This window comes from Notothenia rossii (assembly GCF_949606895.1).
Source record: "Notothenia rossii genome assembly, chromosome: 1".
NCBI lineage: Eukaryota > Metazoa > Chordata > Actinopteri > Perciformes > Nototheniidae > Notothenia > Notothenia rossii.
This window is the reverse complement of record NC_136912.1, coordinates 7,875,805-8,019,983: the sequence shown is the minus strand read 5'-3', so window position 1 is coordinate 8,019,983 and position 144,179 is coordinate 7,875,805. Positions and strand designations below refer to the sequence as shown.

Genomic DNA, 144,179 nt, shown 5'->3' with positions numbered 1-144,179 from the left:
TGAGGTCAAATAATTATAAACAAGGAGATTTTAATTAAATGAAACTGCATTTTTCATACTATTTATAGTTGTCAAAGATAGATCATTATTAATTAAATGCAGTGACTTCCTCTCTGTATATAGTAGTGTTCATAGGTAGTGGCAGAGTTCATCATTCCTGAGCTGGATTCATTCAAACTAAATTAATGTATCATGAAATACAACTCAACGTTTGAACCAGACTAATCTGTTTAATGTTGGATGCTCAAGTCACTGCTCACTCAGGTCTGTCGTTCAACAAAAAGTTTATTTTACAGGTTTTTTTATTTCACAAACACATATTCACAGATGTCTTCAATTCAAGTTACCAGTAATTAACCAAATCACCTTTTACACAAAGTAGAAAATGTTGCTGGCATTTATTCTAGAAATGTAGTCCAACTTTTTATGCTGATACCAATTGAATACTCTATTCTGTAGACACTAAAAGCATGTAATATCCCTTATACCTAATAAAGGCCCCGTTACATTAGAAAAGTAAACATTTTTTGGGCTGCACAACAAATAGAAAACAATTTCGTCACACTGAAGGGAATATATTTCATGGTTTCAGAAACAGTGATTCCTTCTGGAAGTAAAACATAATGTTTGTTGCTTCATCAGATGTTTAAATAGATATTCTCCACAAAGATTAATGCAGCAATTTACAATGTTGACTTGTGTAAATCAATTTGCCAGAGTAAACAGATTCTGTAGAAAATAAGATGGAAGTTATATAGTTTTGACTCTAAATATGTTTGTTTATTACCTTGAATGGAAAAAAAATCAATATGGGAGAAGTGATTAGTTTACTCTGACGGGAGAGATGATCAGAGGTGAAGAGTTTTCACCATCATCATTATTAAAGGGACTGAAGTATGGATAGAGTTTCTCAGTGAAGGAGCAGCCAGTAAAGGAGTAGATAAGAGCTGCAGCATCTACGTCATAAAAGGAGACCAGACCCTCCTCATAATCCACAAACACCCCCACCTTCTGAGGCTGAGACTTCAGAGAGAGAAGGACTGAAGGGCCAGCAAGAGCTTTGTACTCATTTCCATTTCTCAGCCATATAGTCCAGTTACCCCAATGAGGGCCCAGTGAGATATCTCCCTTCCTGTTGATCGACTCTCTGGCCACTCCTAAAGTCCACCCAGTCTTTTCTTTAACTTGAACCTCAAAGTAAAATCTGCCTGAAGAGAAACTCTGCTTTCCCAAAACACAAATACAATCGGAAAATCTCTCTGGGTTGTCTGGGAGATTCTTCTTTAAATCACCATGACTCACTTGTTTTCCATCATCAGACAGAATGAGATATGGATTTGCTGTATCAGGATCAAGAGTCACATCCGCTGCGTACCTCTGGACCCTCTTCAGCTCAGCTTCAATCAGCTTCTTCATCTCTTCACTGAAAGTCTCCTCCAGCTGAACCACAGCTCTCACCACAGTTCCCTCATGTGATGAATGGATGCTGACCTCGGTCCAGTCCTTGGTGGGTGGAGCAACTTTAAGGGACATGAATCTTTGGAGAAGATGGAGGTGGTCTTCAGAGTGTGTGACCTGCTCCACCTCAGAGCTTCTCTTCTGCAGCTCAGAGATTTCCTGTTCCAGCTCTTTGATGAAATCTTCTGCCTGGTTTTCTGTAGTTTTCTGCTTCTCTTTGATCGTGTTGATGAGATTGGCCTGGCCTCTCTCAACAGACTCCTTCAGAGCAGTGAAGACCTGAACACCTTCTGCTATCTCTCTGTCTGCTTCTTCCTTACTGAGGTCCACTGAGTGTTTGATCTCCTCAATCTTCAGTTGTCTCTTCTGGATCATCTGATGAATTTCTGTCTCAAGTTCAGCCTTCTCCCCTACATATCCTTCTTTCAGAGGAACCACATCATGCATCTTGTGGTCTGAAAAATGGCAGAGCATGCAGACACATGTCTGGTCGGTCTTACAGAACAGCTCCAGAGGTTTATCGTGCTTCAGACACATCCTGTCTTCCAGGTTCTCCACAGGGTCGATCAGCTGATGTCTTTTCAGACTTGAAGCTGTCAGATGAGGCTCCAGGTGAGTCTCACAGTAGGAGGTCAGACACACCAGGCAGGACTTCAGGGCCTTCAGTTTGGTTTCAGTGCAGACGTCACAGGGAACTTCTCCTGGTTTGAAGACTTGTTGCTCTGAGCTGCTGCTGCTGCTGGCTTTCTGTTGAGCCGACTGTCTGAAGTGTGCAGCCATCTCAGAGAACAAAGTGTTAACGTGCAGCTCAGGTCTTGTGTTGAACTCTTTTTTACACATGGGACACTGGTACCTGTCACTCCTATCCCAGTGTTCAGTGATGCAGGTTTTGCAGAAGTTGTGTCCACATGGTATAGTGACTGGATCAGTGAACACATCCAGACAGATTGAGCAGAGAAACTGATCTTCAGATGGTAAATCGTTTGCAGCAGCCATATTTACACCTGTAGTGTGGAAGGAAGAACAATGTCTTTATAATACAGTTACAGAAAAAGAGAGAATTGGGATTGATTTTGGCCAGAGTCATTTACAATTTAATATATGTTGAACTTGTTTCTACTTTCACTAAGCCAAGCTTGAGCAACCGTTACGGCAGGGGTGCCCAACCGGTCGATCGCGGGGAGATTTCCAGTCGATCGCGAGATGTGTCTAAAAATAGAACAACAATATTCTGTTTTATCGTTAATGTCCTATAACATAATTTTCGACCCGATGTTTCGGGGCGTAGCTGGTGGGCAGTGGGCACTATTTTGCTGACGTTGTCCGTGGCAAAAGGAGTGACAGCCCGCACACACACACAAGACCGCAATTTTGGCTGAAGCAAAAAAGCCCAAAATATATAATTTTCACTCCGAGTGGGAGGATGATTATTTTGGTATCAATTCCATTTCAAAGTCCATCTGTCTCATCTGCAATGCGAGCGTGGCTTTATCGAAGAAGGGCCATTTAGGAGCGGCATTTCAAAACAGTGCTCACAAGCTACGAGACGGAATTCCCTCCTAATTCTGCCCTACGCTCCCAAAAGGGGAGGGGCCTGAAAGGACAGATAAATGCACAGCAGTCCATTTTCACCAGGCCCAACAACAAGAGCAAGGCTGCTACCATAGGATCTTATCGTGTCAGTCACGTTTTTCCGAAACACATGAAGTCTTTCAAAGACGGCGAAGTTGTGAAAGAAGCATTCCTGGAGGCTGCCGACACACTTTTGGGGGACAGTAAAAATAACAGTAGCATTTCAACAGGTTTTTGATATAATAAAAACTCAAGTTAGGTACCGTTATTAATCAGCTGTAAGTTTTACTTTGTTTGAACTTATTCATTATAATTATTGTACAAAATGGTATAAGAATGCAAACATTAAGATCTGTTCTGTTTACATTGATTATAGTCTATTATCAATTCAGGTTAAGAAACTAGTGTTGCTTGCATCCTATTTTAAAAAGGCATTTATTTTTATACTCTAATAAAATGCAACAAAAAATGGGTTTGATTCTATTAATTTTGTCTTTTTTATTGCACTTTGGCAGCAGATTCCTGTGTAGCTTCAGATCTGAGTTGTCTTATTAGTAAGCCTAATTTATACTTTTGTAGCAACACTAGTTTGCAGCAGCCATATTAATACCTGTCGTGTGGAAGAAGAACATATTTAAAATACACTTCTACACTTCACTTCGGCAAAGCGTGACGTCACCCCATTGAAAGTGAATGGGTAGCATCTCCGTTGAAGCATGCGACGCTGCCGTGTGTACGGGCCGTCAACATTCAAGACATAATAGGTTCAAGATGGATACCATGGCAAAGCAGCAATGAGTAGGCTACATCCTAATGTTGTAGCCTTTATTTAACCATGTCAAATCCCATTGAGATCAACGATCTCTTTTTCAAGGGAGACCTGCAGAAATCCTGTTGTTTAGACTACGGCTGGGTGATATGGAGAATATAAAACATCACAACACATTTCCCCCAACACCTCTAACAATATTGTAGATTGGCTATTTGTGCAAAACATTTTTACACAATAACATTTTTGATGGATAATCAGGAAAAAAAGCAAATATGGAAATGTCTGGAAGTTTAAGAACGTTACATCACTTTGCTGTAATGCAGCCTTTTAAACGAGGAAATGACTCATTCCGTTTGACTACTTCAGAAAGATCTGACAATCTAGTCTCATATCCAGATGATGATATAATATTGATAACAACCTTAGCCCTAGTGTAGACCAATTTATGTTCAAGAATAACACTGATAACAAAGCTCTCATTACTTTGTGACACACCTAGTTGCCTCACATTTTAAACCTCCAACTAGTTCTTTGGTGGTGAGCTTTTAATATGACACAGCTATACAAAAAAGAGGAGGTGTAATAGATATAAGTCATGGTTGATGACCTTCCGGGTCTGTCCAGCAGAGGGCGCGTGTTGCTTGCCGCGGGTGCATAATACATAAGACTTGAAGCAAGCTAACATCGTCTCTGTTTCCTTTGTCTTATATATTCCCCATATTAGGTGAGTTCATCCGTGAGAAACGTTATATATGTAGACTGACTGTGTATAATATTAATGTGAATAGTGATAGTTGTTAGAGGTATTTTTGGAGTGTTTCTCTAGGTTCTGTAATTGTTGTAGCTGTGTATGCTAGCTTTGCGAGCACACTATGATAGTGTAGTTTAGCTCCAAGAAGGGGAGTTTGGGTGTTAATTTGGATATGTATGTTTGTACTGTGCATTTAAAAAGTGACATCTTGTGTGTTAAATTGGATGTATGTTTGCAGTACGCGCATTGTTAGTGGTTGTTTTATATCAAGAATCCATGTTCTGTATTATACAGCGTGCTATGTGTACCATGTTGTTGGCGGGCATAATACATAAGACTTGAAGCAAGCTAACATCGTCTCTGTTTCCTTTGTCTTATATTTTCCCCATATTAGGGGCATAACATAAGCAGTATGTAGGAAGTAATCAATAAACATTAATAATGTCAGGAAACCAGGAATGAGGATAAACTCCTAACCGCAGATAATCAGTAACAAGTTAGTTAAATCCAGAGGGCTGAACCGTAGGCCTGAGGACAAACAACACCATACTTATATCATATTTAGTTGACAGTGTAAATATAATCAGATGTACTCACCAGTGTTTGACAGAGACTCTGCTGTGTTGTTGAGAAAGATCTGATGAACTCAGTTTGTATTTTCTTTAGACAGAAACGGAGACTAGTCTCGACTGCAGTGTGGCTGCCTCTCTAACTAACTTAACTTTCGTTTCCTGAGTGTGACGTGTAAGCTCTCCTCTTTCCTCTGTAGCTCCTCCTCTCACTGCAGCTGGTTGTGTTCCCTCCCTCTGATTCACACAGGTGTTGGGAAATACCAGCGACTCTTCAGGTTAAAATGGAGCAAAGTTGGTGCTAACAGTGGAGAGAGTGAGATATGTGAAAATGTTTTTCTTTATTATGTTGAAACTGTCTCAGCTATACTTTAACCAGAACAGTTTATTTCATTGGAACCTCTCCTCATTGATACCATATCTGTGGCAGGACTGGTGTATTATTTAGCATGAATTTGTATCTAGATGTATGTAATAAAACTGTGTTTATAAAAAGGGGATCACTTTGTGAGTTAATTCTACTTCTAAAAGTGCAGGGAACTTTATTTAAAGGATTTTATTAAAGAAATAAACTCTCAAACTTTGTTGATAAACTGGCAAAGATTAGCTGGGGTCTCTTTCTTGAGATTTCTCTTAGGTTGTTTATATTTCATGTCCTTGTGTAAGTGATTATCCTCACATGAAGGTTTGTTGACTCATGTAATTGTTTGCCTTTTGAGTAAGAAGTAACCTTTGTCTCATCATATCTGAGTCTTGTGATCCATCTAGTGGTCGTTCTGTGTGATGACATATAGAAGTGTAGAAGAGGAAGGCTGTCAGATCTCAAGAAACATTCAGAATTACAATTATTTATGTTTTACTGTAGGCCTACTTACAAACCAATCATTCTTTCTGTGCTGGACTATGGTGATTGGTTGTATATGAATGCACCTGCTTATTGCCTGATCAAGTTAGATGCCGCCTATCACAGCACACTGAGATTTGTCTGATTGTAAAGCACTTACTCATCACTGTACACTGTATACCAAGGCAGGTTTGCCATCACTTACTGTAAAGAGGCTCAGTCATTGGTACATGTTTATTTATAAAGCTTTGTTGGGTAAACTCCCGTATTATATCTGCTCTCTGATAACACAGAGAGTTGCAAGCAGCTATTGTCTGAGATCACATGATGTAGTATTGTTAGGTGTGCCAAGAGCAAGGACTGTCTTACTGTAGGTAAGACAGCTTTTATGTGCGCAGCTCCACTTGCTTGGAACAATCTTCAGCAAGAATTGAAACTGAGCAATCTCCTTCCTCTGCATGTTTTTAAAGCTAGGCTAAATGAAATGCTCATTGATACTATGGGCACTTGTAAATGTCTATAACTATGTAAATGTATCCTGTAAATATAATTTGTGATGTCCTTTATTGTTTTATGTTTCATGTGGAACCTATATGCTGCAGGTCTCCCTTGAAAAAGAGATCTATGATCTCAATGGGACCAATCTCGTTAAATAAAGGTTTGAAATGAAATGAAAAATGTAAGTTGAACATTGCTAAATCTTTCACTTTTTATGTGTTTTTTAAGACTCTCTAAATATGCACTTTTTTTCAGACTCTCTAAATACGCACTTTTTAGTTTTTATCTAAATACCAAACAGATCACCCATTCTAGCCATGCCTCATATCCCTCTTTCACTTCCTGTTTCAAAAGTGCTGATTTTGGCTATAAAGCTTTAAGAAAAGTAACAGCAACAAAAAAAGGAGGGGGCTGAGCTCATGCGGGACCCGGCAGCTACTGTCTAAAATACTGCCGTGATGAAACGCCATATCATGGATCAGGGTTTTATTTTTTGACGCTGCGTGAGTTCCCCGACACGCATATTTATGTATAAAAGACATCAAAAAGTGCATTTTGCATGATAGGTCCCCTTTAACCAGAACAATTTAGTTTCTTGGAGACAGAGATTTTTTAGCTTTTTCACCCAGGCAATATCAATCTAGTATTTTAATAATAGTAATATACAATGTAATGTCAAATAAGATCATTTTAGATATGTGACTACTTTTGACCTTTTCCTGTTATCTATCCTCATTGATGCCCATTATATTTATTGCAGGACTGGTGTATTATTTAGCATTAGTTTGATCTGGATGTACAAAATAAAACTGGGAACTGATTAGATTTCTCACAAGAGGACCTCATTGTGAGTTAACTCTACATTTAAAACTTCATTTGAGTTGAGTTTTTTTAAGAAATAAACTCAAATAAGGAAAATGGATGCCGTTTCAAGTTAAAATATTAAACTAATTTCATATGAATACAAAAGCTGATGCATCAGATTCATACATTTATGAAGGATATTAATTTATTTTTCTAATCTTGACAAATATCATTGACTTGTTATCCTTATATTATCATACCTTGAGTTGTTGGTATTGTTAAACCCCTTATACTTATGGGGATGAAATGACCTATAATGGGTATAGTTGATTTTAGCCATCTCACCCATCCCTCGATAGAGCTGAGGTCAAATAATTATAAACAAGGAGATTTTAATTAAATGAAACTGCATTTTTCATACTATTTATAGTTGTCAAAGATAGATAATTATTAATTAAATGCAGTGACTTCCTCTCTGTATATAGTAGTGTTCATAGGTAGTGGCAGAGTCCATCATTCCTGAGCTGGATTCATTAAAACTAAATTAATGTATCATGAAATACAACTTAACGTTTGAACCAGACTAATCTGTGTAGTGTTGGATGCTCAAGTCACTGCTCACTCAGGTCTGTCGTTCAACAAAAAGTTTATTTTACAGGTTTTTTTATTTTACAAACACATATTCACAGATGTCTTCGATTCAAGTTATCAGTAATTAACCAAACCACCTTTTACAAAAAGTAGAAAATGTTGCTGGCATTTAATCTACAAATGTAGTCCAACTTTTTATGTTGATAACAATTGAATACTCTATTCTGTTAACACTACAAGCATGTAATATCCCTTATACCTAATAAAGGCCCCGTTACATTAGAAAAGTAAACATTTTTTTGGCTGCACAACAAATAGAAAAAACAATTTCATCACGCTGAAGGGAATATATTTCATGGTTTCAGAAACAGTGATTCCTTCTGGAAGTAAAACATAATGTTTGTTGCTTCATCAGATGTTTGAATAGATATTCTCCACAAAGATTAATGCAGCAATTTACAATGTTGACTTGTGTAAATCGATTTGCCAGAATAAACAGATTCTGTAGAAAATAAGATGGAAGTTATATAGTTTTGACTCTAAATATGTTTGTTTATTACCTTGAATGGAAAAAAAATCAATATAGGATATAAGTGATTAGTTTACTCTGACGGGAGAGATGATCAGAGGTGAAGAGTTTTCACCATCATCATTATTAAAGGGACTGAAGTATGGATAGAGTTTCTCAGTGAAGGAGCAGCCAGTAAAGGAGTAGATAAGAGCTGCAGCATCTACGTCATAAAAGGAGACCAGACCCTCCTCATAATCCACAAACACCCCCACCTTCTGAGGCTGAGACTTCAGAGAGAGAAGGACTGAAGGGCCAGCAAGAGCTTTGTACTCATTTCCATTTCTCAGCCATATAGTCCAGTTACCCCAATGAGGGCCCAGTGAGATATCTCCCTTCCTGTTGATCGACTCTCTGGCCACTCCTAAAGTCCACCCAGTCTTTTCTTTAACTTGAACCTCAAAGTAAAATCTGCCTGAAGAGAAACTCTGCTTTCCTAAAACACAAATACAATCGGAAAATCTCTCTGGGTTGTCTGGGAGATTCTTCTTTACATCACCATGACTCACTTGTTTTCCATCATCAGACAGAATGAGATATGGATTTGCTGTATCAGGATCAAGAGTCACATCCACTGCGTACCTCTGGATCCTCTTCAGCTCAGCTTCAATCAGCTTCTTCATCTCTTCACTGAAAGTCTCCTCCAGCTGAACCACAGCTCTCACCACAGTTCCCTCATGTGATGAATGGATGCTGACCTCGGTCCAGTCCTTGGTGGGTGGAGCAACTTTAAGGGACATGAATCTTTGGAGAAGATGGAGGTGGTCTTCAGAGTGTGTGACCTGCTCCACCTCAGATCTTCTCTTCTGCAGCTCAGAGATTTCCTGTTCCAGCTCTTTGATGAAATCTTCTGCCTGGTTTTCTGTAGTTTTCTGCTTCTCTTTGATCGTGTTGATGAGATTGGCCTGGCCTCTCTCAACAGACTCCTTCAGAGCAGTGAAGACCTGAACACCTTCTGCTATCTCTCTGTCTGCTTCTTCCTTACTGAGGTCCACTGAGTGTTTGATCTCCTCAATCTTCAGTTGTCTCTTCTGGATCATCTGATGAATTTCTGTCTCAAGTTCAGCCTTCTCCCCTACATATCCTTCTTTCAGAGGAACCACATCATGCATCTTGTGGTCTGAAAAATGGCAGAGCATACAGACACATGTCTGGTCGGTCTTACAGAACAGCTCCAGAGGTTTATCGTGCTTCAGACACATCCTGTCTTCCAGGTTCTCCACAGGGTCGATCAGCTGATGTCTTTTCAGACTTGAAGCTGTCAGATGAGGCTCCAGGTGAGCCTCACAGTAGGAGGTCAGACACACCAGGCAGGACTTCAGGGCCTTCAGTTTGGTTTCAGTGCAGACGTCACAGGGAACTTCTCCTGGTTTGAAGACTTGTTGCTCTGAGCTGCTGCTGCTGCTGGCTTTCTGTTGAGCCGACTGTCTGAAGTGTGCAGCCATCTCAGAGAACAAAGTGTTAACGTGCAGCTCAGGTCTTGTGTTGAACTCTTTTTTACACATGGGACACTGGTACCTGTCACTCCTATCCCAGTGTTCAGTGATGCAGGTTTTGCAGAAGTTGTGTCCACATGGTATAGTGACTGGATCAGTGAACACATCCAGACAGATTGAGCAGAGAAACTGATCTTCAGATGGTACATCGTTTGCAGCAGCCATATTTACACCTGTAGTGTGGAAGGAAGAACAATGTCTTTATAATACAGTTACAGAAAAAGAGAGAATTGGGATTGATTTTGGCCAGAGTCATTTACAATTTAATATATGTTGAACTTGTTTCTACTTTCACTAAGCCAAGCTTGAGCAACCGTTACGGCAGGGGTGCCCAACCGGTCGATCGCGGGGAGATTTCCAGTCGATCGCGAGATGTGTCTAAAAATAGAACAACAATATTCTGTTTTATCGTTAATGTCCTATAACATAATTTTCGACCCGATGTGTCGGGGCGTAGCTGGTGGGCAGTGGGCACTATTTTGCTGACGTTGTCCGTGGCAAAAGGAGTGACAGCCCGCACACACACACAAGACCGCAATTTTGGCTGAAGCAAAAAAGCCCAAAATATATAATTTTCACTCCGAGTGGGAGGATGATTATTTTGGTATCAATTCCAATTCAAAGTCCATCTGTCTCATCTGCAATGCGAGCGTGGCTTTATCGAAGAAGGGCCATTTAGGAGCGGCATTTCAAAACAGTGCACACAAGCTACGAGACGGAATTCCCTCCTAATTCTGCCCTACGCTCCCAAAAGGGGAGGGGCCTGAAAGGACAGATAAATGCACAGCAGTCCATTTTCACCAGGCCCAACAACAAGCGCAAGGCTGCTACCATAGGATCTTATCGTGTCAGTCACGTTTTTCCGAAACACATGAAGTCTTTCAAAGACGGCGAAGTTGTGAAAGAAGCATTCCTGGAGGCTGCCGACACACTTTTGGGGGACAGTAAAAATAACAGTAGCATTTCAACAGGTTTTTGATATAATAAAAACTCAAGTTAGGTACCGTTATTAATCAGCTGTAAGTTTTACTTTGTTTGAACTTATTCATTATAATTATTGTACAAAATGGTATAAGAATGCAAACATTAAGATCTGTTCTGTTTACATTGGTTATAGTCTATTATCAATTCAGGTTAAGAAACTAGTGTTGCTTGCATCCTATTTTAAAGGCATTTATTTGTATACTCTAATAAAATGCAACAAAAAATGGGTTTGATTCTATTAATTTTGTCTTTTTTATTGCACTTTGGCAGCAGATTCCTGTGTAGCTTCAGATCTGAGTTGTCTTATTAGTAAGCCTAATTTATACTTTTGTAGCAACACTAGTTTGCAGCAGCCATATTAATACCTGTCGTGTGGAAGAAGAACATATTTAAAATACACTTCTACACTTCACTTCGGCAAAGCGTGACGTCACCCCATTGAAAGTGAATGGGTAGCATCTCCGTTGAAGCATGCGACGCTGCCGTGTGTACGGGCCGTCAACATTCAAGACATAATAGGTTCAAGATGGATACCATGGCAAAGCAGCAATGAGTACATCCTAATGTTGTAGCCTTTATTTAACCATGTCAAATCCCATTGAGATCAACGATCTCTTTTTCAAGGGAGACCTGCAGAAATCCTGTTGTTTAGACTACGGCTGGGTGATATGGAGAATATAAAACATCACAACACATTTCCCCCAACACCTCTAACAATATTGTAGATTGGCTATTTGTGCAAAACATTTTTACACAATAACATTTTTGATGGATAATCAGGAAAAAAAGCAAATATGGAAATGTCTGGAAGTTTAAGAACGTTACATCACTTTGCTGTAATGCAGCCTTTTAAACCAGGAAATGACTCATTCCGTTTGACTACTTCAGAAAGATCTGACAATCTAGTCTCATATCCAGATGATGATATAATATTGATAACAACCTTAGCCCTAGTGTAGACCAATTTATGTTCAAGAATAACACTGATAACAAAGCTCTCATTACTTTGTGACACACCTAGTTGCCTCACATTTTAAACCTCCAACTAGTTCTTTGGTGGTGAGCTTTTAATATGACACAGCTATACAAAAAAGAGTAAGTGTAACAGATATAAGTCATGGTTGATGACCTTCCGGGTCTGTCCAGCAGAGGGCGCGTGTTGCTTGCCGCGGGTGCATAATACATAAGACTTGAAGCAAGCTAACATCGTCTGTTTCCTTTGTCTTATATTTTCCCCATATTAGGTGAGTTCATCCTTGAGAAACGTTATATATGTAGACTGACTGTGTATAATATTAATGTGAATAGTGATAGTTGTTAGAGGTATTTTTGGAGGGTTTCTCTAGGTTCTGTAATTGTTGTAGCTGTGTATGCTAGCTTTGCGAGCGCCGTTAGCTATGCTAGCGCAGCTAGCTATGATAGTGTAGTTTAGCTCCAAGAAGGGGAGTTTGGGTGTTAATTTGGATATGTATGTTTGTACTGTGCATTTAAAAAGTGACATCTTGTGTGTTAAATTGGATGTATGTTTGCAGTACGCGCATTGTTAGTGGTTGTTTTATATCAAGAATCCATGTTCTGTATTATACAGCGTGCTATGTGTACCATGTTGTTGGCGGGCATAATACATAAGACTTGAAGCAAGCTAACATCGTCTGTTTCCTTTGTCTTATATTTCCCCCATATTAGGGGCATAACATTTGGAGGCGCTGCTGGGAGATTTGATTTGAGGACCATCCCTGAGTTGTTAGTGGAATCCTCTGATCAATCATCCCCTTAAACAACCCAGTCATCGGAGAAAGGAGCTTGGAAAGGCAGTCGAGGTCGTTTTCAGACAACGTTGGTAACCTGCATCCTGAAGTGTGAAAAGTCACCACTAGGGAGCAGCAAAAAAACCTAATTAAGTAAGATAAACCCTCATTTGCTATTTCTGCCCACTTCTCTGATACAATGGAGGCTGAATTGGAGAAGCTGCAGCTGGACATTACAGGTGCATTGTATACACTGACTGTAGAACAACTGATTAAAGTGTGCAATGAACTGGAGATTTCAGGACCGGATAATGTGCATGTGACTGGTAAATCTCGCAGTCAATTAATTTCTCATGTCACAGAGCATAATGAACGTGAAGAAATGGCCGAGCTAGAGGATGAAGGCATGTCCGAACTTCTTAATGTGCAGGATATCATAGACAAAGACAAAATTACAACAAATGTACATGACAGTGTCAAAAGGGAAGATCTCCAGAAGAAGGTAGAGGCACTAAGGTTGTCATTACAAGAAAAAGAAAATGCAATGCATGACCTAATGAACACAAGCATGAACCACCCTGCCGGGTTCAGCCCCCCAGAAAGAAATCTGGCCCAAGTACTCCCCAGTAGTTCTATGTGGCGTAAAGATCTTAAGATCGCAGGCCAAATAGGCGAGCCAGGACAAAAAGATAGGCTCACATTTTCTAGTCTGGCCAGACAAATTGAAAATGGCTTTAGTAAGGGCTACCCAGAGTCAGAGATCATTGATGCTGTAATCCGTGCCATCACACCAGGCCTGCAGTTACGGAGTTACCTTGAAGGGAAGGAAAACCTTACACTGCCTGCCCTTCGCCGAATTCTCAGGTCTCATTACCAGGAGAAAGGTGCCACAGAGTTATACAAACAACTCACCTCTGAGGTTCAGAGTAGTAAAGAAACGCCTCAAAACTTCCTGATTAGAACTATGGACATGAGACAGAAAATCCTGTTTGCTTCTCAAGAAGCCGAGTCAAACCTAAAATATGACCCAGCACTAGTCCAGAGTCTCTTCATGCATACTGTCCTGACTGGTCTACAGAATGACAATATTAAAAGTGACCTGCAGCCTCTCCTCATGCAAATTGCAATGAAGAGAAAAAGAGTAGGGAACTACAATACTGTTCAACTTTCAAAATTACACTGTATTGTTCTAAAGAATGTCAGGAGAACCATTGGCCTGCACACAAAAGGCATTGTAAGACATACACATGTTCAGGTATTAAGAAAGCGACACAGTCACATGACAAATCCAAGCACAAACAAAATATTGCAAAAGAAAAAACAGCTACTGTGAGAGAGTTAGTAGGAAAAAAGTGCCTCATCAGGTGTTTCCTACACGAACAGAAAACTCAGGCCCTCTGGGATACAGGCTCACAAATTTGTGCTATAGATGAGGTATGGAAAGAAAGCCATCTAACTGATGTACCGCTAAGAGATGTAGCAGAGCTAATTGACCCTATAGACTCTTTACAAATTGAAGCGGCCAATGGTACAGAAATGCCATATGTTGGTTGGCTTGAAGTGTCCTTTAAACTTACTGCAAGTGATACCGAGTTGCTAATACCCATGCTAGTGCTAAAAGGTAACCAACAGCAGTGTCCCATTATTGGCTTTAATGTCATTGAGCACCTTGTGATAGCCAGACAGCCAGGCCAGAAAAGACATGGGGATAAAGAGAAGCTTGTACAGGCAGTAAAAATTGCCTTTCCTCATCTTCGAAAAAACAAAGCAAAAGCCTTTATTAATGCTGTGAGTGTAGGACAGACATGTGACTATAACGTAAGAACAGCAAATGAGAGTTAGTGTGCCTAAACGTAACTCCATTCAACTCGAGTGTCGAGTACAGACTCCATTTTTCAAAGAGGATAAAACTCTGGTTTTTGAGCCAAATGAGAACCCACAATGGCCTGAAGGATTAGAGTTTTGTGATACTCTTGTGTCCGTGAAGGCAGATACAGTCCCAAGAATTATTGTTAGTGTGCAAAACACAACAAATCATGACATTACGATGGCAGCAAGAACTATTATTGGAACTGTACAGTCAGTCAGATCAGTATATCCTGCAAACATATTTAAAACAGACCAAAAACCTGCTGCATCAATCCACCATGTCAACGCCCAGATCTCCAGTGAAAGCCCGCCTGTGCATGAGCAGTGGGATCCTCCTGTGGATTTGACTCACCTTGATGAACACCAGAGACAAATAGTCAGTCAGATGCTAAGAGAAGAATCAGACTCATTTTCCAAGTCTGATGACGACATAGGCTGTGTGGAAAACTTGCAAATGAAGATTTCACTACAAGATGCTGAGCCAGTGTCAAGAGCCTACCGCTCTGTTCCAAAACCCTTATACAAGGAGATGAAAGATTACTTACTGGACTTGATAGCACAAGGGTGGGTTGAAAAGTCCATGTCTTCCTACTCCTCTCCAATCGTCTGCGTAAGAAAAAAGGACGGAACTCTACGTTTATGTATTGACTACAGGGAGCTCAACAGGAAAACCCACTCAGATCGCCATCCCATCCCCAGAGTACAGGACATTATGGATAACCTGGGAGGAAACACACTCTTTTCACTGCTGGACCAGGGTAAGGCATACCACCAGGGTTTCATGGCCAAAGACAGTAGACACCTAACAGCCTTTGTGACCCCCTGGGGCCTTTATGAGTGGGTACGAATCCCGTTTGGACTCATGAATGCCCCTGCAGCATTCCAGCGCTGCATGGAAGTGTGCTTGGAGGGCTTAAGGGATGAAATATGTGTGCCATATTTTGATGATGTTCTTGTGTTTAGCAGGACATTTGAGGATCATATCAATGCTGTCAGAAGGGTGCTGCAACGGCTGAGGGAGCATGGGATAAAACTAAAGCCCAGAAAGTGTGACCTGTTTAAAACACAAGTACGTTACCTTGGAAGAATTGTGTCTGCTGAGGGAAATAGAGTGGACCCTGCCGATACTGCTGCAGTAACGGCCCTGAAAAACAAACACCCAGGAACTATCGGTGAGTTAAGAGCAATAATGGGACTATTAAGTTATTACAGGCAGTATATCAAAGATTTTTCACGTATTGCCTGTCCCTTGTATGACCTGCTTAAAGCACCTACAGAAACTGAAATGCTGAAAAAAACGAAAACAAAAAGAAACAGTAGAGGAGTTTCATCCAACACACCCATCAAATGGACTGACATGCATCAGTTAATATTGGAACAGTTGATAGACTGTCTCTCGCAGCCTCCTGTTCTAGGTTTCCCAGAGTTTTCACAGCCATTTGTCCTCCATACCGATGCTTCCAACCAGGGATTGGGGGCAGTATTGTACCAAAAGCAAAATGGAAAGCTTCGTGTGATTGCTTATGGTTCACGTACTTTAACAACAGCAGAGAAAAATTACAATCTACACTCAGGCAAATTAGAGTTTCTTGCCCTCAAATGGGCAATCACAGAAAAATTCCGTGATTACCTATACTATGCACCATTCTTCACCGTCTACAGTGACAATAACCCACTTACATATGTACTGTCCACTGCCAAACTGAATGCAACAGGTTGTCGATGGGTAGCAGAACTGGCAGACTTCCATTTCATAATTAAATACCGTCCTGGTAAGGAAAACATTGATGCTGACAGTCTGTCCAGAATGCCTTTGGACGTGGAAGTATTCATGGATGAGTGTACAGAGGAAATGTCATATGATGTGATTGGAGCAGCTACACAAGCAGTGGAGAACCAGGATGAATCCAGTGTGTCATGGTCCATGGGTGTCTCATTAAGTTGTGCAGCATTAACTGTAGATGCATCCATCATTCCATTGACAATAGGACAGATCAAACATGACCAAAGAAATGATCCCAATGTTGGAGCAGTGATTCAGTACAAGCTGGCAGAAAAGAAGCCATCAGGCTCAGAACTCAAACAACTCAGTTCACAAATCTTATGTCTGCTAAGAGAGTGGGACAAGTTGGAGATGAATGAGAGTGGAGTGTTGTACAGGAAAACTTCAAACAGAACACAGCTTGTGCTTCCAGAAAAGCACAAAAGTACAGTATTAAAGGAGCTCCATGATGAAATGGGCCATCAAAGTGCAGACAGGACTACATCTTTGGTACGGGACCGGTTTTACTGGCCCTACATGCAACGAGAAATCGAAGATTATGTCATGAGGAGATGTGTGTGCCTCAAGCACAAGAAACCAAGCCGTCAGACAAGAGCGCCACTGACGAACATTGTCACCACTCAACCGTTTGAGCTTGTCTCAATTGATTTCTTGCACCTTGACAAATGTAAGGGTGGTTATGAATATATTCTTGTAATTGTTGACCACTTTACACGTTTTGCCCAGGCCTACGCCACGACTTCCAAATCAGGAAAAACAGTTGCAGAAAAAATCTTTAACGACTATGTGCTGAGATTCGGCTTTCCGACAAGAATACACCATGATCAGGGTGGTGAATTTGAAAACCAATTGTTCACACAATTGAAAAAGTACTGTGGAGTTGCTGGGTCGAGAACCACTCCCTACCACCCACAAGGAAACGGACAGGTCGAGCGGTTTAACCGAACATTACTCCAGATGTTAAAGACCCTCACAGAGAGACAAAAGACTAACTGGAAAGACTCACTAAATAAACTGATTTACTCCTACAACTGTACTCGTAGTGATGTCACAGGTTTCTCACCCTTCAACCTGTTGTACGGACGCTCTCCACGGTTGCCAGTTGATATGCTGTTCGACTTGACCGTGGAGCAAGGGGACAGTAATCATCATCGTTACATGGAAAAGTGGAGGCAGGGCATGGAGGAGGCATACGAGATCACAAGAGAAAATGCTCACAAAGCTGCTATGAGAAGCAAGACACATTATGGCAGTAAGGTGAGAAGCTCAGTATTACAGCCTGGTGATCGTGTATTAATCAGGAACATGACACCTCGCGGTGGTCCTGGCAAACTGAGAAATCACTGGGAAGATGCTATTCACACAGTTGTGCGTCAAGTGAGTCAAGATATCCCTGTTTATGAACTCAGACCTGAGAGAGGGACAGGGAGATCAAGGGTTTTACATCGTAATCTTCTCCTCCCATGTGACAACCTGCCGCTGGAAACTCAAGTACAGCCACGTGCAAAGAGAAAGAGTGTGGAGAGAAATGAGGAAGCGGAGCAAACAGGGGAGGAGGAAGAGGATGATGAGTATTATCTAGCACCACTTAAGCAGCAATCAAATCCATGCCCACCTGAGACAGTGAATCCTGCGTGCACTAGTACACCTGTGGAGCTTGAATGCATACACTCTGAGGAAAACCTGTCAGCTGAGCCAGAGAAAGAACAAGAAATGGCACACGAAGTTGGGTACTTGCCGGAGGGGGAGGACAGCTACGTTGAGGACAGCTATGTTGAGGATCTACCTGTGGAGAATGAGAGCTACGTTGAAAACAGCTGCGTTGAGGATCTACCTGTGGAGAATGACAGCTACGTTGAGGATCTACCTGTGGAGAATGCTGTCCCATCACCTGCTCAAAGTGACCCCAGTAGTAAGGAGCTTCAAGGGCATCAACGACAATGCAGACGACCAAAGGTCTTCACATATGATAGGCTTGGCTCACCAGCCTGCTACAACATAAAAGCACCACCTCTGCATACAAACTTAAAGGTGCCATGGACACACACTGTACCGCCATACCACTTTCAGCAGTACTATGGATATGAGGGTAGTGACATTGCACACCATTGAACTGAGTAAATGCACATACATTACCCTCAAAGAACACATAAAAAGGAAAATGGACGGCAGAGGTCACATTCAAAGTGATTGTTGACATGAGATACATTTATGGGCTGTGTTTTCACACAATATATCATTACATGACACTGTTACAGTCAATCATATCTCACTCACCTGTTTTAAAGGAGTGTAGTTTACTTGGACATGCTGCACAGGCAGAACTGTTAACAAGGTAGCAACGGACTATGTTGAAACTATGTGTGACAAAGGAGGTCAAAAACAAATGTATGAAAAGAGTTCCAGACTGTAAAATTGCACTTTATAGGTAAATGTACTAAACATGTTTAGCCTGAAATAATGCATATTCGAGACCGTTTCTTCTGGCCACATATGCAGCAAGAAGTAGAGCACTCACACACACAACATACATTCAGGGACTGTAAAAAACAAAAACAAACGGAGAGCTTGTGAACATATGTTTGTCATACAAGGATGGACTTTCTACTAAGCCAAGGGCTTAAATGTGTAAATTGAGTGTGTGCACGTTTGCCAGACTGAACAGTGAGCGTGGTATGTGTTTAATAAATGTTATAGATGTTGCTGACATGTAGGCATAATATTGTGGATTAGAATGTCGGGACGACATCTGTTTTGAAGGGGAGTGTGTAATAGATATAAGTCATGGTTGATGACCTTCCGGGTCTGTCCAGCAGAGGGCGCGTGTTGCTTGCCGCGGGTGCATAACACATAAGACTTGAAGCAAGCTAACATCGTCTTTGTTTCCTTTGTCTTATATTTTCCCCATATTAGGTGAGTTCATCCGTGAGAAACGTTATATATGTAGACTGACTGTGTATAATATTAATGTGAATAGTGATAGTTGTTAGAGGTATTTTTGGAGGGTTTCTCTAGGTTCTGTAATTGTTGTAGCTGTGTATGCTAGCTTTGCGAGCGCCGTTAGCTATGCTAGCGCAGCTAGCTATGATAGTGGAGTTTAGCTCCAAGAAGGGGAGTTTGGGTGTTAATTTGGATATGTATGTTTGTACTGTGCATTTAAAAAGTGACATCTTGTGTGTTAAATTGGATGTATGTTTGCAGTAAGCGCATTGTTAGTGGTTGTTTTATATCAAGAATCCATGTTCTGTATTATACAGCGTGCTATGTGTACCATGTTGTTGGCGGGCATAATACATAAGACTTGAAGCAAGCTAACATCGTCTCTGTTTCCTTTGTCTTATATTTTCCCCATATTAGGGGCATAACATAAGCAGTATGTAGGAAGTAATCAATAAACATTAATAATGTCAGGAAACCAGGAATGAGGATAAACTCCTAACCGCAGATAATCAGTAACAAGTTAGTTAAATCCAGAGGGTTGAACCGTAGGCATGAAGACAAACAACAACATACTTATATCATATTTAGTTGACAGTGTAAATATAATCAGCTGTACTCACCAGTGTTTGACAGAGACTCTGCTGTGTTGTTGAGAAAGACCTGATGAACTCAGTTTGTATTTTCTTTAGACAGAAACAGAGACTAGTCTCGACTGCAGTGTGGCTGCCTTTCTGACTAACTTAACTTTCGTTTCCTGAGTGTGACGTGTAAGCTCTCCTCTTTCCTCTGTAGCTCCTCCTCTCACTGCAGCTGGTTGTGTTCCCTCCCTCTGATTCACACAGGTGTTGGGAAATACCAGCGACTCTTCAGGTTAAAATGGAGCAAAGTTGGTGCTAACAGTGGAGAGAGTGAGATATGTGAAAAGGTTTTTCTTTATTATGTTGAAACTGTCTCAGCTATACTTTAACCAGAACAGTTTATTTCATTGGAACCTCTCCTCATTGATACCATACCTATGGCAGGACTGGTGTATTATTTAGCATGAATTTGTATCTAGATGTGTGTAATAAAACTGTGTTTATAAAAAGGGGATCACTTTGTGAGTTAATTCTACTTCTAAAAGTGCAGGGAACTTTATTTAAAGGATTTTATTAAAGAAATAAACTCTCAAACTTTGTTGATAAACTGGCAAAGATTAGCTGGGGTCTCTTTGTTGAGATTTCTCTTAGGTTGTTTATATTTCATGTCCTTGTATAAGTGATTATCCTCACTTGAAGGTTTGTTGACTCATGTAATTGTTTGCCTTTTGAGTAAGAAGTAACCTTTGTCTCATCATATCTCAGTCTTGTGATCCATCTAGTGGTCGTTCTGTGTGATGACATATAGAAGTGTAGAAGAGGAAGGCTGTCAGATCTCAAGAAACATTCAGAATTACAATTATTTATGTTTTACTGTACTTACAAACCAATCATTCTTTCTGTGCTGGACTATGGTGATTGGTTGTATATGAATGCACCTGCCTATTGCCTGATTAAGTTAGATGCCGCCTATCACAGCACACTGAGATTTGTCACAAATTGTAAAGCACTTACTCATCACTGTACACTGTATACCAAGGCAGGTTTGCCATCACTTACTGTAAAGAGGCTCAGTCATTGGTACATGTTTATTTATAAAGCTTTGTTAACGTAAACTCCCGTATTATATCTGCTCTCTGATAACACAGAGAGTTGCAAGCAGCTATTGTCTGAGATCACATGATGTAGTATTGTTAGATGTGCCAAGAGCAAGGACTGTCTTACTGTAGGTAAGACAGCTTTTATGTGCGCAGCTCCACTTGCTTGGAACAATCTTCAGCAAGAATTGAAACTGAGCAATCTCCTTCCTCTGCATGTTTTTAAAGCTAGGCTAAATGAAATGCTCATTGATACTATGGGCCCTTGTAAATGTCTATAACTATGTAAATGTATCCTGTAAATATAATGTATGATGTCCTTTATTGTTTTATGTTTCATGTGGAACCTATATGCTGCAGGTCTCCCTTGAAAAAGAGATCTATGATCTCAATGGGACCAATCTGGTTAAATAAAGGTTATAAATGAAATGAAAAATGTAAGTTGAACATTGCTAAATCTTTCACTTTTTATGTGTTTTTTAAGACTCTCTAAATATGCACTTTTTTTCAGACTCTCTAAATACGCACTTTTTAGTTTTTATCAAAATACCAAACAGATCACCCATTCTAGCCATGCCTCATATCCCTCTATTTCACTTCCTGTTTCAAAAGTGCTGATTTTGGCTATAAAGCTTTAAGAAAAGCAACAGCAACAAAAAAAGGAGGGGGCTGAGCTCATGCGGGACCCGGCAGCTACTGTCTAAAATACTGCCGTGATGAAACGCCATATCATGGATCAGGGTTTTATTTTTTGACGCTGCGTGAGTTCCCCGACACGCATATTTATGTATAAAAGACATCAAAAAGTGCATTTTGCATGATAGGTCCCCTTTAACCAGAACAATTTAGTTTCTTTGAGACAGAGATTTTTTACCTTTTTCACCCAGGCAATATCAATCTAGTATTTTAATAATAGTAATATACAATGTAATGTCAAATAAGATCATTTTAGATATGTGACTACTTTTGACCTTTTCTTGTTATCTATCCTCATTGATGCCCATTATATTTATATTATATTTATTGCAGGACTGGTGTATTATTTAGCATTAGTTTGATCTGGATGTACAAAATAAAACTGGGAACTGATTAGATTTCTCACAAGAGGACCTCATTGTGAGTTAATTCTACATTTAAAATGGCAGGGAACTTCATTTGAGTTTAGTTTTTTTAAGAAATAAACTCAAAGAAGGAAAATGGATGCCGTTTCAAGTTAAAATATTAAACTAATTTCATATGAATACAAAAGCTGATGCATCAGATTCATACATTTATGAAGGATATTAATTTATTTTTCTAATCTTGACAAATATCATTGACTTGTTATCCTTATATTATCATACCTTGAGTTGTTGGTATCGTTAAACCCCTTATACTTATGGGGATGAAATGACCTATAATGGGTATAGTTGATTTTAGCCGTCTCACCCATCCCTCGATAGAGCTGAGGTCAAATAATTATAAACAAGGAGATTTTAATTAAATGAAACTGCATTTTTCATACTATTTATAGTTGTCAAAGATAGATATTTATTAATTAAATGCAGTGACTTCCTCTCTGTATATAGTAGTGTTCATAGGTAGTGGCAGAGTTCATCATTCCTGAGCTGGATTCATTCAAACTAAATTAATGTATCATGAAATACAACTTAACGTTTAAACCAGACTTATCTGTTTAGTGTTGGATGCTCAAGTCACTGCTCACTCAGGTCTGTTGTTCAACAAAAAGTTTATTTTACAGGTTTTTTTATTTTACAAACACATATTCACAGATGTCTTCAATTCAAGTTACCAGTAATTAACCAAACAACCTTTTTAAAGTAATTGAAAAATGTTGCCGGCATTTATTCTACAAATGTAGTCCAACTTTTTATGTTGATAACAATTGAATACTCTATTCTGTAGACACTAAAAGCATGTAATATCCCTTATACCTAATAAAGGCCCCGTTACATTAGAAAAGTAAGCATTTTTTTGGCTGCACAACAAATAGAAAACAATTTTGTCACACTGAAGGGAATATATTTCATGGTTTCAGAAACAGTGATTCCTTCTGGAAGTAAAACATAATGTTTGTTGCTTCATCAGATGTTTGAATAGATATTCTCCACAAAGATTAATGCAGCAATTTACAATGTTGACTTGTGTAAATCGATTTGCCAGAATAAACAGATTCTGTAGAAAATAAGATGGAAGTTATACAGTTTTGACTCTAAATATGTTTGTTTATTACCTTGAATGGAAAAAAAATCAATATAGGATATAAGTGATTAGTTTACTCTGACGGGAGAGATGATCAGAGGTGAAGAGTTTTCACCATCATCATTATTAAAGGGACTGAAGTATGGATAGAGTTTCTCAGTGAAGGAGCAGCCAGTAAAGGAGTAGATAAGAGCTGCAGCATCTACGTCATAAAAGGAGACCAGACCCTCCTCATAATCCACAAACACCCCCACCTTCTGAGGCTGAGACTTCAGAGAGAGAAGGACTGAAGGGCCAGCAAGAGCTTTGTACTCATTTCCATTTCTCAGCCATATAGTCCAGTTACCCCAATGAGGGCCCAGTGAGATATCTCCCTTCCTGTTGATCGACTCTCTGGCCACTCCTAAAGTCCACCCAGTCTTTTCTTTAACTTGAACCTCAAAGTAAAATCTGCCTGAAGAGAAACTCTGCTTTCCTAAAACACAAATACAATCGGAAAATCTCTCTGGGTTGTCTGGGAGATTCTTCTTTACATCACCATGACTCACTTGTTTTCCATCATCAGACAGAATGAGATATGGATTTGCTGTATCAGGATCAAGAGTCACATCCACTGCGTACCTCTGGATCCTCTTCAGCTCAGCTTCAATCAGCTTCTTCATCTCTTCACTGAAAGTCTCCTCCAGCTGAACCACAGCTCTCACCACAGTTCCCTCATGTGATGAATGGATGCTGACCTCGGTCCAGTCCTTGGTGGGTGGAGCAACTTTAAGGGACATGAATCTTTGGAGAAGATGGAGGTGGTCTTCAGAGTGTGTGACCTGCTCCACCTCAGATCTTCTCTTCTGCAGCTCAGAGATTTCCTGTTCCAGCTCTTTGATGAAATCTTCTGCCTGGTTTTCTGTAGTTTTCTGCTTCTCTTTGATCGTGTTGATGAGATTGGCCTGGCCTCTCTCAACAGACTCCTTCAGAGCAGTGAAGACCTGAACACCTTCTGCTATCTCTCTGTCTGCTTCTTCCTTACTGAGGTCCACTGAGTGTTTGATCTCCTCAATCTTCAGTTGTCTCTTCTGGATCATCTGATGAATTTCTGTCTCAAGTTCAGCCTTCTCCCCTACATATCCTTCTTTCAGAGGAACCACATCATGCATCTTGTGGTCTGAAAAATGGCAGAGCATACAGACACATGTCTGGTCGGTCTTACAGAACACCTCCAGAGGTTTATCGTGCTTCAGACACATCCTGTCTTCCAGGTTCTCCACAGGGTCGATCAGCTGATGTCTTTTCAGACTTGAAGCTGTCAGATGAGGCTCCAGGTGAGCCTCACAGTAGGAGGTCAGACACACCAGGCAGGACTTCAGGGCCTTCAGTTTGGTTTCAGTGCAGACGTCACAGGGAACTTCTCCTGGTTTGAAGACTTGTTGCTCTGAGCTGCTGCTGCTGCTGGCTTTCTGTTGAGCCGACTGTCTGAAGTGTGCAGCCATCTCAGAGAACAAAGTGTTAACGTGCAGCTCAGGTCTTGTGTTGAACTCTTTTTTACACATGGGACACTGGTACCTGTCACTCCTATCCCAGTGTTCAGTGATGCAGGTTTTGCAGAAGTTGTGTCCACATGGTATAGTGACTGGATCAGTGAACACATCCAGACAGATTGAGCAGAGAAACTGATCTTCAGATGGTACATAGTTTGCAGCAGCCATATCTACACCTGTAGTGTGGAAGGAAGAACAATGTCTTTATAATACAGTTACAGAAAAAGAGAGAATTGGGATTGATTTTGGCCAGAGTCATTTACAATTTAATATATGTTGAACTTGTTTCTACTTTCACTAAGCCAAGCTTGAGCAACCGTTACGGCAGGGGTGCCCAACCGGTCGATCGCGGGGAGATTTCCAGTCGATCGCGAGATGTGTCTAAAAATAGAACAACAATATTCTGTTTTATCGTTAATGTCCTATAACATAATTTTCGACCCGATGTGTCGGGGCGTAGCTGGTGGGCAGTGGGCACTATTTTGCTGACGTTGTCCGTGGCAAAAGGAGTGACAGCCCGCACACACACACAAGACCGCAATTTTGGCTGAAGCAAAAAAGCCCAAAATATATAATTTTCACTCCGAGTGGGAGGATGATTATTTTGGTATCAATTCCAATTCAAAGTCCATCTGTCTCATCTGCAATGCGAGCGTGGCTTTATCGAAGAAGGGCCATTTAGGAGCGGCATTTCAAAACAGTGCTCACAAGCTACGAGACGGAATTCCCTCCTAATTCTGCCCTACTCTCCCAAAAGGGGAGGGGCCTGAAAGGACAGATAAATGCACAGCAGTCCATTTTCACCAGGCCCAACAACAAGAGCAAGGCTGCTACCATAGGATCTTATCGTGTCAGTCACGTTTTTCCGAAACACATGAAGTCTTTCAAAGATGGCGAAGTTGTGAAAGAAGCATTCCTGGAGGCTGCCGACGCGCTTTTGGGGGACAGTAAAAATAACAGTAGCATTTCAACAGGTTTTTGATATAATAAAAACTCAAGTTAGGTACCGTTATTTATCAGCTGTAAGTTTTACTTTGTTTGAACTTATTCATTATAATTATTGTACAAAATGGTATAAGAATGCAAACATTAAGATCTGTTCTGTTTACATTGATTATAGTCTATTATCAATTCAGGTTAAGAAACTAGTGTTGCTTGCATCCTATTTTAAAGGCATTTATTTGTATACTCTAATAAAATGCAACAAAAAATGGGTTTGATTCTATTAATTTTGTCTTTTTTATTGCACTTTGGCAGCAGATTCCTGTGTATCTTCAGATCTGAGTTGTCTTATTAGTAAGCCTAATTTATACTTTTGTAGCAACACTAGTTTGCAGCAGCCATATTAATACCTGTCGTGTGGAAGAAGAACATATTTAAAATACACTTCTACACTTCACTTCGGCAAAGCGTGACATCACCCCATTGAAAGTGAATGGGTAGCATCTCCGTTGAAGCATGCGACGCTGCCGTGTGTACGGGCCGTCAACATTCAAGACATAATAGGTTCAAGATGGATACCATGGCAAAGCAGCAATGAGTACATCCTAATGTTGTAGCCTTTATTTAACCATGTCAAATCCCATTGAGATCAACGATCTCTTTTTCAAGGGAGACCTGCAGAAATCCTGTTGTTTAGACTACGGCTGGGTGATATGGAGAATATAAAACATCACAACACATTTCCCCCAACACCTCTAACAATATTGTAGATTGGCTATTTGTGCAAAACATTTTTACACAATAACATTTTTGATGGATAATCAGGAAAAAAAGCAAATATGGAAATGTCTGGAAGTTTAAGAACGTTACATCAATTTGCTGTAATGCAGCCTTTTAAACCAGGAAATGACTCATTCCGTTTGACTACTTCAGAAAGATCTGACAATCTAGTCTCATATCCAGATGATGATATAATATTGATAACAACCTTAGCCCTAGTGTAGACCAATTTATGTTCAAGAATAACACTGATAACAAAGCTCTCATTACTTTGTGACACACCTAGTTGCCTCACATTTTAAACCTCCAACTAGTTCTTTGGTGGTGAGCTTTTAATATGACACAGCTATACAAAAAAGAGTAAGTGTAATAGATATAAGTCATGGTTGATGACCTTCCGGGTCTGTCCAGCAGAGGGCGCGTGTTGCTTGCCGCGGGTGCATAATACATAAGACTTGAAGCAAGCTAACATCGTCTCCGTTTCCTTTGTCTTATATTTTCCCCATATTAGGTGAGTTCATCCTTGAGAAACGTTATATATGTAGACTGACTGTGTATAATATTAATGTGAATAGTGATAGTTGTTAGAGGTATTTTTGGAGGGTTTCTCTAGGTTCTGTAATTGTTGTAGCTGTGTATGCTAGCTTTGCGAGCGCCGTTAGCTATGCTAGCGCAGCTAGCTATGATAGTGTAGTTTAGCTCCAAGAAGGGGAGTTTGGGTGTTAATTTGGATATGTATGTTTGTACTGTGCATTTAAAAAGTGACATCTTGTGTGTTAAATTGGATGTATGTTTGCAGTACGCGCATTGTTAGTGGTTGTTTTATATCAAGAATCCATGTTCTGTATTATACAGCGTGCTATGTGTACCATGTTGTTGGCGGGCATAATACATAAGACTTGAAGCAAGCTAACATCGTCTCTGTTTCCTTTGTCTTATATTTTCCCCATATTAGGGGCATAACATTTGGAGGCGCTGCTGGGAGATTTGATTTGAGGACCATCCCTGAGTTGTTAGTGGAATCCTCTGATCAATCATCCCCTTAAACAACCCAGTCATCGGAGAAAGGAGCTTGGAAAGGCAGTCGAGGTCGTTTTCAGACAACGTTGGTAACCTGCATCCTGAAGTGTGAAAAGTCACCACTAGGGAGCAGCAAAAAAACCTAATTAAGTAAGATAAACCCTCATTTGCTATTTCTGCCCACTTCTCTGATACAATGGAGGCTGAATTGGAGAAGCTGCAGCTGGACATTACAGGTGCATTGTATACACTGACTGTAGAACAACTGATTAAAGTGTGCAATGAACTGGAGATTTCAGGACCGGATAATGTGCATGTGACTGGTAAATCTCGCAGTCAATTAATTTCTCATGTCACAGAGCATAATGAACGTGAAGAAATGGCCGAGCTAGAGGATGAAGGCATGTCCGAACTTCTTAATGTGCAGGATATCATAGACAAAGCCAAAATTACAACAAATGTACATGACAGTGTCAAAAGGGAAGATCTCCAGAAGGAGGTAGAGGCACTAAGGTTGTCATTACAAGAAAAATAAAATGCAATGCATGACCTAATGAACACAAGCATGAACCACCCTGCCGGGTTCAGCCCCCCCAGAAAGAAATCTGGCCCAAGTACTCCCCAGTAGTTCTATGTGGCGCAAAGATCTTAAGATCGCAGGCCAAATAGGCGAGCCAGGACAAAAAGATAGGCTCACATTTTCTAGTCTGGCCAGACAAATTGAAAATGGCTTTAGTAAGGGCTACCCAGAGTCAGAGATCATTGATGCTGTAATCCGTGCCATCACACCAGGCCTGCAGTTACGGAGTTACCTTGAAGGGAAGGAAAACCTTACACTGCCTGCCCTTCGCCGAATTCTCAGGTCTCATTACCAGGAGAAAGGTGCCACAGAGTTATACAAACAACTCACCTCTGAGGTTCAGAGTAGTAAAGAAACACCTCAAAACTTCCTGATTAGAACTATGGACATGAGACAGAAAATCCTGTTTGCTTCTCAAGAAGCCGAGTCAAACCTAAAATATGACCCAGCACTAGTCCAGAGTCTCTTCATGCATACTGTCCTGACTGGTCTACAGAATGACAATATTAAAAGTGACCTGCAGCCTCTCCTCATGCAGATAAGTACTTCGGATGAACTGCTGCTGGAGAAAGTGAACATTGCGTACACCAATGAAAAAGAGAGACAGGATAAAAAGAAACTTGCTGCCCCATCACGAGTAACAAATGTGAATACAGTCAAGTCCACTGAAGTTCCGGTGGAAATGAAAAGCACCAGCCAGCAAAACACAGTTACTCTGCCCACTGATCTGCTGTCAGAAATCAAAGGAATGCGCTCTGACATGGTGCTGTTGCAAGCCCTGAGAGCTGAGGTCTCCCAAATCAGAGAAACGATCCAAACGGCCACATCTGCACCCCCACAGCATCCCTCACCAAGCAGAGAACCAGCTAATATTTCCGCCCCTTATCCTGTGTTTTCACCCCAACAACCCTCTCCCTATAGGGCTGAATTCAATGCCAACAGCGTGTACCACCAGCAGCCACCAGCAGCAGTGCAGGAGTACCGACCGGCATTCCACCCGGCACGAGTAAGAGAAACGGCTCAGTTTCAACAAGGGTATGCACCGCAGCGATACTACCCAGCACCACGCCCCCGACCTAGGTGTGTTTCCTGTACTCATGCAGGCGAAGAGTACTGTCAGCATTGCTTTAGGTGTGGAAGCAGTGAACATTTCAGAGCAGGTTGTAAGGCACAGAGGGTAGAGGGACCCACTAGGCGGAGCCCTTTAAACTAAGAGGGGTTGCTCCCATGGGACATGCAGCAACCGGCCACACAGATAAGTCCCAATCTTGTGCAAATTGCAATGAAGAGAAAAAGAGTAGGGAACTACAATACTGTTCAACTTGCAAAATTACACTGTATTGTTCTAAAGAATGTCAGGAGAACCATTGGCCTGCACACAAAAGGCATTGTAAGACATACACATGTTCAGGTATTAAGAAAGCGACACAGTCACATGACAAATCTAAGCACAAACAAAATATTGCAAAAGAAAAAACAGCTACTGTGAGAGAGTTAGTAGGGAAAAAGTGCCTCATCAGGTGTTTCCTACACGAACAGAAAACTCAGGCCCTCCGGGATACAGGCTCACAAATTTGTGCTATAGATGAGGTATGGAAAGAAAGCCATCTAACTGATGTACCGCTAAGAGATGTAGCAGAGCTAATTGACCCTGTAGACTCTTTACAAATTGAAGCGGCCAATGGTACAGAAATGCCATATGTTGGTTGGCTTGAAGTGTCCTTTAAACTTACTGCAAGTGATACCGAGTTGCTAATACCCATGCTAGTGCTAAAAGGTAACCAACAGCAGTGTCCCATTATTGGCTTTAATGTCATTGAGCACCTTGTGATAGCCAGTCAGCCAGGCCAGAAAAGACATGGGGATAAAGAGAAGCTTGTACAGGCAGTAAAAATTGCCTTTCCTCATCTTCGGAAAAACAAAGCAAAAGCCTTTATTAATGCTGTGAGTGTAGGACAGACATGTGACTATAACGTAAGAACAGCAAATGAGAGAGTTAGTGTGCCTAAACGTAACTCCATTCAACTCGAGTGTCGAGTACAGGTTCCATTTTTCAAAGAGGATAAAACTCTGGTTTTTGAGCCAAATGAGAACCCACAATGGCCTGAAGGATTAGAGTTTTGTGATACTCTTGTGTCCGTGAAGGCAGATACAGTCCCAAGAATTATTGTTAGTGTGCAAAACACAACAAATCATGACATTACGATGGCAGCAAGAACTATTATTGGAACTGTACAGTCAGTCAGATCAGTATATCCTGCAAACATATTTAAAACAGACCAAAAACCTGCTGCATCAATCCACCATGTCAACGCCCAGATCTCCAGTGAAAGCCCCCCTGTGCATGAGCAGTGGGATCCTCCTGTGGATTTGACTCACCTTGATGAACACCAGAGACAAATAGTCAGTCAGATGCTAAGAGAAGAATCAGACTCATTTTCCAAGTCTGATAACGACATAGGCTGTGTGGAAAACTTGCAAATGAAGATTTCACTACAAGATGCTGAGCCAGTGTCAAGAGCCTACCGCTCTGTTCCAAAACCCTTATACAAGGAGATGAAAGATTACTTACTGGACTTGATAGCACAAGGGTGGGTTGAAAAGTCCATGTCTTCCTACTCCTCTCCAATCGTCTGCGTAAGAAAAAAGGACGGAACTCTACGTTTATGTATTGACTACAGGGAGCTCAACAGGAAAACCCACTCAGATCGCCATCCCATCCCCAGAGTACAGGACATTATGGATAACCTGGGAGGAAACACACTCTTTTCACTGCTGGACCAGGGCAAGGCATACCACCAGGGTTTCATGGCCAAAGACAGTAGACACCTAACAGCCTTTGTGACCCCCTGGGGCCTTTATGAGTGGGTACAAATCCCGTTTGGACTCATGAATGCCCCTGCAGCATTCCAGCGAAGAGTGCTTGGAGGGCTTAAGGGATGAAATATGTGTGCCATATCTTGATGATGTTCTTGTGTTTAACAGGACATTTGAGGATCATATCAATGCTGTCAGAAGGGTGCTGCAACGGCTGAGGGAGCATGGGATAAAACTAAAGCCCAGAAAGTGTGTCCTGTTTAAAACACAAGTACGTTACCTTGGAAGAATTGTGTCTGCTGAGGGAAATAGAGTGGACCCTGCCGATACTGCTGCAGTAACGGCCCTGAAAAACAAACACCCAGGAACTATCGGTGAGTTAAGAGCAATAATGGGACTATTAAGTTATTACAGGCAGTATATCAAAGATTTTTCACGTATTGCCTGTCCCTTGTATGACCTGCTTAAAGCACCTACAGAAACTGAAACGCTGAAAAAAACGAAAACAAAAAGAAACAGTAGAGGAGTTTCATCCAACACACCCATCAAATGGACTGACATGCATCAGTTAATATTGGAACAGTTGATAGACTGTCTCTCGCAGCCTCCTGTTCTAGGTTTCCCAGAGTTTTCACAGCCATTTGTCCTCCATACCGATGCTTCCAACCAGGGATTGGGGGCAGTATTGTACCAAAAGCAAAATGGAAAGCTTCGTGTGATTGCTTATGGTTCACGTACTTTAACAACAGCAGAGAAAAATTACAATCTACACTCAGGCAAATTAGAGTTTCTTGCCCTCAAATGGGCAATCACAGAAAAATTCCGTGATTACCTATACTATGCACCATTCTTCACCGTCTACAGTGACAATAACCCACTTACATATGTACTGTCCACTGCCAAACTGAATGCAACAGGTTGTCGATGGGTAGCAGAACTGGCAGACTTCCATTTCATAATTAAATACCGTCCTGGTAAGGAAAACATTGATGCTGACAGTCTGTCCAGAATGCCTTTGGACGTGGAAGTATTCATGGATGAGTGTACAGAGGAAATGTCATATGATGTGATTGGAGCAGCTACACAAGCAGTGGAGAACCAGGATGAATCCAGTGTGTCATGGTCCATGGGTGTCTCATTAAGTTGTGCAGCATTAACTGTAGACGCATCCATCATTCCATTGACAATAGGACAGATCAAACATGACCAAAGAAATGATCCCAATGTTGGAGCAGTGATTCAGTACAAGCTGGCAGAAAAGAAGCCATCAGGCTCAGAACTCAAACAACTCAGTTCACAAATCTTATGTCTGCTAAGAGAGTGGGACAAGTTGGAGATGAATGAGAGTGGAGTGTTGTACAGGAAAACTTCAAACAGAACACAGCTTGTGCTTCCAGAAAAGCACAAAAGTACAGTATTAAAAGGAGCTCCATGATGAAATGGGCCATCAAGGTGCAGACAGGACTACATCTTTGGTACGGGACCGGTTTTACTGGCCCTACATGCAACGAGAAATCGAAGATTATGTCATGAGGAGATGTGTGTGCCTCAAGCACAAGAAACCAAGCCGTCAGACAAGAACGCCACTGACGAACATTGTCACCACTCAACCGTTTGAGCTTGTCTCAATTGATTTCTTGCACCTTGACAAATGTAAGGGTGGTTATGAATATATTCTTGTAATTGTTGACCACTTTACACGTTTTGCCCAGGCCTACGCCACGACTTCCAAATCAGGAAAAACAGTTGCAGAAAAAATCTTTAACGACTATGTGCTGAGATTCGGCTTTCCGACAAGAATACACCATGATCAGGGTGGTGAATTTGAAAACCAATTGTTCACACAATTGAAAAAGTACTGTGGAGTTGCTGGGTCGAGAACCACTCCCTACCACCCACAAGGAAACGGACAGGTCGAGCGGTTTAACCGAACATTACTCCAGATGTTAAAGACCCTCACAGAGAGACAAAAGACTAACTGGAAAGACTCACTAAATAAACTGATTTACTCCTACAACTGTACTCGTAGTGATGTAACAGGTTTCTCACCCTTCAACCTGTTGTACGGACGCTCTCCACGGTTGCCAGTTGATATGCTGTTCGACTTGACCGTGGAGCAAGGGGACAGTAATCATCATCGTTACATGGAAAAGTGGAGGCAGGGCATGGAGGAGGCATACGAGATCACAAGAGAAAATGCTCACAAAGCTGCTATGAGAAGCAAGACACATTATGGCAGTAAGGTGAGAAGCTCAGTATTACAGCCTGGTGATCGTGTATTAATCAGGAACATGACACCTCGCGGTGGTTCTGGCAAACTGAGAAATCACTGGGAAGATGCTATTCACACAGTTGTGCGTCAAGTGAGTCAAGATATCCCTGTTTATGAACTCAGACCTGAGAGAGGGACAGGGAGATCAAGGGTTTTACATCGTAATCTTCTCCTCCCATGTGACAACCTGCCGCTGGAAACTCAAGTACAGCCACGTGCAAAGAGAAAGAGTGTGGAGAGAAATGAGGAAGCGGAGCAAACAGGGGAGGAGGAAGAGGATGATGAGTATTATCTAGCACCACTTAAGCAGCAATCAAATCCATGCCCACCTGAGACAGTGAATCCTGCGTGCACTAGTACACCTGTGGAGCTTGAATGCATACACTCTGAGGAAAACCTGTCAGCTGAGCCAGAGAAAGAACAAGAAATGGCACACGAAGTTGGGTACTTGCCGGAGGGGGAGGACAGCTACGTTGAGGACAGCTATGTTGAGGATCTACCTGTGGAGAATGACAGCTACGTTGAAAACAGCTGCGTTGAGGATCTACCTGTGGAGAATGACAGCTACGTTGAGGATCTACCTGTGGAGAATGCTGTCCCATCACCTGCTCAAAGTGACCCCAGTAGTAAGGAGCTTCAAGGGCATCGACGACAATGCAGACGACCAAAGGTCTTCACATATGATAGGCTTGGCTCACCAGCCTGCTACAACATAAAAGCACCACCTCTGCATACAAACTTAAAGGTGCCATGGACACACACTGTACCGCCATACCACTTTCAGCAGTACTATGGATATGAGGGTAGTGACATTGCACACCATTGAACTGAGTAAATGCACATACATTACACTCAAAGAACACATAAAAAGGAAAATGGACGGCAGAGGTCACATTCAAAGTGATTGTTGACATGAGATACATTTATGGGCTGTGTTTTTACACAATATATCATTACATGACACTGTTACAGTCAATCATATCTCACTCACCTGTTTTAAAGGAGTGTAGTTCACTTGGACATGCTGCACAGGCAGAACTGTTAACAAGGTAGCAACGGACTATGTTGAAACTATGTGTGACAAAGGAGGTCAAAAACAAATGTATGAAAAGAGTTCCAGACTGTAACATTGCACTTTATAGGTAAATGTACTAAACATGTTTAGCCTGAAATAATGCATATTCGAGACCGTTTCTTCTGGCCACATATGCAGCAAGAAGTAGAGCACTCACACACACAATGTGTTATGTTTCTATGTGTTTAATAAATGTTATAGATGTTGCTGACATGTAGGCATAATATTGTGGATTAGAATGTCGGGACGACATCTGTTTTGAAGGAGAGTGTGTAATAGATATAAGTCATGGTTGATGACCTTCCGGGTCTGTCCAGCAGAGGGCGCGTGTTGCTTGCCGCGGGTGCATAATACATAAGACTTGAAGCAAGCTAACATCGTCTCTGTTTCCTTTGTCTTATATTTTCCCCATATTAGGTGAGTTCATCCTTGAGAAACGTTATATATGTAGACTGACTGTGTATAATATTAATGTGAATAGTGATAGTTGTTAGAGGTATTTTTGGAGGGTTTCTCTAGGTTCTGTAATTGTTGTAGCTGTGTATGCTAGCTTTGCGAGCGCCGTTAGCTATGCTAGCGCAGCTAGCTATGATAGTGTAGTTTAGCTCCAAGAAGGGGAGTTTGGGTGTTAATTTGGATATGTATGTTTGTACTGTGCATTTAAAAAGTGACATCTTGTGTGTTAAATTGGATGTATGTTTGCAGTACGCGCATTGTTAGTGGTTGTTTTATATCAAGAATCCATGTTCTGTATTATACAGCGTGCTATGTGTACCATGTTGTTGGCGGGCATAATACATAAGACTTGAAGCAAGCTAACATCGTCTCTGTTTCCTTTGTCTTATATTTTCCCCATATTAGGGGCATAACATAAGCAGTATGTAGGAAGTAATCAATAAACATTAATAATGTCAGGAAACCAGGAATGAGGATAAACTCCTAACCGCAGATAATCAGTAACAAGTTAGTTAAATCCAGAGGGCTGAACCGTAGGCATGAAGACAAACAACACCATACTTATATCATATTTAGTTGACAGTGTAAATATAATCAGCTGTACTCACCAGTGTTTGACAGAGACTCTGCTGTGTTGTTGAGAAAGATCTGATTAACTCAGTTTGTATTTTCTTTAGACAGAAACGGAGACTAGTCTCGACCGCAGTGTGGCTGCCTCTCTGACTAACTTAACTTTCGTTTCCTGAGTGTGACGTGTAAGCTCTCCTCTTTCCACTGTAGCTCCTCCTCTCACTGCAGCTGGTTGTGTTCCCTCCCTCGGATTCACACAGGTGTTGGGAAATACCAGCGACTCTTCAGGTTAAAATGGAGCAAAGTTGGTGCTAACAGTGGAGAGAGTGAGATATGTGAAAAGGTTTTTCTTTATTATGTTGAAACTGTCTCAGCTATACTTTAACCAGAACAGTTTATTTCATTGGAACCTATCCTCATTGATACCATATCTGTGGCAGGACTGGTGTATTATTTAGCATGAATTTGTATCTAGAGGTATGTAATAAAACTGTGTTTATAAAAAGGGGATCACTTTGTGAGTTAATTCTACTTCTAAAAGTGCAGGGAACTTTATTTAAAGGATTTTATTAAAGAAATAAACTCTCAAACTTTGTTGATAAACTGGCAAAGATTAGCTGGGGTCTCTGTTGAGATTTCTCTTAGGTTGTTTATATTTCATGTCCTTGTATAAGTGATTATCCTCACATGAAGGTTTGTTGACTCATGTAATTGTTTGCCTTTTGAGTAAGAAGTAACCTTTGTCTCATCATATCTCAGTCTTGTGATCCATCTAGTGGTCGTTGTGTGTGATGACATATAGAAGTGTAGAAGAGGAAGGCTGTCAGATCTCAAGAAACATTCAGAATTACAATTATTTATGTTTTACTGTACTTACAAACCAATCATTCTTTCTGTACTGGACTATGGTGATTGGTTGTATATGAATGCACCTGCCTATTGCCTGATCAAGTTAGATGCCGCCTATCACAGTGCACTGAGATTTGTCTGATTGTAAAGCACTTACTCATCACTGTACACTGTATACCAAGGCAGGTTTGCCATCACTTACTGTAAAGAGGCTCAGTCATTGGTACATGTTTATTTATAAAGCTTTGTTGGGTAAACTCCCGTATTATATCTGCTCTCTGATAACACAGAGAGTTGCAAGCAGCTATTGTCTGAGATCACATGATGTAGTATTGTTAGATGTGCCAAGAGCAAGGACTGTCTTACTGTAGGTAAGACAGCTTTTATGTGCGCAGCTCCACTTGCTTGGAACAATCTTCAGCAAGAATTGAAACTGAGCAATCTCCTTCCTCTGCATGTTTTTAAAGCTAGGCTAAATGAAATGCTCGTTGATACTATGGGCACTTGTAAATGTATATAACTATGTAAATGTATCCTGTAAATATAATGTATGAGGTCCTTTATTGTTTTATGTTTCATGTGGAACCTATATGCTGCAGGTCTCCCTTGAAAAAGAGATCTATGATCTCAATGGGACCAATCTCGTTAAATAAAGGTTTGAAATGAAATGAAAAATGTAAGTTGAACATTGCTAAATCTTTCACTTTTTATGTGTTTTTTAAGACTCTCTAAATATGCACTTTTTTTCAGACTCTCTAAATACGCACTTTTTAGTTTTTATCTAAATACCAAACAGATCACCCATTCTAGCCATGCCTCATATCCCTCTATTTCACTTCCTGTTTCAAAAGTGCTGATTTTGGCTATAAAGCTTTAAGAAAAGCAACAGCAACAAAAAAAGGAGGGGGCTGAGCTCATGCGGGACCCGGCAGCTACTGTCTAAAATACTGCCGTGATGAAACGCCATATCATGGATCAGAGTTTTATTTTTTGACGCTGCGTGAGTTCCCCGACACGCATATTTATGTATAAAAGACATCAAAAAGTGCATTTTGCATGATAGGTCCCCTTTAACCAGAACAATTTAGTTTCTTGGAGACAGAGATTTTTTAGCTTTTTCACCCAGGCAATATCAATCTAGTATTTTAATAATAGTAATATACAATGTAATGTCAAATAAGATCATTTTAGATATGTGACTACTTTTAACCTTTTCCTGTTATCTATCCTCATTGATGCCCATTATATTTATTGCAGGACTGGTGTATTATTTAGCATTAGTTTGATCTGGATGTACAAAATAAAACTGGGAACTGATTAGATTTCTCACAAGAGGACCTCATTGTGAGTTAACTCTACATTTAAAATGGCAGGGAACTTCATTTGAGTTTAGTTTTTTTAAGAAATATACTCAAATAAGGAAAATGGATGCCGTTTCAAGTTAAAATATTAAACTAATTTCATATGAATACAAAAGCTGATGCATCAGATTCATACATTTATGAAGGATATTAATTTATTTTTCTAATCTTGACAAATATCATTGACTTGTTATCCTTATATTATCATACCTTGAGTTGTTGGTATTGTTAAACCCCTTATACTTATGGGGATGAAATGACCTATAATGGCTATAGTTGATTTTAGCCATCTCACCCATCCCTCGATAGAGTTGAGGTCAAATAATTATAAACAAGGAGATTTTAATTCAATGAAACTGCATTTTTCATACTATTTGTAGTTGTCAAAGATAGATATTTATTAATTAAATGCAGTGACTTCCTCTCTGTATATAGTAGTGTTCATAGGTAGTGGCAGAGTCCATCATTCCTGAGCTGGATTCATTCAAACTAAATTAATGTATCATGAAATACAACTTAACGTTTGAACCAGACTAATCTGTTTAGTGTTGGATGCTCAAGTCACTGCTCACTCAGGTCTGTTGTTCAACAAAAAGTTTATTTTACAGGTTTTTTTATTTCACAAACACATATTCACAGATGTCTTTGATTCAAGTTACCAGTAATTAACCAAACCACCTTTTTTAAAGAAAGTAGAAAAATGTTGCTGGTATTTATTCTACAAATGTAGTCCAACTTTTTATGCTGATAACAATTGAATACTCTATTCTGTAGACACTAAAGCCCCTGTCACACTGTCCCGAAATTGACACCCGATGGACACACGATGAAGGAAATGTTCAAATTCGGCTCTGATCGTAACAACATCGGGTCATTCGTGAGGGCATCTTAAGCAATCGTATGACCGCCGGTGGAGTTTCTCAGGCTCCGGCAGCAACTTCGTGAGCGGTAACTTCGTAAGGCACACTTGTTATCATCGGTGCCATCGGGCATTCGCCCTCACTCTGATCGGGGCGAATGCCCGATGGCACCGATGATAACACGATGCTCTCATGATGGCCTTAAGAAGGGCAAAATTGACACACGAATTCGACCTGAAAATGAACCTTCGCAAGGTCCTTGGGCAATTTTTTGGCATTCGAAAGATTTTGCCACCGCTCACGAAGTTGCTGCCGGAGCCATAAGAAACTCCACCGGCGGTCATACGATGGCTTAAGATGACCTCACGAATGGTCCGATGTTGTTACGATCAGAGCTGAATTTGAACTTTTAATTTATCGTGTGTCCATCGGGTTGTTTTATTGCACAACAAAATCATGTAAACATATTATGTAAATAACCCAATTTGTGTTCTGTGAAATTAAAAAGGATATAATATATTATTTTGAAGGCGGGGAAGTTGTTGTTGCTATGGAAACAACATGACGGAGAAAACGTAATATCTTCTACATATAAAGACGGATAAAGTAAAGAACAAAGTCTGAAAATATCAGTACAGTATCATAGTACTTTAACATAATGGTTTTTGTTACTTTCGTTGCAGTTGTATGTCTTAAATGTAATGTAAATGTTGCCTTCGTGTGTGGTTCGGGGCCATCTTCGTGCGAAATTCACAATTCCATATTCGTGTGTCCATCGGGTGTCAATTTCGGGACAGTGGGACAGGGGCTTAAAAGCATGTAATATCCCTTATACCTAATAAAGGCCCTGTTACATTAGAAAAGTAAGCATTGTTTTGGGTGAACAACAAATAGAAACCAATTTCATGGTATCAGTCAGAAACATTGATTCCTTCTGGAAGTAAAACATAATGTTTGTTGCTTCATCAGATGTTTAAATAGATATTCTCCACAAAGATTAATGCAGACATTTACAATGTTGACTTGTGTAAATCAATTTGCCAGAATAAACAGATTCTGTAGAAAATAAGATGGAAGCTATATAGTTTTGATACTAAATATGTTTGTTTATTACCTTGAATGGAAATAAATCAATATAGGAGAAGTGATTAGTTTACTCTGACAGGGGAGATGATCAGAGGTGAAGAGTTTTTACCACCATCATTACCACTTGGGTTGAAGTATGGATAGATTTTCTCAGTGAAGGAGCAAGAGAGCTCTGTACTCATTTCCATTTCTCAGCCATATAGTCCAGTAACCCCACTGAGGGCTCAGTGAGATTCCTCCCTTCCTGCTGATCGACTCTCTGACCACTCCTAAAGTCCACTGGGTCTTTTCTTGAACTTGAACCTCAAAGTAAAATCTGCCTGAAGAGAATCTCTGCTCTCCTAAAACACAAATACAATAAGTAAATCTCTCTGGGTTGTTTGGGAGATTTTTCTTTACATCACCATGACTCACTTGTTTTCCATCACGAGACAGAATGAGATATGGATTTGCTGTATTAGGATCAAGAGTCACATCCACTGCGTACCTCTGGACCCTCTTCAGCTCAGCATCAAGCAGCTTCTTCATCTCTTTACTGAAAGTCTCCTCCAGCTGAACCACAGCTCTCACCACAGTTCCCTCATGGGATGAATGGATGCTGACCTCTGTCCAGTCCTTGGTGGGTGGAGCAACTTTAAGGGACATGAATCTTTGGAGAAGATGGAGGTGGTCTTCAGAGTGTGTGACCTGCTCCACCTCAGAGCTTCTCTTCTGCAGCTCAGAGATTTCCTGTTCCAGCTCTCTGATGAAATCTTCTGCCTGGTTTTCTGCAGTTTTCTGCTTCTCTTTGATCGTGTTGATGAGATTGGCCTGGCCTCTCTCAACAGACTCCTTCAGAGCAGTGAAGACCTGAACTCCTTCTGCTATCTCTCTGTCTGCTTCTGCCTGACTGAGGTCCACTGAGTGTTTGATCTCCTCAATCTTCAGTTGTCTCTTTTGGATCATCTGCTGAGTTTGAACCTCAAGCTCTGCCTTCTCCCCTTCAGATCCTTCTTTCAGAGGAACCACATCATGCATCTTGTGGTCTGAAACAGTGCAGAGCATACAGACACATGTCTGGTCGGTCTTACAGAACAGCTCCAGAGGTTTATCGTGCTTCAGACACATCCTGTCTTCCAGGTTCTCCACAGGGTCGATCAGCTGATGTCTTTTCAGGCTTGAAGCTGTCAGATGAGGCTCCAGGTGAGTCTCACAGTAGGAGGTCAGACACACCAGGCAGGACTTCAGGGCCTTCAGTTTGGTTTCAGTGCAGACGTCACAGGGAACTTCTCCTGGTTTGAAGACTTGTTGCTCTGAGCTGCTGCTGCTGCTGGCTTTCTGTTGAGCCGACTGTCTGAACTGAGCGACCATCTCAGAGATGAAAGTGTTGACTTTCAAATCTGGTCTTTTATTAAAAGCCTCTTTACACATGGGACACTGGTACTGGTTACTTCTATCCCAGTGTTCAGAGATGCAGGTATTACAGAAGTTGTGTCCACATGATGTGCTGACTGGATCAGTGAACACATCCAGACAGATGGAGCAGAGGAACTGATCTTCAGATGGTGCATAGTTTGCAGCAGCCATATCTACACCTGTAGTGTGAAAGGAGGTACATTTTTTATTTATAATACAGTTACAGAAAAAGAAAGAAATCAGATTGATATTGGACAGAGTCATTTAGAATTGAATATGTTTTGTTTTGACTTGCACTAAGCCAAGCCTGAGCAACCGTTAACATTCAAGACATAATAGGTTCAAGATAGCTCCCATGGCATACAGATGTAGCTCTCTAGAACAGACTCCAGCCAACAGCTTCCTGCCAAAGACCCAACGGATCCCAGCGGCTGGGAATGTTAAGCCCTCCCACTATTTTCCAAGAGGGCGTTGCCAGATTTTCCATTTCAGGATTTAGCCATTAGATGGTGCTTCATTCACAAATACAGAAAGACAAGTTTCATGGACTTTCAGTACTTCAGTTGTGTTTTGAAGAGCATTTGAACACATATTTGCTATGCTTTTCACAGGCTACTACAGTATAACGAAAAAACATCAATATTTTAGATGAAATAAAGTATCTAATCTTGTAATTCAATAATAGTCTTTATGTATTAAATAATCATAATAATAATGTAAATGTTTACACTTCTTTATTTATTTGTTATGCTCATACTTTAACATTTACAATAGTTTGTTTTAATATGCAGTATATTTTTTGTAATGTTTTCTGGTGTTTGCTTCCTCCTGCTCCCTTTCGAACACATACTGTATGATTTATTATTATTATTAATATGAAGATATTATTAAGATAAGATAAGATGTTACTTTATTGATTGAACATTTTTGTTTAGAGTTCTCTGGCTCACATTCCGAACATTATTTAAAACAATAGGCCCTTTCACACCGTCTACAGTTTGATTTGCATAGAGGGAGCTGTGGCTGAATGGCCGGCGATTAGGTGTGGCGCATTTATAATTAGGTGATCAGAGCTGCCTGCCTGCCGTCAGATTTCATTTAAGAAACAGGTCTTGACTTTGTTTAAAATCCAAGGGTGTAACTTTGGTTTGAGAAGTGGGGGGGGGGGGGGGGGGACGACGACACGAAACACAATTAAACATTTTTCCGATTCAATTGAATTTCCTGCCTTTCTACAAATATATTAGGGACTATGGTGTTAAAAAATCCAAGATGTGTAGTGTAGGGTTGGGAGGGTTACTTTGTAAATGTAATCAGTTTCTGATTACTGAATACAGTAAAACCAAAACATACCCATCACAGATGGGGTCGGTCAGGGGTATGATAACTGTGTGATTACTATTTATTTTCAAATGCATAGCCTATATGCCACCCATTTACACCGCTCTTCCCGTCAATAATTGGAATTTGAATAATTACAACAGAGTATTTCTAAATACAAGTTGTAAAAATACTTATATGTATTTAATACTAATAACATAATGATTAATTTTACTTTCAGATGATAATACTTTTCAGGGTTAGGGTTAGGTCCGGTCTGACAGCGCTTAGCTCTCTGCTGCGGAGAGGAAGAGAAGATCACTGCTCTAAACAAAGTCAAAAATCGTACGTCCAAACGGAATAAATACAATTCATTATTATTAATACGTTAAGTCTTGTTAATTGTTTTTCACTTTTATTAAATGTTTCATATTTCTGTCACAGACCCTTTCATACCGGCAATGCGTGATAGAAGCAACAGGAACTGCGACAGCATAAATATGCGAACACAAACCAGACTGCTGGAGAATTGTTTAAAACAATTAGTTTTAAACAAAGAGTTCGCAACATACATAGGCATAGGGGGGTGGGGGCTGGTGAACGGTATTGTCAATGTTTGTAAACACTGTGAAATGTTGACTTTATTTGATCATTTCAGTTAAAAACTGATTCTTTTTGAGAAGAGAAATATGATATGTTAGTGGCTGACCCAGCCCCATGGTCTGTCACAGTAGTGCGGGAAAGAGAAGTGCACTGTTTTGCCTGGCTGGACCTGTATTGTACAGGAAAGGAGTGAGCAGAGGGTGGAGTTGTCGATTCTTGTTCTGTTTTCTGTGAACAATCCTCACCCTCTCAGATTTTCAGTTGAGCGCGCTACTAAAGAGACGCGCTACCATGGAAACCAAACAATGGTGTAACTGTAAGATGGGGGGTGTGGGGGGGGGGGGGGGGGAGAGCTGTGTCTGATGGGCCATTAGGTGTGTAAACACACAGCTGAGAGCTGCCGTTTCATTCAGATTGTTTAAAAAACGGTAACAACGGACTATTTTTCTTAGCGGATGCATGTCAATTTAAATCAATACATACAACTATTTTTTAAATCAATAAAAACATTTTCTAAATCCATAAAAGCATTTCAATTAATATTGGGAGTGGCCATGTATTAAGCGCATTTCCATGTGCAGCGACATGGGTTCCACACTGGAAAATCACCCCTCTGGTGGGATCAGGACCATCCAGTTTTTTGGGATCAAACTGATCCCAAACCTGTGTTGTCGGTTTGAACTACCCGTTTTGAAGATTTGATCCAGATTAAAGCTTGGATGGGATTTCCTGATCTGATCGGATATCAAAGTGATCATAATCCTGTTTATTTGTTTTGAACTTCCCAAAATCCAAATCTGGGGCCTCATGTATAACGCCGTGCGTGGATTGACGCGGGAAGGTTGCTTACTTAGTAGAAATCCGAAAAATAGGTCCATACATTTTCCGCCACTTTCCGATTCACCAAACATTGCATACCGGCGAGGAAAGTGCGTATGGCACTTCCTACGCCGGTTTCCCTTTATAAATCGCAATCGACTCGAAATGCGGTGCAGCTTTTGCGGGCTTCACGTAACGCCCATATTTGCCTATAAATAGTCAAAGAAACGCCCTTTCATTCATTCATTTTGACTGACTGCATGGAGAAGATCGCGGGAAATGACGACAGAACAGCTAAAAAAAACATCTCAAACCGTGTCAGATTTTGGTTATTTTGGGGAGGTCGAGATAAATCATATTGTTTGGTGGATGCAGTTTGAACCAGAGTAGCAGTATGGAGGTCGGATCGTCACCAAAATAAATAAATAAGTGGTCCGAAAAAGGCTAATGACAACAACAAAAAAATACACATAGCCTTCCTCAGGCAGTGTGTTTGTACCCGGGACAGGAGACCCCCCCCCTTGATGAGAAACTGTAATAAATGGTCGGGGAATCCCTCCGGAGTGGAGTCATGACGACTGGATCTGAATTATGTTTTTATATTTGGTGGTTTGTGTCGCAGCTGTCGATCAGCTGTGCGTAGCGTCTCCACTGCAGCCTGTGCATCTCAACCCCCCCCGCAGCAACTCTAAATGCACCAGTTAAAGGAAATCCAACTAATGTGTTGTGTTATATTAGCTTTACAATTTACCACATATGGTGCTCTTAGTTTCCATACCTCCTGTGTTTTACGAGGGACGTATCAAGTCTTGGCAAACGGCATAAAACATGATTAAACATGTATTAAAAACCATGCTCGTCGTGACTACAACCTATAGAAATGCAAAACAGCTTCAGTTTAGACGTAATTCTTTCCTCCTGCTTACCGCATCATTTATGAGAAAACATTTCATAACATTAACACAACATATTGGAGGTGGTTTTAAATAACATATCCGTATTTATTTATTTCTCCAAGTTATGTTTTTGTGTGCACTGAGGAGTCTCAAACACGCGTTTGTTTCATCATTTTAAGATTGGCTTTGATCAATGTTTGAAAATGAATTCTTCATATAAATGAGGTAACATTTTATTTATGGTATTATTTCCACATATTTCTCTCCATTCTTCCTTCTGCCAACGGTGTCGCAGTTTCTCGTCTCTCCCGTTTTTGTGCTTAGTGCGTACGCATGGGTTAGAGTTTGCGTGGAGGACCGCACGTTTTCCCGTCAAGTTAGTATTTTATAAATCGCAAACATTGCGTAGAAACTGCCGTACGCCATTTTTTGAGCGTATATCCCTTTATAAATGAGGCCCCTGATTTGATCAGGTAGGGATTAAAAGTTTTGAACTCTTGGGCTTGATGATGATATAACATTGATAACTACATTAGCCCTAGTGTATACCAATTTATATTAAAGATTGACACTGATAACAAAGCTCTCATTGCTTTGTGACACACCGACAGTAATTGCCTCACATTTTAAACCTCAAACTGGTTCTTTGGTGGTGAGCTTTTAATATGACACACCTCTACAAAAAAGAGTAAGCAGGATGTAGGAAGTAATCAGTAAACAGTAGGCCTAATAATGGCAGGAAACCAGGAATGAGGATAGACTCCTAACCGCAGATATTCAGTTACAGGTTAGTTAAATCCAGAGGGCTGAACCGTAGGCCTGAGGACAAACAACACCATACTTATATCATATTTAGTTGAAAGTGTAAATATAATCAGCTGTACTCACCAGTGTTTGACAGAGACTCTGCTGTGTTGTTGAGAAAGATCTGATGAACTCAGTTTGTATTTTCTTTATACAGAAACGGAGACTAGTCTCGACTGCAGTGTGGCTGCCTCTCTGACTAACTTAACTTTCGTTTCCTGAGTGTGACGTGTAAGCTCTCCTCTTTCCACTGTAGCTCCTCCTCTCACTGCAGCTGGTTGTGTTCCCTCCCTCTGATTCACACAGGTGTTGGGAAATACCAGCGACTCTTCAGGTTAATATGGAGCAAAGGTGGTGCTAACAGTGGAGAGAGTGAGATATGTGAAAAGTGTTGCTTACTTTTATTATTTGTGTTGAAACTGTCTCAGCTATACTTTAACCTGAACTGTTTAGTTTATTTGAAACAGATGTTTAACCTGTTTCGCCAAGGCAAGATCAATCAAGTATTTTAATATAGTAATATACAATGTAATGTCAAATAAGATCCTTTTAGATATGTGACTACTTTTGACCTTTTCCTCTTATCTATCCTCATCGATGCCCATTATATTTATTGCAGGACTGGTGTATTATTTAGCATTAGTTTGATCTGGATGTACAAAATAAATCTGGAAACTGATTAGATTTCTCAAAAGAGGACCTCATTGTGAGTTAACTCTACATTTAAAATTGCAAATAACTTAATTTTAGGGATTTATTTTTTAAGAAATAAACTCAAAGAAGGGAAATGGACGCCTTTCAAGTTAACTATTAAACAAATGTCATACGAATACAAAAGCTGATGCATCAGATTCATACATTTATGAAGGATCTTAATCTATTTTTCTAATCTTGACAAATATAATAGTTGTTGGCAGTGTGCGAAATACCCGTCAATAATCGGGGGGTCCCCATCTCCCGTTTATTGCGCAATATACCGGTCGAAGATTTCTCAATATGCAGTAGGCCTATACAATATTTCATGGATGCAATCCAAGACAATCAGTAGTAGCAGCGTTTCTCAACCGGGGCGCTGTCAAATAATTATATATTCTAACGTTCATATGAATGAATACGCGACCGTTAAAGAACCATCTGTTTTCGATTCTATGCGAGGAAATGGGAGCAGAGCTGGTCTCAGACGCACGCACGCACACACACACACACACACACACACACACACACACACACACACACACACACACACACACACACACACACACACACACACACACACACACACACACACACACACACACACACACACACACACACACACACACACACACACACACACACACACACACACACACACACACAGTCTGCGTGATCTGCGTGATCTGCGTGTAGGGAGGGGCAGGCCTGCACACACCCACACACACACACACACACACACACACACACACACACACACGCACACACACACACACACACACACACACACACACACACACCAACTTGAAGGCCAAGGCTAATTATGCTTTTCTTCTTAACCCCGGAATCCACACAGGACATACGCACACGCTCATCTTATGCACAGCAAAGATCGAAAAAATAGTCTTTTACCTTAAGTGAAAATAGACCAAAGATGCCTTGGCTCGACTTCTTCTCGTTGCCGTCCTGGTTTCCAAGAAGAAGAGAGACGATATCCTGCTTTAATCCAGCTTTTCACGAACGGCACTGGGTCGAATTTGTCCAAAGGGGGTCCGTTTAGGTCCACAAACAGAAGCGAAGACAGGCTCTCCTCGCGCAACCTGTTGCGGCTCTGGTTGTCGGTGTTATTCACGGCGGAAAAGCCTCTCTCGCACTCAGCAGACGTGGGGAGGTAAGTGCGACTTGCTATGCATAGCCGTTCCAGTGTTTTGCCCGGTGGAGTGCCCTGCAATTTCCAGTCTCTAAACTGCCCCACGGCGTCCCCGGCTGGTTCTCCGAGCGATTTAGCCAGACGGTGTACTTCTTGTTCGCCATACAAAGTCAAGTCTTCCCGCTCTCCTGGCCAAAAGCGCTTATCAAGAGCTTTGAGCGTCTGGACCAAGCTTGACTCCGGTAAGCGCTTGGTTAGAGTAGCAACCACCGATTCATAAAAACGAGGCTTGTTTATTTTCCCCTTGCCTTCTGTCAGCTCTACGTCCTTAAAAAAGCCCGATGAGATGCCCTGTTCAGCCTTCTTCGTTGATCTCCCCCCGGTCGTCTTCATGGCGGTCAAAACATTGATGGTTTGTTTGATGTGGACACTTGAGTCCACAAGTGTCATTTCTCTCTCTTCTTTCATGACAGCCAAATCTTCCACGAATCCTGAGTTGGTTAGGTGCTTGAGAAGTCCCTTGTATTTTTGCCTCTCAAGATCATTACGTGATGCGTTCTCACTGGATGTTTTAAAATGGAGTGCTAGTGCGGGGAAATCTTTCCATACAGCTTTTACTGTTTTAAAGCTGCTGGCAACCCATCTGATGGTGAAAATTTGACCTATTTTCAGTATTTCCATGTTGAGCTCGGCCGCTGCTTCTTTCAGCAATCTGGAATTCCTGGTTGACTGATTGTAGAGTGAGTATAAATGTGAAATAAATATCTCAAAGTGATTAGTGCCACCCACATCTTTAAGAGCATCTTCGACTGACAGTTCTAGTCTGCGCGCCAGGCAGTGTACAGACTGCACGTTCGGAAAATTGTTTTTGAGTCTGACGACAAGCCCACTGGCTTTTCCCGTGAGCACTGCAGCCCCATCGGTGGCTATACTTATTAGGTGCGTCTTCAAAAAGTCATCATCCATTCCAGCTTTATATAGACTCGCCATCATCGAGTTATAAATTGATTCAGCATCGACCCCATCTGTGAGTTCCACTATATCCAGGAAAACATTATCTACATCCCCCTTACCACTGACATCACATCTTACGTAAATGATTAGATAGGGACGATCGTGAACGGTACTTTCATCAATTGTGATTGATATCTTTGAATCCATTTCTTTCACATTAGAGACGAACTTGCGGCACATTTCCTTTGCAATGTGACTTATTATTTCTGCGCATGCATGGTCAGATTTGTGGATATTCCCAACTTCGGCTCCATTCAGCTCCTGCATTGTCATGAGGGGGTTGAGCTTTTTATAAGATAGCCTTTCCTTTGCTACGGTGTAAGCTGTTCTAAACGAGACTGTTGTTTTCTTGAGTAAATCGGACTGTACATCAATGAAACAGTTTGGGAGGGTTTCTTTGTCTTTCATCTGTACTATTTCCACTGACCTTGTGTGGGCCTGGCTGTCCCTGTGTTTGTATATCTTCTTTCGTAGCTGTTTTGCATCAGGGCTAGTAACATCACCATTGATCCATTCTTCCGAGAGGTGTAAACCCGGTCCCTTTTCTGAGAGTAGCAACGTTTTTGCTTTCCTACACACTAAGCATCCTAACTTTCCAGCCTTAATGTCAAGCCAAGGGTTGCGGTCTTTCCATTCGCCCACCTGCTTCGTTGTCCAACCACCCGGCGGAAAGTCACTAGCAGCAGTGGCAGCTACCTCCGCAACTGCTGCGTCTTCTGAGCGTTCTGCCTCAACTTCACCTCTTTCTGGGGAGTGACTGGGCGGGACAGGAGCCCCCGACTCGCTAACGGTTCTGGTAGCGAGTGCTATGCTAGCTGCTGCGTCATCAGCATCATCTCTGGGTGTCTCATGGTCATCTCGTGGTGTCACTTTTTTGGATGTGAACCCAAAGTGCGCGAGTTAAACACTTTGGTTTAGCTTTCTCTTAGACATTTGAGTCCTCTAATGTGGGCCTTTCTCTCCTCTTTGCCGCGCATGGCTAATTTGCATAATTTGTGTCCGCGTCACGCAGCGTACCCGTGTCACGCGGCTGGCTCTGCTTTTGACAGCCAAAATAGAAGTTATTTGTGAATAAATGTTTTGAATTATGAATACTGGACATAGTAGGCTTAAAAAGATTTTAGTGACCATTGCAAGTGACAAATACATATTATAATTTCAGACCCCCCCTAAATGTTGCTGTTGAGGCTTTCAGGGGGGCTCAGGTGTTAAACGGGGGGGTCGAGCTCCCCCGGACCCCCCCGTATTTCGCACACTGGTTGTTGGTATTGTTAAACCCTTATACTTATGGGGATGAAATGACCTATAATGGGTATAGCTGATTTTAGCCATTTCACCCATCCCTCGATAAAGTTGAGGTCAAATAATTATAAACAAGGAGATTTTAATTAAATGAAACTGCATTTTTCATACTATTTATAGTTGTCAAAGATAGATATTTATTAATTAAATGCAGTGACTTCCTCTCTGTATATAGTAGTGTTCATAGGTAGTGGCAGAGTCCGTCATTCCTGAGCTGGATTCATTCGAACTAAATTAATGTATCATGAAATACAACTTAACGTTTAAACCAGACTAATCTGTTTAGTGTTGGATGCTCAAGTCACTGCTCACTCAGGTCTGTTGTTCAACAAAAAGTTTATTTTACAGGTTTTTTTATTTTACAAACACATATTCACAGATGTCTTCGATTCAAGTTACCAGTAATTAACCAAACCACCTTTTACACAAAGTAGAAAATGTTGCTGGCATTTATTCTACAAATGTAGTCCAACTTTTTATGCTGATACCAATTGAATACTCTATTCTGTAGACACTAAAAGCATGTAATATCCCTTATACCTAATAAAGGCCCCGTTACATTAGAAAAGTAAGCATTTTTTTGGCTGCACAACAAATAGAAAACAATTTTGTCACACTGAAGTAGGGCTGAACGATCTATCGTTTTAGACCGAAAATCGCGATCTCAGACAACACGATTTTGGGATCGTCAAAGCTGCGGTTTTTCTTGGTGCATAATAATAATAATTTCGTCAATAATTTCACATGAATGCCCAAGGCTCTGTGCCAGCTACCAATCAGAAAGCTGCAGCCTGCGCGTGACCAGATGACGTGTTCTCCACCCCAATCAGTGTGTAGCTCGTCATTAAATTTCAAGCATGGCAGAAGCGGGAGCAGAAGCGGAGCCGACTAAATTAATACCAAAAAGAAACAGCACGTCGGTCATTTGGCAGTATTTTGGATTTGAGGATGATGATGAACACCAGAAACAGGTGATGTGCCAAACATGTCGTGTAAAAGTGGCTACATCGGCTGGCAATACCACCAATTTACATCGCCACTTGAGAGTTCACCACCTGAACTTGTATGAGCAGTGCATGGCGAAAAAGAACCGTGAAACATCAAGCAGCAACCATACTTCGGCAAGTCAGCCAACAATAACATCATCGTTCGCCAGTGTGACGCCTTATGAAAAAACTAGCCCAAGACACAAGGAGATTACCGCTGCCGTAACGACTTACATATCGAAGGACATGGTGTCTGTAAACACAGTGACCAAAGACGCATTTAAAAGTTTGCTACGCACAATGGATAAGAGGTATGTTCTGCCCTCCCGCACATACTTCAATCAAGTTGCCATCCCACAGCTCTACACAGAATGTAAGGCCAAAGTTCTAAATGATCTGGAAAACACGGAGTTTTATGCGTCAACTACTGATCTGTGGTCAAGCAGAACGACCGAGCCCTACATGAGTTTGACCGTGCATTTCGTCAACGCCAACTTCGAGTTGTGTAGCCGCTGCCTGCAGACAGCATACTTCCCCACTGACCATACAGGGGAGAATATTGCCATGGGGCTGAAGGAGTGCTTGGCCAACTGGGGTCTAAAAGAAGAGGCCCAGACGTGCATAACAACAGACAACGCTACAAATATGATCAAAGCAATGGAACTTAACCAATGGACCAGACTGCAGTGCTTCGGACACAGGCTGCATCTTGCAATTGGTAAGTACAAGAATGTGTGTTCGTGCGAGTGTGTATGTTTACAAAGTTACTACAAGTGTGAGAGTTCGTATTATCCTCGCAGAGGCCCTAGTCTCTGCTATATTACTCTGCCCTCAAACACAGTTTGGAGGGGGGAGGGACGAAGCGCCGAGAGGTTTGTTGTCAAGCTGTAGTTAGCTGACCAACTGTTAGCGCAATGCTACTTTAACATACTGTTTATCCTAGTGAGAAAAATGAACCCTTTCATGGGTAAACTTTAAAACCTCCCAATACTGCTTGCTTCTGTTTAATTGCGGATTGCCGAGAGATGCAAAGGCGGTCTCCCCTATTTTTGAAGCCCTTACTAATGGGTCAATGACGTTTTTGTAGTAGCAGATGTCAGGGTGGTGCAACCACAGCCGATGCCACTATATACGAATTAAATGATTTTTTGTTTTTTAGTGGAATATCTAAAAAGCATATTCCTTGCTTGTACATTAATTACCAATTACAAATTAATTTATGGGCAATAACTTACTGTGGTAGTACCACCTGACGTCTGCTGCTAAAAAAACGTCATTGAACTTAATACAAGATGACAACAGATGTAATCAATATGTTATGAATTCTGTGTTATGAGCTATCCTTATGGCTTTTCATACTGTAATAAATGTAATGTTTTCCAGCAGAAAATGCTGTCAAAGATGATCAAAGAATCAAACGGGCCATAGGACTTTGCAAGCAGCTGGTTGCGGTCTTCACTCACAGCTGGAAGAAGAAGAGGGCATTCAAACAGGCACATCAAGACTTAAACCTACCTCAACAGTCACTGGTCACTGAATGTCCGACACGATGGGGCTCCCGGCAGAAAATTATTGGGAGGGTGTTGCAAAATGGCTCAAAGGAGCTAGCTTATGAACTCTGCACTTTTAAGGTAAGACTTCTTTTTTTGCTCCACTTTGTTGTTATAATTTATAATTTGTATGTAGCCTACGTTATTTTACAAAAGTGCAATTATTTTTGATGCTGCTGAGCCATTGATCTTTTTAATGCTTGATATTTTGTTAATAAACAGTCTTGCATTTGAAATCTGTTGCCAGCCGTTTTCATTCTTGCATTATCTTAATGAAATTCATTGTTTTAATTAATTTACACTGAAACTTGATTTAAAGAAAATAAATCGTGGTTGTAATCGAAACCGCAATCTCTGCCAGAAAAATCGCAATTTCAATTTTTTCTTAAAATCGTTCAGCCCTACACTGAAGGGAATATATTTCATGGTATCAGAAACAGTGATTCCTTCTGGAAGTAAAACATAATGTTTTTGCTTCATCAGATGTTTAGATAGATATTCTCCACAAAGATTAATGCAGCAATTTACAATGTTGACTTGTGTAAATCAATTTGCCAGGGTAAACAGATTCTGTGCAAAATAAGATGGAAGCTATACAGTTTTGACACTAAATATGTTTGTTTATTTAGCACATCCTCACTCCCTGGTCGGCCTATGTTTATTTAATGAAACTGCATTTTTCATACTATTTGTAGTTGTCAAAGATAGATAATTATTAATTAAATGCAGTGACTTCCTCTCTGTATATAGTAGTGTTCATAGGTAGTGGCAGAGTCCATCATTTATTCTACAAATGTAGTCCAACTTTTTTTGCTGATAACAATTGAATACTCTATTCTGTAGACACTAAAAGCATGTAATATCCCTTATAGAGCTCCTGCGGATGATGTCACATATGCTGGTCACGTGACGAGAAACGAAGGGGGCAGCCATTTTGGCAGTAATCGCGTCAGTAAATTCATTGGCAGGCACTGGCAGACTGTCGAGGATGGTGGATAACTGCTGTGCACCAGGTTGCACAAATAGGCGTGGGAAGAAGAAAGGTGTATCTTATTATCGCATTCCAAAAGACGCGGAGAGGAGGGAAAAGTGGATCGCAGCGATTAAAAGAGCCAGGAGCCGTCTGAACAAGACTGAAAGATGGGACCCCCCGGCCGTTTGCTTTCGCTTATGCAGTGATCACTTCATATCAGGTGGGTGAAGGAATACAGTACAATGCTACAAAAAGTTTTCAAAAAGCAAAAATACAAACTAGTTTCAGACGCACTGCAGTAGCTATCCAAGCTAATAAACAAACATGCTAACGTGACACTGCCGTAGCTAGACAAGCTAATAAACAAACAATGCTAACGTGACACTGCCTATCAAACTGGAATAATTTAATACTTACCCTTGCAGTGATGATGCCGAAGTTTTTGGATGTAAGACTCCACAGTTGAATGTTGTTTACGAAGCCGGACTGACACCATTTGTAAGCCTCCAAGCTTTTGTAAGCTCTGAGGGAGTCTCCTGAGTACACTGATGGAAAGCTTACAAGATAGCTGTGGATGTCCGCGTAGCGCAAGTCGGGTACATCGTCTTCAGAGCAGGAGGTTATGCTCTTGAAAAGCACACCGGGTGCATTATATGGGTCGCTTATATTTAATCTTTCTAATTTTGTACTATAAAGCCGAATTTCACTTGAATTAAAATGAGATGTATACTCGCACGGTAGGAAAACGCTGGCGCCGGTCGTCATGTTTACTGCCAAAATGGTGGCTGATAACCAAAAGTCACGTGACCGCAGGAGCTCTATACCTAATATAGGCCCTGTTGCATTAGAATATTAAGAATGTTTTGGCTGCACAACAAATAGAAAACAATTTTGTCACACTGAAGGGAACATATTTTATGTTTTTAGAAACAGTGATTCCTTCTGGAAGTAAAAAATAATGTTTGTATCTTCATCAGATGTTTAAATTACATTATTATTACATTACATGTCATTTGATAGACGCGTTTATCCAAAGCGACTTACATAAATTCAGTACTGTGGACAATCCCCACAGGAGCAATTTGGGTGAAGTGTCTTGTCCAGGGACACAACGACATACTGACTGCAGTGGGACTCCAACTTCCTACCCCCTGATTCGAAGTCCAGCACTCTATCCACTGAGCCACAGCTGCCCTAAATCGACATTCTCCACTAATGCCCCTTTCACACCAATGCGGTTCCAGGGCCGGTTCGGAGCTAGAGACTGATAATCACCGTTTTTTCCTGTTCACACCGCAGCGGAGCCGGCTCTAAGCACCGAAAACCGGTTCTTACTAAGCACCAAAAAACTGTGGGCCTAGAAGCGTTACGTTACGCTTACGTCGGAGGGGGGCGAGATTAACCTGAGCTAACAGTTTATGGTGAGTACGGCAAATAAAAGTTGTAACAAGCAGTAGCGCTGAGCAAAGTGACTAGAACGCAACCACACACTTGTAAAAAACACACTTTATGAAGTCAGGCAACACTAACCAGGCTTCTAGTGATTCCGTTTATTTGCACCTTACTTTGACCATCCGTTCACTGTTATTGATCATTGTGGAGAGCAGGCAGACGTTTTGTTTTGTATTATAGCAGCTATCGGATGGAATCAATACATGGGCTGCACAGGTTGTCGTGTCCGACTATCACAAGTAGAATCATAATGAAAAATACGCCGGTAAAATGTGCCTGTAGAAAACGGCTTATGCCAAAATAGGATAGCAACAACAAGTAGTCAGTTTAGCTTTGGTTGCTATGCTAGCATCACCCATTTTATATCAGAGAAACTTTTATAACAGCATTGTGAGGCCAAACAGCGTCAATTCAGACTGACACACATTCACTTAAGGGGAACTGGGGATATGTATCAGCTGCTTGTGTGACAGTCAGACAGTGAAGACTTTACAGCGGCCACTGCCGTGTGAGCTAGCCCGGAGCTAACGGGAGAATAAACTCCGGTGGACGAGCAGCACTGCAGCGGTCGGTAAATGGAGCTGAAACAAATTCATAAACAATGAACAACGGCACTCTGGAGAAAAGTATAAGGTGGGAGAAGTCGTTATTTAATTGAATCTGGCTTCGTATGATTAAAAGTAACACGATCATTGACCCGACGCAGTCCCCCATTGTTGTTGTTGTGGTGAGATCCGTTGGGTAGAAAATCAGCGACGTAAACTGTGATGTCATGACGCAGCAGCGGCAGCACCAGTCAGGCTCTGGGCGGTGTGAACAAAACGGGGGCTGAAAATAAAAACCGGTTCCGAACCAGAAGAGCACTAGCACGGAGCTAGAATGGGAACCGCGTTGGTGTGAAAGGGGCATAAGATGAACGCAGCAATTTACAATGTTGACTTGTGTAAATCAATTTGCTAGAATAAACAGATTCTGTAGAAAATAAGATGGAAGTTATACAGTTTTGAAACTAAATATGTTTGTTTATTACCTTGAATTGAAATAAATCAATATAGGATAAGTGATTAGTTTACTCTGACGGGAGAGATGATCAGAGGTGCAGAGTTTTTACCACCATCATTAGGACCAGGACTGAACAGTGAGTAGAGTTTCTCAGTGAAGGAGCAGCCAGTAAAGGAATAGATGAGAGCTGCAGCATCTACGTCATAAAAGGAGACCAGACCCTTCTCATAATGCACAAACACCCCCACCTTCTGAGGCTGAGACTTCAGAGAGAGAAGAACTGGAGGATCATCAAGAGCTCTGTACTCATTTCCATTTATCAGCCATATCATCCAGTAACCATCTTTAGGGGTCGGTGTGATTCCTCCCTTCCTGTTGATCGACTCTCTGATCACTCCTAAAGTCCACCCAGTCTTTTCTTTAACTTGAACCTCAAAGTAAAATCTGCCTGAAGAGAAACTCTGCTTTCCTAAAACACAAATACAATCAGAAAATCTCTCTGGGTTGTTTGGGAGATTCTTCTTTACACCACCATCACTCACTTGTTTTCCAACACCAGACAGAATGAGTTTAGCATGTGCTGTATCAGGATCAAGAGTCACATCCACTGCGTACCTCTGGACCCTCTTCAGCTCAGCTTCAAGCAGCTTCTTCATCTCTTTACTGAAAGTCTCCTCCAGCTGAACCACAGCTCTCAGCACAGTTCCCTCATGTGATGAATGGATGCTGACCTCTGTCCAGTCCTTGGTGGGTGGAGCAACTTTAAGGGACATGAATCTTTGGAGAAGATGGAGGTGGTCTTCAGAGTGTGTGACCTGCTCCACCTCAGAGCTTCTCTTCTTCAACTCAGAGATTTCCTGTTCCAGCTCTTTGATGAAATCTTCCGCCTGGTTTTCAGTAGTTTTCTGCTTCTCTTTGATCGTGTTGATGAGATTGGCCTGGCCTCTCTCAACAGACTCCTTCAGAGTAGAGAAGACCTGAACACCTTCTGCTATCTCTCTGTCTGCTTCTTCCTTACTGAGGTCCACTGAGTGTTTGATCTCCTGAATCTTCAGTTGTCTCTTTTGGATCATCTGCTGAGTTTCAGCATGCGTCTTGCCCAGCGCTGACTTTTTCCCTTCATATCCTTCTTTCAGAGGAACCACATCATGCATCTTGTGGTCTGAAACATGGCAGAGCATACAGACACATGTCTGGTCGGTCTTACAGAACAGCTCCAGAGGTTTATCGTGCTTCGGACACATCCTGTCTTCCAGGTTCTCCACAGGGTCGATCAGCTGATGTCTTTTCAGGACTGACTTTGTCAGATGAGGCTCCAGGTGAGTCTCACAGTAGGAGGTCAGACACACCAGGCAGGACTTCAGGGCCTTCAGTTTGGTTTCAGTGCAGACGTCACAGGGAACTTCTCCTGGTCTGAAGACTTGTTGCTCTGAGCTGCTGCTGCTGGCTTTCTGTTGAGCCGACTGTCTGAACTGAGCTACCATCTCAGAGAACAAAGTGTTGACTTGCAGCTCAGGTCTTGTGTTGAACTCTTTTTTACACATTGGACACTGGCACCTGTCACTTCTATCCCAGTGTTCAGTGATGCAGTCTTTACAGAAGTTGTGTCCACATGATGTGCTGACTGGATCAGTGAACACATCCAGACAGATGGAGCAGAGGAACTGATCTTCAGATGTCAGATAGTTTGCAGCAGCCATATTAATACCTGTCGTATGGAAAAAGAACATCTTTAAAATACACTTCTTTTGTTGAAAAAGAAAGAAGTGGGATTAATACATGAAATGATAGTAGACAGAGTAACTTTAAATTGTATATGCTTTGTGCTGATCTTCAAGCTAACCATTCAAGTCAGGATAATAAGTTTAAGATGGCTATCATGGCAATACAGCAATACATACAGCATGTCCACATCCTGTTGTTTAGACTAGGGCTTTGCGATATGGAGAATATTGCCCATCACAACATTTTTGACTAAACGCATATTGTGGGCTTGACTATTGGGGCACAACATATTTACACAATGATATTTTTGATCAATGTTAATTCGCAATGAGGTTTTAATGATTAAGAGTAATTTAGCCTTAAAGCCAGGAAATTACCCTCATGCAGTTTTACTATATTTAGACTATATCTAGTCCAGTGGTTCTCAAACATTTTCTGTCATGCCCCCCCTTTGGAGAAAAGAAAAAGTCGGGCCTCCCCCAACACAAATAGTCACGTAATGGACCAAGTTAACATTTATTAAAATACATCAATATTAATGTGAGCATTCCTTTGCTAGAACAATAAGTTATAATACTTTGCCAATTTGCAAAGAAAACGCTGATATTTGGCAGAAAGTGTGTCTGATCATTAGCGGCTGCAATGAGCCTGTTTTGCACATTTCTTCAAAACGGGGTTGCAGGCTCAGTGGCGGCGCCAGAGATTTATTTTGGGGGTGCTGTGGGGTAGCTTGACGTTTCATAGAGGGTGCTCAAACATTTAGGGTTTCCCATTAAGGTACCGGGCGCTACAGTGGAATTTTCTACTGCAACAATCCCCACGCAAACACACAGTGTGAATGTTACAATGAAGGCTCGATAATCAGCTCACGGATTTTCTTTTAAATATTGTTAAAAGCATCAATCTGGTGCACTCTCAACACTTTTCAAACAGAACTGTAAACAGATTTACTTTTTGTTTATGGATATTTTACAAATCACCATTTCAAACTTTATTCTTGTTTTACTGTCATATAGTATTTCATACCTGTTTTTAATTTATTCTCTTATTTTTTTATAACTATAATGATCATATAAACGTGTGCCTCAGAAATAATTGTTTACATTAATCGTGACCAAAACGTTTGAGACCCACTGAGATAACTTCGACTAAAGTTAACTATTTCCCCTCCTCGACTCCTCGGTCCTCCGGTTGTGACCCGGAAATGGATTTCAGCGCGCCATGTTGAAGGACATCTCATTTCTCTAAATGCACATCGAGGACCGAGCATCGAGCATCGAGGAGGCTCTCTGGAGGAGGTCTAACCGAGGAGACACTGATGGGTCCTCCACGGATGCATTTCCGGGAACGGTGGAAGCGTTACGCACGGCCGGACTTATCTCAGCCAATCACAGCTCTGCATGCATCCCCTGGATATTATTTTAGTAACCGCTTGAACGGCACGCAATGTTTACAGTGAGAACAGCTGTGAGGTCCGTGCAGAAAGCAGAACAGTGTGTAAAATATATATCACTCAGAATAACAGGCCTACTCTCTTTATTTGCTTTAGTTTAGTAGATATCTACAAACAAAGAGTCGATATCTTTCTAAGACCATTTAGTGCTTCACATAATAAAATACACAACGGCTGCAGCCTGATTATGCTTTAGGAGCTGTAGGTGTGTGTGGTACAGTGTGTAGGTGTGTGTGTGGTACAGTGTGTAGGTGTGTGTGTGGTACAGTGTGTAGGTGTGTGTGTGGTACAGTGTGTAGGCGTGTGTGTGTGGTACAGTGTGTAGGTGTGTGTGTGTGGTACAGTGTGTAGGCGTGTGTGTGTGGTACAGTGTGTAGGTGTGTGTGTGTGGTACAGTGTGTAGGCGTGTGTGTGTGGTACAGTGTGTAGGTGTGTGTGTGTGGTACAGTGTGTAGGTGTGTGTGTGGTACAGTGTGTAGGTGTGTGTGTGTGGTACAGTGTGTAGGCGTGTGTGTGTGGTACAGTGTGTAGGTGTGTGTGTGTGGTACAGTGTGTAGGTGTGTGTGTGTGGTACAGTGTGTAGGCGTGTGTGTGTGGTACAGTGTGTAGGTGTGTGTGGTACAGTGTGTAGGCGTGTGTGTGTGGTACAGTGTGTAGGTGTGTTTGTGTGGTACAGTGTGTAGGTGTGTGTGTGTGGTACAGTGTGTAGGTGTGTTTGTGTGGTACAGTGTGTAGGCGTGTGTGTGTGGTACAGTGTGTAGGCGTGTGTGTGTGGTACAGTGTGTAGGTGTGTGTGTGTGGTACAGTGTGTAGGTGTGTGTGTGGTACAGTGTGTAGGTGTGTGTGTGGTACAGTGTGTAGGTGTGTGTGTTGTACAATGCGTAGACAGACAGGTCTCAGTTAGTTTGGTATCCTATGCTTACTTTAAATACTTGTAAATACAACTTTTGGCCCGTAATTTCAATTCCCCATTTCAGCGACCAGAGAGAGAGGGGGGGATATATCCAGTCTCTGATTGTGTTACGTTATTATGAGTGCTCTCATACTTGTTTGATTCTGAAATTGTATATATTTATATAAATATGTGTATATGTCCGCATCTGTAGCCTGTTATTGTCTCATTATACCGCACTGTGAATGAATTAAAGTAAATATATAAGTGGTCATGAACACATCTGTCCATCAGACAGAGGGCTGCTGTGCCTCCTGTCATCATTAATGGACGTCTCTTTAAAATGACCGCTCAGAGGAGAGGAGTTCTCATTTCTCTAACCGCCTGCTGCTTCCCCTCCTCTCTCCTCGGTTCCCCTCCTCAGTCCTCCGCTCGCATCTCCTGTGGGCGGCACCAAGTCTCGAGGATAGGAGTCGAGGAAAGGAGTTGAGGAGGGGAAATTAGAGTATTGAGAAACCTCTAATGTCCTTTAGTTCACTGATCCTCTCAGTCTGACCGGAGAGGACTCTCCTCCACCTTGTTGTTGAAAAAGCTCTTTATATCCGTTAGCAGAGCTCGCTAGCACCAGAAGATAACAACAACGATCTCTGGTACCGGTGCGCTCTCTCTCTCTCGCTCACGCACACACAATGGCTCGTTCCACACACACACAGAGCCGAGCTTGAATGAAACAGAGACCCAGACGTAATTGTACTGTATCATATTATTTTCGAATCAATAACTTTTATTATTTTTTAAAATAACCATTTTTCCTCCTGGTCTCTCGCGCCCCCCCCACTTTGAAAAACACTGATCTAGTCTAATATCCAGATGATTATATAATATTGATAAACATTAGCCTTAGTGTAGACCGACTTATATTAAAAAATAACACTGATAACAAAGCTCTCAGTGCTTTGTGACACACTTTGCCTCACATTTTAAACCTCAAACTGGTTCTTTGGTGGTGAGCTTTTAATATGACACACCTAACAAAAAAGAGTAAGCAGGATGTAGGAAGTAATCAGTAAACAGTAATAATGTCAGGAAACCAGGAATGAGGATGAACTCCTAACCGCAGATATTCAGTAAGTTAGTTAAATCCAGAGGGCTGAACCGTAGGCCTGAGGACAAACAACAACATACTTATATCATATTTAGTTGACAGTGTAAATATAATCAGCTGTACTCACCAGTGTTTGACAGAGACTCTGCTGTGTTGTTGAGAAAGATCTGATGAACTCAGTTTGTATTTTCTTTAGACAGAAACGGAGACTAGTCTCGACTGCAGTGTGGCTGCCTCTCTGACTAACTTAACTTTCGTTTCCTGAGTGTGACGTGTAAGCTCTCCTCTTTCCACTGTAGCTCCTCCTCTCACTGCAGCTGGTTGTGTTCCCTCCCTCTGATTCACACAGGTGTTGGGAAATACCAGCGACTCTTCAGGTTAAAATGGAGCAAAGTTGGTGCTAACAGTGGAGAGAGTGAGATATGTGAAAATGTTTTTCTTTATTATGTTGAAACTGTCTCAGCTATACTTTAACCAGAACAGTTTATTTCATTGGAACCTCTCCTCATTGATACCATATCTGTGGCAGGACTGGTGTATTATTTAGCATGAATTTGTATCTAGAGGTATGTAATAAAACTGTGTTTATAAAAAGGGGATCACTTTGTGAGTTAATTCTACTTCTAAAAGTGCAGGGAACTTTATTTAAAGGATTTTATTAAAGAAATAAACTCTCAAACTTTGTTGATAAACTGGCAAAGATTAGCTGGGGTCTCTTTCTTGAGATTTCTCTTAGGTTGTTTATATTTCATGTCCTTGTATAAGTGATTATCCTCACTTGAAGGTTTGTTGACTCATGTAATTGTTTGCCTTTTGAGTAAGAAGTAACCTTTGTCTCATCATATCTGAGTCTTGTGATCCATCTAGTGGTCGTTCTGTGTGATGACATATAGAAGTGTAGAAGAGGAAGGCTGTCAGATCTCAAGAAACATTCAGAATTACAATTATTTATGTTTTACTGAACATTACAAACCAATCATTCTTTCTGTGCTGGACTATGGTGATTGGTTGTATATGAATGCACCTGCCTATTGCCTGATCAAGTTAGATGCCGCCTATCACAGCACACTGAGATTTGTCACAAATTGTAAAGCACTTACTCATCACTGTACACTGTATACCAAGGCAGGTTTGCCATCACTTACTGTAAAGAGGCTCAGTCATTGGTACATGTTTATTTATAAAGCTTTGTTGGGTAAACTCCCGTATTATATCTGCTCTCTGATAACACAGAGAGTTGCAAGCAGCTATTGTCTGAGATCACATGATGTAGTATTGTTAGGTGTGCCAAGAGCAAGCGTGTCTTACTGTAGGCAAGACAGCTTTTACAGGACTGTCTCAGAAAATTAGAATATTGTGATAAAGTTCTTTATTTTCTGTAATGCAATTAAAAAAACAAAAATGTCATACATTCTGGATTCATTACAAATCAACTGAAATATTGCAAGCCTTTTATTATTTTAATATTGCTGATTATGGCATACAGCTTAAGAAAACTCAAATATCCTATCTCAAAAAATTAGAATAGTTCCTCAGACCAAGTAAAAAAAAAAGATTTATAACAGCAAAACACAATCAAACATTTGAAAATGTCCATTAATGCACTCAGTACTTGGTTGGGAATCCTTTTGCACGGATTACTGCATCAATGCGGCGTGGCATGGAGGCAATCAGCCTGTGGCATTGCTGAGGTGTTATGGATGCCCAGGATGCTTCAATAGCGGCCTTTAGCTCATTAGCATTGTTGGGTCTGGTGTCTTTCAGCTTCTTCTTCACAATACCCCACATATTCTCTATGGGGTTCAGGTCAGGGGAATTTGCAGGCCAATCGAGGACAGTAATGCCATGGTCAGTACACCAGTTACTGGTGGTTTTGGCACTGTGGGCAGGTGCCAGATCATGCTGGAAAATGAATTCCTCATCTCCATAGAGCTTTTCAGCAGACGGAAGCATGTAGTGCTCTAAAATCTCTTGGTACACAGCTGCATTTACTCTGGGCTTGATGAAACACAGTGGACCAACACCAGCAGCTGACATGGCTCCCCAAACCATCGCTGACTGTGGGAACTTCACACTGGATTTCAAGCAACTTGGATTTTGCTCCTCTCCAGCCTTTCTCCAGACTCTGGCGCCTTGACTTCCAAATGAAATACAAAACTTGCTTTCGTCTGAAAAGAGGACTTTGGACCACTGTGCAACTGTCCAGTGCTTCTTTTCCTTAGCCCAAGTCAGACGCCTCTTCCGTTGTCTTGAGTTCAGAAGTGGCTTGACCATGGGAATACGGCTATTGTAGCCCATTTCCCGGACACGTCTGTGAACAGTGACTTTTGATACCTGGACTCCAGCTTCAGTCCACTGTCTTTGAAGCTCCCCCAAATTCTGGAAGCGACTCTTCTTCACAATGCTGTTAAGGCTGCGGTCATCTCTCTTGGTTGTGCAGCGTTTCCTGCCACATTTCCCCCTTCCAACAGACTTTTTGTGGATGTGCTTTGAAACTGCACTCTGTGAACAGCTTGCTCTTTGAGAAATTTCTTTTTGTGTCTTACCCTCCTGATGGAGGGTGTCAATGACGGTCCTCTGGACAGCAGTCAGATCAGCAGTCTTCCCCATACTTGTGATTTAGTTTACTGAACCAAGCTGAGTGTTTTTCAAGGCTCAGGAAACCCTTGCAGGTGTTTCGAGTTAATTAGACGATTCAAGTGATTCGTTGAACACCCTACTAGTATACTTTTTCATGATATTCTAATATTTAGAGATAGGATATTTGAGTTTTCTTAAGCTGTATGCCATAATCAGCAATATTAAAATAATAAAAGGCTTGCAATATTTCAGTTGATTTGTAATGAATCCAGAATGTATGACATTTTTGTTTTTTTAATTGCATTACAGAAAATAAAGAACTTTATCACAATATTCTAATTTTCTGAGACAGTCCTGTATGTGCGCAGCTCCACTTGCTTGGAACAATCTTCAGCAAGAATTGAAACTGAGCAATCTCCTTCTTCTGCATGTTTTTAAAGCTAGGCTAAATGAAATGCTCGTTGATACTATGGGCACTTGTAAATGTCTATAACTATGTAAATGTGTCCTGTAAATATAATGTATGATGTCCTTTATTGTTTTATGTTTCATGTGGAACCTATATGCTGCAGGTCTCCCTTGAAAAAGAGATCTATGATCTCAATGGGACCAATCTCGTTCAATAAAGGTTTGAAATGAAATGAAAAATGTAAGTTGAACATTGCTAAATCTTTCACTTTTTATGTGTTTTTTAAGACTCTCTAAATATGCACTTTTTTTCAGACTCTGTAAATATGCACTTTTTAGTTTTTATCTAAATACCAAACAGATCACCCATTCTAGCCATGCCTCATATCCCTCTTTCACTTCCTGTTTCAAAAGTGCTGATTTTGGCTATAAAGCTTTAAGAAAAGCAACAGCAACAAAAAAAGGAGGGGGCTGAGCTCATGCGGGACCCGGCAGCTACTGTCTAAAATACTGCCGTGATGAAACGCCATATCATGGATCAGGGTTTTATTTTTTGACGCTGCGTGAGTTCCCCCACACGCATATTTATGTATAAAAGACATCAAAAAGTGCATTTTGCATGATAGGTCCCCTTTAACCAGAACAATTTAATTTCTTGGAGACAGAGATTTTTTAGCTTTTTCACCCAGGCAATATCAATCTAGTATTTTAATAATAGTAATATACAATGTAATGTCAAATAAGATCATTTTAGATATGTGACTACTTTTGACCTTTTCCTGTTATCTATCCTCATCGATGCCCATTATATTTATTGCAGGACTGGTGTATTATTTAGCATTAGTTTGATCTGGATGTACAAAATAAAACTGGGAACTGATTAGATTTCTCACAAGAGGACCTCATTGTGAGTTAACTCTACATTTAAAATGGCAGGGAACTTCATTTGAGTTGAGTTTTTTTAAGAAATAAACTCAAATAAGGAAAATGGATGCCGTTTCAAGTTAAAATATTAAACTAATTTCATATGAATACAAAAGCTGATGCATCAGATTCATACATTTATGAAGGATATTAATTTATTTTTCTAATCTTGACAAATATCATTGACTTGTTATCCTTATATTATCATACCTTGAGTTGTTGGTATTGTTAAACCCCTTATACTTATGGGGATGAAATGACCTATAATGGCTAGAGTTGATTTTAGCCATTTCACCCATCCCTCGATAGAGCTGAGGTCAAATAATTATAAACAAGGAGATTTTAATTAAATGAAACTGCATTTTTCATACTATTTGTAGTTGTCAAAGATAGATAATTATTAATTAAATGCAGTGACTTCCTCTCTGTATATAGTAGTGTTCATAGGTAGTGGCAGAGTCCATCATTCCTGAGCTGGATTCATTCAAACTAAATTAATGTATCATGAAATACAACTTAACGTTTAAACCAGACTAATCTGTTTAGTGTTGGATGCTCAAGTCACTGCTCACTCAGGTCTGTTGTTCAACAAAAAGTTTATTTTACAGGTTTTTTTATTTTACAAACACATATTCACAGATGTCTTCAATTCAAGTTACCAGTAATTAACCAAACCACCTTTTTACACAAAGTAGAAAATGTTGCTGGCATTTATTCTACAAATGTAGTCCAACCTTTTATGCTGATACCAATTGAATACTCTATTCTGTAGACACTAAAAGCATGTAATATCCCTTATACCTAATAAAGGCCCCGTTACATTAGAAAAGTAAACATTTTTTTGGCTGCACAACAAATAGAAAAAACAATTTCATCACGCTGAAGGGAATATATTTCATGGTTTCAGAAACAGTGATTCCTTCTGGAAGTAAAACATAATGTTTGTTGCTTCATCAGATGTTTAAATAGATATTCTCCACAAAGATTAATGCAGCAATTTACAATGTTGACTTGTGTAAATCAATTTGCCAGAGTAAACAGATTCTGTAGAAAACAAGATGGAAGTTATACAGTTTTGATACTAAATATGTTTGTTTATTACCTTGAATGGAAATAAATCAATATAGGAGAAGTGATTAGTTTACTCTGACGGGAGAGATGATCAGAGGTGAAGAGTTTTTACCACCATCATTCATACTTGGGTTGAAGTATGGATAGATTTTCTCAGTGAAGGAGCAGCCAGTGAAGGAGTAGATCAGAGCCGCAGCATCTACGTCATAAAAGGAGACCAGACCCTCCTCATAATCCACAAACACCCCCACCTTCTGAGGCTGAGACTTCAGAGAGAGAAGGACTTGAAGATCATCAAGAGCTTTGTACTCATTTCCATTTCTCAACCATATAGTCCAGTTACCGCACTGAGAGCCCAGTGTGACCGTTCCCTTCCTGTTGATCGACTCTCTGGCCACTCCTAAAGTCCACTGGGTCTTTCCTTTAACTTGAACCTCAAAGTAAAATCTGCCTGAAGAGAAACTCTGCTTTCCTAAAACACAAATACAATCGGAAAATCTCTCTGGGTTGTTTGGGAGATTCTTCACATCACCATGACTCACTTGTTTTCCATCACGAGACAGAAAAAGTCTGCGATGTGCTGTATTAGGATCAAGAGTCACATCCACTGCGTACCTCTGGACCCTCTTCAGCTCAGCTTCAAGCAGCTTCTTCATCTCTTTACTGAAAGTCTCCTCCAGCTGAACCACAGCTCTCACCACAGTTCCCTCATGTGATGAATGGATGCTGACCTCTGTCCAGTCCTTGGTGGGTGGAGCAACTTTAAGGGACATGAATCTTTGGAGAAGATGGAGGTGGTCTTCAGAGTGTGTGACCTGCTCCACCTCAGAGCTTCTCTTCTTCAGCTCAGAGATTTCCTGTTCCAGCTCTTTGATGAAATCTTCCGCCTGGTTTTCTGTAGTTTTCTGCTTCTCTTTGATCGTGTTGATGAGATTGGCCTGGCCTCTCTCAACAGACTTCTTCAGAGCAGTGAAGATCTGAACTCCTTCTGCTATCTCTCTCTCTGCTTCTTCCTGACTGAGGTCCACTAAGTGTTTGATCTCCTCAATCTTCAGTTGTCTCTTCTGGATCATCTGATGAATTTCTGTCTCAAGCTCTGCCTTCTCCCCTTCATATCCTTCTTTCAGAGGAACCACATCATGCATCTTGTGGTCTGAAAAATGGCAGAGCATGCAGACACATGTCTGGTCGGTCTTACAGAACAGCTCCAGAGGTTTATCGTGCTTCAGACACATCCTGTCTTCCAGGTTCTCCACAGGGCCGATCAGCTGATGTCTTTTCAGACCTGACATTGTCAGGTGAGGCTCCAGGTGAGTCTCACAGTAGGAGGTCAGACACACCAGGCAGGACTTCAGGGCCTTCAGTTTGGTTTCAGTGCAGACGTCACAGGGAACTTCTCCTGGTTTGAAGACTTGTTGCTCTGAGCTGCTGCTGCTGCTGCTGGCTTTCAGTTGAGCCGACTGTCTGAAGTGTGCAGCCATCTCAGAGAACAAAGTGTTAACGTGCAGCTCAGGTCTTGTGTTGAACTCTTTTTTACACATGGGACACTGGTACCTGTCACTTGTATCCCAGTGTTCAGTGATGCAGGTTTTGCAGAAGTTGTGTCCACATGGTATAGTGACTGGATCAGTGAACACATCCAGACAGATTGAGCAGAGAAACTGATCTTCAGATGGTACATCGTTTGCAGCAGCCATATCTACACCTGTAGTGTGGAAGGAAGAACAATGTCTTTATAATACAGTTACAGAAAAAGAGAGAATTGGGATTGATTTTGGCCAGAGTCATTTACAATTTAATATATGTTGAACTTGTTTCTACTTTCACTAAGCCAAGCTTGAGCAACCGTTACGGCAGGGGTGCCCAACCGGTTGATCGCGGGGAGATTTCCAGTCGATCGCGAGATGTGTCTAAAAATAGAACAACAATATTCTGTTTTATCGTTAATGTCCTATAACATAATTTTCGACCCGATGTGTCGGGGCGTAGCTGGTGGGCAGTGGGCACTATTTTGCTGACGTTGTCCGTGGCAAAAGGAGTGACAGCCCGCACACACACAAGACCGCAATTTTGGCTGAAGCAAAAAAGCCCAAAATATATAATTTTCACTCCGAGTGGGAGGATGATTATTTTGGTATCAATTCCAATTCAAAGTCCATCTGTCTCATCTGCAATGCGAGCGTGGCTTTATCGAAGAAGGGCCATTTAGGAGCGGCATTTCAAAACAGTGCACACAAGCTACGAGACGGAATTCCCTCCTAATTCTGCCCTACGCTCCCAAAAGGGGAGGGGCCTGAAAGGACAGATAAATGCACAGCAGTCCATTTTCACCAGGCCCAACAACAAGAGCAAGGCTGCTACCATAGGATCTTATCGTGTCAGTCACGTTTTTCCGAAACACATGAAGTCTTTCAAAGACGGCGAAGTTGTGAAAGAAGCATTCCTGGAGGCTGCCGACGCGCTTTTGGGGGACAGTAAAAATAACATTAGCATTTCAACAGGTTTTTGATATAATAAAAACTCAAGTTAGGTACCGTTATTAATCAGCTGTAAGTTTTACTTTGTTTGAACTTATTCATTATAATTATTGTACAAAATGGTATAAGAATGCAAACATTAAGATCTGTTCTGTTTACATTGATTATAGTCTATTATCAATTCAGGTTAAGAAACTAGTGTTGCTTGCATCCTATTTTAAAGGCATTTATTTTTATACTCTAATAAAATGCAACAAAAAATGGGTTTGATTCTATTAATTTTGTCTTTTTTATTGCACTTTGGCAGCAGATTCCTGTGTAGCTTCAGATCTGAGTTGTCTTATTAGTAAGCCTAATTTATACTTTTGTAGCAACACTAGTTTGCAGCAGCCATATTAATACCTGTCGTGTGGAAGAAGAACATATTTAAAATACACTTCTACACTTCACTTCGGCAAAGCGTGACGTCACCCCATTGAAAGTGAATGGGTAGCATCTCCGTTGAAGCATGCGACGCTGCCGTGTGTACGGCCGTCAACATTCAAGACATAATAGGTTCAAGATGGATACCATGGCAAAGCAGCAATGAGTACATCCTAATGTTGTAGCCTTTATTTAACCATGTCAAATCCCATTGAGATCAACGATCTCTTTTTCAAGGGAGACCTGCAGAAATCCTGTTGTTTAGACTACGGCTGGGTGATATGGAGAATATAAAACATCACAACACATTTCCCCCAACACCTCTAACAATATTGTAGATTGGCTATTTGTGCAAAACATTTTTACACAATAACTTTTTTGATGGATAATCAGGAAAAAAAGCAAATATGGAAATGTCTGGAAGTTTAAGAACGTTACATCACTTTGCTGTAATGCAGCCTTTTAAACGAGGAAATGACTCATTCCGTTTGACTACTTCAGAAAGATCTGACAATCTAGTCTCATATCCAGATGATGATATAATATTGATAACAACCTTAGCCCTAGTGTAGACCAATTTATGTTCAAGAATAACACTGATAACAAAGCTCTCATTACTTTGTGACACACCTAGTTGCCTCACATTTTAAACCTCCAACTAGTTCTTTGGTGGTGAGCTTTTAATATGACACAGCTATACAAAAAAGAGTAAGTGTAATAGATATAAGTCATGGTTGATGACCTTCCGGGTCTGTCCAGCAGAGGGCGCGTGTTGCTTGCCGCGGGTGCATAATACATAAGACTTGAAGCAAGCTAACATCGTCTCTGTTTCCTTTGTCTTATATTTTCCCCATATTAGGTGAGTTCATCCGTGAGAAACGTTATATATGTAGACTGACTGTGTATAATATTAATGTGAATAGTGATAGTTGTTAGAGGTATTTTTGGAGGGTTTCTCTAGGTTCTGTAATTGTTGTAGCTGTGTATGCTAGCTTTGCGAGCGCCGTTAGCTATGCTAGCGCAGCTAGCTATGATAGTGTAGTTTAGCTCCAAGAAGGGGAGTTTGGGTGTTAATTTGGATATGTATGTTTGTACTGTGCATTTAAAAAGTGACATCTTGTGTGTTAAATTGGATGTATGTTTGCAGTACGCGCATTGTTAGTGGTTGTTTTATATCAAGAATCCATGTTCTGTATTATACAGCGTGCTATGTGTACCATGTTGTTGGCGGGCATAATACATAAGACTTGAAGCAAGCTAACATCGTCTCTGTTTCCTTTGTCTTATATTTTCCCCATATTAGGGGCATAACATAAGCAGTATGTAGGAAGTAATCAATAAACATTAATAATGTCAGGAAACCAGGAATGAGGATAAACTCCTAACCGCAGATAATCAGTAACAAGTTAGTTAAATCCAGAGGGCTGAACCGTAGGCATGAAGACAAACAACACCATACTTATATCATATTTAGTTGACAGTGTAAATATAATCAGATGTACTCACCAGTGTTTGACAGAGACTCTGCTGTGTTGTTGAGAAAGACCTGATGAACTCAGTTTGTATTTTCTTTAGACAGAAACGGAGACTAGTCTCGACCGCAGTGTGGCTGCCTCTCTGACTAACTTAACTTTCGTTTCCTGAGTGTGACGTGTAAGCTCTCCTCTTTCCTCTGTAGCTCCTCCTCTCACTGTAGCTGGTTGTGTTCACTCCCTCTGATTCACACAGGTGTTGGGAAATACCAGCGACTCTTCAGGTTAAAATGGAGCAAAGTTGGTGCTAACAGTGGAGAGAGTGAGATATGTGAAAAGGTTTTTCTTTATTATGTTGAAACTGTCTCAGCTATACTTTAACCAGAACAGTTTATTTCATTGGAACCTCTCCTCATTGATACCATATCTGTGGCAGGACTGGTGTATTATTTAGCATGAATTTGTATCTAGAGGTATGTAATAAAACTGTGTTTATAACAAGGGGATCACTTTGTAAGTTAATTCTACTTCTAAAAGTGCAGGGAACTTTATTTAAAGGATTTTATTAAAGAAATAAACTCTCAAACTTTGTTGATAAACTGGCAAAGATTAGCTGGGGTCTCTTTCTTGAGATTTCTCTTAGGTTGTTTATATTTCATGTCCTTGTATAAGTGATTATCCTCACTTGAAGGTTTGTTGACTCATGTAATTGTTTGCCTTTTGAGTAAGAAGTAACCTTTGTCTCATCATATCTGAGTCTTGTGATCCATCTAGTGGTCGTTCTGTGTGATGACATATAGAAGTGTAGAAGAGGAAGGCTGTCAGATCTCAAGAAACATTCAGAATTACAATTATTTATGTTTTACTGTACTTACAAACCAATCATTCTTTCTGTGCTGGACTATGGTGATTGGTTGTATATGAATGCACCTGCCTATTGCCTGATCAAGTTAGATGCCGCCTTTCACGGCACACTGAGATTTTTCTGATTGTAAAGCACTTACTCATCACTGTACACTGTATACCAAGGCAGGTTTGCCATCACTTACTGTAAAGAGGCTCAGTCATTGGTAAATGTTTATTTATAAAGCTTTGTTGGGTAAACTCCCGTATTATATCTGCTCTCTGATAACACAGAGAGTTGCAAGCAGCTATTGTCTGAGATCACATGATGTAGTATTGTTAGATGTGCCAAGAGCAAGGACTGTCTTACTGTAGGTAAGACAGCTTTTATGTGCGCAGCTCCACTTGCTTGGAACAATCTTCAGCAAGAATTGAAACTGAGCAATCTCCTTCCTCTGCATGTTTTTAAAGCTAGGCTAAATGAAATGCTCATTGATACTATGGGCACTTGTAAATGTCTATAACTATGTAAATGTATCCTGTAAATATAATGTATGATGTCCTTTATTGTTTTATGTTTCATGTGGAACCTATATGCTGCAGGTCTCCCTTGAAAAAGAGATCTATGATCTCAATGGGACCAATCTCGTTAAATAAAGGTTTGAAATGAAATGAAAAATGTAAGTTGAACATTGCTAAATCTTTCACTTTTTATGTGTTTTTTCAGACTCTCTAAATACGCACTTTTTTTCAGACTCTCTAAATACGCACTTTTTAGTTTTTATCAAAATACCAAACAGATCACCCATTCTAGCCATGCGTCATATCCCTCTATTTCACTTCCTGTTTCAAAAGTGCTGATTTTGGCTATAAAGCTTTAAGAAAAGCAACAGCAACAAAAAAAGGAGGGGGCTGAGCTCATGCGGGACCCGGCAGCTACTGTCTAAAATACTGCCGTGATGAAACGCCATATCATGGATCAGGGTTTTATTTTTTGACGCTGCGTGAGTTCCCCGACACGCATATTTATGTATAAAAGACATCAAAAAGTGCATTTTGCATGATAGGTCCCCTTTAACCAGAACAATTTAGTTTCTTGGAGACAGAGATTTTTTACCTTTTTCACCCAGGCAATATCAATCTAGTATTTTAATAATAGTAATATACAATGTAATGTCAAATAAGATCATTTTAGATATGTGACTACTTTTGACCTTTTCCTGTTATCTATCCTCATTGATGCCCATTATATTTATTGCAGGACTGGTGTATTATTTAGCATTAGTTTGATCTGGATGTACAAAATAAAACTGGGAACTGATTAGATTTCTCACAAGAGGACCTCATTGTGAGTTAACTTTACATTTAAAACTTCATTTGAGTTTTGTTTTTTTAAGAAATAAACTCAAATAAGGGAAATGGACGCCTTTCAAGTTAACTATTAAACTAATTGCATACGAATACAAATGATGATGCATCAGATTCATACATTTATGAAGGATCTTAAACTATTTTTCTAATCTTGACAAATATCATTGACTTGTTATCCTTATATTATCATACCTTGAGTTGTTGGTATCGTTAAACCCCTTATACTTATGGGGTTGAAATGATCTATAATGGGTATAGTTGATTTTAGCCATCTCACCCATCCCCCGATAGAGCTGAGGTCAAATAATTATAAACAATCAGATTTTTATTTAATGAAACTGCATTTTTCATACTATTTATAGTTGTCAAAGATAGATAATTATTAATTAAATGGAGTGACTTCCTCTCTGTATATAGTAGTGTTCATAGGTAGTGGCAGAGTCCATCATTCCTGAGCTGGATTCATTAAAACTAAATTAATGTATCATGAAATACAACTTAACGTTTAAACCAGACTTATCTGTGTAGTGTTGGATGCTCAAGTCACTGCTCACTCAGGTCTGTCGTTCAACAAAAAGTTTATTTTACAGGTTTTTTTATTTTACAAACACATATTCACAGATGTCTTCAATTCAAGTTACCAGTAATTAACTAAACCACCTTTTACACAAAGTAGAAAATGTTGCTGGCATTTATTCTACAAATGTAGTCCAACTTTTTATGCTGATACCAATTGAATACTCTATTCTGTAGACACTAAAAGCATGTAATATCCCTTATACCTAATAAAGGCCCCGTTACATTAGAAAAGTAAGCATTTTTTTGGCTGCACAACAAATAGAAAACAATTTTGTCACACTGAAGGGAACATGTTTCATGGTTTCAGGAACAGTGATTCCTTCTGGAAGTAAAACATAATGTTTGTTGCTTCATCAGATGTTTAAATAGATATTCTCCACAAAGATTAATGCAGCAATTTACAATGTTGACTTGTGTAAATCAATTTGCCAGAGTAAACAGATTCTGTAGAAAATAAGATGGAAGTTATACAGTTTTGACTCTAAATATGTTTGTTTATTACCTTGAATGGAAAAAAAATCAATATAGGATATAAGTGATTAGTTTACTCTGACGGGAGAGATGATCAGAGGTGAAGAGTTTTCACCATCATCATTATTAAAGGGACTGAAGTATGGATAGAGTTTCTCAGTGAAGGAGCAGCCAGTAAAGGAGTAGATAAGAGCTGCAGCATCTACGTCATAAAAGGAGACCAGACCCTCCTCATAATCCACAAACACCCCCACCTTCTGAGGCTGAGACTTCAGAGAGAGAAGGACTGAAGGGCCAGCAAGAGCTTTGTACTCATTTCCATTTCTCAGCCATATAGTCCAGTTACCCCAATGAGGGCCCAGTGAGATATCTCCCTTCCTGTTGATCGACTCTCTGGCCACTCCTAAAGTCCACCCAGTCTTTTCTTTAACTTGAACCTCAAAGTAAAATCTGCCTGAAGAGAAACTCTGCTTTCCTAAAACACAAATACAATCGGAAAATCTCTCTGGGTTGTCTGGGAGATTCTTCTTTAAATCACCATGACTCACTTGTTTTCCATCATCAGACAGAATGAGATATGGATTTGCTGTATCAGGATCAAGAGTCACATCCACTGCGTACCTCTGGATCCTCTTCAGCTCAGCTTCAATCAGCTTCTTCATCTCTTCACTGAAAGTCTCCTCCAGCTGAACCACAGCTCTCACCACAGTTCCCTCATGTGATGAATGGATGCTGACCTCTGTCCAGTCCTTGGTGGGTGGAGCAACTTTAAGGGACATGAATCTTTGGAGAAGATGGAGGTGGTCTTCAGAGTGTGTGACCTGCTCCACCTCAGATCTTCTCTTCTGCAGCTCAGAGATTTCCTGTTCCAGCTCTTTGATGAAATCTTCTGCCTGGTTTTCTGTAGTTTTCTGCTTCTCTTTGATCGTGTTGATGAGATTGGCCTGGCCTCTCTCAACAGACTCCTTCAGAGCAGTGAAGACCTGAACACCTTCTGCTATCTCTCTGTCTGCTTCTTCCTTACTGAGGTCCACTGAGTGTTTGATCTCCTCAATCTTCAGTTGTCTCTTCTGGATCATCTGATGAATTTCTGTCTCAAGTTCAGCCTTCTCCCCTACATATCCTTCTTTCAGAGGAACCACATCATGCATCTTGTGGTCTGAAAAATGGCAGAGCATGCAGACACATGTCTGGTCGGTCTTACAGAACAGCTCCAGAGGTTTATCGTGCTTCAGACACATCCTGTCTTCCAGGTTCTCCACAGGGTCGATCAGCTGATGTCTTTTCAGACTTGAAGCTGTCAGATGAGGCTCCAGGTGAGCCTCACAGTAGGAGGTCAGACACACCAGGCAGGACTTCAGGGCCTTCAGTTTGGTTTCAGTGCAGACGTCACAGGGAACTTCTCCTGGTTTGAAGACTTGTTGCTCTGAGCTGCTGCTGCTGGCTTTCTGTTGAGCCGACTGTCTGAAGTGTGCAGCCATCTCAGAGAACAAAGTGTTAACGTGCAGCTCAGGTCTTGTGTTGAACTCTTTTTTACACATGGGACACTGGTACCTGTCACTCCTATCCCAGTGTTCAGTGATGCAGGTTTTGCAGAAGTTGTGTCCACATGGTATAGTGACTGGATCAGTGAACACATCCAGACAGATTGAGCAGAGAAACTGATCTTCAGATGGTACATAGTTTGCAGCAGCCATATCTACACCTGTAGTGTGGAAGGAAGAACAATGTCTTTATAATACAGTTACAGAAAAAGAGAGAATTGGGATTGATTTTGGCCAGAGTCATTTACAATTTAATATATGTTGAACTTGTTTCTACTTTCACTAAGCCAAGCTTGAGCAACCGTTACGGCAGGGGTGCCCAACCGGTTGATCGCGGGGAGATTTCCAGTCGATCGCGAGATGTGTCTAAAAATAGAACAACAATATTCTGTTTTATCGTTAATGTCCTATAACATAATTTTCGACCCGATGTGTCGGGGCGTAGCTGGTGGGCAGTGGGCACTATTTTGCTGACGTTGTCCGTGGCAAAAGGAGTGACAGCCCGCACACACACAAGACCGCAATTTTGGCTGAAGCAAAAAAGCCCAAAATATATAATTTTCACTCCGAGTGGGAGGATGATTATTTTGGTATCAATTCCAATTCAAAGTCCATCTGTCTCATCTGCAATGCGAGCGTGGCTTTATCGAAGAAGGGCCATTTAGGAGCGGCATTTCAAAACAGTGCACACAAGCTACGAGACGGAATTCCCTCCTAATTCTGCCCTACGCTCCCAAAAGGGGAGGGGCCTGAAAGGACAGATAAATGCACAGCAGTCCATTTTCACCAGGCCCAACAACAAGAGCAAGGCTGCTACCATAGGATCTTATCGTGTCAGTCACGTTTTTCCGAAACACATGAAGTCTTTCAAAGACGGCGAAGTTGTGAAAGAAGCATTCCTGGAGGCTGCCGACGCGCTTTTGGGGGACAGTAAAAATAACATTAGCATTTCAACAGGTTTTTGATATAATAAAAACTCAAGTTAGGTACCGTTATTAATCAGCTGTAAGTTTTACTTTGTTTGAACTTATTCATTATAATTATTGTACAAAATGGTATAAGAATGCAAACATTAAGATCTGTTCTGTTTACATTGATTATAGTCTATTATCAATTCAGGTTAAGAAACTAGTGTTGCTTGCATCCTATTTTAAAAAGGCATTTATTTTTATACTCTAATAAAATGCAACAAAAAATGGGTTTGATTCTATTAATTTTGTCTTTTTTATTGCACTTTGGCAGCAGATTCCTGTGTAGCTTCAGATCTGAGTTGTCTTATTAGTAAGCCTAATTTATACTTTTGTAGCAACACTAGTTTGCAGCAGCCATATTAATACCTGTCGTGTGGAAGAAGAACATATTTAAAATACACTTCTACACTTCACTTCGGCAAAGCGTGACGTCACCCCATTGAAAGTGAATGGGTAGCATCTCCGTTGAAGCATGCAACGCTGCCGTGTGTACGGGCCGTCAACATTCAAGACATAATAGGTTCAAGATGGATACCATGGCAAAGCAGCAATGAGTACATCCTAATGTTGTAGCCTTTATTTAACCATGTCAAATCCCATTGAGATCAACGATCTCTTTTTCAAGGGAGACCTGCAGAAATCCTGTTGTTTAGACTACGGCTGGGTGATATGGAGAATATAAAACATCACAACACATTTCCCCCAACACCTCTAACAATATTGTAGATTGGCTATTTGTGCAAAACATTTTTACACAATAACATTTTTGATGGATAATCAGGAAAAAAAGCAAATATGGAAATGTCTGGAAGTTTAAGAACGTTACATCACTTTGCTGTAATGCAGCCTTTTAAACCAGGAAATGACTCATTCCGTTTGACTACTTCAGAAAGATCTGACAATCTAGTCTCATATCCAGATGATGATATAATATTGATAACAACCTTAGCCCTAGTGTAGACCAATTTATGTTCAAGAATAACACTGATAACAAAGCTCTCATTACTTTGTGACACACCTAGTTGCCTCACATTTTAAACCTCCAACTAGTTCTTTGGTGGTGAGCTTTTAATATGACACAGCTATACAAAAAAGAGTAAGTGTAATAGATATAAGTCATGGTTGATGACCTTCCGGGTCTGTCCAGCAGAGGGCGCGTGTTGCTTGCCGCGGGTGCATAATACATAAGACTTGAAGCAAGCTAACATCGTCTCTGTTTCCTTTGTCTTATATTTTCCCCATATTAGGTGAGTTCATCCTTGAGAAACGTTATATATGTAGACTGACTGTGTATAATATTAATGTGAATAGTGATAGTTGTTAGAGGTATTTTTGGAGGGTTTCTCTAGGTTCTGTAATTGTTGTAGCTGTTGAAGAGTTTATCGCCGGCCACTAGAGGGCAGTGTCACTGCTGTCGCTGCCCGGTTATGCCGTGCTCTGACCCGGAAGTGCCGAGCGGCCATTTTAGTTCAAACATTGTTCATGCACTCCGCCTCGAGTTGAGACGTTCGTCCACTCATTCATGTAAGACTGTTTCCACTATTATATTATACCATATATTATACTATATATATATTATACTATTATACTACTATACTCTGTTTCGTGGTATATATTTGTGTTGATTGAATTGCATGGATGTAATACTTTGTCAGCTTATCTTGCTGCATTATTCTGTTTTAGGGTGTCGTCATCCTTGTCAATAAATCACCGAAACTGACATTGAGGAGTGTGTTTCTTCATGACGACACCATGGTCGTTGTTGGATGCCCTGTCCCCGGCTGCGAGTTCAAATCCGATGACTTGTCTGAAGCACTCGTCATTGCTATATTGACGATTCATGGATGTAGCCACCAGCACGCAGCGCCTGTCATGGCCGCGCCAGCCCAGGCCCCAGCCCCTCACGGCCCGAGACTCGATCGGCCCAAAGTTGATGTGGGCGTGTCAATAGAGGAATGGAACGTGTTCATCCGCCGTTGGAATGTATTCCGCGCCGGCTCAGGCATAGGGGACGCACAGGCCCCCTTCCAGCTGTTTCAGTGCGCTGGGCCTGTACTTGGAGACAGCCTGTTGAAAGCCGTCCCCGACGCCGCTTCCGGACCCTTGCCAGACCTGATCACCGTCATGCGTTCCCTAGCTGTCATCCCAGTTGCTACATGCGTCCTGCGCACCGAACTACTTCAGTTACGCCAGGAACGCGACGAGACATTCCGCGCATTCGCTGCCAGAGTGCGGGGTAAAGCAGAGACATGCGCATATAATGCGGTATGCGAGTGTGGTAAGGACGTGGACTATACCGACCACATTATCCGCGATGTGCTGCTCAATGGCATCTATGACTCGGACATACGCCGCGAGACGCTAGGGACAACTGACGTCCTGGTCAAGCCAGTTAATGACGTGATTGCACTCGTCGAGAACAAAGAGATGGCCCGTAACGCTCTCCCGTCGTCCTCCCTATCAGCCATGTCGTCATTCCGGCGCTTGAAGACGACTCCACAGGCGAGCCCCGCCCCGAGCCCCGCGGACTGGGCTAAACGTGCCTCGTGTCCGGAATGTAAGAACGTCTTTAACGTCTTCACGGAGGGGCCTCGCGGGTGGAATCCTAAGCCTCACCAGGTGTGCATCGGCTGCTACAGGGCCCGCCGACAACAGAGGCGTCAACAGCCGTCATCCGACAGTCAACAGGCCGCCATGGGGTCGGAGCTGGTATCCCAGGTCTCGTCGGTGCAAGCTGGAGCCCGCCCTGGCCGACGTCGCGGGAGCCTTCGCCGACGCCGCGCCCCTACGTCGCACGGCTGTGTCGACAGGCCTTCACCTATCATACTCGAGCACCACATCTTCTCCAAGGGCGAATGGAGGCGAGCCAGGCTGAAAGACCACCCCCGGGCGTTAATCACCATCTCGATGGACATGCCAGTCGGGCCGAGGGATGGCACCAGCAACCGGGGCTCGGCCGACGGAGCTCGAATATCCGCCGTCGCAGACACTGGCGCGCAGTCGGACCTTTGGTCTCTGGAGGAGTTCCTGGCCTGCGGTTTCGCGCGGGACGACCTGCGACCCGTCAGCCTCAGCCTGTTGGCCGCCAACCGCTCCCCTATAGCCATCGAGGGAGCGTTCTTCGCTAGGCTCTCGACGACCTGCAGCGGGGGCCGTACTACATCCTGCCGTTCCATGGTATATGTGAGCAGCTCAGTCCGGGCCATGTACCTCTCCTACGAGTCGTTGCTCAACCTCGGCCTCTTGCCCATTAACTTCCCGTCGGACGACGTTGCAAGGGGGCCCAAGGACAGGCGTAGCCCTGACACGGCTGACACGCCAGTCCAGCCCCTGTCCATCAATGCGACGAGGTCAACCAACGGCGGCTGCGTGGGGCCAAGTGACCCCGGGGACGCCCAATGCTCATGTCCTCAGCGCACGGTCCCCCCGGCGCGCCCCGCAGCACTGCCGTTCCCTTGTACGCCAGAGAACAATAACCGGATGAAAGGTTGGCTACTCGGGAGATATGCCTCGTCGACATTCAATACTTGCCCCCATCGGGCACTACCATGCATGGAGGGGCCGCCTATCGAGATGCACGTGGACCCCGCAGCTACGCCTAAGGCATGCCACACCGCGGCTACGGTGCCTCTACACTGGCAGCGGAGGGTTCACGATGACCTCCTGCGGGACGAAGCCCTTGGGGTCATTGAACGCGTGCCGTACGGCGAGCCGGTGACGTGGTGCCATCGTATGGTAGTCACACGGAAGCACGACGGTTCCCCCCGCAGGACCGTGGACCTCTCCCCCCTCAACAAGTTCTGCCAACGTGAGACCTTCGCCACTGAGTCCCCGTTCCACCTCGCACGCCGCGTCCCGAAGGGCACCTGGAAGACCGTCACGGACGCCTGGAACGGCTACCACAGTGTTCCCCTGCGTGAGTCGGATCGCCACCTCACTACCTTCATCACGCCCTTCGGCCGTTGGCGCTACACCAGGGCACCACAGGGTTTCCTGTCGTCAGGGGATGGCTACAACCGTCGGTTTGACGCCGTCCTCTCGGACTATGAACGCAAGGAACGTTGTGTGGATGACACCATCCACTATGACACCGACCTGGAGCAACACTGGTGGAGGACCATCGACTTCCTGACGCGTGTCGGCCGATCGGGGATCGTGCTGAATCCGGACAAGCTTCAGTTCGCGGAGAGGTGCGTCGACTTCGCTGGCTTCAGGGTGTCGGAATCTACCATCGAACCGCTCCCAAAATACTTGGACGCCATCCGGGACTTCCCCACCCCAGGCTCCACGACGGACATCAGGAGTTGGTTCGGCCTTGTCAACCAGGTGGCTAACTACTCCCAGTTGCGTGACACGATGGCTCCATTTAAGCCGTTCCTCAGCCCACGCTGTGCGTTCCTATGGTCCCCCGTTCTGGAGGAGGCCTTCCAGACGTCCAAGCAAGCCATAATGGAGGCCATCCGCGAGGGCGTGGAGATCTACGACATGCAGAAGCGTACCTGCCTCCGCCCTGACTGGTCCATGCGTGGCATTGGCTACTTCCTGCTCCAGCAACATTGTCACTGTGCCTTGGGCATACCGGACTGCTGTCCAGGAGGGTGGAGGGTCACCCTCGCGGGCTCGCGTTTCCTGTCCCCTGCGGAGCAGCGCTATGCAGCCGTCGAGGGAGAGGCCCTAGCTGTGGCATGGGGCCTGGAACAGACGCGGTACTTCACGCAGGGGTCCGACAACCTCGTCGTGGTCACCGACCATAAGCCGTTGGTGAAAATCTTTGGCGACCGTACGCTGGATGAGATCACAAACTCGCGTCTGTTTAGACTGAAGCAGCGCACCCTCCCATGGCGCTTCGACATTGTGCATCTGCCTGGCAAGAGCAACTATGCCGCTGATGCCACGTCGAGGCATCCTTCCCCCTCGGGTTCAGCGAACGGCCTCTCATTGGGGCTGCCGAGCGGGCCTGACGCCATGGAGTCAGCACTCATGGCCTCCATCCGCGACGACGCACGGGAGCTCGGAGCCGTCTCTTGGCCCCTCCTCGCACGGGAAACAGCGGCTGATGGATGCCTCGGCCACCTCCTCCAACTCATCGAGCAAGAGGGTGGGATTGACGTTAACGACCCTGCCCTGGCGAGTCTGTCATCGGTCTGTGAGTCCGTCTACGCCCAGGACGGCGTCCTGCTCTATCGGGACCGCGTCGTGGTTCCCCCATCCCTCCGTGGGAGGGTCCTTCGGCATCTCCATGCCGCTCACCAGGGGACCTCAGCCATGGGGCAGCATGCCCGAGCCATAGTTTACTGGCCCGGGATGTCCGGGGACATTCAGGCCACCAGGGACGGGTGTGCAGACTGCAACCGCAATGCTCCGTCACAGGCGGCTACACCCCCCCGGCCGTCCCCACCCCCCGTCCACGCCATTCGAGGCGGTGTTTGCTGACTTCTTCGACTATGGGGGCCGTCACTACCTAGTTGTCGGGGATCGGCTCTCGGGCTGGGTAGAGGTCCTGAGCTCTACGGCGGGTACTGCCCTGGCGGGCTCAGCTGGCCTGGTCCAACACCTCCGGTCGTTCTTCGCCACCTTCGGCGTACCGGAGGAGCTCTCGAGCGACGGTGGTCCGGAATTCAAGGCGAGCCACACCGAGGACTTCCTCCGCTTATGGCACGTCGAACACCGTGTGTCTTCCGTTAGCTTTCCGCAGTCGAATGGGAGGGCGGAGGTTGCGGTTAAGACTGCTAAGCGCCTCTTGATGTCCAACACCGGCCCGTTGGGCAGCCTTGATCAGGACCGCTTCCTGCGCGCTATGCTGCAGTTGCGTAACACGCCTGACCCCGACTGCGACCTCTCGCCAGCACAGATCATCTTCGGCCGCCCACTTCGTGGCTCGCTCTCCTTCGTGAACCGCCTCGAGAAGTTCTCGAACCCGCATATCCGCCTGCTATGGCGCGAGGCATGGGCGGCGAAGGAGGACGCCCTTCGGACCCGTATGTCCCGTACCACCGAGTCTCTGGGGACTCACTCGAGACCGCTCCGCCCATTGGCACTCGGCGAAAGGGTATTCCTCCAGAACCAGCAAGGCCCGAGCCCCCACAAATGGGACAGGTCGGGGATCGTGGTGGAGTCGCCGGGCCACGACCAGTATCGGGTCAGGGTTGACGGTTCGGGACGTCTGACACTGCGCAACCGGCGGTTCCTCCGTGCCTACACGCCGGCCACACCCTGCGCCCGCGAGCGGTCGGCTGCGCCGTCGTCGCCGCCCGCTGCCCTGGGTCATCAGCCCCCACCTATCCACCCGGGCTGGGCGACGCCCCAGGGGATTGCTCAGCGGCCGGCTGTCGGGCCCCGCGACTCGGCTATTGGCGCTTCCCCACCGACGCCTGCTGATGGGGCGTCCTCTGACCTCGCTGTTCCTACGGGTGCCTTCCTGGGTGCACCGCTCCCGGTGCCGCAGTCGCCGCCGACGCTGCCCCAGCCGACTCGGCCGGGCCGCTTGAGGAGGCCGCCTGCACGTTACGAGCCCGAGTCTGGCAGCTGGATACGGGATGTAGACCGTTAACCTATTCCGGCCCATAGCTTTCCGGTCTGGGGGGGATGAAGAGTTTATCGCCGGCCACTAGAGGGCAGTGTCACTGCTGTCGCTGCCCGGTTATGCCGTGCTCTGACCCGGAAGTGCCGAGCGGCCATTTTAGTTCAAACATTGTTCATGCACTCCGCCTCGAGTTGAGACGTTCGTCCACTCATTCATGTAAGACTGTTTCCACTATTATATTATACCATATATTATACTATATATATATTATACTATTATACTACTATACTCTGTTTCGTGGTATATATTTGTGTTGATTGAATTGCATGGATGTAATACTTTGTCAGCTTATCTTGCTGCATTATTCTGTTTTAGGGTGTCGTCATCCTTGTCAATAAATCACCGAAACTGACATTGAGGAGTGTGTTTCTTCAGCTGTGTATGCTAGCTTTGCGAGCGCCGTTAGCTATGCTAGCGCAGCTAGCTATGATAGTGTAGTTTAGCTCCAAGAAGGGGAGTTTGGGTGTTAATTTGGATATGTATGTTTGTACTGTGCATTTAAAAAGTGACATCTTGTGTGTTAAATTGGATGTATGTTTGCAGTACGCGCATTGTTAGTGGTTGTTTTATATCAAGAATCCATGTTCTGTATTATACAGCGTGCTATGTGTACCATGTTGTTGGCGGGCATAATACATAAGACTTGAAGCAAGCTAACATCGTCTCTGTTTCCTTTGTCTTATATTTTCCCCATATTAGGGGCATAACATAAGCAGTATGTAGGAAGTAATCAATAAACATTAATAATGTCAGGAAACCAGGAATGAGGATAAACTCCTAACCGCAGATAATCAGTAACAAGTTAGTTAAATCCAGAGGGCTGAACCGTAGGCATGAAGACAAACAACACCATACTTATATCATATTTAGTTGACAGTGTAAATATAATCAGATGTACTCACCAGTGTTTGACAGAGACTCTGCTGTGTTGTTGAGAAAGATCTGATGAACTCAGTTTGTATTTTCTTTAGACAGAAACAGAGACTAGTCTCGACCGCAGTGTGGCTGCCTCTCTGACTAACTTAGCTTTCGTTTCCTGAGTGTGACGTGTAAGCTCTCCTCTTTCCTCTGTAGCTCCTCCTCTCACTGCAGCTGGTTGTGTTCCCTCCCTCTGATTCACACAGGTGTTGGGAAATACCAGCGACTCTTCAGGTTAAAATGGAGCAAAGTTGGTGCTAACAGTGGAGAGAGTGAGATATGTGAAAAGGTTTTTCTTTATTATGTTGAAACTGTCTCAGCTATACTTTAACCAGAACAGTTTATTTAATTGGAACCTCTCCTCATTGATACTATATCTATGGCAGGACCAGGGGCGGATCTAGACAAATATTCATGGGGTGGCAAGAGGGTGGCAGGAGAATTTGAGGGGTGGCATCCGCTGGCAGAAGTATATTCTGATTTAATCGCAGTCATATCAATCAATGTTAACTTGGAAATCCACAATATTGATATTTTAACAAAATAACATTAGGTGAGATTATTGTAGCACATCAGTAAAGCCTTAAATATAAATATATAAGGTGGCACACGTAATTTAATGAATTTTAACTGAATGAGTTGGTTTAAATCTTAGACCAGCAGGGGTACCAAATATGCAGACTGCTGCAATAAGTACATTAATTAACCGTCTCATCAATGTTTGTCTTTATGAATATGATAATATTAACAATCATATTATTCCTATCAGCTGTCAATCACTGTTATGATTCACATATTCAGTGTTATTATTAAATAAACTATATTTTTTTGGAGGAGTTAATGATGAACGTTCCTCAAGATGCTTGCTCACCCTCCTTCAAATTTGAAAGACCAGTAATTACTATCATAATTCAAAAGAATCAAAGGAACAGTTCAGCGCCCCACGACTTCATTGCAAACAGTTACAACCTTGACTTTACATAAGAAAGAACAAACATTAAAGAAATGACTAACTGCATCAATTAGGGTTAAAAAAAACTGTATTCAGCTAAAACATACATCGCTGCAGTTATTATCCAGTGGAAAGTCCTTACCTACTCGCCTAGTTAAATCAAAGTGGTTACTTTTTTTGGGCTGGGCAGTGTAGTTTTACACACCATCTTAATTGACTTTCTCAGGACTTGAAACTGTTTTTTGGGGGCAGACCCCCACAAAGAAGAAACATATATTTACACATGTAAGGTCATCATTTTACATAGTTTATTATTCTCATCCGTGAGCAGAGCATCAAGTTGGCATGCCTATAACAGCTGAATGTGGCGATTACCATCTTGATCAGCAAAAACTTATTAAGATTTAAAGCTATGGTGCGTTTTGATTCAATGCTGAGTACAGCCAAACTTGATAGGCTCTTCTTTGTCATAGTAGACCGCAAACAGTTGCGGCGCCAGAGTATTTGTGTTGGGTAATCTATGGTAGGGCTAACCCATACAGTGGTGGGGCTCAAGTCAGTATTTGCAATGTAATTACATACACGCTCCCCTTGACAGTGAAACGCCACGCGTGAGGTTTAGATTATTTTCCTGTCTCAATCCAAATTGAACTGTATGAAATAAAAAGGCACATTTGTCTTGTAGTAAATAAAAAGGGTGACCTGGAGCCAATCCTGCAATTTCCCGACACGTGAAAGAGTTGAAAACCCAACCCCTGCAGGGGGGTCCGGGGGGATTGTCCCCCAGGAGATTTTTTGAAATACTAACATCAAATACACATTCTGGTGCTCTCGTAAGAAGAAAAATAAATAAATATATATTACTACACAACGTATTTTAAAAAATGAATGTCATTTTAGTTTTTTGTTACTTTGTTCTGAAAGCTGAACCTGCTGCTCCTCACAGAGAGGAGAGGGAAGAGGCTGTGTGAATTACTTTACCTTGTGGATATGGGTGGATAGCCCCCATTGTTCTGTGTGTCAAAATGAAAGACAGCCCACACACCTATCAATCATCAAACTGTGGGGTCTTATAGTTGTACCGATGTATATCGAGATGTACTACAGCAAAAGAATTCTCCGTCGGGACTTCCTGCAACAACACCACGCTGTTATCTTGATTCTGATTGGCCAGAAGACATTATCAAAGATGTTCTATTGAGAAGACGATCACTACTTGACAAAAGTTTTCAAAACCGTTTCTAGTCTTCGGTATTTCCAGACAAGTGGCTACTGAAATCAATCTTACTAACTGCTGTCTCTGCAATTTACTCCGCGCGAGTTGGCAGACTTTATTTTGCTTACTTTAACATCATTTTTCATGGTGGGGCTAAGCCATTTATTGGTATGGCTGTGGCCTACCCCAGCCATACCCTGACCACAAATACCTCATTCCTTCTGTCTACTTGTATCCGAAATGCTTCTCGTTTTGCGCTGTCCTCCCGTTCAAATGAAATCGCCGCCAATCATATTTCCAAGCTCGCGCCAGGGGGGGGGGGTTACAAGGCTCGCGTCTTGTGCTGCATTCACTTGTACTCGGACATTAGAGATTTTCTCTCATAAATGTCCGATGAGCCACAACTTGTCTTTCAAAACAAAGCTGCCAAATGGGGTGGCAGCTGGGGTGGCAAGGCATTTTTCTGAGGTGGCAGCTGCCACCCCGTGCCACCCCGTAGAACCGCCACTGGGCAGGACTGGTGTATTATTTAGCATGAATTTGTATCTAGAGGTATGTAATAAAACTGTGTTTATAAAAAGGGGATCACTTTGTGAGTTAATTCTACTTCTAAAAGTGCAGGGAACTTTATTTAAAGGATTTTATTAAAGAAATAAACTCTCAAACTTTGTTGATAAACTGGCAAAGATTAGCTGGGGTCTCTTTCTTGAGATTTCTCTTAGGTTGTTTATATTTCATGTCCTTGTATAAGTGATTATCCTCACATGAAGGTGTGTTGACTCATGTAATTGTTTGCCTTTTGAGTAAGAAGTAACCTTTGTCTCATCATGTCTGAGTCTTGTGATCCATCTAGTGGTCGTTCTGTGTGATAACATATAGAAGTGTAGAAGAGGAAGGCTGTCAGATCTCAAGAAACATTCAGAATTACAATTATTTATGTTTTACTGTACTTACAAACCAATCATTCTTTCTGTGCTGGACTATGGTGATTGGTTGTATATGAATGCACCTGCTTATTGCCTGATCAAGTTAGATGCTGCCTATCACAGCACACTGAGATTTGTCTGATTGTAAAGCACTTACTCATCACTGTACACTGTATACCAAGGCAGGTTTGCCATCACTTACTGTAAAGAGGCTCAGTCATTGGTACATGTTTATTTATAAAGCTTTGTTGGGTAAACTCCCGTATTATATCTGCTCTCTGATAACACAGAGAGTTGCAAGCAGCTATTGTCTGAGATCACATGATGTAGTATTGTTAGATGTGCCAAGAGCAAGACTGTCTTACTGTAGGTAAGACAGCTTTTATGTGCGCAGCTCCACTTGCTTGGAACAATCTTCAGCAAGAATTGAAACTGAGCAATCTCCTTCCTCTGCATGTTTTTAAAGCTAGGCTAAATGAAATGCTCGTTGATACTATGGGCACTTGTAAATGTCTATAACTATGTAAATGTATCCTGTAAATATAATGTATGATGTCCTTTATTGTTTTATGTTTCATGTGGAACCTATATGCTGCAGGTCTCCCTTGAAAAAGAGATCTATGATCTCAATGGGACCAATCTCGTTAAATAAAGGTTTGAAATGAAATGAAAAATGGAAGTTGAACATTGCGAAATCTTTCACTTTTTATGTGTTTTTTAAGACTCTCTAAATATGCACTTTTTTTCAGACTCTCTAAATACGCACTTTTTAGTTTTTATCTAAATACCAAACAGATCACCCATTCTAGCCATGCCTCATATCCCTCTATTTCACTTCCTGTTTCAAAAGTGCTGATTTTGGCTATAAAGCTTTAAGAAAAGCAACAGCAACAAAAAAAGGAGGGGGCTGAGCTCATGCGGGACCCGGCAGCTACTGTCTAAAATACTGCCGTGATGAAACGCCATATCATGGATCAGGGTTTTATTTTTTGACGCTGCGTGAGTTCCCCGACACGCATATTTATGTATAAAAGACATCAAAAAGTGCATTTTGCATGATAGGTCCCCTTTAACCAGAACAATTTAGTTTCTTGGAGACAGAGATTTTTTACCTTTTCCACCCAGGCAATATCAATCTAGTATTTTAATAATAGTAATATACAATGTAATGTCAAATAAGATCATTTTAGATATGTGACTACTTTTGACCTTTTCCTGTTATCTATCCTCATTGATGCCCATTATATTTATTGCAGGACTGGTGTATTATTTAGCATTAGTTTGATCTGGATGTACAAAATAAAACTGGGAACTGATTAGATTTCTCACAAGAGGACCTCATTGTGAGTTAACTCTACATTTAAAATGGCAGGGAACTTCATTTGAGTTGAGTTTTTTTAAGAAATAAACTCAAAGAAGGAAAATGGATGCCGTTTCAAGTTAAAATATTAAACTAATTTCATATGAATACAAAAGCTGATTTCATATATTTATGAAGGATCTTAATTTATTTTTCTAATCTTGACAAATATCATTGACTTGTTATCCTTATATTATCATACCTTGAGTTGTTGGTATTGTTAAACCCCTTATACTTATGGGGATGAAATGACCTATAATGGGTATAGTTGATTTGAGCCATCTCACCCATCCCTCGATAGAGCTGAGGTCAAATAATTATAAACAAGGAGATTTAAATTCAATGAAACTGCATTTTTCATACTATTTGTAGTTGTCAAAGATAGATAATTATTAATTAAATGCAGTTACTTCCTCTCTGTATATAGTAGTGTTCATAGGTAGTGGCAGAGTCCATCATTCCTGAGCTAGATTCATTAAAACTAAATTAATGTATCATGAAATACAACTTAACGTTTAAACCAGACTAATCTGTGTAGTGTTGGATGCTCAAGTCACTGCTCACTCAGGTCTGTCGTTCAACAAAAAGTTTATTTTACAGGTTTTTTTATTTCACAAACACATATTCACAGATGTCTTTGATTCAAGTTACCAGTAATTAACCAAACAACCTTTTACACAAAGTAGAAAATGTTGCTGGCATTTATTCTAGAAATGTAGTCCAACTTTTTATGCTGATACCAATTGAATACTCTATTCTGTAGACACTAAAAGCATGTAATATCCCTTACACCTAATAAAGGCCCCGTTACATTAGAAAAGTAAGCATTTTTTTGGCTGCACAACAAATAGAAAACAATTTTGTCACACTGAAGGGAACATGTTTCATGGTTTCAGAAACAGTGATTCCTTCTGGAAGTAAAACATAATGTTTGTTGCTTCATCAGATGTTTAAATAGATATTCTCCACAAAGATTAATGCAGCAATTTACAATGTTGACTTGTGTAAATCAATTTGCCAGAGTAAACAGATTCTCTAGAAAACAAGATGGAAGTTATATAGTTCAGATACTAAATATGTTTGTTTATTACCTTGAATGGAAATAAATCAATATAGGATAAGTGATTAGTTTACTCTGACAGGAGAGATGATCAGAGGTGCAGAGTTTTGACCACCATCATTAGGACCAGGACTGAAGAGTGAGTAGAGTTTCTCAGTGAAGGAGCAGCCAGTAAAGGAGTAGATCAGAGCTGCAGCATCTACGTCATAAAAGGAGACCAGACCCTTCTCATAATCCACAAACACCCCCACCTTCTGAGGCTGAGACTTCAGAGAGAGAAGGACTGGAGGATCATCAAGAGCTTTGTACTCATTTACATTTCTCAGCCATATAGTCCAGTTACCCCTCTGAGGGCTCAGTGTGATTCCTCCCTTCCTGTTGATCGACTCTCTGGCCACTCCTAGATCCCATCTGGTCTTTCCTTTAACTTGAACCTCAAAGTAAAATTTGCCTGAAGAGAAACTCTGCTTTCCTAAAACACAAAGTGGATAAGAAAATCTCTCTGGGTTGTTTTGGAGATTCTTCTTTACATCACCATGACTCACTTTTTTTCCACCACCAGACAGGATTAGTTGAGTATGTGCTGTATCAGGATCAAGAGTCACATCCACTGCGTACCTCTGGACCCTCTTCAGCTCAGCATCAAGCTGCTTCTTCATCTCTTTACTGAAAGTCTCCTCCAGCTGAACCACAGCTCTCACCACAGTTCCTTCATGTGATGAATGGATGCTGACCTCTGTCCAGTCCTTGGTGGGTGGAGCAACTTTAAGGGACATGAATCTTTGGAGAAGATGGAGGTGGTCTTCAGAGTGTGTGACCTGCTCCACCTCAGAGCTTCTCTTCTTCAGCTCAGAGATTTCCTGTTCCAGCTCTTTGATGAAATCTTCTGCCTGGTTTTCTGTAGTTTTCTGCTTCTCTTTGATCGTGTTGATGAGATTGGCCTGGCCTCTCTCAACAGACTCCTTCAGAGCAGTGAAGACCTGAACTCCTTCTGCTATCTCTCTGTCTGCTTCTTCCTTACTGAGGTCCACTGAGTGTTTGATCTCCTGAATCTTCAGTTGTCTCTTCTGGATCATCTGCTGAGTTTCTGTCTCAAGCTCTGCCTTCTCCCCTTCATATCCTTCTTTCAGAGGAACCACATCATGCATCTTGTGGTCTAAAACAGTGCAGAGCATACAGACACATGTCTGGTCGGTCTTACAGAACAGCTCCAGAGGTTTATCGTGCTTCAGACACATCCTGTCTTCCAGGTTCTCCACAGGGTCGATCAGCTGATGTCTTTTCAGACCTGACATTGTCAGATGAGGCTCCAGGTGAGTCTCACAGTAGGAGGTCAGACACACCAGGCAGGACTTCAGGGCCTTCAGTTTGGTTTCAGTGCAGACGTCACAGGGAACTTCTCCTGGTTTGAAGACTTGTTGCTCTGAGCTGCTGCTGCTGGCTTTCTGTTGAGCCGTCTGTCTGAACTGAGTGACCATCTCAGAGAACAAAGTGTTGACTTGCAGCTCAGGTCTTGTGTTGAACTCTTTTTTACACATGGGACACTGGCACCTGTCACTTTTATCCCAGTGTTCAGTGATGCAGTCTTTACAGAAGTTGTGTCCACATGATGTGCTGACTGGATCAGTGAACACATCCAGACAGATGGAGCAGAGGAACTGATCTTCAGATGTCAGATAGTTTGCAGCAGCCATATTAATACCTGTCGTATGGAAAAAGAACATATTTAAAACACTTCTTTTGTTGAAAAAGAAAGAAGTGGGATTAATACATGAAATGATAGTAGACAGAGTAACTTTAAATTGTATATGCTTTGTGCTGATCTTCAAGCTAACCATTCAAGTCAGGATAATAAGTTTAAGATGGCTATCATGGCAATACAGCAATACATACAGCATGTCCACATCCTGTTGTTTAGACTAGGGCTTTGCGATATGGAGAATATTGCCCATCACAACATTTTTGACTAAACGCATATTGTGGGCTTGACTATTGGGGCACAAAATATTTACACTGATATTTTTGATCAATGTTAATTCGCAATGAGGTTTTAATGATTAAGTGTAATTTAGCCTTAAAGCCAGGAAATTACCCTCATGCAGTTTTACTATATTTAGACTATATCTAGTCCAGTGGTTCTCAAACTTTTTCTGTCATGCCCCCCTTTGGAGAAAAGAAAAAGTCGGGCCTCCCCCAACACAAATAGTCACGTAATGGACCAAGTTAATATTTATTAAAATACATCAATATTAATGTGATCATTCCTTTGCTAGAACAATAAGTTATAATACTTTGCCAATTTGCAAAGAAAACGCTGATATTTGGCAGAAAGTGTGTCTGATCATTAGCGGCTGCAATGAGCCTGTTTTGCACATTTCTTCAAAACGGGGTTGCAGGATCAGTGGCGGCGCCAGAGATTTATTTTGGGGGTGCTGTGGGGTAGCTTGACGTTTCATAGAGGGTGCTCAAACATTTAGGGTTTCCCATTAAGGTACCGGGCGCTACAGTGGAATTTTCTACTGCAACAATCCCCACGCAAACACACAGTGTGACTGTTACAATGAAGGCTCGATAATCAGCTCACGGATTTTCTTTTAAATATTGTTAAAAGCATCAATCTGGTGCACTCTCAACACTTTTCAAACAGAACTGTAAACAGATTTACTTTTTGTTTATGGATATTTTACAAATCACAATTTCAAACTTTATTCTTGTTTTACTGTCATATAGTATTTCATACCTGTTTTTAATTTATTCTCTTATTTTTCTATAACTATAATGATCATATAAACGTGTGCCTCAGAAATAATTGTTTACATTAATCGTGACCAAAACGTTTGAGACCCACTGAGATAACTTCGACTAAAGTTAACTATTTCCCCTCCTCGACTCCTCGACTCCTCGGTCCTCCGGTAGTGACCCGGAAATGGATTTCAGCGCGCCATGTTGAAAGACATCTCATTTCTCTAAATGCACATCGAGGACCGAGCATCGAGCATCGAGGAGGCTCTCTGGAGGAGGTCTAACCGAGGAGACACTGATGGGTCCTCCACGGATGCATTTCCGGGAACGGTGGAAGCGTGACGCACGGCCGGACTTATCTCAGCCAATGACAGCTCTGCATGCATCCCCTGGATATTATTTTAGTAACCGCTTGAACGGCACGCGATGTTTACAGTGAGAACAGCTGTGAGGTCCGTGCAGAAAGCAGAGCAGTGTGTAAAATATATATCACTCAGTATAACAGGCCTACTCTCTTTATTTGCTTTAGTTTAGTAGATATCTACAAACAAAGAGTCGATATCTTTCTAAGACCATTTAGTGCTTCACATAATAAAATACACAACGGCTGTAGCCTGATTATGCTTTAGGAGCTGTAGGTGTGTGTGGTACAGTGAGTAGGTGTGTGTGTGTGGTACAGTGTGTAGGTGTGTGCGTGGTACAGTGTGTAGGTGTGTGTGTTTGGTACAGTGTGTAGGTGTGTGTGTGGTACAGTGTGTAGGTGTGTGTGTGTGTGGTACAGTGTGTAGGTGTGTGCGTGGTACAGTGTGTAGGTGTGTGTGTGTGTGTGGTACAGTGTGTAGGGTACAGTGTGTAGGTGTGTGTGTGGTACAGTGTTTAGGTGTGTGTGTGTGGTACAGTGTGTAGGTGTGTGTGTGGTACAGTGTTTAGGTGTGTGTGTGTGGTACAGTGTGTAGGTGTGTGTGTGGTACAGTGTGTAGGTGTGTGTGTGTGTGTGGTACAGTGTGTAGGTGTGTGTGTGTGGTACAGTGTGTAGGTGTGTGTGTGTGGTACAGTGTGTAGGTGTGTTACAGTGTGTAGGTGTGTGTGTGGTACAGTGTGTAGGTGTGTGTGTGGTACAGTGTGTAGGTGTGTGTGTGTGGTACAGTGTGTAGGTGTGTGTGTGTGGTACAGTGTGTAGGTGTGTGTGTGGTACAGTGTGTAGGTGTGTGTGTGTGTGTGTGTGGTACAGTGTGTAGGTGTGTGTGTGTGGTACAGTGTGTAGATGTGTGTGTGTGGTACAGTGTGTAGGTGTGTGTGTGGTACAGTGTGTAGGTGTGTGTGTGTGGTACAGTGTGTAGATGTGTGTGTGTGGTACAGTGTGTAGGTGTGTGTGTGGTACAGTGCGTAGATGCGGCGGACAGACGGGTCTCAGTTGGTTTGGTATCCTATGCTTACTTTAAATACTTGTAAATACAACTTTTGGCCCGTAATTTCAATTCCCCATTTCAGCAACCAGAGAGAGAGGGGGGGATATATCCAGTCTCTGATTGTGTTACGTTATTATGAGTGCTCTCATACTTGCTTGATTCTGAAATTGTATATATTTATATAAATATATGTGTGTATATGTCCGCATCTGTAGCCTGTTATTGTCTCATTATACCGCACTGTGAATGAATCAAAGTAAATAAATAAGTGGTCATGAACACATCTGTCCATCAGACAGAGGGCTGCTGTGCCTCCTGTCATCATTAATGGACGGCTCTTTAAAATGACCGCTCAGAGGAGAGGAGTTCTCATTTCTCTAACCGTCTGCTGCTTCCCCTCCTCTCTCCTCGGTTCCCCTCCTCAGTCCTCCGCTCGCATCTCATGTGGGCGGCACCAAGTCTCGAGGATAGGAGTCGAGGAAAGGAGTTGAGGAGGGGAAATTAGAGTATTGAGAAACCTCTAATGTCCTTTAGTTCACTGAGCCTCTCAGTCTGACCGGAGAGGACTCTCCTCCACCTTGTTGTTGAAAAAGCTCCTAATATCCGTTAGCGTAGCTCGCTAGCACCAGAAGCTAACAACAACGATCTCCGGTACCGGTGCGCTCTCTCTTGCTCACGCACGCACACACAATGGCTCGTTCCACACACACACAGAGCCGAGCTTGAATGAAACAGAGACCCAGACGTAATTGTACTGTATCATATTATTTTCGAATCAATCCCTTTTATGATTTTTTTAAATAACCATTTTTCCTCCTGGTCTCTCGCGCCCCCCCACTTTGAAAAACACTATATCTAGTCTCATATCCAGATGATGATATAATATTGATAAACATTAGCCTTAGTGTAGACCGACTTATATTAAAAAATAACACTGATAACAAAGCTCTCAGTACTTTGTGACACACCTAGCTGCCTCACATTTTAAACCTCAAACTGGTTCTTTGGTGGTGAGCTTTTGATACGACACACCTAACAAAAAAGAGTAAGCAGGATGTAGGAAGTAATCAGTAAACAGTAATAATGGCAGGAAACCAGGAATGAGGATAGACTCATAACCGCAGATAATCAGTAACAAGTTAGTTAAATCCAGAGGGCTGAACCGTAGGCCTGAGGACAAACAACACCATACTTATATCATATTTAGTTGACAGTGTAAATATGATCATCTGTACTCACCAGTGTTTGACAGAGACTCTTCTGTGTTGTTGAGAAAGATCTGATGAACTCAGTTTGTATTTTCTTTAGACAGAAACAGAGACTAGTCTCGACTGCAGTGTGGCTGCCTCTCTGACTAACTTAACTTTCGTTTCCTGAGTGTGACGTGTAAGCTCTCCTCTTTCCACTGTAGCTCCTCCTCTCACTGCAGCTGGTTGTGTTCCCTCCCTCTGATTCACACAGGTGTTGGGAAATACCAGCGACTCTTCAGGTTAAAATGGAGCAAAGTTGGTGCTAACAGTGGAGAGAGTGAGATATGTGAAAATGTTTTTCTTTATTATGTTGAAACTGTCTCAGCTATACTTTAACCAGAACAGTTTATTTCATTGGAACCTCTCCTCATTGATACCATATCTGTGGCAGGACTGGTGTATTATTTAGCATGAATTTGTATCTAGAGGTGTGTAATAAAACTGTGTTTATAAAAAGGGGATCACTTTGTGAGTTAATTCTACTTCTAAAAGTGCAGGGAACTTTATTTAAAGGATTTTATTAAAGAAATAAACTCTCAAACTTTGTTGATAAACTGGCAAAGATTAGCTGGGGTCTCTGTTGAGATTTCTCTTAGGTTGTTTATATTTCATGTCCTTGTATAAGTGATTATCCTCACTTGAAGGTTTGTTGACTCATGTAATTGTTTGCCTTTTGAGTAAGAAGTAACCTTTGTCTCATCATATCTCAGTCTTGTGATCCATCTAGTGGTCGTTCTGTGTGATGACATATAGAAGTGTAGAAGAGGAAGGCTGTCAGATCTCAAGAAACATTCAGAATTACAATTATTTATGTTTTACTGTACTTACAAACCAATCATTCTTTCTGTGCTGGACTATGGTGATTGGTTGTATATGAATGCACCTGCCTATTGCCTGATCAAGTTAGATGCCGCCTTTCACGGCACACTGAGATTTTTCTGATTGTAAAGCACTTACTCATCACTGTACACTGTATACCAAGGCAGGTTTGCCATCACTTACTGTAAAGAGGCTCAGTCATTGGTAAATGTTTATTTATAAAGCTTTGTTGGGTAAACTCCCGTATTATATCTGCTCTCTGATAACACAGAGAGTTGCAAGCAGCTATTGTCTGAGATCACATGATGTAGTATTGTTAGATGTGCCAAGAGCAAGGACTGTCTTACTGTAGGTAAGACAGCTTTTATGTGCGCAGCTCCACTTGCTTGGAACAATCTTCAGCAAGAATTGAAACTGAGCAATCTCCTTCCTCTGCATGTTTTTAAAGCTAGGCTAAATGAAATGCTCATTGATACTATGGGCACTTGTAAATGTCTATAACTATGTAAATGTATCCTGTAAATATAATGTATGATGTCCTTTATTGTTTTATGTTTCATGTGGAACCTATATGCTGCAGGTCTCCCTTGAAAAAGAGATCTATGATCTCAATGGGACCAATCTCGTTAAATAAAGGTTTGAAATGAAATGAAAAATGTAAGTTGAACATTGCTAAATCTTTCACTTTTTATGTGTTTTTTCAGACTCTCTAAATACGCACTTTTTTTCAGACTCTCTAAATACGCACTTTTTAGTTTTTATCAAAATACCAAACAGATCACCCATTCTAGCCATGCGTCATATCCCTCTATTTCACTTCCTGTTTCAAAAGTGCTGATTTTGGCTATAAAGCTTTAAGAAAAGCAACAGCAACAAAAAAAGGAGGGGGCTGAGCTCATGCGGGACCCGGCAGCTACTGTCTAAAATACTGCCGTGATGAAACGCCATATCATGGATCAGGGTTTTATTTTTTGACGCTGCGTGAGTTCCCCGACACGCATATTTATGTATAAAAGACATCAAAAAGTGCATTTTGCATGATAGGTCCCCTTTAACCAGAACAATTTAGTTTCTTGGAGACAGAGATTTTTTACCTTTTTCACCCAGGCAATATCAATCTAGTATTTTAATAATAGTAATATACAATGTAATGTCAAATAAGATCATTTTAGATATGTGACTACTTTTGACCTTTTCCTGTTATCTATCCTCATTGATGCCCATTATATTTATTGCAGGACTGGTGTATTATTTAGCATTAGTTTGATCTGGATGTACAAAATAAAACTGGGAACTGATTAGATTTCTCACAAGAGGACCTCATTGTGAGTTAATTCTACATTTAAAATGGCAGGGAACTTCATTTGAGTTTAGTTTTTTTAAGAAATAAACTCAAATAAGGAAAATGGATGCCGTTTCAAGTTAAAATATTAAACTAATTTCATATGAATACAAAAGCTGATTTCATATATTTATGAAGGATATTAATTTATTTTTCTATTCTTGACAAATATCATTGACTTGTTATCCTTATATTATCATACCTTGAGTTGTTGGTATTGTTAAACCCCTTATACTTATGGGGATGAAATGACCTATAATGGGTATAGTTGATTTTAGCCATCTCACCCATCCCTCGATAGAGCTGAGGTCAAATAATTATAAACAAGGAGATTTTAATTAAATGAAACTGCATTTTTCATACTATTTATAGTTGTCAAAGATAGATAATTATTAATTAAATGCAGTGACTTCCTCTCTGTATATAGTAGTGTTCATAGGTAGTGGCAGAGTCCATCATTCCTGAGCTGGATTCATTCAAACTAAATTAATGTATCATGAAATACAACTTAACGTTTAAACCAGACTAATCTGTTTAGTGTTGGATGCTGAAGTCACTGCTCACTCAGGTCTGTTGTTCAACAAAAAGTTTATTTTACAGGTTTTTTTATTTCACAAACATATTCACAAATGTCTTCAATTCAAGTTACCAGTAATTAACCAAACCACCTTTTACACAAAGTAGAACATGTTGCTGGCATTTATTCTAGAAATGTAGTCCAACCTTTTATGCTGATACCAATTGAATACTCTATTCTGTAGACACTAAAAGCATGTAATATCCCTTATACCTAGTAAAGGCCCCGTTACATTAGAAAAGTAAGCATTTTTTTGGCTGCACAACAAATAGAAAACAATTTTGTCACACTGAAGGGAATATATTTCATGGTTTCAGAAACAGTGATTCCTTCTGGAAGTAAAACATAATGTTTGTTGCTTCATCAGATGTTTGAATAGATATTCTCCAAAAAGATTAATGCAGCAATTTACAATGTTGACTTGTGTAAATCAATTTGCCAGAGTAAACAGATTCTGTAGAAAATAAGATGGAAGCTATACAGTTTTGATACTAAATATATTTGTTTATTACCTTGAATGGAAATAAATCAATATAGGATAAGTGATTAGTTTACTCTGACAGGGGAGATGATCAGAGGTGCAGAGTTTTTACCACCATCCTTATCACAGGGATGTAAGAATGGGTAGAGTTTCTCAGTGAAGGAGCAGCCAGTGAAGGAGTAGATAAGAGCTGCAGCATCTACGTCATAAAAGGAGACCAGACCCTCCTCATAATCCACAAACACCCCCACCTTCTGAGGCTGAGACTTCAGAGAGAGAAGGACTAGAGGATCATCTAGAGCTTTGTACTCATTTCCATTTCTCAGCCATATCATCCAGTAACCATCTTTAGGGGTCGGTATGATATCTCCCTTCCTGTTGATCGACTCTCTGACCACTCCTAAAGTCCACCCAGTCTTTTCTTTAACTTGAACCTCAAAGTAAAATCTGCCTGAAGAGAAACTCTGCTTTCCTAAAACACAAGGACGATCAGAAAATCTCTCTGGGTTATCTGGGAGATTCTTCTTTACATCACCAAACCTCATTTGTTTTCCATCATCAGACAGGATTAGTTGAGTATGTGCTGTATTAGGATCAAGAGTCACATCCACTGCGTACCTCTGGACCCTCTTCAGCTCAGCTTCAAGCAGCTTCTTCATCTCTTTACTGAAAGTCTCCTCCAGCTGAACCACAGCTCTCACCACAGTTCCCTCATGTGATGAATGGATGCTGACCTCGGTCCAGTCCTTGGTGGGTGGAGCAACTTTAAGGGACATGAATCTTTGGAGAAGATGGAGGTGGTCTTCAGAGTGTGTGACCTGCTCCACCTCAGAGCTTCTCTTCTGCAACTCAGAGATTTCCTGTTCCAGCTCTTTGACGAAATCTTCCGCCTGGTTTTCAGTAGTTTTCTGCTTCTCTTTGATCGTGTTGATGAGATTGGCCTGGCCTCTCTCAACAGACTCCTTCAGAGCAGTGAAGACCTGAACTCCTTCTGCTATCTCTCTGTCTGCTTCTTCCTTGCTGAGGTCCACTGAGTGTTTGATCTCCTCAATCTTCAGTTGTCTCTTCTGGATCATCTGCTGGATTTCTGTCTCAAGCTCTGCCTTCTCCCCTTCATATCCTTCTTTCAGAGGAACCACATCATGCATCTTGTGGTCTGAAACATGGCAGAGCATACAGACACATGTCTGGTCGGTCTTACAGAACAGCTCCAGAGGTTTATCGTGCTTCGGACACATCCTGTCTTCCAGGTTCTCCACAGGGTCGATCAGCTGATGTCTTTTCAGGCCTGACTTTGTCAGATGAGGCTCCAGGTGAGTCTCACAGTAGGAGGTCAGACACACCAGGCAGGACTTCAGGGCCTTCAGTTTGGTTTCAGTGCAGACGTCACAGGGAACTTCTCCTGGTTTGAAGACTTGTTGCTCTGAGCTGCTGCTGCTGCTGGCTTTCTGTTGAGCCGACTGTCTGAACTGAGCGACCATCTCAGAGAACAAAGTGTTGACTCTCAAATCTGGTCTTGTGTTAAAAGCCTCTTTACACATGGGACACTGGTACTGGTGACTTTTATCCCAGTGTTCAGTGATGCAGTTCTTGCAGAAGTTGTGTCCACATGATGTTGTGACTGGATCAGTGAACACATCCAGACAGATGGAGCAGAGAAACCGATCTTCAGCTTGCAGATAGTTTGCTGCAGCCATATCTACACCTGTAGTGTGGAAGGAGGTACATTTAATTTATAATACAATAACAGAAAAAGATAGACGTGGGATTGATAATGGCCAGAGTCATTACAGTTTAATATATGCTGTTTTGACTTGCACTAAGCCAAGCTTGAGCAACCGTTAACATTCAAGACAAAATAAGTTTAAGATAGCCAACATGGCAAAACAGTAATGAATGTTTCCTTTTACTGTTGTTTAGACTACGGCTGGGCGATATGGAGAATATAAAACATCACAAAAATGTTTCACCCAACATCTCTAAAGATATTGTAGATTGACTATTTGGGCACAAAATAGTAACATTTTTGATGGATAATCAGAAAAAGCAAAGGGTTTGAACAGTTTGGTAGTTTAAGAAAGTTCCATCACTTTACTGTAATGCAGCCTTTAAAACCAGGAAATTACAGTTATTAGGGGTGTAACGGTATACGTACCAAAATTATTCTATATGGGCCCTTCGGTTCGGTACACGTGTGTACCGAAGTGTACCGAACGAATATAACGTTAAACGTAAAAAACTGAGAACGTGAACAACATTTTGGAAGTAATCTCAGGTGCTGCGTCGCAGAATTCAGTGTAATTTGCTCACATTGGGTTCAACGCGTCATAGAGCGACCAAGTCATTTCATTGGACGAGAGGCATACTATGAGAGCTGGGGCCTCATTTATAAAGGGATATACGCAAAAAAAAAATGGCTTACGCCAGTTTCTACGCAATGTTTGCGATTTATAAAATACTAACTTGACGGGAAAATGTGCGGTCCTCCACGCAAACTCTAACCAATGCGTACGCAGTAGGGCTGCACGATTTTGGGAAAAAATCTAATTGCGAGTTCTCTGACAAATATTGCGATTGCGATTCGATTTGCGATATTTGTTTTTAAGCGACCCAACGGAAGTTTATTGTAAAATGCGGCCATAACTCCGGCTAGGAAGGTCGCATCAACGTGCTCCCGTCTCTAGCACCCCCGCAGCCCGAGCTACCAGTGAAATAACTAAACTTACATTAAACTTCCGTTGGGTTGCTTTAAAGTCAAGCTTCAGTTTCAGATACACCCTGTAATAGATGTAAAACATGTGATGGAGCATTACTGACCTGACTCGGATGCTTTGTTTCACCAAACCATCTAGGAAAGCTCCATTGGAAGCCATTTGGAAAAGTATTTCAAAAATACTTGGCAGGTGATTGGATCAATCTGTCATATTTGTATTTATTTATTTATAGAAGGACCATGCATACAAAAACATTAATCTCAGCAAAGAGAAGAGATGTAATATGCCAGTTTATAGCTAATGGCTAATTTCCATATGTGGTCCTCAGGCAGGTTCATGACAATCAATAAACAAATAATAACATTGCATGATCTCTATCAGTCATACAATTTTAAAACCTGATTTAAGTACAGCTCAATAAATTAATACATAGTACACTGGAAATACACTTACATGATCTCGGTCACTCAAATAATTATAAAGCCTGATTTAAATACAGGTTACGAACATAATACTTAGTACACTCAAATACACTTAAAGGTGGGGTAGGTAAGTTTGAGAAACCGGCTCGAGATACACTTTTTGTTATATTCCATGGAATGCTCTTAACATCCCGATAGCAATGAATATCTGAAGTGCTTTGACAAAAAATCCATAAACAAATGTCATCTGTGGAAGCCATAGTACTGTAAAAAGCACGACCAATCATCTGAGCTGGCCCGGCTAAAATAACTGGATGGCCTACCTGCCTGTCAGCCTTCCATCTGTGCACAAACTTATCTCGTGCCCTCATTGGTCATGTCGTGTGTGTTGGAGGAGGGGCTCTGTGAGGAAGTGGCAGATTTTTTCCGGTTGTGTATTTTCCAATTCTAGCCCACTCGAGCCGGATTCTCAAACTTACCTACCCCACCTTTAAATAAAATATCTAAGATATAGTATGACAATACAGTTCAAATAAAAAAAAAAATCAGATTACAGCGTAATTAATGTTGGCATGACTGGTTGCTTAATATCATTTTTTTTGCACCATAAGAAAACAAGTTAATATCAGTACAGGTTTTAAGTTCAACTGGAAGAGTATTCCAGTGCTTGATGGCCGTAAACGGAAATGCTGATCTGTCTATCACCTTCTATAATGGGCCACTTCTGATTGGTTAACAATGGCTGGTACATGTGGAGCACAGCACTTCTGATTGGTGTGGATGACTGACACACAAGAAAAAAAGAAAAAAAATGTTAAAAAAAAAAAATGTTATAAAAAATCGCAGGCTTTGCAATTTGATAATCGCATCATTTAAAATCACGATTTCGATTTAAAATCGATTAATCATTCAGCCCTAGTACGCACTAAGCACAAAAACGGGAGAGACGAGAATCTGCGACACCGTTGGCAGAAGGAAGATTGGAGAGAAATATGTGGGAATAATACCATAAATAAAATGTTACCTCTAGTTTATTTATTTTTTTCGAGCGTGTAAAACCAAAGAAAATACAAATGAAACAAAAGATGATACAGACATGATACAGTACTATACAAATGAATGCAATAACAAAACGAAATATTTAATTAATAATTGAATAATCTGTAGTATCATTGTCTGATATCAATAAACAACAAAGCTTTAGCTAATTACACGTCCGAAAAGCCCGCAAAAGCTGCACCTCATTTTGAGTCGATTGTGATTTATAAAGGGAAACCGGCGTAGGAAGTGCCATACGCACTTTCCTCGCCGGTACGAAATGTTTGGTGAATCGGAAAATGTCTAAAAAAAAATTGAAATGCGTTGCAGCTTTTGCAGGCTTCACGTAACGCCCATATTTGCCTATAAATAGTCAAAGAAACGCCCTTTCATTCATTCATTTTGACTGACTGCATGGAGAAGATCGCAAGAAATGACGACAGAACAGCTAAAAAAAAGCATCTCACATCGTGTCAGATTTAGGTTATTTTGGGGAGGTCGAGATAAATCATATTGTTTGTTGGATGCAGTTTGAACCAGAGTAGCAGCATGGAGGTCGGATCGTCACCAAAATAAATAAATAAGTGGTCCGAAAAAGGTTAATGACGAAAAAAATACACATAGACTTCCTCAGGCAGTGTGTTTGTACCGGGGACAGGAGACCCCCCCCCTTGATGAGAAACTGTAAGAAATGATCGGGGAATCCCTCCGGAGTGGAGTCATGACGACTGCATCCAAATTATGTTTTTGTATTTGGTGGTTTGTGGCCCAGCTGTCGATCAGCTGTGCGTAGCGTCTCCACTGCAGCCTGTGCATCTCAACCCCCCCCCCCCCCCCCCCCCTCCGCAGCAACTCTATATCCAACAGTTAAAGGAAATACAACTAATGTGTTGTGTTATATTAGCTGTACAATTTACCACATATGGTGCTCTTAGTTTCCATACCTCCTGTGTTTTACGAGCGACTTGGCAAACGGCATAAAACACGATTAAACATGATATAAAACCATGCTCGTATCTACAACCTATAGAAATGCAAAACGGCTTCAGTTTAGATGTAATTCTGTCCTCCTGCTTACCGCATCATTTATGAGAAAACATTTCATAACATTAACACAACATATTCGAGGTGGTTTTAAATAACATATCCGTATTTATTTATTTCTCCAAGTTATGTTTTTGTGTGCACTGAGGAGTCTCAAACAGGCATTTGTTAACTCATTTTAAGATTGGCTTTGATCAATGTTTGAAAATGAATTCTTTATATAAATGAGAGGTAACATTTTATTTATGGTATTATTTCCACATATTTCTCTCCATTATTCCTTCTGCCAACAGTGTCGCAGTTTCTCGTCTCTCCCGTTTTTGTGCTTAGTGCGTACGCATGGGTTAGAGTTTGCGTGGAGGACCGCACGTTTTCCCGTCAAGTTAGTATTTTATAAATCACAAACATTGCGTAGAAACTGGCGTATGCCATTTTTTGAGCGTATATCCCTTTATAAATGAGGCCCCTGGTCACAGGGATGCGTTCAAATTTAGTCAGTAATTTGAGGAATTGTCGAAATGGCGAACGCAGATAAAGTTGAGCTCGAAAATCCTCCAGCATCATTGAAGTCTCCGGTTTGGGAACATTTTGGTTTCGCAGTTACGTACAAGGATAACGGACAAAGACAGGTGGACCGAACCAAAGCTGTTTGTCGGCATTGTTCAACTAAAATTGGTTACGCGGCTGGCAATACATCAAACTTGCACACTCATTTGAAAAGGCATCACCCGAACGTGAATATCAACGGTGGCGGCGGTACCAAAAGAAAAAAGACAGAAGTGCAAACCCAACTCCCACTAACATTTAAGCCTCCACCACTCGCAAAAAGTTCAGACCGAGCCAAAGCTATTACAAACGCCAAATATCCTTATGTTGCCATGTTAGCAAAGCGCTACCTGGCTGTATCTGCTACCTCTGTCCCTAGAGAGGGTGTTCTCCACAGCAGGAGACATTGTTAGTGCCAGCAGATCTGCCCTTTCGGCAAATTTGACAAGTACATTTGAACATGAAAATACAATGACAAGCAAGTCATAATGTCAAACTGGCTGCTTAGGTACTAGTACAGTACAGTTCAAATACAGATTATTTCAGTTCATCGAAATGCTGCACCTTAATGTTTATTTTATTATATTTTGTATTTATTTGAGTGAATACATTAGTATCAGTTTAATAATAATTCAAAAAAATATATATATATTTTATGTTTTGTGATCATTTTTTCTGCTGTACCGAAAACGTACCGAACCGTGACCTAAAAACCGAGGTACGTACCGAACCGAAATGTTTGTGAACCGTTACACCCCTAACAGTTATGCAATTGTACTACTTCAGAATGATCTGATACTATATCTAGTCTCATATCCAGATGATGATATAATATTGATATCAACCTTAGCCCTAGTGTAGACCAACTTATAGTAAAGAACAACACTGATAACAAAGCTCTCAGTACTTTGTGACACACCTTGCTTCACATTTAAAACCTCAAACTGGTTCTTTGGTGGTGAGCTTTTAATATGACACACCTAACAAAAAAGAGTAAGCAGTATGTAGGAAGTAATCAGTAAACATTAATAATGTCAGGAAACCAGGAATGAGGATAAACTCCAAACCGCAGATAATCAGTTACAGGTTAGTTAAATCCAGAGGGCTGAACCGTAGGCCTGAGGACAAACAACAACATGCTTATATCATATTTAGTTGGAAGTGTAAATATAATCAGCTGTACTCACCAGTGTTTGACAGAGACTCTGCTGTGTTGTTGAGAAAGATCTGATGAACTCAGTTTGTATTTTCTTTAGACAGAAACAGAGACTAGTCTCGACCGCAGTGTGGCTGCCTCTCTGACTAACTTAACTTTCGTTTCCTGAGTGTGACGTGTAAGCTCTCCTCTTTCCACTGTAGCTCCTCCTCTCACTGTAGCTGGTTGTGTTCCCTCTCTCTGATTCACACAGGTGTTGGGAAATACCAGCGACTCTTCAGGTTAAAATGGAGCAAAGTTGGTGCTAACAGTGGAGAGAGTGAGATATGTGAAAAGGTTTTTCTTTATTATGTTGAAACTGTCTCAGCTATACTTTAACCAGAACAGTTTATTTCATTGGAACCTCTCCTCATTGATACCATATCTGTGGCAGGACTGGTGTATTATTTAGCATGAATTTGTATCTAGATGTATGTAATAAAACTGTGTTTATAAAAAGGGGATCACTTTGTGAGTTAATTCTACTTCTAAAAGTGCAGGGAACTTTATTTAAAGGATTTTATTAAAGAAATAAACTCTCAAACTTTGTTGATAAACTGGCAAAGATTAGCTGGGGTCTCTTTCTTGAGATTTCTCTTAGGTTGTTTATATTTCATGTCCTTGTATAAGTGATTATCCTCACTTGAAGGTTTGTTGACTCATGTAATTGTTTGCCTTTTGAGTAAGAAGTAACCTTTGTCTCATCATATCTCAGTCTTGTGATCCATCTAGTGGTCGTTCTGTGTGATGACATATAGAAGTGTAGAAGAGGAAGGCTGTCAGATCTCAAGAAACATTCAGAATTACAATTATTTATGTTTTACTGTACTTACAAACCAATCATTCTTTCTGTGCTGGACTATGGTGATTGGTTGTATATGAATGCACCTGCCTATTGCCTGATCAAGTTAGATGCCGCCTATCACAGCACACTGAGATTTGTCTGATTGTAAAGCACTTACTCATCACTGTACACTGTATACCAAGGCAGGTTTGCCATCACTTACTGTAAAGAGGCTCAGTCATTGGTACATGTTTATTTATAAAGCTTTGTTGGGTAAACTCCCGTATTATATCTGCTCTCTGATAACACAGAGAGATGCAAGCAGCTATTGTCTGAGATCACATGATGTAGTATTGTTAGATGTGCCAAGAGCAAGGACTGTCTTACTGTAGGTAAGACAGCTTTTATGTGCGCAGCTCCACTTGCTTGGAACAATCTTCAGCAAGAATTGAAACTGAGCAATCTCCTTCCTCTGCATGTTTTTAAAGCTAGGCTAAATGAAATGCTCATTGATACTATGGGCACTTGTAAATGTCTATAACTATGTAAATGTATCCTGTAAATATAATGTATGATGTCCTTTATTGTTTTATGTTTCATGTGGAACCTATATGCTGCAGGTCTCCCTTGAAAAAGAGATCTATGATCTCAATGGGACCAATCTCGTTAAATAAAGGTTTGAAATGAAATGAAAAATGTAAGTTGAACATTGCTAAATCTTTCACTTTTTATGTGTTTTTTAAGACTCTCTAAATATGCACTTTTTTTCAGACTCTCTAAATACGCACTTTTTAGTTTTTATCTAAATACCAAACAGATCACCCATTCTAGCCATGCCTCATATCCCTCTATTTCACTTCCTGTTTCAAAAGTGCTGATTTTGGCTATAAAGCTTTAAGAAAAGCAACAGCAACAAAAAAAGGAGGGGGCTGAGCTCATGCGGGACCCGGCAGCTACTGTCTAAAATACTGCCGTGATGAAACGCCATATCATGGATCAGGGTTTTATTTTTTGACGCTGCGTGAGTTCCCCGACACGCATATTTATGTATAAAAGACATCAAAAAGTGCATTTTGCATGATAGGTCCCCTTTAACCAGAACAATTTAGTTTCTTGGAGACAGAGATTTTTTACCTTTTTCACCCAGGCAATATCAATCTAGTATTTTAATAATAGTAATATACAATGTAATGTCAAATAAGATCATTTTAGATATGTGACTACTTTTGACCTTTTCCTGTTATCTATCCTCATCGATGCCCATTATATTTATTGCAGGACTGGTGTATTATTTAGCATTAGTTTGATCTGGATGTACAAAATAAAACTGGGAACTGATTAGATTTCTCACAAGAGGACCTCATTGTGAGTTAACTCTACATTTAAAATGGCAGGGAACTTCATTTGAGTTTAGTTTTTTTAAGAAATAAACTCAAATAAGGGAAATGGACGCCTTTCAAGTTAACTATTAAACTAATTTCATACGAATACAAAAGCTGATGCATCAGATTCATACATTTATGAAGGATCTTAATCTATTTTTCTAATCTTGACAAATATCATTGACTTGTTATCCTTATATTATCATACCTTGAGTTGTTGGTATCGTTAAACCCCTTATACTTATGGGGATGAAATGACCTATAATGGCTATAGTTGATTTTAGCCATTTCACCCATCCCTCGATAGAGTCGAGGTCAAATAATTATAAACAAGGAGATTTAAATTCAATGAAACTGCATTTTTCATACTATTTGTAGTTGTCAAAGATAGATAATTATTAATTAAATGCAGTGACTTCCTCTCTGTATATAGTAGTGTTCATAGGTAGTGGCAGAGTCCATCATTCCTGAGCTGGATTCATTAAAACTAAATTAATGTATCATGAAATACAACTTAACGTTTAAACCAGACTAATCTGTTTAGTGTTGGATGCTCAAGTCACTGCTCACTCAGGTCTGTTGTTCAACAAAAAGTTTATTTTACAGGTTTTTTTATTTTACAAACACATATTCACAGATGTCTTTGATTCAAGTTACCAGTAATTAACCAAACCACCTTTTACACAAAGTAGAAAATGTTGCTGGCATTTATTCTACAAATGTAGTCCAACCTTTTATGCTGATACCAATTGAATACTCTATTCTGTAGACACTAAAAGCATGTAATATCCCTTATACCTAATAAAGGCCCCGTTACATTAGAAAAGTAAGCATTTTTTTGGCTGCACAACAAATAGAAAACAATTTTGTCACACTGAAGGGAATATATTTCATGGTTTCAGGAACAGTGATTCCTTCTGGAAGTAAAACATAATGTTTGTTGCTTCATCAGATGTTTAAATAGATATTCTCCACAAAGATTAATGCAGCAATTTACAATGTTGACTTGTGTAAATCGATTTGCCAGAATAAACAGATTCTGTAGAAAATAAGATGGAAGTTATATAGTTTTGACTCTAAATATGTTTGTTTATTACCTTGAATGGAAAAAAAATCAATATAGGAGAAGTGATTAGTTTACTCTGACGGGAGAGATGATCAGAGGTGAAGAGTTTTCACCATCATCATTATTAAAGGGACTGAAGTATGGGTAGAGTTTCTCAGTGAAGGAGCAGCCAGTAAAGGAGTAGATAAGAGCTGCAGCATCTACGTCATAAAAGGAGACCAGACCCTCCTCATAATCCACAAACACCCCCACCTTCTGAGGCTGAGACTTCAGAGAGAGAAGGACTGAAGGGCCAGCAAGAGCTTTGTACTCATTTCCATTTCTCAGCCATATAGTCCAGTTACCCCAATGAGGGCCCAGTGAGATATCTCCCTTCCTGTTGATCGACTCTCTGGCCACTCCTAAAGTCCACCCAGTCTTTTCTTTAACTTGAACCTCAAAGTAAAATCTGCCTGAAGAGAAACTCTGCTTTCCTAAAACACAAATACAATCGGAAAATCTCTCTGGGTTGTCTGGGAGATTCTTCTTTAAATCACCATGACTCACTTGTTTTCCATCATCAGACAGAATGAGATATGGATTTGCTGTATCAGGATCAAGAGTCACATCCACTGCGTACCTCTGGATCCTCTTCAGCTCAGCTTCAATCAGCTTCTTCATCTCTTTACTGAAAGTCTCCTCCAGCTGAACCACAGCTCTCACCACAGTTCCCTCATGTGATGAATGGATGCTGACCTCGGTCCAGTCCTTGGTGGGTGGAGCAACTTTAAGGGACATGAATCTTTGGAGAAGATGGAGGTGGTCTTCAGAGTGTGTGACCTGCTCCACCTCAGATCTTCTCTTCTGCAGCTCAGAGATTTCCTGTTCCAGCTCTTTGATGAAATCTTCTGCCTGGTTTTCTGTAGTTTTCTGCTTCTCTTTGATCGTGTTGATGAGATTGGCCTGGCCTCTCTCAACAGACTCCTTCAGAGCAGTGAAGACCTGAACACCTTCTGCTATCTCTCTGTCTGCTTCTTCCTTACTGAGGTCCACTGAGTGTTTGATCTCCTCAATCTTCAGTTGTCTCTTCTGGATCATCTGATGAATTTCTGTCTCAAGTTCAGCCTTCTCCCCTACATATCCTTCTTTCAGAGGAACCACATCATGCATCTTGTGGTCTGAAAAATGGCAGAGCATGCAGACACATGTCTGGTCGGTCTTACAGAACAGCTCCAGAGGTTTATCGTGCTTCAGACACATCCTGTCTTCCAGGTTCTCCACAGGGTCGATCAGCTGATGTCTTTTCAGACTTGAAGCTGTCAGATGAGGCTCCAGGTGAGTCTCACAGTAGGAGGTCAGACACACCAGGCAGGACTTCAGGGCCTTCAGTTTGGTTTCAGTGCAGACGTCACAGGGAACTTCTCCTGGTTTGAAGACTTGTTGCTCTGAGCTGCTGCTGCTGCTGCTGGCTTTCTGTTGAGCCGACTGTCTGAAGTGTGCAGCCATCTCAGAGAACAAAGTGTTAACGTGCAGCTCAGGTCTTGTGTTGAACTCTTTTTTACACATGGGACACTGGTACCTGTCACTCCTATCCCAGTGTTCAGTGATGCAGGTTTTGCAGAAGTTGTGTCCACATGGTATAGTGACTGGATCAGTGAACACATCCAGACAGATTGAGCAGAGAAACTGATCTTCAGATGGTACATAGTTTGCAGCAGCCATATCTATACCTGTAGTGTGGAAGGAAGAACAATGTCTTTATAATACAGTTACAGAAAAAGAGAGAATTGGGATTGATTTTGGCCAGAGTCATTTACAATTTAATATATGTTGAACTTGTTTCTACTTTCACTAAGCCAAGCTTGAGCAACCGTTACGGCAGGGGTGCCCAACCGGTCGATCGCGGGGAGATTTCCAGTCGATCGCGAGATGTGTCTAAAAATAGAACAACAATATTCTGTTTTATCGTTAATGTCCTATAACATAATTTTCGACCCGATGTGTCGGGGCGTAGCTGGTGGGCAGTGGGCACTATTTTGCTGACGTTGTCCGTGGCAAAAGGAGTGACAGCCCGCACACACACACAAGACCGCAATTTTGGCTGAAGCAAAAAAGCCCAAAATATATAATTTTCACTCCGAGTGGGAGGATGATTATTTTGGTATCAATTCCAATTCAAAGTCCATCTGTCTCATCTGCAATGCGAGCATGGCTTTATCGAAGAAGGGCCATTTAGGAGCGGCATTTCAAAACAGTGCACACAAGCTACGAGACGGAATTCCCTCCTAATTCTGCCCTACGCTCCGAAAAGGGGAGGGGCCTGAAAAGACAGCTAAATGCACAGCAGTCCATTTCCACCAGGCCCAACAACAAGAGCAAGGCTGCTACCAGAGGACCTTATCGTGTTAGTCACGTTTTTCCGAAACACATGAAGTCTTTCAAAGACGGCGAAGTTGTGAAAGAAGCATTCCTGGAGGCTGCCGACGCGCTTTTGGGGGACAGTAAAAATAACATTAGCATTTCAACAGGTTTTTGATATAATAAAAACTCAAGTTAGGTACCGTTATTAATCAGCTGTAAGTTTTACTTTGTTTGAACTTATTCATTATAATTATTATACAAAATGGTATAAGAATGCAAACATTAAGATCTGTTCTGTTTAAATTGATTATAGTCTATTATCAATTCAGGTTAAGAAACTAGTGTTGCTTGCATCCTATTTTAAAGGCATTTATTTTTATACTCTAATAAAATGCAACAAAAAATGGGTTTGATTCTATTAATTTTGTCTTTTTTATTGCACTTTGGCAGCAGATTCCTGTGTAGCTTCAGATCTGAGTTGTCTTATTAGGAAGCCTAATTTATACTTTTGTAGCAACACTAGTTTGCAGCAGCCATATTAATACCTGTCGTGTGGAAGAAGAACATATTTAAAATACACTTCTACACTTCACTTCGGCAAAGCGTGACGTCACCCCATTGAAAGTGAATGGGTAGCATCTCCGTTGAAGCATGCGACGCTGCCGTGTGTACGGGCCGTCAACATTCAAGACATAATAGGTTCAAGATGGATACCATGGCAAAGCAGCAATGAGTACATCCTAATGTTGTAGCCTTTATTTAACCATGTCAAATCCCATTGAGATCAACGATCTCTTTTTCAAGGGAGACCTGCAGAAATCCTGTTGTTTAGACTACGGCTGGGTGATATGGAGAATATAAAACATCACAACACATTTCCCCCAACACCTCTAACAATATTGTAGATTGGCTATTTGTGCAAAACATTTTTACACAATAACATTTTTGATGGATAATCAGGAAAAAAAGCAAATATGGAAATGTCTGGAAGTTTAAGAACGTTACATCACTTTGCTGTAATGCAGCCTTTTAAACCAGGAAATGACTCATTCCGTTTGACTACTTCAGAAAGATCTGACAATCTAGTCTCATATCCAGATGATGATATAATATTGATAACAACCTTAGCCCTAGTGTAGACCAATTTATGTTCAAGAATAACACTGATAACAAAGCTCTCATTACTTTGTGACACACCTAGTTGCCTCACATTTTAAACCTCCAACTAGTTCTTTGGTGGTGAGCTTTTAATATGACACAGCTATACAAAAAAGAGTAAGTGTAATAGATATAAGTCATGGTTGATGACCTTCCGGGTCTGTCCAGCAGAGGGCGCGTGTTGCTTGCCGCGGGTGCATAATACATAAGACTTGAAGCAAGCTAACATCGTCTTTGTTTCCTTTGTCTTATATTTTCCCCATATTAGGTGAGTTCATCCTTGAGAAACGTTATATATGTAGACTGACTGTGTATAATATTAATGTGAATAGTGATAGTTGTTAGAGGTATTTTTGGAGTGTTTCTCTAGGTTCTGTAATTGTTGTAGCTGTGTATGCTAGCTTTGCGAGCGCCGTTAGCTATGCTAGCGCAGCTAGCTATGATATACTGTTTAGCTCCAAGAAGGGGAGTTTGGGTGTTAATTTGGATATGTATGTTTGTACTGTGCATTTAAAAAGTGACATCTTGTGTGTTAAATTGGATGTATGTTTGCAGTACGCGCATTGTTAGTGGTTGTTTTATATCAAGAATCCATGTTCTGTATTATACAGCGTGCTATGTGTACCATGTTGTTGGCGGGCATAATACATAAGACTTGAAGCAAGCTAACATCGTCTGTTTCCTTTGTCTTATATTTTACCCATATTAGGGGCATAAAATAAGCAGTATGTAGGAAGTAATCAATAAACATTAATAATGTCAGGAAACCAGGAATGAGGATAAACTCCTAACCGCAGATAATCAGTAACAAGTTAGTTAAATCCAGAGGGCTGAACCGTAGGCATGAAGACAAACAACACCATACTTATATCATATTTAGTTGACAGTGTAAATATAATCAGATGTACTCACCAGTGTTTGACAGAGACTCTGCTGTGTTGTTGAGAAAGACCTGATGAACTCAGTTTGTATTTTCTTTAGACAGAAACAGAGACTAGTCTCGACCGCAGTGTGGCTGCCTCTCTGACTAACTTAACTTTCGTTTCCTGAGTGTGACGTGTAAGCTCTCCTCTTTCCTCTGTAGCTCCTCCTCTCACTGTAGCTGGTTGTGTTCCCTCCCTCTGATTCACACAGGTGTTGGGAAATACCAGCGACTCTTCAGGTTAAAATGGAGCAAAGTTGGTGCTAACAGTGGAGAGAGTGAGATATGTGAAAAGGTTTTTCTTTATTATGTTGAAACTGTCTCAGCTATACTTTAACCAGAACAGTTTATTTAATTGGAACCTCTCCTCATTGATACCATATCTATGGCAGGACCAGGGGCGGATCTAGACAAATATTCATGGGGTGGCAAGAGGGTGGCAGGAGAATTTGAGGGGTGGCATCCCCTGGCAGAAGTATATTCTGATTTAATCGCAGTCATATCAATCAATGTTAACTTGGAAATCCACAATATTGATATTTTAACAAAATAACATTAGGTGAGATTATTGTAGCACATCAGTAAAGCCTTAAATATAAATATATAAGGTGGCACACGTAATTTAATGAATTTTAACTGAATGAGTTGGTTTAAATCTTAGACCAGCAGGGGTACCAAATATGCAGACTGCTCCAATAAGTACATTAATTAACCGTCTCATCGATGTGTGTCTGTATGAATATGATAATATTAACAATCATATTATTCCTATCAGCTGTCAATCACTGTTATGATTCACATATTCAGTGTTATTATTAAATAAACTATATTTTTTTGGAGGAATTAATGATGAACGTTCCTCAAGATGCTTGCTCACCCTCCTTCAAATTTGAAAGACCAGTAATTACTATCATAATTCAAAAGAATCAAAGGAACAGTTCAGCGCCCCACGACTTCATTGCAAACAGTTACAACCTTGACTTTACATAAGAAAGAACAAACATTAAAGAAATGACTAACTGCATCAATTAGGGTTAAAAAAAACTGTATTCAGCTAAAACATACATCGCTGCAGTTATTATCCAGTGGAAAGTCCTTACCTACTCGCCTAGTTAAATCAAAGTGGTTACTTTTTTTGGGCTGGGCAGTGTAGTTTTACACACCATCTTAATTGACTTTCTCAGGACTTGAAACTGTTTTTTGGGGGCAGACCCCCACAAAGAAGAAACATATATTTACACATGTAAGGTCATCATTTTACATAGTTTATTATTCTCATCCGTGAGCAGAGCATCAAGTTGGCATGCCTATAACAGCTGAATGTGGCGATTACCATCTTGATCAGCAAAAACTTATTAAGATTTAAAGCTATGGTGCGTTTTGATTCAATGCTGAGTACAGCCAAACTTGATAGGCTCTTCTTTGTCATAGTAGACCGCAAACAGTTGCGGCGCCAGAGTATTTGTGTTGGGTAATCTATGGTAGGGCTAACCCATACAGTGGTGGGGCTCAAGTCAGTATTTGCAATGTAATTACATACACGCTCCCCTTGACAGTGAAATGCCACACGTGAGGTTTAGATTATTTTCCTGTCTCAATCCAAATTGAACTGTATGAAATAAAAAGGCACATTTGTCTTGTAGTAAATAAAAAGGGTGACCTGGAGCCAATCCTGCAATTTCCCGACACGTGAAAGAGTTGAAAACCCAACCCCTGCAGGGGGGTCCGGGGGGATTGTCCCCCAGGAGATTTTTTGAAATACTAACATCAAATACACATTCTGGTGCTCTCGTAAGAAGAAAAATAAATAAATATATATTACTACACAACGTATTTTAAAAAATGAATGTCATTTTAGTTTTTTGTTACTTTGTTCTGAAAGCTGAACCTGCTGCTCCTCACAGAGAGAAGAGGGAAGAGGCTGTGTGAATTACTTTACATTGTGGATATGGGTGGATAGCCCCCATTGTTCTGTGTGTCAAAATGAAAGACAGCCCACACACCTATCAATCATCAAACTGTGGGGTCTTATAGTTGTACCGATGTATATCGAGATGTACTACAGCAAAAGAATTCTCCGTCGGGACTTCCTGCAACAACACCACGCTGTTATCTTGATTCTGATTGGCCAGAAGACATTATCAAAGATGTTCTATTGAGAAGACGATCACTACTTGACAAAAGTTTTCAAAACCGTTTCTAGTCTTCGGTATTTCCAGACAAGTGGCTACTGAAATCAATCTTACTAACTGCTGTCTCTGCAATTTACTCCGCGCGAGTTGGCAGACTTTATTTTGCTTACTTTAACATCATTTTTCATGGTGGGGCTAAGCCATTTATTGGTATGGCTGTGGCCTACCCCAGCCATACCCTGACCACAAATACCTCATTCCTTCTGTCTACTTGTATCCGAAATGCTTCTCGTTTTGCGCTGTCCTCCCGTTCAAATGAAATCGCCGCCAATCATATTTCCAAGCTCGCGCCAGGGGGGGGGGGGGGGGGGGGTTACAAGGCTCGCGTCTTGTGCTGCATTCACTTGTACTCGGACATTAGAGATTTTCTCTCATAAATGTCCGATGAGCCACAACTTGTCTTTCAAAACAAAGCTGCCAAATGGGGTGGCAGCTGGGGTGGCAAGGCATTTTTCTGAGGTGGCAGCTGCCACCCCGTGCCACCCCGTAGAACCGCCACTGGGCAGGACTGGTGTATTATTTAGCATGAATTTGTATCTAGAGGTATGTAATAAAACTGTGTTTATAAAAAGGGGATCACTTTGTGAGTTAATTCTACTTCTAAAAGTGCAGGGAACTTTATTTAAAGGATTTTATTAAAGAAATAATCTCTCAAACTTTGTTGATAAACTGGCAAAGATTAGCTGGGGTCTCTTTCTTGAGATTTCTCTTAGGTTGTTTATATTTCATGTCCTTGTATAAGTGATTATCCTCACATGAAGGTGTGTTGACTCATGTAATTGTTTGCCTTTTGAGTAAGAAGTAACCTTTGTCTCATCATGTCTGAGTCTTGTGATCCATCTAGTGGTCGTTCTGTGTGATAACATATAGAAGTGTAGAAGAGGAAGGCTGTCAGATCTCAAGAAACATTCAGAATTACAATTATTTATGTTTTACTGTACTTACAAACCAATCATTCTTTCTGTGCTGGACTATGGTGATTGGTTGTATATGAATGCACCTGCCTATTGCCTGATCAAGTTAGATGCCGCCTATCAGAGCACACTGAGATTTGTCTGATTGTAAAGCACTTACTCATCACTGTACACTGTATACCAAGGCAGGTTTGCCATCACTTACTGTAAAGAGGCTCAGTCATTGGTACATGTTTATTTATAAAGCTTTGTTGGGTAAACTCCCGTATTATATCTGCTCTCTGATAACACAGAGAGTTGCAAGCAGCTATTGTCTGAGATCACATGATGTAGTATTGTTAGATGTGCCAAGAGCAAGACTGTCTTACTGTAGGTAAGACAGCTTTTATGTGCGCAGCTCCACTTGCTTGGAACAATCTTCAGCAAGAATTGAAACTGAGCAATCTCCTTCCTCTGCATGTTTTTAAAGCTAGGCTAAATGAAATGCTCGTTGATACTATGGGCACTTGTAAATGTCTATAACTATGTAAATGTATCCTGTAAATATAATGTATGATGTCCTTTATTGTTTTATGTTTCATGTGGAACCTATATGCTGCAGGTCTCCCTTGAAAAAGAGATCTATGATCTCAATGGGACCAATCTCGTTAAATAAAGGTTTGAAATGAAATGAAAAATGTAAGTTGAACATTGCTAAATCTTTCACTTTTTATGTGTTTTTTAAGACTCTCTAAATATGCACTTTTTTTCAGACTCTCTAAATACGCACTTTTTAGTTTTTATCTAAATACCAAACAGATCACCCATTCTAGCCATGCCTCATATCCCTCTTTCACTTCCTGTTTCAAAAGTGCTGATTTTGGGTATAAAGCTTTAAGAAAAGCAACAGCAACAAAAAAAGGAGGGGGCTGAGCTCATGCGGGACCCGGCAGCTACTGTCTAAAATACTGCCGTGATGAAACGCCATATCATGGATCAGGGTTTTATTTTTTGACACTGCGTGAGTTCCCCCACACGCATATTTATGTATAAAAGACATCAAAAAGTGCATTTTGCATGATAGGTCCCCTTTAACCAGAACAATTTAGTTTCTTGGAGACAGAGATTTTTTAGCTTTTTCACCCAGGCAATATCAATCTAGTATTTTAATAATAGTAATATACAATGTAATGTCAAATAAGATCATTTTAGATATGTGACTACTTTTGACCTTTTCCTGTTATCTATCCTCATTGATGCCCATTATATTTATTGCAGGACTGGTGTATTATTTAGCATTAGTTTGATCTGGATGTACAAAATAAAACTGGGAACTGATTAGATTTCTCACAAGAGGACCTCATTGTGAGTTAACTCTACATTTAAAATGGCAGGGAACTTCATTTGAGTTTATTTTTTTTAAGAAATAAACTCAAATAAGGAAAATGGATGCCGTTTCAAGTTAAAATATTAAACTAATTTCATATGAATACAAAAGCTGATGCATCAGATTCATACATTTATGAAGGATCTTAATTTATTTTTCTAATCTTGACAAATATCATTGACTTGTTATCCTTATATTATCATACCTTGAGTTGTTGGTATTGTTAAACCCCTTATACTTATGGGGATGAAATTACCTATAATGGCTATAGTTGATTTTAGCCATCTCACCCATCCCTCGATAGAGCTGAGGTCAAATAATCATAAACAAGGAGATTTTAATTAAATGAAACTGCATTTTTCATACTATTTATAGTTGTCAAAGATAGATAATTATTAATTAAATGCAGTGACTTCCTCTCTGTATATAGTAGTGTTCATAGGTAGTGGCAGAGTCCATCATTCCTGAGCTGGATTCATTCAAACTAAATTAATGTATCATGAAATACAACTTAACGTTTGAACCAGACTAATCTGTTTAGTGTTGGATGCTCAAGTCACTGCTCACTCAGGTCTGTTGTTCAACAAAAAGTTTATTTTACAGGTTTTTAATTTTACAAACACATATTCACAGATGTCTTTGATTCAAGTTAACAGTAATTAACCAAACAACCTTTTTAAAGAAAGTAGAAAAATGTTGCTGGTATTTATTCTACAAATGTAGTCCAACTTTTTATGCTGATAACAATTGAATACTATATTCTGTAGACACTAAAGCCCCTGTCACACTGTCCCGAAATTGACACCAGATGGACACACGATGAAGGAAATGTTCAAATTCGGCTCTGAACGTAACAACATCGGGTCATTCGTGAGGGCATCTTAAGCAATCGTATGACCGCCGGTGGAGTTTCTCAGGCTCCGGCAGCAACTTCGTGAGCGGTAACTTCGTAAGGCACACTTGTTATCATCGGTGCCATCGGGCATTCGCCCCGATCAGAGTGAGGGCACCGATGATAACACGATGCTCTCATGATGGCCTTACGAAGGGCAAAATTGACACACGAATTAGACGCGAAAATGAACCTTCGCAAGGTCCTTGGGCAATTTTTTGGCATTCGAAAGATTTTGCCACCGCTCACGAAGTTGCTGCCGGAGCCATAAGAAACTCCACCGGCGGTCATACGATGGCTTAAGATGACCTCACGAATGGTCCGATGTTGTTACGATCAGAGCTGAATTTGAACTTTTAATTTATCCATCGGGTTGTTTTATTGCACAACAAAATCATGTAAACATATTATGTAAATAACCCAATTTGTGTTCTGTGAAATTAAAAAGGATATAATATATTATTTTGAAGGTGGGGAAGTTGTTGTTGCTATGGAAACAACATGACGGAGAAAACGTAATATCTTCTACATATAAAGACGGATAAAGTAAAGAACAAAGTCTGAAAATATCAGTACAGTATCATAGTACTTTAACATAATGGTTTTTGTTACTTTCGTTGCAGTTGTATGTCTTAAATGTAATGTAAATGTTGCCTTCGTGTGTGGTTCGGGGCCATCTTCGTGCAAAATTCACAATTCCATATTCGTGTGTCCATCGGGTGTCAATTTCGGGACAGTGTGACAGGGGCTTAAAAGCATGTAATATCCCTTATACCTAATAAAGGCCCCGTTACATTAGAAAAGTAAGCTTTGTTTTGGGTGAACAACAAATAGAAACCAATTTCATGGTATCAGTCAGAAACATTGATTCCTTCTGGAAGTAAAACATAATGTTTGTTGCTTCATCAGATGTTTAAATAGATATTCTCCACAAAGATTAATGCAGCAATTTACAATGTTGACTTGTGTAAATCAATTTGCCAGAGTAAACAGATTCTGTAGAAAATAAGATGGAAGTTATATAGTTTTGACACTAAATATGTTTGTTTATTACCTTGAATGGAATTAAATCAATATAGGAGAAGTGATTAGTTTACTCTGACAGGAGAGATGATCAGAGGTGAAGAGTTTTGACCACCATCATTCATACTTGGGTTGAAGTATGGATAGATTTTCTCAGTGAAGGAGCAGCCAGTGAAGGAGTAGATAAGAGCTGCAGCATCTACGTCATGAAAGGAAACCAGACCCTCCTCATAATCCACAAACACCCCCACCTTCTGAGGCTGAGACTTCAGAGAGAGAAGGACTGAAGGGCCAGCAAGAGCTTTGTACTCATTTCCATTTCTCAGCCATATAGACCAGTTACCGCACCGAGGGCTCAGTTTGATCTCTCCCTTCCTGTTGATCGACTCTCTGGCCACTCCTAATTCCCATTCAGTCTTTCCTTTAACTTGAACCTCAAAGTAAAATCTGCCTGAAGAGAAACTCTGCTTTCCTAAAACACAAATACAATCAGTAAATCTCTCTGGGTTGTCTGGGAGATTCTTCTTAACACCACCATACCTCACTTGTTTTCCATCAACAGACAGAATGAGATATGGATGTGCTGTATCAGGATCAAGAGTCACATCCGCTGCGTACCTCTGGACCCTCTTCAGTTCAGCCTCAAGCTGCTTCTTCATCTCTTTACTGAAAGTCTCCTCCAGCTGAACCACAGCTCTCACCACAGTTCCCTCATGTGATGAATGGATGCTGACCTCTGTCCAGTCCTTGGTGGGTGGAGCAACTTTAAGGGACATGAATCTTTGGAGAAGATGGAGGTGGTCTTCAGAGTGTGTGCCCTGCTCCACCTCAGAGCTTCTCTTCTGCAGCTCAGAGATTTCCTGTTCCAGCTTTTTGATGAAATCTTCTGCTTGGTTTTCTGTAGTTTTCTGCTTCTCTTTGATCGTGTTGATGAGATTGGCCTGGCCTCTCTCAACAAACTCCTTCAGAGCAGTGAAGACCTGAACTCCTTCTGCTATCTCTCTGTCTGCTTCTTCCTTACTGAGGTCCACTGAGTGTTTGATCTCCTCAATCTTCAGTTGTCTCTTCTGGATCATCTGCTGAGTTTCTGTCTCAAGCTCAGCCTTCTCCCCTTCATATCCTTCTTTCAGAGGAACCACATCATGCATCTTGTGGTCTGAAACATGGCAGAGCATACAGACACATGTCTGGTCGGTCTTACAGAACAGCTCCAGAGGTTTATCGTGCTTCAGACACATCCTGTCTTCCAGGTTCTCCACAGGGTCGATCAGCTGATGTCTTTTCAGACCTGACATTGTCAGGTGAGGCTCCAGGTGAGTCTCACAGTAGGAGGTCAGACACACCAGGCAGGACTTCAGGGCCTTCAGTTTGGTTTCAGTGCAGACGTCACAGGGAACTTCTCCTGGTTTGAAGACTTGTTGCTCTGAGCTGCTGCTGCTGCTGGCTTTCAGTTGAGGCGACTGTCTGAACTGTGCAGCCATCTCAGAGAACAAAGTGTTAACGTGCAGCTCAGGTCTTGTGTTGAACTCTTTTTTACACATGGGACACTGGCATCTGTCACTCCTATCCCAGTGTTCAGTGATGCAGGTTTTGCAGAAGTTGTGTCCACATGGTAAAGTGACTGGATCAGTGAACACATCCAGACAGATTGAGCAGAGAAACTGATCTTCAGATGGTACATCGTTTGCAGCAGCCATATCTACACCTGTAGTGTGGAAGGAAGAACAATGTCTTTATAATACAGTTACAGAAAAAGAGAGAATTGGGATTGATTTTGGCCAGAGTCATTTACAATTTAATATATGTTGAACTTGTTTCTACTTTCACTAAGCCAAGCTTGAGCAACCGTTACGGCAGGGGTGCCCAACCGGTTGATCGCGGGGAGATTTCCAGTCGATCGCGAGATGTGTCTAAAAATAGAACAACAATATTCAGTTTTATCGTTAATGTCCTATAACATAATTTTCGACCCGATGTGTCGGGGCGTAGCTGGTGGGCAGTGGGCACTATTTTGCTGACGTTGTCCGTGGCAAAAGGAGTGACAGCCCGCACACACACAAGACCGCAATTTTGGCTGAAGCAAAAAAGCCCAAAATATATAATTTTCACTCCGAGTGGGAGGATGATTATTTTGGTATCAATTCCAATTCAAAGTCCATCTGTCTCATCTGCAATGCGAGCGTGGCTTTATCGAAGAAGGGCCATTTAGGAGCGGCATTTCAAAACAGTGCACACAAGCTACGAGACGGAATTCCCTCCTAATTCTGCCCTACGCTCCCAAAAGGGGAGGGGCCTGAAAGGACAGATAAATGCACAGCAGTCCATTTTCACCAGGCCCAACAACAAGAGCAAGGCTGCTACCATAGGATCTTATCGTGTCAGTCACGTTTTTCCGAAACACATGAAGTCTTTCAAAGACGGCGAAGTTGTGAAAGAAGCATTCCTGGAGGCTGCCGACACACTTTTGGGGGACAGTAAAAATAACAGTAGCATTTCAACAGGTTTTTGATATAATAAAAACTCAAGTTAGGTACCGTTATTAATCAGCTGTAAGTTTTACTTTGTTTGAACTTATTCATTATAATTATTGTACAAAATGGTATAAGAATGCAAACATTAAGATCTGTTCTGTTTACATTGATTATAGTCTATTATCAATTCAGGTTAAGAAACTAGTGTTGCTTGCATCCTATTTTAAAGGCATTTATTTTTATACTCTAATAAAATGCAACAAAAAATGGGTTTGATTCTATTAATTTTGTCTTTTTTATTGCACTTTGGCAGCAGATTCCTGTGTAGCTTCAGATCTGAGTTGTCTTATTAGTAAGCCTAATTTATACTTTTGTAGCAACACTAGTTTGCAGCAGCCATATTAATACCTGTCGTGTGGAAGAAGAACATATTTAAAATACACTTCTACACTTCACTTCGGCAAAGCGTGACGTCACCCCATTGAAAGTGAATGGGTAGCATCTCCGTTGAAGCATGCGACGCTGCCGTGTGTACGGGCCGTCAACATTCAAGACATAATAGGTTCAAGATGGATACCATGGCAAAGCAGCAATGAGTACATCCTAATGTTGTAGCCTTTATTTAACCATGTCAAATCCCATTGAGATCAACGATCTCTTTTTCAAGGGAGACCTGCAGAAATCCTGTTGTTTAGACTACGGCTGGGTGATATGGAGAATATAAAACATCACAACACATTTCCCCCAACACCTCTAACAATATTGTAGATTGGCTATTTGTGCAAAACATTTTTACACAATAACATTTTTGATGGATAATCAGGAAAAAAAGCAAATATGGAAATGTCTGGAAGTTTAAGAACGTTACATCACTTTGCTGTAATGCAGCCTTTTAAACCAGGAAATGACTCATTCCGTTTGACTACTTCAGAAAGATCTGACAATCTAGTCTCATATCCAGATGATGATATAATATTGATAACAACCTTAGCCCTAGTGTAGACCAATTTATGTTCAAGAATAACACTGATAACAAAGCTCTCATTACTTTGTGACACACCTAGTTGCCTCACATTTTAAACCTCCAACTAGTTCTTTGGTGGTGAGCTTTTAATATGACACAGCTATACAAAAAAGAGTAAGTGTAATAGATATAAGTCATGGTTGATGACCTTCCGGGTCTGTCCAGCAGAGGGCGCGTGTTGCTTGCCGCGGGTGCATAATACATAAGACTTGAAGCAAGCTAACATCGTCTGTTTCCTTTGTCTTATATTTTCCCCATATTAGGTGAGTTCATCCGTGAGAAACGTTATATATGTAGACTGACTGTGTATAATATTAATGTGAATAGTGATAGTTGTTAGAGGTATTTTTGGAGGGTTTCTCTAGGTTCTGTAATTGTTGTAGCTGTGTATGCTAGCTTTGCGAGCGCCGTTAGCTATGCTAGCGCAGCTAGCTATGATAGTGTAGTTTAGCTCCAAGAAGGGGAGTTTGGGTGTTAATTTGGATATGTATGTTTGTACTGTGCATTTAAAAAGTGACATCTTGTGTGTTAAATTGGATGTATGTTTGCAGTACGCGCATTGTTAGTGGTTGTTTTATATCAAGAATCCATGTTCTGTATTATACAGCGTGCTATGTGTACCATGTTGTTGGCGGGCATAATACATAAGACTTGAAGCAAGCTAACATCGTCTCTGTTTCCTTTGTCTTATATTTTCCCCATATTAGGGGCATAACATTTGGAGGCGCTGCTGGGAGATTTGATTTGAGGACCATCCCTGAGTTGTTAGTGGAATCCTCTGATCAATCATCCCCTTAAACAACCCAGTCATCGGAGAAAGGAGCTTGGAAAGGCAGTCGAGGTCGTTTTCAGACAACGTTGGTAACCTGCATCCTGAAGTGTGAAAAGTCACCACTAGGGAGCAGCAAAAAAACCTAATTAAGTAAGATAAACCCTCATTTGCTATTTCTGCCCACTTCTCTGATACAATGGAGGCTGAATTGGAGAAGCTGCAGCTGGACATTACAGGTGCATTGTATACACTGACTGTAGAACAACTGATTAAAGTGTGCAATGAACTGGAGATTTCAGGACCGGATAATGTGCATGTGACTGGTAAATCTCGCAGTCAATTAATTTCTCATGTCACAGAGCATAATGAACGTGAAGAAATGGCCGAGCTAGAGGATGAAGGCATGTCCGAACTTCTTAATGTGCAGGATATCATAGACAAAGCCAAAATTACAACAAATGTACATGACAGTGTCAAAAGGGAAGATCTCCAGAAGGAGGTAGAGGCACTAAGGTTGTCATTACAAGAAAAAGAAAATGCAATGCATGACCTAATGAACACAAGCATGAACCACCCTGCCGGGTTCAGCCCCCCAGAAAGAAATCTGGCCCAAGTACTCCCCAGTAGTTCTATGTGGCGCAAAGATCTTAAGATCGCAGGCCAAATAGGCGAGCCAGGACAAAAAGATAGGCTCACATTTTCTAGTCTGGCCAGACAAATTGAAAATGGCTTTAGTAAGGGCTACCCAGAGTCAGAGATCATTGATGCTGTAATCCGTGCCATCACACCAGGCCTGCAGTTACGGAGTTACCTTGAAGGGAAGGAAAACCTTACACTGCCTGCCCTTCGCCGAATTCTCAGGTCTCATTACCAGGAGAAAGGTGCCACAGAGTTATACAAACAACTCACCTCTGAGGTTCAGAGTAGTAAAGAAACGCCTCAAAACTTCCTGATTAGAACTATGGACATGAGACAGAAAATCCTGTTTGCTTCTCAAGAAGCCGAGTCAAACCTAAAATATGACCCAGCACTAGTCCAGAGTCTCTTCATGCATACTGTCCTGACTGGTCTACAGAATGACAATATTAAAAGTGACCTGCAGCCTCTCCTCATGCAGATAAGTACTTCGGATGAACTGCTGCTGGAGAAAGTGAACATTGCGTACACCTAGGGCTGCAACAATTAGTCGACATAATCGACGACGTCGATCATAAAAATTCGTCGACGCGGAATTTTAGTGTCGACGCGTCGTATAAAAACAATCAGAGAGCCGGTAACGTTAATTCAAAACTGCGCAAATGTTCATTTGTAACTGCAATGCACTACAGGAAGTGCTGGGGGCAGTATACTCTCCATTGTCTGCCATGACTGCATTCTGTACTAACAACAAAGAAGAAAGAATACGAACGATGGCGGAAAGGAGAGAGAATGAGGGTGATGAAGAGCTCAAAAAAGCGAGACCGAGAGTTTCGAAAGTGTGGGAGTATTTCACAGACGACAAGCCAAAGAAGTCAGTGAAATGCAGAATTTGTAAAGGGGAATTGGCATTCCACGGCAGCACTACAGTGATGCACGAGCATTTAAAACGCAAGCACCCTGGAACCGTGAGGACTGCTACTTTGGATCATGGGTAAGTTTGAACAAGTTAGCCATAGTCATGTTTACGTTAGCTTACATGTTGGAAAACAGAACGTCTCATGGTTAATGCTTGCTAAGCAAACGCTATTTCAGTTATGTTGAGGCTGCGTGTCCACCAACGAGCTGCTAAACAGCGCCAAGCTTACAGCGTAGTAGAGCACACTAGAGCTTTATGGACGCTGTAATTAATTCCAAACTTAAAATAATAATTAACAAGGATCTGCGAAATGACAAGAATAAAATGCGATTGAATTTGTATTATTTATTTTGTTTTCATTATGATTTTTTTGTATTTATGTTATTCAAATACATTTGATTAAACAAGTTCAAAGTTCAAATTCAAATGTTTCATGAGTCATTATTTTAATTTTCTATGGGATCATGTTATGTTAAGGCAGAGGGACTGGACAACAGGGTGACATTCACAGGTGTGCAGACTTGAGGTAAAACATGCACTGGAGCCCGGAAAATGAGCCGTGCCCACAGGAAGCAGAGATGGAGGGTGTGACAGAAATAATCGTTAGATTAGTCGACTAATCGAAAAAATAATCGACCGATTAGTCGACTACCAAAATAATCGTTAGTTGCAGCCCTACGTACACCAATGAAAAAGAGAGACAGGATAAAAAGAAACTTGCTGCCCCATCACGAGTAACAAATGTGAATACAGTCAAGTCCACTGAAGTTCCGGTGGAAATGAAAAGCACCAGCCAGCAAAACAGTTACTCTGCCCACTGATCTGCTGTCAGAAATCAAAGGAATGCGCTCTGACATGGTGCTGTTGCAAGCCCTGAGAGCTGAGGTCTCCCAAATCAGAGAAACGATCCAAACGGCCACATCTGCACCCCCACAGCATCCCTCACCAAGCAGAGAACCAGCTAATATTTCCGCCCCTTATCCTGTGTTTTCACCCCAACAACCCTCTCCCTATAGGGCTGAATTCAATGCCAACAGCGTGTACCACCAGCAGCCACCAGCAGCAGTGCAGGAGTACCGACCGGCATTCCACCCGGCACAAGTAAGAGAAACGGCTCAGTTTCAACAAGGGTATGCACCGCAGCGATACTACCCAGCACCACGCCCCCGACCTAGGTGTGTTTCCTGTACTCATGCAGGCGAAGAGTACTGTCAGCATTGCTTTAGGTGTGGAAGCAGTGAACATTTCAGAGCAGGTTGTAAGGCACAGAGGGTAGAGGGACCCACTAGGCGGAGCCCTTTAAACTAAGAGGGGTTGCTCCCATGGGACATGCAGCAACCGGCCACACAGATAAGTCCCAATCTTGTGTAAATTGCAATGAAGAGAAAAAGAGTAGGGAACTACAATACTGTTCAACTTGCAAAATTACACTGTATTGTTCTAAAGAATGTCAGGAGAACCATTGGCCTGCACACAAAAGGCATTGTAAGACATACACATGTTCAGGTATTAAGAAAGCGACACAGTCACATGACAAATCCAAGCACAAACAAAATATTGCAAAAGAAAAAACAGCTACTGTGAGAGAGTTAGTAGGGAAAAAGTGCCTCATCAGGTGTTTCCTACACGAACAGAAAACTCAGGCCCTCTGGGATACAGGCTCACAAATTTGTGCTATAGATGAGGTATGGAAAGAAAGCCATCTAACTGATGTACCGCTAAGAGATGTAGCAGAGCTAATTGACCCTATAGACTCTTTACAAATTGAAGCGGCCAATGGTACAGAAATGCCATATGTTGGTTGGCTTGAAGTGTCCTTTAAACTTACTGCAAGTGATACCGAGTTGCTAATACCCATGCTAGTGCTCAAAGGTAACCAACAGCAGTGTCCCATTATTGGCTTTAATGTCATTGAGCACCTTGTGATAGCCAGTCAGCCAGGCCAGAAAAGACATGGGGATAAAGAGAAGCTTGTACAGGCAGTAAAAATTGCCTTTCCTCATCTTCGAAAAAACAAAGCAAAAGCCTTTATTAATGCTGTGAGTGTAGGACAGACATGTGACTATAACGTAAGAACAGCAAATGAGAGTTAGTGTGCCTAAACGTAACTCCATTCAACTCGAGTGTCGAGTACAGGCTCCATTTTTCAAAGAGGATAAAACTCTGGTTTTTGAGCCAAATGAGAACCCACAATGGCCTGAAGGATTAGAGTTTTGTGATACTCTTGTGTCCGTGAAGGCAGATACAGTCCCAATAATTATTGTTAGTGTGCAAAACACAACAAATCATGACATTACGATGGCAGCAAGAACTATTATTGGAACTGTACAGTCAGTCAGATCAGTATATCCTGCAAACATATTTAAAACAGACCAAAAACCTGCTGCATCAATCCACCATGTCAACGCCCAGATCTCCAGTGAAAGCCCCCCTGTGCATGAGCAGTGGGATCCTCCTGTGGATTTGACTCACCTTGATGAACACCAGAGACAAATAGTCAGTCAGATGCTAAGAGAACAATCAGACTCATTTTCCAAGTCTGATGACGACATAGGCTGTGTGGAAAACTTGCAAATGAAGATTTCACTACAAGATGCTGAGCCAGTGTCAAGAGCCTACCGCTCTGTTCCAAAACCCTTATACAAGGAGATGAAAGATTACTTACTGGACTTGATAGCACAAGGGTGGGTTGAAAAGTCCATGTCTTCCTACTCCTCTCCAATCGTCTGCGTAAGAAAAAAGGACGGAACTCTACGTTTATGTATTGACTACAGGGAGCTCAACAGGAAAACCCACTCAGATCGCCATCCCATCCCCAGAGTACAGGACATTATGGATAACCTGGGAGGAAACACACTCTTTTCACTGCTGGACCAGGGTAAGGCATACCACCAGGGTTTCATGGCCAAAGACAGTAGACACCTAACAGCCTTTGTGACCCCCTGGGGCCTTTATGAGTGGGTACAAATCCCGTTTGGACTCATGAATGCCCCTGCAGCATTCCAGCGGAGCATGGAAGAGTGCTTGGAGGGCTTAAGGGATGAAATATGTGTGCCATATCTTGATGATGTTCTTGTGTTTAGCAGGACATTTGAGGATCATATCAATGCTGTCAGAAGGGTGCTGCAACGGCTGAGGGAGCATGGGATAAAACTAAAGCCCAGAAAGTGTGACCTGTTTAAAACACAAGTACGTTACCTTGGAAGAATTGTGTCTGCTGAGGGAAATAGAGTGGACCCTGCCGATACTGCTGCAGTAACGGCCCTGAAAAACAAACACCCAGGAACTATCGGTGAGTTAAGAGCAATAATGGGACTATTAAGTTATTACAGGCAGTATATCAAAGATTTTTCACGTATTGCCTGTCCCTTGTATGACCTGCTTAAAGCACCTACAGAAACTGAAACGCTGAAAAAAACGAAAACAAAAAGAAACAGTAGAGGAGTTTCATCCAACACACCCATCAAATGGACTGACATGCATCAGTTAATATTGGAACAGTTGATAGACTGTCTCTCGCAGCCTCCTGTTCTAGGTTTCCCAGAGTTTTCACAGCCATTTGTCCTCCATACCGATGCTTCCAACCAGGGATTGGGGGCAGTATTGTACCAAAAGCAAAATGGAAAGCTTCGTGTGATTGCTTATGGTTCACGTACTTTAACAACAGCAGAGAAAAATTACAATCTACACTCAGGCAAATTAGAGTTTCTTGCCCTCAAATGGGCAATCACAGAAAAATTCCGTGATTACCTATACTATGCACCATTCTTCACCGTCTACAGTGACAATAACCCACTTACATATGTACTGTCCACTGCCAAACTGAATGCAACAGGTTGTCGATGGGTAGCAGAACTGGCAGACTTCCATTTCATAATTAAATACCGTCCTGGTAAGGAAAACATTGATGCTGACAGTCTGTCCAGAATGCCTTTGGACGTGGAAGTATTCATGGATGAGTGTACAGAGGAAATGTCATATGATGTGATTGGAGCAGCTACACAAGCAGTGGAGAACCAGGATGAATCCAGTGTGTCATGGTCCATGGGTGTCTCATTAAGTTGTGCAGCATTAACTGTAGACGCATCCATCATTCCATTGACAATAGGACAGATCAAACATGACCAAAGAAATGATCCCAATGTTGGAGCAGTGATTCAGTACAAGCTGGCAGAAAAGAAGCCATCAGGCTCAGAACTCAAACAACTCAGTTCACAAATCTTATGTCTGCTAACGGTACGTCTACACTACAGGCATCAAAAAATGCTTTCAACGCTTCGCCCATTCACTTGAATGGGGTGACGTAGAAGATTTTGAATCTTCGCCGAACTGCATTGTGGGGAGCATGGCATGGCTTTGCAAGCATCACGAGCATCTATCGGCATCAAAAGTTGAACAATGTTCAACTTTTGAGGCTCGATGCTTGGCATCAGCCAATCAAATTCCGTTTATGCAAATCCCGCCAGTGCAAGCTCAGCCAATCCAACCGCGTGCAAGCTGGGAGAGCCAGACCGCAGTTCATTTCCTCATATTCCAAACGAGATATTACGGTAGCAAATCACCCGGTTCTTTACGACCGGAACTATTTACCGGGATACAAACCGGAGGAACCAGGCATGGAGGGAGGTGGCAGAGACAGTGGGTGAAACTGATAGTTTTTTCGCCTGTTTGGAGAGTTTATATCCAGTTTACTTCGTTTTAACATTGCTATTGCTCTGTATGTCGGGGGCGGGAGATTCATGTGATTGGTTGCTCGCAAAAAATCGCCAAGCTTCAGACACGCCCAGCTTCAAGATTTTTTCATGCCTGTAGTGTAGATGGGCCGTAAGAGAGTGGGACAAGTTGGAGATGAATGAGAGTGGAGTGTTGTACAGGAAAACTTCAAACAGAACACAGCTTGTGCTTCCAGAAAAGCACAAAAGTACAGTATTAAAAGGAGCTCCATGATGAAATGGGCCATCAAGGTGCAGACAGGACTACATCTTTGGTACGGGACCGGTTTTACTGGCCCTACATGCAACGAGAAATCGAAGATTATGTCATGAGGAGATGTGTGTGCCTCAAGCACAAGAAACCAAGCCGTCAGACAAGAGCGCCACTGACGAACATTGTCACCACTCAACCGTTTGAGCTTGTCTCAATTGATTTCTTGCACCTTGACAAATGTAAGGGTGGTTATGAATATATTCTTGTAATTGTTGACCACTTTACACGTTTTGCCCAGGCCTACGCCACGACTTCCAAATCAGGAAAAACAGTTGCAGAAAAAATCTTTAACGACTATGTGCTGAGATTCGGCTTTCCGACAAGAATACACCATGATCAGGGTGGTGAATTTGAAAACCAATTGTTCACACAATTGAAAAAGTACTGTGGAGTTGCTGGGTCGAGAACCACTCCCTACCACCCACAAGGAAACGGACAGGTCGAGCGGTTTAACCGAACATTACTCCAGATGTTAAAGACCCTCACAGAGAGACAAAAGACTAACTGGAAAGACTCACTAAATAAACTGATTTACTCCTACAACTGTACTCGTAGTGATGTAACAGGTTTCTCACCCTTCAACCTGTTGTACGGACGCTCTCCACGGTTGCCAGTTGATATGCTGTTCGACTTGACCGTGGAGCAAGGGGACAGTAATCATTATCGTTACATGGAAAAGTGGAGGCAGGGCATGGAGGAGGCATACGAGATCACAAGAGAAAATGCTCACAAAGCTGCTATGAGAAGCAAGACACATTATGGCAGTAAGGTGAGAAGCTCAGTATTACAGCCTGGTGATCGTGTATTAATCAGGAACATGACACCTCGCGGTGGTCCTGGCAAACTGAGAAATCACTGGGAAGATGCTATTCACACAGTTGTGCGTCAAGTGAGTCAAGATATCCCTGTTTATGAACTCAGACCTGAGAGAGGGACAGGGAGATCAAGCGTTTTACATCGTAATCTTCTCCTCCCATGTGACAACCTGCCGCTGGAAACTCAAGTACAGCCACGTGCAAAGAGAAAGAGTGTGGAGAGAAATGAGGAAGCGGAGCAAACAGGGGAGGAGGAAGAGGATGATGAGTATTATCTAGCACCACTTAAGCAGCAATCAAATCCATGCCCACCTGAGACAGTGAATCCTGCGTGCACTAGTACACCTGTGGAGCTTGAATGCATACACTCTGAGGAAAACCTGTCAGCTGAGCCAGAGAAAGAACAAGAAATGGCACACGAAGTTGGGTACTTGCCGGAGGGGGAGGACAGCTACGTTGAGGACAGCTATGTTGAGGATCTACCTGTGGAGAATGACAGCTACGTTGAAAACAGCTGCGTTGAGGATCTACCTGTGGAGAATGACAGCTACGTTGAGGATCTACCTGTGGAGAATGCTGTCCCATCACCTGCTCAAAGTGACCCCAGTAGTAAGGAGCTTCAAGGGCATCGACGACAATGCAGACGACCAAAGGTCTTCACATATGATAGGCTTGGCTCACCAGCCTGCTACAACATAAAAGCACCACCTCTGCATACAAACTTAAAGGTGCCATGGACACACACTGTACCGCCATACCACTTTCAGCAGTACTATGGATATGAGGGTAGTGACATTGCACACCATTGAACTGAGTAAATGCACATACATTACACTCAAAGAACACATAAAAAGGAAAATGGACGGCAGAGGTCACATTCAAAGTGATTGTTGACATGAGATACATTTATGGGCTGTGTTTTCACACAATATATCATTACATGACACTGTTACAGTCAATCATATCTCACTCACCTGTTTTAAAGGAGTGTAGTTCACTTGGACATGCTGCACAGGCAGAACTGTTAACAAGGTAGCAACGGACTATGTTGAAACTATGTGTGACAAAGGAGGTCAAAAACAAATGTATGAAAAGAGTTCCAGACTGTAACATTGCACTTTATAGGTAAATGTACTAAACATGTTTAGCCTGAAATAATGCATATTCGAGACCGTTTCTTCTGGCCAAATATGCAGCAAGAAGTAGAGCACTCACACACACAATGTGTTATGTTTTTATGTGTTTAATAAATGTTATAGATGTTGCTGACATGTAGGCATAATATTGTGGATTAGAATGTCGGGACGACATCTGTTTTGAAGGGGAGTGTGTAATAGATATAAGTCATGGTTGATGACCTTCCGGGTCTGTCCAGCAGAGGGCGCGTGTTGCTTGCCGCGGGTGCATAATACATCAGACTTGAAGCAAGCTAACATCGTCTCTGTTTCCTTTGTCTTATATTTTCCCCATATTAGGTGAGTTCATCCTTGAGAAACGTTATATATGTAGACTGACTGTGTATAATATTAATGTGAATAGTGATAGTTGTTAGAGGTATTTTTGGAGGGTTTCTCTAGGTTCTGTAATTGTTGTAGCTGTGTATGCTAGCTTTGCGAGCGCCGTTAGCTATGCTAGCGCAGCTAGCTATGATAGTGTAGTTTAGCTCCAAGAAGGGGAGTTTGGGTGTTAATTTGGATATGTATGTTTGTACTGTGCATTTAAAAAGTGACATCTTGTGTGTTAAATTGGATGTGTTTGCAGTACGCGCATTGTTAGTGGTTGTTTTATATCAAGAATCCATGTTCTGTATTATACAGCGTGCTATGTGTACCATGTTGTTGGCGGGCATAATACATAAGACTTGAAGCAAGCTAACATCGTCTCTGTTTCCTTTGTCTTATATTTTCCCCATATTAGGGGCATAACATAAGCAGTATGTAGGAAGTAATCAATAAACATTAATAATGTCAGGAAACCAGGAATGAGGATAAACTCCTAACCGCAGATAATCAGTAACAAGTTAGTTAAATCCAGAGGGCTGAACCGTAGGCATGAAGACAAACAACACCATACTTATATCATATTTAGTTGACAGTGTAAATATAATCAGCTGTACTCACCAGTGTTTGACAGAGACTCTGCTGTGTTGTTGAGAAAGATCTGATGAACTCAGTTTGTATTTTCTTTAGACAGAAACAGAGACTAGTCTCGACTGCAGTGTGGCTGCCTCTCTGACTAACTTAACTTTCGTTTCCTGAGTGTGACGTGTAAGCTCTCCTCTTTCCTCTGTAGCTCCTCCTCTCACTGCAGCTGGTTGTGTTCCCTCCCTCTGATTCACACAGGTGTTGGGAAATACCAGCGACTCTTCAGGTTAAAATGGAGCAAAGTTGGTGCTAACAGTGGAGAGAGTGAGATATGTGAAAATGTTTTTCTTTATTATGTTGAAACTGTCTCAGCTATACTTTAACCAGAACAGTTTATTTCATTGGAACCTCTCCTCATTGATACCATATCTATGGCAGGACTGGTGTATTATTTAGCATGAATTTGTATCTAGATGTGTGTAATAAAACTGTGTTTATAAAAAGGGGATCACTTTGTGAGTTAATTCTACTTCTAAAAGTGCAGGGAACTTTATTTAAAGGATTTTATTAAAGAAATAAACTCTCAAACTTTGTTGATAAACTGGCAAAGATTAGCTGGGGTCTCTTTCTTGAGATTTCTCTTAGGTTGTTTATATTTCATGTCCTTGTATAAGTGATTATCCTCACATGAAGGTTTGTTGACTCATGTAATTGTTTGCCTTTTGAGTAAGAAGTAACCTTTGTCTCATCATATCTGAGTCTTGTGATCCATCTAGTGGTCGTTCTGTGTGATGACATATAGAAGTGTAGAAGAGGAAGGCTGTCAGATCTCAAGAAACATTCAGAATTACAATTATTTATGTTTTACTGTACTTACAAACCAATCATTCTTTCTGTGCTGGACTATGGTGATTGGTTGTATATGAATGCACCTGCCTATTGCCTGATCAAGTTAGATGCCGCCTATCACAGCACACTGAGATTTGTCACAAATTGTAAAGCACTTACTCATCACTGTACACTGTATACCAAGGCAGGTTTGCCATCACTTATTGTAAAGAGGCTCAGTCATTGGTACATGTTTATTTATAAAGCTTTGTTGGGTAAACTCCCGTATTATATCTGCTCTCTGATAACACAGAGAGTTGCAAGCAGCTATTGTCTGAGATCACATGATGTAGTATTGTTAGACGTGCCAAGAGCAAGGACTGTCTTAGGTAAGACAGCTTTTATGTGCGCAGCTCCACTTGCTTGGAACAATCTTCAGCAAGAATTGAAACTGAGCAATCTCCTTCCTCTGCATGTTTTTAAAGCTAGGCTAAATGAAATGCTCATTGATACTATGGGCACTTGTAAATGTCTATAACTATGTAAATGTATCCTTTAAATATAATGTATGATGTCCTTTATTGTTTTATGTTTCATGTGGAACCTATATGCTGCAGGTCTCCCTTGAAAAAGAGATCTATGATCTCAATGGGACCAATCTCGTTAAATAAAGGTTTGAAATGAAATGAAAAATGTAAGTTGAACATTGCTAAATCTTTCACTTTTTATGTGTTTTTTAAGACTCTCTAAATATGCACTTTTTTTCAGACTCTCTAAATACGCACTTTTTAGTTTTTATCTAAATACCAAACAGATCACCCATTCTAGCCATGCCTCATATCCCTCTATTTCACTTCCTGATTCAAAAGTGCTGATTTTGGCTAAAAAGCTTTAAGAAAAGCAACAGCAACAAAAAAAGGAGGGGGCTGAGCTCATGCGGGACCCGGCAGCTACTGTCTAAAATACTGCCGTGATGAAACGCCATATCATGGATCAGGGTTTTATTTTTTGACGCTGCGTGAGTTCCCCGACACGCATATTTATGTATAAAAGACATCAAAAAGTGCATTTTGCATGATAGGTCCCCTTTAACCAGAACAATTTAGTTTCTTGGAGACAGAGATTTTTTACCTTTTTCACCCAGGCAATATCAATCTAGTATTTTAATAATAGTAATATACAATGTAATGTCAAATAAGATCATTTTAGATATGTGACTACTTTTAACCTTTTCCTGTTATCTATCCTCATCGATGCCCATTATATTTATTGCAGGACTGGTGTATTATTTAGCATTAGTTTGATCTGGATGTACAAAATAAAACTGGGAACTGATTAGATTTCTCACAAGAGGACCTCATTGTGAGTTAACTCTACATTTAAAATGGCAGGGAACTTCATTTGAGTTTAGTTTTTTTAAGAAATCAACTCAAATAAGGAAAATGGATGCCGTTTCAAGTTAAAATATTAAACTAATTTCATATGAATACAAAAGCTGATGCATCAGATTCATACATTTATGAAGGATCTTAATTTATTTTTCTAATCTTGACAAATATCATTGACTTGTTATCCTTATATTATCATACCTTGAGTTGTTGGTATTGTTAAACCCCTTATACTTATGGGTATGAAATGACCTATAATGGGTATAGTTGATTTTAGCCATCTCACCCATCCCTCGATAGAGCTGAGGTCAAATAATTATAAACAAGGAGATTTTAATTAAATGAAACTGCATTTTTCATACTATTTATAGTTGTCAAAGATAGATAATTATTAATTAAATGCAGTGACTTCCTCTCTGTATATAGTAGTGTTCATAGGTAGTGGCAGAGTCCATCATTCCTGAGCTGGATTCATAAAAACTAAATTAATGTATCATGAAATAAAACTTAACGTTTGAACCAGACTAATCTGTGTAGTGTTGGATGCTCAAGTCACTGCTCACTCAGGTCTGTCGTTCAACGAAAAAGTTTATTTTACAGGTTTTTTTATTTTACAAACACATATTCACAGATGTTTTCGATTCAAGTTACCAGTAATTAACCAAACCACCTTTTTAAAGAAAGTAGAAAAATGTTGCTGGCATTTATTCTACAAATGTAGTCCAACTTTTTTTGCTGATAACAATTGAATACTCTATTCTGTAGACACTAAAAGCATGTAATATCCCTTATACCTAATAAAGGCCCCGTTACATTAGAAAAGTAAGCTTTTTTTTGGCAGCACATCAAATAGAAAACAATTTTGTCACACCTAAGGGAATATATTTCATGGTATCAGAAACAGTGATTCCTTCTGGAAGTAAAACATAATGTTTTTGCTTCATCAGATGTTTAAATAGATATTCTCCACAAAGATTAATGCAGCAATTTACAATGTTGACTTGTGTAAATAAATTTGCCAGAGTAAACAGATTCTGTAGAAATAAGATGGAAGCTATACAGTTTTGACACAAAATATGTTTGTTTATTTAGCACATCCTCACTCCCTGGTCGGCCTATGTTTATTTAATTAAACTGCATTTTTCATACTATTTATAGTTGTCAAAGATAGATAATTATTAATTAAATGCAGTGACTTCCTCTCTGTATATAGTAGTGTTCATAGGTAGTGGCAGAGTCCATCATTTATTGTACAAATGTAGTCCAACCTTTTATGCTGATAACAATTGAATACTCTATTCTGTAGACACTAAAAGCATGTAATATCCCTTATACCTAATATAGGCCCTGTTGCATTAGAATATTAAGAATGTTTTGGCTGCACAACAAATAGAAAACAATTTTGTCACACTGAAGGGAACATATTTTATGTTTTTAGAAACAGTGATTCCTTCTGGAAGTAAAAAATAATGTTTGTATCTTCATCAGATGTTTAAATTACATTATTATTACATTACATGTCATTTGATAGACGCGTTTATCCAAAGCGACTTACATAAATTCAGTACTGTGGACAATCCCCACAGGAGCAATTTGGGTGAAGTGTCTTGTCCAGGGACACAACGACATACTGACTGCAGTAGGACTCCAACTTCCTACCCCCTGATTCGAAGTCCAGCACTCTATCCACTGAGCCACAGCTGCCCTAAATCGACATTCTCCACTAATGCCCCTTTCACACCAATGCGGTTCCAGGGCCGGTTCGGAGCTAGAGACTGATAATCACCGTTTTTTCCTGTTCACACCGCAGCGGAGCCGGCTCTAAGCACCGAAAACCGGTTCTTACTAAGCACCAAAAAACTGTGGGCCTAGAAGCGTTACGTTACGCTTACGTCGGAGGGGGGCGAGATTAACCTGAACTAACAGTTTATGGCGAGTACGGCAAATAAAAGTTGTAACAAGCAGTAGCGCTGAGCAAAGTGACTAGAACGCAACCACACACTTGTAAAAAACACACTTTTTAAAGTCAGGCAACACCAGGCTTCTAGTGATTCTGTTTATTTGCGCCTTACTTTGACCATCCGTTCGCTGTTATTGATCATTGTGGAGAGCAGGCAGACGTTTTGTTTTGTATTATAGCAGCTATCGGATGGAATCAATACATGGGCTGCACAGGTTGTCGTGTCCGACTATCACAAGTAGAATCATAATGAAAAATACGCCGGTAAAATGTGCCTGTAGAAAACGGCTTATGCCACAATAGGATAGCAACAACAAGTAGTCAGTTTAGCTTTGGTTGCTATGCTAGCATCACCCATTTTATATCAGAGAAACTTTTATAACAGCATTGTGAGGCCAAACAGCGTCAATTCAGACTGACACACATTCACTTAAGGGGAACTGGGGATATGTATCAGCTGCTTGTGTGACAGTCAGACAGTGAAGACTTTACAGCGGCCACTGCCGTGTGAGCTAGCCCGGAGCTAACGGGAGAATAAACTCCGGTGTACGAGCAGCACTGCAGCGGTCGGTAAATGGAGCTGAAACACATTCATAAACAATGAACAACGGCACTCTGGAGAAAAGTATAAGGTTGGAGAAGTCGTTATTTAATTGAATCTGGCTTTGTATGTTTAAATGTAACACGATCATTGACCCGACGCAGTCCCCCATTGTTGTTGTTGTGAGATCCGTTGGGTAGAAAATCAGCGACGTAAACTGTGACGTCATGACGCAGCAGCGGCAGCACCAGTCAGGCTCCGGGTGGTGTGAACAAAACGGGGGCTGAAAATAAAAACCGGTTCCGAACCAGAAGAGCACTAGCACGGAGCTAGAATGGGAACCGCGTTGGTGTGAAAGGGGCATAAGATGAACGCAGCAATTTACAATGTTGACTTGTATGAATCAATTTGCTAGAATAAACAGCTTCTGTAGAAAATAAGATGGAAGCTATAAAGTTTTGAAACTAAATATGTTTGTTTATTACCTTGAATTGAAATAAATCAATATAGGATAAGTGATTAGTTTACTCTGACGGGAGAGATGATCAGAGGTGAAGAGTTTTTACCACCATCCTTATCACAGGGATGGAAGAATGGGTAGAGTTTTTCAGTGAAGGAGCAGCCAGTAAAGGAGTAGATAAGAGCTGCAGCATCTACGTCATAAAAGGAGGCCAGACCCTCCTCATAATCCACAAACACCCCCACCTTCTGAGGCTGAGACTTCAGAGAGAGAAGGACTGGAGGATCATCAAGAGCTTTGTATTCATTTCCATTTCTCAGCCATATCATCCAGTAACCATCTTTAGGTGTCGGTGTGATCTTTCCCTTCCTGTTGATCGACTCTCTGACCACACCTAAAGTCCACCCAGTCTTTTCTTTAACTTGAACCTCAAAGTAAAATCTGCCTGAAGAGAAACTCTGCTTTCCTAAAACACAAGGACGATCAGAAAATCTCTCTGGGTTATCTGGGAGATTCTTCTTTACACCACCATACCTCATTTGTTTTCCATCATCAGACAGGATTAGTTGAGTATGTGCTGTATCAGGATCAAGAGTCACATCCACTGCGTACCTCTGGACCCTCTTCAGATCAGCTTCAATCAGCTTCTTCATCTCTTTACTGAAAGTCTCCTCCAGCTGAACAACAGCTCTCACCACAGTTCCCTCATGTGATGAATGGATGCTGACCTTTGTCCAGTCCTTGGTGGGTGGAGCAACTTTAAGGGACATGAATCTTTGGAGAAGATGGAGGTGGTCTTCAGAGTGTGTGACCTGCTCCACCTCAGAGCTTCTCTTCTGCAGCTCAGAGATTTCCTGTTCCAGCTCTTTGATGAAATCTTCCGCCTGGTTTTCTGTAGTTTTCTGCTTCTCTGTGATCGTGTTGATGAGATTGGCCTGGCCTCTCTCAACAGACTCCTTCAGAGCAGTGAAGACCTGAACTCCTTCTGCTATCTCTCTGTCTGCTTCTTCCTGACTGAGGTCCACTGAGTGTTTGATCTCCTCAATCTTCAGTTGTCTCTTCTGGATCATCTGCTGGATTTCTGTCTCAAGCTCAGCCTTCTCCCCTTCATATCCTTCTTTCAGAGGAACCACATCATGCATCTTGTGGTCTGAAACAGTGCAGAACATACAGACACATGTCTGGTCGGTCTTACAAAACAGCTCCAGAGGTTTATCGTGCTTCGGACACATCCTGTCTTCCAGGTTCTCCACAGGGTCGATCAGCTGATGTCTTTTCAGGCTTGAAGCTGTCAGATGAGGCTCCAGGTGAGCCTCACAGTAGGAGGTCAGACACACCAGGCAGGACTTCAGGGCCTTCAGTTTGGTTTCAGTGCAGACGTCACAGGGAACTTCTCCTGGTTTGAAGACTTGTTGCTCTGAGCTGCTGCTGCTGGCTTTCTGTTGAGCCATCTGTCTGAACTGAGCGACCATCTCAGAGAACAAAGTGTTGACTCTCAAATCTGGTCTTGTGTTAAAAGCATCTTTACACAAGGGACACTGGCACTGGTCACTTATATCCCAGTGTTCAGTGATGCAATTTTTACAGAAGTTGTGTCCACATGGTAAAGTGACTGGATCAGTGAACACATCCAGACAGATGGAGCAGAGAAACTGATCTTCAGATGGCAGGTAGCTTGCTGCAGCCATATCTACACCTGTAGTGTGAAAGGAGGAACATATGATTTTTACTTGTTTTTTTGTTGGAAAAAAAAAAGTGGGATTTAATTGTATATGCTTTTGTTTTGACTTGCACAACGCAAATATAACCATTCAAGTCATGTTAATAAGTTCAACGTGGCTACCATGGCAATACAGCAATGAATATGTCCATAAACCTGTTTTATAGACTAGGGCTTGGCGATATGGAGAATATAAAACACCCCAACATTTTCCACTAAATGCCTCTAAGTCATATTGTTGTGGGCTTTACTATTTGTGCATAATGTTTTTTCACGTCTATATTTTTGATAAATCATCATAATAATCAATGGTGATATAATGACTAAGTGGGTCAACACAATAATAAAGCGGATAGAACTGTCCGGTAATTAAGAACATGACATAACTTTACTGTAATGCAGACTTTAAACCAGGAAATGACACTCGTGCAGTTTTACCGAAATCCAAGATTATATCAAATGTCCAGGGCCCAGGAGTTCAAAACTTTGAATCCCTATCTGATCAGATCAGATTTGGATTTTGTGGAGTTCAAAACCAAAAATCAGGATTAGGATCACTTTGATATCCGATCAGATCAGGAAATCCAATCCAAGCTTTAATCTGGATCAAATCTTCAAAACGGCTAGCTCAAACCGACAACACAGGATTGGGATCAGTTTGATCCCAACAAACTGGATGATCCTGATCCCACCAGAGGGGTGGATTTCCAGTGGATTACCAGAGCAAAATGTACTGTACAATTTATTTTAAAATATGTTTCAATTTAAGTAAAATGGCAAAGTTTGTTAACTGAAATAATACACAATTTTTAGCCTTCATGGGAAATACATTTTATTTTTTCCATTGTTGCTCACGTTTGTGGTGGCCTATTTTGTTTTCAACCAAATGTTGATGACATAAATGTTTATGCTCATAAAAGTATCACAGCAAAGATGGTCAATCACAAATGTAATTTAGATTAAAGTTAAAATATCTTCAACAACAAAAAAAGTCCATCATCACCTTTCAAATAAAAAAATATAATTAGACATTATAGATGTCTCTGCTATGTGGTCTCTTGTCTTCCTTGTATTATTTTTCATGTCCACTAGATGGCGATCGGTAGGATTAAAACAGATCTGATTGAGATTAAAAGTTTGAGATTAAAAGTTTTGAACTCCAGGGCCCAGGAGTTCAACATTTTTAATCTCAATCAGATCCGATCGGATTTTGAAATCCCATTTTTTGTGATCCAGGATCAGGCAAGTCGACTAGATGGCGATCGGTAAAGCAATGATATTCAGGATCTAGTCATCTTGAAAAATTGTAATCTGGATCAGGCTGATCCTATCCTGAATTGCTTTGAACTACAGGGACAAAATCTGGCCAATTTGTCTGATCCTGGATCACAAAAAATGGGATTTCAAAATCGGATCGGATCTGATTGAGATTAAACGTTTTGAACTCCTGGGCCCAGATGACTAAATCCTGAATATCAGAGCTTTAATCCTATCGATCGCCATCTAGTGGACATGAAAAATGAATACAAGGAAGACAAGAGACCACATTGCAGAGACATCTATAATGTTTAATTATATTTTTAAATACATAAAGGACATCAAATCATAATGAAATTGTAATTAAAAAAAATACTCCCACTAGGGTAACAGCAATAAAACCTTCATTCAAAAGCAGCTGGATCATCCAGGCGTGCTTTGAGGAGCTGAATTCTCAGTGAGGTTTCACTTTGCTGAAGCTGGCACAGCTGTATTTGTTCTTCGGCCAGACGGATCTGTCAGTCAGAACACAGTCATGGCAGGGATTGTTCACATCTTCCATGCTGGAAGGAAAGGTTACCGCCAAAGGGTCCACACTGAGCGCCCCAAACCTCTTCAACAGTACACAACAGAATAACTGTACAATCGTTTTCGATTTGGACTTGATGACATCAACTACATTGCTGATCTGGTCAGGTCACAACTGTAGTGCAGAACCTTTCCCTCTAAAGAAGAGACTGAGTGGTGGTGCAATGCAAGATGCTATTGTCCGCAATTACTTTTGAAAGGTGATGACAGATGGACTTTTTTTGTTGTTGAAGATATTTTAACTTTAATCTAAATTACATTTGTGATTGACAATCTTTGTTGTGATACTTTTATGAGCATAAACATTTACAGTATGTCATCAACATTTGGTTGAAAACAAAATAGGCCACTACAAACATGAGCAAAAATTGAAAAAATAAAATGTATTTCCCATGAAGGCTAAAAATGGTGTATTATTTCAGTTAACAAACGTTGCCTTCTTATTTAAATTGAAACGTATTTTAAAATAAATTGTACAGTACATTTTGCTCTGGTAATCCACTGGAAATCCACCCCTCTGGTGGGATCAGGATTATCCAGTTTTTTGGGATCAAACTGATCCCAATCCTGTGTTGTCGGTTTGAACTACCCGTTTTGAAGATTTGATCCAGATTAAAGCTTTGATTGGATTTCCTGATCTGATCGCATATCAAAGTGATCCTAATCCTGTTTTTTGGTTTTGAACTCCCCAAAATCCAAATCTGATCTGATCAGATAGGGATTCAAAGTTTTGAACTCTTGGGCCCAGATGATGATATAATATTGCTAACAACCTTAGCCCTGTGTAGACCAACTTATATTAAAGAATAACACTGATAGCTCTCCTTAAGTTTAGACTATTGATTTATTCTTTCTATTTGCATCACATCAGAAGCCACCTATTTGTTCCTTGGTGGAACACTTTTCATATAAAACAGTCACAGAAAACAGATTAACATTTATGTAGCAAGTGAAACAGTAATAATGGCAGGAGTGAAGCTGAACAGTAGGGCTGTGGACAAACCACACCATACAGTAGTTATATCATATTTTGTACAAAGTGTAAATATTATCATCTGTACTCACCAGTGTTTGGAAGAGACTGTTGTAAAAGAAAATGAATTCAGTTTGTATTTTCTTTAGAGAGAAACGGAGACTTGACTCGACTGCAGTGTGGCTGCCTCTCTGAGTAATTAACCTTTGCTCTCCTCTTTCCACTGCTGCTCCTCTCACTGCACCTGCTTATGTTCCCTGACTCTGATTCACACAGGTATTGGAAGGTACCGGGGACTCTTCAGGTTAATAGGGAGCAAAGGTGGTGCTAACAGTGGGGAGGAGTGAGATACTGTATGTCTAAAGGTCTTTCTTATCTTTATTATCTTTATATGAAACTGTCTCAGCTATACTTTAACCTACTACTGCCCTACTTAAATTCACAAATGATGTGTTCTCTGCAGCTGATAGAGGGGAGTTAACTGGTGCCATCTTTATTGATCTTACCAAAGCTTTTGATGTTGTTGATCGCTATTTACTACTTGATAAATTATATGCTATTGGACTTTCTAGAAGTGCATTACTTTGGTTTAGCTCATATTTACATAATCGAAAACAGTGTGTTATTTTGAATGGGAAAAGTTCTGATCTCCTTATACAGCATAGTGGAGTACCTCAGGGCTCTACACTTGGACCACTACTTTTCACCATTTATATAAACAATTTGCCCTCCATTTTTCAAAACTGTAATGTTCATCTATATGCAGATGATACCGTTATTTACACATCAAAACCAAATCTCTCTCAAATTCAAGTTTCACTCCAGTCAGATTTCACCCTCCTGCAAGACTGGCTATTCCAGAACAAGTTACTTTTGAACAAAACTAAATCCTTCTCTATGATCTTTGGTACCCGACACAAACTCAAATCTTTGACTGGCTCATGTGATATTTCTTGCAATGATGGTACAATTCTGCATAGAGTTGACAGTTTTAAATATTTAGGGGTATGGCTTGACTCTAACCTTTCATTCAAACCTCATATTGATCATATACTGCATAAAGTAAACTTTGGTCTCGGTACTCTTTACCGCTCTCGACACTGTTTTACCTTAAAAGTTAGGAAAAAACTTGCTACCCAACTGCTATTTCCCTTATTAGACTATTGTGACGTTGTTTATCTCAATGCTCCGAAATCTGTTCTAGCCCCGCTAAACATTGCTTACAATAGAATGTGTAGATTTATTCTCGGTTGTGATTTCCATACACACCACTGTGCACTGTACCTAAACCTCAATCTCCCTTCTCCTGATTTGAGAAGACATTTGCACTGGCTTGAGTTCATTTATAAAAGTTTCAACTTTAATTATCCCCCATATTTGAAACAGTATCTCTTTCGTTTTACATCAACCCACCAAGTTAGACATACCTCTCAGCTCTTCTTCACCGTTCCTCTAGTTAAAAAGGACATTGGCAAAAGAGCCTTCAAATTTAAAGCTCCTGCTGATTGGAATAACTTACCTGCTACCATCAGATCTCTCCCTACTCTGACTTTGTTCAAGCGTGCATTGTCGTCTCACCTCAAGGTTGAATGTTTTTGTATGACCTGAAGTACTTTATTTATTGTTTAAGGGTTGTTGAGGCTCCATCTTATTTCACCATCTCCTCATGAGATGACCCACCTATTGCCCATTTCTAAGTCTTTATTTCTAAGTCTTTATTGTTATGATTTTGTATATATAGTACAGCTACTCTACTTTACTCTACCCAATGATATGCATTCAATGTAACCGCCTATAATGTATTACCATGTGCTGTATGCTTAGGATGAATGTTTGTAATTTCTTGGTTATTTCTTCCGATGTATGTGTGTGAATGTTGTTTGTATGTTGTACTTGTTTGTTATTTGTTTTCTTGGGACCCCCTTGAAAACGAGGTGATTCACCTCAAGGGGTTTATCCTAATAAAGAAATTTGAATATATATATAACCAGAACAGTTTAGTTTATTTGACGCAGACATTTTTAACCTCTTTCGCCAAGTGCGCGTGCATCATTTCCAAAGTGCCAACCCACTCTCACGGCATTTCGTGTTATAGTCACGACATTTAATCTGTTGATTTGTGTTCACCAACACGATTATCCCTTTTTTTCCGTGTTGCACAGCACGATTTTAAAAGCAATGTATTTCTACTGGTAATGTGTTTCGTGCCTGCAACACGTATTTTTCTCCGGTCGGATCGTGAAAGACCGGAAGCTGTGTGGTTCATAAAAACATTTTCTTACTCAAAATCAAGCCACAATTATTGCTTTTATTTTAAATCGTATCATTTCGGACTTTTGTTGCCGTCTGTGAGGAAAATAAATGGGGCTCAGAGCCTCAGGATACTGAAATCTGTATTTTTAAAATCTGTTTTTCCTTCTAATTTGTTATTCTTTTCAAAATAACACACTGTTATTTACTCACCAATAACACACAATTATCCTTGTTTTTATTTATTGGTTTATTTCCATAATCTCTGGCTTTTTGGGCGTC

General features: G+C 41.1%; 8 protein-coding genes across 10 annotated transcripts; all 8 read right to left on the bottom strand.

Annotated features, from left to right (window-relative positions):
- Positions 1–267: 267 nt before the first annotated feature.
- Positions 268–2,454, bottom strand: LOC307043156 (E3 ubiquitin-protein ligase TRIM21-like; the record flags this gene model as incomplete). Its single annotated transcript, XM_079687438.1, has 1 exon — positions 268–2,454. One exon carries the CDS (start codon positions 2,452–2,454, stop codon positions 823–825), a length of 1,632 nt encoding a protein of 543 aa, XP_079543564.1. The 3' UTR covers positions 268–822.
- Positions 2,455–7,907: 5,453 nt separating this feature from the next.
- LOC307043197 (E3 ubiquitin-protein ligase TRIM21-like) lies at positions 7,908–19,975 on the bottom strand. Its single transcript, XM_079687506.1, has 2 exons — positions 19,868–19,975; positions 7,908–10,096 (listed from the first exon to the last, which is right to left on the bottom strand). The coding sequence occupies exon 2, from the start codon at positions 10,086–10,088 to the stop codon at positions 8,457–8,459; it is 1,632 nt and encodes a 543-aa protein (XP_079543632.1). The 5' UTR covers positions 10,089–10,096; positions 19,868–19,975; the 3' UTR covers positions 7,908–8,456.
- A 2,659-nt stretch (positions 19,976–22,634) lies between these two features.
- Positions 22,635–68,438, bottom strand: LOC307045448 (uncharacterized protein). The gene is made up of 3 exons (XM_079691127.1): positions 65,512–68,438; positions 55,899–56,991; positions 22,635–23,745 (listed from the first exon to the last, which is right to left on the bottom strand). Exons 1-3 carry the CDS (start codon positions 67,136–67,138, stop codon positions 23,193–23,195), a joined length of 3,273 nt encoding a protein of 1,090 aa, XP_079547253.1. The 5' UTR covers positions 67,139–68,438; the 3' UTR covers positions 22,635–23,192.
- A 4,181-nt stretch (positions 68,439–72,619) lies between these two features.
- On the bottom strand, positions 72,620–83,210 carry LOC307043205 (E3 ubiquitin-protein ligase TRIM21-like). 2 transcript variants are annotated; one of them, XM_079687516.1, is made up of 2 exons: positions 83,078–83,210; positions 72,620–74,782 (listed from the first exon to the last, which is right to left on the bottom strand). In XM_079687516.1, the coding sequence occupies exon 2, from the start codon at positions 74,772–74,774 to the stop codon at positions 73,146–73,148; it is 1,629 nt and encodes a 542-aa protein (XP_079543642.1). In that variant the 5' UTR covers positions 74,775–74,782; positions 83,078–83,210; the 3' UTR covers positions 72,620–73,145. The 2 variants fall into 2 exon arrangements, with proteins under 2 accessions (XP_079543642.1, XP_079543643.1); XM_079687517.1 differs by lacking the exon at positions 83,078–83,210 and adding an exon at positions 74,870–74,888.
- Positions 83,211–88,153: 4,943 nt separating this feature from the next.
- Positions 88,154–104,574, bottom strand: LOC307043131 (E3 ubiquitin-protein ligase TRIM21-like). Of its 2 annotated transcripts, none has more exons than XM_079687386.1 (2): positions 104,179–104,574; positions 88,154–90,309 (listed from the first exon to the last, which is right to left on the bottom strand). In XM_079687386.1, exon 2 carries the CDS (start codon positions 90,299–90,301, stop codon positions 88,673–88,675), a length of 1,629 nt encoding a protein of 542 aa, XP_079543512.1. In that variant the 5' UTR covers positions 90,302–90,309; positions 104,179–104,574; the 3' UTR covers positions 88,154–88,672. The 2 variants fall into 2 exon arrangements, with proteins under 2 accessions (XP_079543512.1, XP_079543511.1); XM_079687385.1 differs by lacking the exon at positions 104,179–104,574 and adding an exon at positions 93,998–94,143 and having other exon boundaries at positions 88,155–90,309.
- LOC307045437 (uncharacterized protein) lies at positions 96,741–112,028 on the bottom strand. The gene is made up of 4 exons (XM_079691121.1): positions 111,829–112,028; positions 107,494–109,127; positions 103,911–103,971; positions 96,741–98,932 (listed from the first exon to the last, which is right to left on the bottom strand). Exons 2-4 carry the CDS (start codon positions 109,117–109,119, stop codon positions 97,293–97,295), a joined length of 3,327 nt encoding a protein of 1,108 aa, XP_079547247.1. The 5' UTR covers positions 109,120–109,127; positions 111,829–112,028; the 3' UTR covers positions 96,741–97,292.
- Positions 112,029–116,884: 4,856 nt separating this feature from the next.
- LOC307043171 (nuclear factor 7, brain-like) lies at positions 116,885–132,261 on the bottom strand. Its single transcript, XM_079687465.1, has 2 exons — positions 131,969–132,261; positions 116,885–119,930 (listed from the first exon to the last, which is right to left on the bottom strand). The coding sequence occupies exon 2, from the start codon at positions 119,920–119,922 to the stop codon at positions 118,291–118,293; it is 1,632 nt and encodes a 543-aa protein (XP_079543591.1). The 5' UTR covers positions 119,923–119,930; positions 131,969–132,261; the 3' UTR covers positions 116,885–118,290.
- Positions 132,262–134,853: 2,592 nt separating this feature from the next.
- On the bottom strand, positions 134,854–141,898 carry LOC307043220 (E3 ubiquitin-protein ligase TRIM39-like). Its single transcript, XM_079687537.1, has 2 exons — positions 141,740–141,898; positions 134,854–138,805 (listed from the first exon to the last, which is right to left on the bottom strand). The coding sequence occupies exon 2, from the start codon at positions 138,795–138,797 to the stop codon at positions 137,169–137,171; it is 1,629 nt and encodes a 542-aa protein (XP_079543663.1). The 5' UTR covers positions 138,798–138,805; positions 141,740–141,898; the 3' UTR covers positions 134,854–137,168.
- Positions 141,899–144,179: the final 2,281 nt, after the last annotated feature.

What these genes read in the sequence shown, in the direction of transcription:
- LOC307043197 (XM_079687506.1), bottom strand. Translation starts at nt 10,088, where the DNA reads ATGGCTGCTGCAAACGATGTACCATCTGAAGATCAGTTTCTCTGCTCA.
- LOC307045448 (XM_079691127.1), bottom strand. Translation starts at nt 67,138, where the DNA reads ATGGCTGCTGCAAACGATGTACCATCTGAAGATCAGTTTCTCTGCTCA. An exon ending in CATCTCTCCCGTCAGAGTAA is followed by an intron (nt 56,992 to 65,511) that starts ACTAATCACTTC and finishes TCCATACGACAG; the next exon opens with GTATTAATATGGCTGCTGCA. An exon ending in GAGCTGAAGAGGGTCCAGAG is followed by an intron (nt 23,746 to 55,898) that starts GTACGCAGTGGA and finishes GAGGATCCAGAG; the next exon opens with GTACGCAGTGGATGTGACTC.
- LOC307043205 (XM_079687516.1), bottom strand. Translation starts at nt 74,774, where the DNA reads ATGGCTGCTGCAAACTATGTACCATCTGAAGATCAGTTTCTCTGCTCA.
- LOC307043131 (XM_079687386.1), bottom strand. Translation starts at nt 90,301, where the DNA reads ATGGCTGCTGCAAACTATCTGACATCTGAAGATCAGTTCCTCTGCTCC.
- LOC307045437 (XM_079691121.1), bottom strand. Translation starts at nt 109,119, where the DNA reads ATGGCTGCTGCAAACTATGTACCATCTGAAGATCAGTTTCTCTGCTCA. An exon ending in TGATCATCTCTCCCGTCAGA is followed by an intron (nt 103,972 to 107,493) that starts GTAAACTAATCA and finishes CTTTTTTGTTAG; the next exon opens with GTGTGTCATATTAAAAGCTC. An exon ending in GGTTTTAAATGTGAAGCAAG is followed by an intron (nt 98,933 to 103,910) that starts GTGTGTCACAAA and finishes TCCACACTACAG; the next exon opens with GTGTAGATATGGCTGCAGCA.
- LOC307043171 (XM_079687465.1), bottom strand. Translation starts at nt 119,922, where the DNA reads ATGGCTGCTGCAAACGATGTACCATCTGAAGATCAGTTTCTCTGCTCA.
- LOC307043220 (XM_079687537.1), bottom strand. Translation starts at nt 138,797, where the DNA reads ATGGCTGCAGCAAGCTACCTGCCATCTGAAGATCAGTTTCTCTGCTCC.